Raw genomic sequence first — 142128 nt, forward strand, 5'->3', positions numbered from 1 at the left:
GCAATGTATCAGATCTTGTTTGATATATTATTTAGTGTGTTTTGTATTACATTAATTATTTCAGCAATTAAAAGCTTGGGATAACACCCCTGTGATGATGAATGTTGGTTTCTGGGTTGTGAGGCTCCGCCTGAGGGCTGCACATGGCTCACTCCTGCTTGTGCAGGGCCGTGGCTGCTCCTCGCGGTGAGGGCAGCAGCACCAGGGGCACCACTGGGGTCACGGCAGCCACTCCAGCTCTGTGCTCCCTGTGTGCATTCCCTGCAGAGCTGCTGGCTGGGCACAGACCTGCCGTGTCCCCCCGGCCTCCCTGCCCACCCGTGTCCCCACACCTGCACTGCAGCCTCTGCCAGCTGCTGCTTGCATGACAACTGTGCCTTGCTGTGCAAGTGTTCCTGGGCAGTTCTGCTCAATGTCATGAAGCTGACTGGGTGCAGAAGTTCACCCAGTGTCCGGGCATGGCTTGACCCAGCCCCCTGTGGCCTTGGCCCTTGGAAGCGCCTGGCACTCTTTCAGTGAAGCAAGACCTGGTCTAGGAGGCTGCTGAGGGGCGCCAAGGTGGCCTGGGGCACGGCATCGCTCTGGCTTGCTGCAAGGTTATGTGGGCACTGCAGTGAGCTGGTTTTGTGTTAGGCGTATCCTGTGTTAGAGAAAAACAAAACTTTGCTCGAGTAACTGTTAAGAAAATTGCTGAAATGCTTTATATTTATGGCATTTTAACTTTTTATACTTGCTTGCAATTAAAAAGAGCTTGAAGCACATAGTTGGCCAGAGTAATCCTTAATATGTTTAAGGCTTACATGCATTACCAGCAGCTCAGTGCAGTACCAAATGTAAAAGGGGCTTCTTCCTGAACATATTGTTATGTAAATCAAAAGCAAGTGAATGCAAACATTTCTGTCTTATAGGGGATCTTTTACCAAATTAACATTTGCATAAGAAGTAGGTTTGCAAGGCTATTTTTAAAACCATTAATTGGGATTCCACTCCTGCCATGTTTTTCCTCAGAGGACAGAAATGACATCGCTTGTCAGACAGTACAGCACTAGGGCTGCTGTAGCCATGACGCTGTAAGGATATAAGCAAGGCAGATTTATAGCAGACAGGATCTTTTATTTTACTACCTGATGTAGCTGTAAAAAAAAAAAAAAAAAAAAAAAAGGCAATATTTCAGGAACAAAAGCTCTTTGGATCTGAAACTGTGCCTACTGTATCAGTGGTTCTATTAAAAGATATAATCTCTCTACATAGACTTCACCTAACTTATGTATTTAGATTAGCTCTAAGTATGTTATTTCTGCAAATTGGAAGGAAAATCACATTTTCCACTTTGAGAGATACAGCAGAAGATGCAAACAACCTCCACTTCCAACTCAAAGTCCATGTAACTATTTATCCAGCATGAGCAGACTCAGAAAGCAATGTACCTCCAAACCCCCAAATCCTAAAAATCTATGCAAATCACTGTGCAATACCGTGAAAGGAGCTAAAACCTAAAGCTGGCAATAACAGGACATAGGTTTAGAAAATACATTCTAACTTTGCAGGTCAAATCCTGAAGCCTGAAAATAATGACAGTTTGGTTAGTAAACACATAAAATTGTAGTGGGTTTACATGGCAAGGTTTTGGTAGCAGGGGGCCATAGGGGTGGTTTGTGTGAGAAGGATCTAGAAGCTGCCCCATGTTTGGGAAGGGCCCCATTGTTTTCCAGAGCTGAGCCAATAAACGATGTTGTTTTGCGCCTCTGTGAGAGCATATTTAAGACAGGGAAAAAAACGCTGCGCCACACAGCAGCTGGGAGAGTGAGAGGAGTGAGGAACGGCCTTGCAGGTGCCAAGGTCAGTGAAGAAGCAGGGGGAGAGGTGCTCCAGGCGCCGGAGCAGAAGTCCCCTGCGGCCTGTGGTGAGGACCATGGTGAAGCAGGCTGTCCCCCTGCAGCCCATGGAGTACCACGGTGGAGCAGGGTTCCACGCTGCAGCCCGTGGAGGAGACCACGGTGGAGCAGGTGGCCCTGCACCGACGGAGGCTGCCGCCTGTGGAAGACCCCTGCCGGAGCAGATTCCGGGCCGGACCTGTAGCCCGTGGAGAGGAGACCACGCAGGAGCAGGTGATCTGGCAGGAGCTGCTGCCCGTAGGGGAGCCAGGTTGGAGCAGTTTGCTCCTGAGGGATGGACCCCGTGGTACGGACCCATATCTGGAGCAGTTCTGGAAGAGCTGCTGCCTGTGGGAAGCCCACGCCGGATCAGTTCATCAAGGACTGCATCCCGTGGGTGGGACCCCACAGCACAGGGGACGAGAGTGACCAAGAAGGAGCGGCAGAGAAGAAGCGCTGTAGACTGACCATAACCCCCATTCCCCCGTTCCCCTGCGCCGCTCGGGGGGAGGAGGTGGAAGAGGGTGGTTGGGGGGGAAGGTGCTTTTGGTTTCTTTCCTTTGTTTCTCACTTCTCTAGCTTGTTAGTAATGAGCAATAAATCTTACTATCTCCCTATGCCGAGTCTGTTTTGCCCGTTACAATAATTACTGCGTGATTTTTTCGTCCTTATCTCAACCTTTGAGCCCTTTTCATCGTATTTTCTCCCCATTCCTCTTTGAGGACGGGGAGTGAGAGAGCGGCTGTGGTGGAGCTCGGCTGCCCACTCAAGCAGAACCACGACAAAAATGCACCAAAATTAATAGAAAATTTGGATAATGTAGGAATGAGAAAGACCTAAAAGTAAAGATGACAGACTTGCACATTGGCTGACAGCAAGTAACTGGAAAAGAGATTATAGTAAAACATATAACCCCAGAACATTCTTCCAATTTCCCAGAATTTGTGGCTCAAATAGTTTTGTATTTAAAAATACAGGATTTTTATTTTTTTAATTTCATTATAAACATACCCAATCATTCCTCAGTTCAAGTGAACCTGTAGCATCCACAACAGCAATGTCTAGTTCATGAGCTCACACAGGACACATGACACGCTCTCCAGAGGATGTATCATCCCAAACCTTCCAGCACCGCCAGGCTCACAGCTCGGCTGTTCCTTCCCTCCTCTCAGGCTGTCAGCAAGGCTAAAGGAGGGGCTGTTCTCCCCCATGGCCAGGGCTCTTGGTGTCCCCAGCGCTTGTCCATCCTCACACTGCTGTGGGCAGGTGTGGGAGATCGGGGTATTGTTGTAGGTATAGCCGATACCTTGACATGTTCTCCTTCTCCATTGCCCTGCAGCTCCAGGTTACACCTGGACACATGCCATGTGGTGCCTCTGCATGTGTTAGGTGCTATTCCTTGTCCCCTTGTTGAAACACCAGCCGTGCATTTCTGTAACCGCTGGTGGTGAGTTGTGCACAGCCATGGGTCTCCCATGCCCACTGCTCGCCGCCCCTGCGCTGCCCTGCCTCACGTCTGCGTCTCCACGTCTCCGCCTCTGCTCCTGCGTGACTCCCCATCTCCCCACACAACGTCTATGTGTTGGTGGTCCACACTGCTCCAGCCTGGAGTAGCTCCTGGAGGCTGCAGCCCATGCAAGGACAAGAAGAAGCGGAGCAGAGCAGACGCAGCCCTGGTCAATGCAGACACGGCTGCCCCAGCTCCACCAGGCCAGAGGCAGGGCAGGCAGTGCCGGCGTGGTGGGGCCTGCAGGAGCGGCAGTGCCCTGTCAAGGGCTGCACACATATTCGCAGCCATCGTCTCCTTTTCCTGGCAGACGGTTTGGAATGGGCAGCCAACCAACCACAAAAACTGCTTGCTATGCTTTTGCATCTCATGGTTCATCCAGCTTTTGGGTTAGATCCTTTTTCTACCTTCATTTCAGTGGATACTGAACCTAGCTGGCCTGGAAAACCTCCTGAAGGCAATGAGATCTCCAGCCTTCGCAAATAGTACAGAGCAGTGGCAAAAAGCATTTTTTTAGGGAAGAAATTGCCATTTTGTATGTGGTATGATGAGGAGAAAGCAAAGAGGAGAGAAGAGAGAAGAAGCAGGACTCATTGGCTGGATTTCTTTGATTTGTTGTTGTTGTCTTTTTTTTTTTTTTTTGAGAGAGAGAGCACAAGGGAGTTAGTTTAAATGTAAACTAAGTTTTATTCAATGTCAACCTTTTCAACATCAAAGAACTCTAGCAATGCTAGTGGGTTATTTAAATAAACCACAAATAACCACAAAGTCTATTCCGCAGAGCTAACAGGAAATCTAGTTGTTACAAGCTGTTGTTTAAGAAAAATAGAAAGCCAGGTTGCAATAGTGCTTTGAGTCCCATTCATCTCAAGAATGCTGCCTTGTTTGTTTGCACAGGATTCTTCCATGCATTTTTTTCATTCTTGAAGAATTTTCAGAATTTGTCTGGAAAAACAAAGCCAGAGAATGACTCTGGGAGTCCTCGGCACCTTTGTGTCAGACACAGCCCTCTTGGGACATGCAGTGCCAGAGTGGGCACTGTGCTCTGTGAGCAACATGGACTGTCTGGGAATGGATGCTAGAGGGACGAGGGAGGAGGCACGTCCATTGCAATTTCACTTGGGGCTGTCTGGAAGAGAGGAAGGGAAGAAAACTCAGAGATTGTTTTCAACCACCTTCCCAAACCCTTCCACTGGCAGGACTACTTCTGTCTTGCTGGATGTACTCAAGGACCGGTGCCTCATGGCACCTTCCCTGTGAGTCCTTGCCCTCACAGCTACAGGATTGACCTGCAGCTTCCTTATTCCAAAAAAAGACACTGGCTCTTGAGCTTTACTGTGGAAATGCCAACACTTTTCAGACTTGGACCAGGTTAGTGATGGCTGGCTAGTGTATAGACTCATGTTCATAATGCAAGCATAATCCTTCCAGGAGGAATCAAAGCACTTGAGAGTTATCACACAAGTCTTAAATTCATTATTAACAATGTGGAGTTGCTAATTGTAGAATTGTGATGTAGAATTTGGTAATTGCTAACTATACAAACACTTTAATGATTTAAAGAATTACATCTAGTTACTGGCTTTTGACAGAAAGCAAGCTTGAAATAAGTCCAGGGCTGATAAAATAAGTGCCTCAGCATCCTGACAGAGCATTTGCAGATGAGGTTATAAGCCAAGCAAAGCAGATCCACCACTGAAAGAGGAAGTCTGGCTCACCCACCTCTTCCTCACCCTGCTTCCACTTCTGGCTGTGTTCATATTTCTTCTGCAGAACAGGCTGAAGGAGATACAAGAAGGTGCTCGTTCTTTGCCACTCTTTGGCACCCCAGTGGGAGTTTAACTTAAAAGCCAATCCAAGGGTAGCTCATGGGTTTTATTTATCACACGGGAGAGCCTGCCCCTGGCAGCAGCCCCCGGCGCGTGGCTGGCGCTGCTCTCCCACGAGCATATGGGCTCCAGGGATGCCTGCCTTCCTGCGCGCCCGCTGCAGCAGATTCGTATCTGGCCAGCAGGGTAGTTTTACACATTTTCCGTTAAACTATGTTAAATATGGAAAAACAGCAGAAATTAGACTTGTTGTTTTGCATGTGAGCTCTCTTGCACATTTTGGTTTTTCTCATGTTTGGAGATAAAACTAGGATTGACAAAAATCTCTTCTGCCTTTCTACTGGAAAAGTACATGGGCTTACTAAATTGCAAGGGTAAGTTTGTTTAAAAAAATAATCTAAAATCAGGTAGAGTTAATGAAATCTATAGAAATGTTTTTCCAGTCAGATGAGCAAGATTGAAGATGATTTCTCTCTCTCTCTCTCTCTCTCTCTCTCTCTTTTGTTGGTTTGTTTTTGAGAAAGTAAATTTGTTCATTGTTGGTGTTTCAGAGTCAGTGCTCTCCTTGAAGTAAAATGCAGCTCTCCCAGGTGTGACCAGCAATACAACCCCATCCTGGACCAGGCCAGTAGTTCAATAAGCTCAAAGTCTCAGAAAGGAAGGTGGTTCTTCTGTGGTCATATAGAGAGCAGATTTTTGGATGCACTGATTGAGAACATCTTATTCATGAGTATCTGCACTTTTCCAGAAGGTAAAAAGCTTTTCTGGCAGCACATCCTTTTGCTATGTAGTTTGAGAAGGGAGTTATGAGAGAACAAGTCAAATGGAGACAATAGTACCTATTTCTTTATTGTGTATAAAAAAAAAATCCCACTCAGATATCAAAAAATGCCTTTCTGAAATATAGCTGTGCAGTGCTTTATTTATGTTCCTTCATGAAAGGGAAAATTTGAGTGAAGGTGTCCCAAGTGGATGAACAATTTTAAAGAGAACATAAGGAGTGAGAGAACTTGCAAAGAGTTGGGGAAAAAAAAAAAAAAAAAGAAAAAAAAAAAGATTATACAGCAAAGGAAAGTGCATCTTGGAGACAGTGAGAATCCTAGAGAAAGTAAAATTTCCAGAAGAAAAGTAAGGATAGGCTTTGACACAGCATGTAGAGTACCACGCTGAACCATTATGTTCAGCAACATGAGAGAAAGATGGCTCCTCTGCATTTTGGCTGGGGCCAAGATTAAAATAAAGCTGTGAAAGGCAGAAGAACAGACGTGTTCACTTTATGCTTATGTCTTTGGTAAGGCCTGTGGTGGTGAACAGAGGCACTGAAAGATGCTGGTGAAAGGAAGCAAGTTTATGGAATAGAGGTAGCTGATGGATTGAGGAGCAGCTGAGACCACTGAGCTTCTTACCCACAAAAGCCAGCTCTCCTCCCCATGGTACTGTTGTGATAGACCAAAACCAAGGTTTTTAGGAACAATCAGATTGTGGATGGTATCATCAGATGGAAAAAATGCACTAGGGCCTACATTTTAAGAAAGTAGGGGCTGAAGTGAGAGAGCAAAACAGGCATCTTTAAGTTAGTCCTTAGTTGTGTGCAAAGCTGCAATAGAAACTGAGAAGAAATAACAGCTGAAGATAAGTGGATGTATCTATTATCAAAAAAAGACTGGGCTTAAGGGAAGCCAATTGCAGCAGAATTGCCCAGCCAGCAACATTTTCTTAATGACTGACTCTCTAGACAGGTTTATCCTGAACCTAATAATGTATGGACCCAATCTGCATGGAGTACATGAGGACAAACATATTTCAATTTAGCTGGGAGGAGGTAAATGTGATTGCCCTGGCTGGGTGAGGTGCGCTGTGCTGGGGAAGGGCTGACAGAAGAGCTCCTTGGAGAGGGCCCTGAGGACTTCCACACTCGGTCTGGGCTGAGCTGTCTGGGGAGAACAGCAGGCAGTAGGCAATAGTCACCAGAAAGAGAGGCCCTAACATGGAAAACAGAGTCCTCTCCAGCTAAGGAACAGCAGCACAAGCATACGTGAGCCTTAGTGCAAATGCAGCTCCTGATTTGTACTTTCCGTCTCCCTGCCAGCCCTGTCTGATGCACAGAAATTTGCACACAATGTCTCCAGCTGCCCTGATGTGTGGGTTCCTGGCACTGCTGCGTCCTGCAGCACAAACAGAAATCTGCCACTCTGACATGGGGAGAACCCCGAGTGCCCCTCTGGCAGGCTCCCAAGCAGGCTTTTGCTGGGGGAAACGGTCGATTCGCTCCCAGTGTGGCGGCTAGCGCGGGGCTGCGGAAGGGTAGCAAGGCGTTAAGGTGAGCAGAGGTTTTTATGCTGAGTGTACACATAACAGCCTTCAGCAGCCCTGAGCTCCCTCGTACCAGGAGGCAGATAGGTAGATTTCCAGGTCAGCGCTAAGCAAAGGCTCCTGCATGGGCTCATTGAGAAGGCTGCTGCGAGGGCGCTGAAGCTGCTGCAAAAGGAAGATGCTTTTCATTACTGTGTCTGCCACTGGCAATGTAGAATTCATGCTGCGCTGTAGCAACACGCACAGATCTCTGAGAGTGGAGAGGCAGGGATGTGCAGACGTGACTTTGGTAGCATGGTGTCTGTAATGGGAAAAGCATTTCTGAAGGGTATTATCTCCAGCACAGAGGGGGAGGTTTCCAGAACTGCCTTTCACTCAGTGTGTATGAATGACTGCTGTTTCACACAGCTACCTGAAGTGCTTGGTCATTGCTGTGTAAAGGACATTTTCTGTAGATACTGTTCCCACTTCCTGTACAATTTCATGTTCCTATATGTACTGAATGCATATTTGTTTTGCATATTCATATTGCTCACTGACTTCAGAAGCTCATTGACTTCAGGGCACTGTATCTTTGTAATCTTGTCTTTTGATTCTATAAAACATATACATTTTTTAATACCAGTAGGAGCATCTAAGTGCTTGATATTCACAGGGAAATGTGGTTTCATGCCTGCTGTCCTCGAGGACAGTGCTGTGTGAGGCGGGCAGTTTTACAGGGCTGGCAGAACAGGGGTTTGCGAGCCGGGGCAGGGGGCAGTCTCCACCAGCAGCTTCCAGCTGGCGGGTGCACATGCTGGGCAGTAAGGGCGGGGGTTCCTGTGAGGCTGGGTGCTCGCCATCACTGCTGTCCCCCATCAGGTCCCTTCATCACAGTAAGGCAAACTCCAACTTCTCCCTGAGCTAGGGCAGCATTTCCCAAGCACACCTCTGGGCAGGGGACACAGCAGTCTGGGCCCTGGGCAGTGGGACCCCGCGCACCTCAGGGGAATGAGGCACCTGAGAGCAGGGTCTGACAGCAGGGAGATCCCTTTCCCTGCACCCAGGGATTGCCAAGGTGTGACTCCAGCAGGGTGGGCTGGGCTGGAAGGGGAGGGGGGAATGCAGCCTGGTAAATGGCTGCCTCTGATTTAGCAGGGTTTCTTGACCCTTTCAGATTAGCAGTCCCTTCCTTGCAGTCATATTTTCTCCAGCTGCTGTGGCAGTATCAGCAGTAACACTCTCACTTCACCTTTGTGAATTTCAAGAGCCTGCAGATGTGTGGCCTTGCAGAGGTGCTTCCTAAGAGGAGAGTGTTCTTTTTTATTTTATTTTTTTTTCTCCTCTCTCCTCTGGAGATGACAATATAATTCTTAATATCTCCTCACCCCTTCCTAATATCCCATGGCCTTTCACCATACTACCATATATTACCCAGTGCTGAGAAACCTTTATTTTTAGGGGCGAGGCCTCAAAATAATAAATCAAATAAATTATACACACACACACACATATACTCCCACATTTGGAAACTAAAGAGTAAAATTTAAAAGTAAATTTAAGATGCATGTTTATAACAATAAGGATAGTAAGTCGCTGGAGCAACTTACCCAAGGGGCTGTTTGGGTTTTGCCTCATGAAGCTTTTTTCATCCCAGCCTGGATTCATCTCTGGAAGAACTTCAATCAGCAGCACAAAGCCTTTTGGCTCTTGGCTTGTGCCCTGTAGCAGTTCAGACAGGGATTACATGCCTGCCCCCCCCCCCCTTTTTCTTTTTCTTTCCTTTCCTTTTTTCTTTTATTTTATATTAAAAAAAAATATCTGTTTGCAGCCTCTGAAAGGGACCTGGGCTGCAGTGCCAACCCGGCTGCTGCATGCCCCAGCATGGTGCCAGGATAGCTCAGCATCTTGCAGGGCTGAGCCCTCTCCCTGCACAGTCACCAGCAGCAGCAGACTCCGCAGAGAAGCCTGTGCTAGCAACAGGAGGAGCGAGCCGGTAATTAGCAGTGACGGCTTCTGACCCAGGTGTCCCCGATCTCCCTGACTCTTGTAAAGGGAGTTATTAGTCAGATTTACTGCCTGCGTGTGAAACAATTATCACTAATTACCATCAATTCATGACATTCTGAGATTTTTAACCACAGCATGGAAGTCTTACGCGATTAGAGAGACTGTCAGGGCCAGGGCTTTTCTAAAGCAACTTTCCAAGTGCTTTGCATGCAGCATGTTCCTGAAAGCACAAGATAATTCTGTGCCAATCAGATGACTTTTAGTGCCTTCTGATCTGTACATAGTATTCAAAATAAAGTAGGCTGGCAGACTGCATTAGGTTTACACGGCAAGGTTTTGGTAGCACAGGGCTGCAGAGAGAGTCTCTGTGAGCAGAGCCCATAAGCTGCCCACATTAGGGATGAGCCCGCTCCAGCCATCTCCAAAAAGAGCCTACCACTGTCCAGAGCCAAGCCATGAGCACCACTGGTTGTGCCTCTGTGAGGTGGTTTAGAAAGGAAAAAAGAAAAACCAACATAACAGAACTGCTGCACGGCTGTGAGAAAGGAGCAAGAAAATGCAGAGAAACGATCCCATAGACCACAAGGTGAGTGCAGCAGGAGGCAGGGGGTGCTCCAGGCTCACAGCAGCAGTTCCCCTGCAGCCTTTGGAGAGGCCCCTGGTGGAGCAGGCTGTCCCCCTGCACCCATGGGTCCCACACGGAGCAGATCTCCACGCTGCAGCCCCCCCATGGGTGGAGGAGCCCCCGGTGCAGCAGGTGGATGTGGCCTGGAGGAGGCTGCAGCCCATGGAGAGCCCCCGCAGGAGCAGGCCCCGGGCCGGAGCTGCAGCCATGGAGAGGAGCCCCCGCAGGAGCAGGGGGCTGGGGGGAGCTGCTGCCCGTGGGGACCTGTGCTGGAGCAGTTTGCTCCTGGGGGATGGATGGACCCCATGGGACGGAGCCGCGTGGGAGCAGTTCCTGAAGAGCTGCAGCCTGTGGGCAGCCCCCCCAGGCTCAGTTGGGGAAGGACGGCATCCATGGGAGGGATCCCACGGAGAGCAGGGACACAGAGGGTCTGGGAGGGGCGGCTGAGACGAAGCCTCAGGGAGTGACCACAGCCCCCAGTCCCCATTCCCCTGCGCTGCTCGGGGAGAGGAGGTGGAAGAGGGTGGTTGGGGGGAAGGCATTTTTACTTGTAGTTTTCACTGCTCTAGTCTGTATGTGGTAGGCAATAAATTACATTTATCTCCCTTTTGCCCATGATAGTAATTGTTGAGTGATCTCCCTGTCCTTATCTCAACCCGTGGGCCCTTTTTCATCGTATTTTCCCCCCCTGTTCTTTTGAGGAGAGGGAGTGACAGAGTGGCATAGTGGAGCTGAGGTGCCCATCAGTGTTAAACCAGCACGCAGACTGAGACCAAAGCGGGCACATCTTTGCAGCAGGTAGCACTAGTCCTCCACCCCCCCGTTTGCACATGGGTGGATTGTGCGAGAATGGGACCAACACGGCTGCATGCGGTCTGGTGTGCTTCATGCTGGCAGCCCAAGGAGAGCAGGCAGCAGAGGGAGTGGTGGGGAAGAGAGGTGTAGGAAGGAGGGAATGATCCTGAACGTGCAGTGCAGCCCAGCACGACCAGACACAGACACTGTGGTCCCCAAACCACGCCTTGGTGGCACTGTGGTGGCAGGAAAAATTGCATGAGAAGGACGTGAGTGCACCCCACAGATTGCCCCACTGCAGACATGAATAGAAAACAGGCCCAAATGGCCTTTACAATGTGCCTGACTAGACAGGAGTAAATTCTCCACTTGAAATACTGTGTCATGGCTAAAGTAAGTAATTCAATAGTGCTTGGCAATTGCATAGTCTCTTCCTTATTAGATTTATCTCACAGTTCTTCCTTCCTCCTCTGTAGGGTTCTTTATTCAGAATTTGCTCAAATATTTTCCTTCAGAAGATTTAATATCTCAAAGTGCAAATATCCAAACCCTGTATCATTTTGTAATTTCATACTCCATGGTTCTTTCATATGCATATCACTCATTTGCTATCCCTTTGAAGAATGCAGCTTGAGTAATGGAAGTGAAAGAAAAACCATTCAGTGTTGATTTTAATTGAACAAGCTCAGAAGCTGTGGGGATCCATGCCAGATTTCAGCTCACTCTCTTTTGAACAGTTATTAGTAGACTCTTTTTGCATGTGTGTCTGTATTTTTTTTCCAATTAGCAACTTCCCCAAAATATTAGTTACCTTATTATTTTTTCAGTTCTGCTTGTTTAGGATGTTTACTCCTAACAGTCACTCAGCCTGCTTTCTTTTCCTAGTCCAGTGGAATATTGCATTCTTTCTTTGGTGACCAAATCATCAGAAAAATCTGGATCTTGCCTGCATTCAAGAGGAAAATTTTAGAGTGACAATTGACTCAAATTTCGTCTAGCTTTTTCATTTAAATGTGGTTACACCAGTAGTGACTTTCTGTAGGCTTTAAACTGTGACTGTAAAGACTATAAATTAAAGATTGTATACTATAATGTGTTTATTGATTTATTAAGCTTGTGTGCATAAATGAGATTTCTAGTATTCTTCATGCTCCCATCACAGTCATCTGAACGTGTGCCTTCAGCTTGTTGCTTGGATGCAAGAGAAGAGATGGGACATGTGGAAGGAAGACAGTGCAAACAGCTTGAATTATTGGATACCCTTTTCCATGCAAGACTTGGCTTAAGAAAAACACTTAAATCAGCAACTGGGAGAAGAGCAAACAATTTTTCAGTTCATTATGGAAACAAGCTCTCCACATGGCTGTTTCAGAAGCAGCAAGCATGCTAAGGGACTTTGCATGAAGGCTGGTGATACTGATTTTGCTATTTTCTGCTGAGATATCACCTCAACAAGGAAAATATAAATCACAGAAGAAAGAATGTGAACAGGAAAGAATTAAAAACAAACAAACAAACAAACAAAACAACTAAGCAAACAACAAACCAAAGAGAATGCAAGTATTAAGGAATGACATTTTTTAAATGTTAAGGGCACACCTAAATGCTACCAGAAGGGAGAAGGTGACAGGCAATAGGGTGCATCCTTAACTCAGCCACTCTGTTTTGTTAAATAAGCAAAGAGGTGGGTGTTGAGCCCTGATGATGCAGGACAAAGGTACCTGCACTATGGCCAGGTGCAGCCTGTCCCATGCACACATCACCCAGCACTTCTGCCTGCCTAAATGCAGCAGAAGCACACTCACATGTACAGGGTCAAAAGATTGCCAGCTCTGATGATGGCTCCTTGAGTTGTGTTCTGCATTTCTCCATCATCATCCCTGTCCCTGTGGGCCTGTTGCGGCTGAGAGAAATGGCAGGGTCCCTTGTGGCAGGTGCAGTTTGGGCCAGGCTATGGCAGCAACATGAGGTCTGGCGCTGAGGGGGATGTGGGTGCTGTGCAGTGTGCCAGCAGGGATCCTTGTGCAGTGATGGGTGATCTCTGCCCTTAGATCCAGCAGGTTAAACTCCCTCAGAGGAAGGAGTCTAGGGCTTTTTTTTTTTTTTTTTTTTTTTTTTTTTCTCAATACCAGTTCATCACACAGCAGCATTGCATGGCAGCATTGGGTCCTTTCCCTGGCCATTGGTATTTTTTGGCTCCCACCTCCTGCTGTTAGCTGAAAAGCAACAGTAAAAAACACTCCTGCACCAAGAACCAGGCGTCACAGACTGAAGGCAGTGTCTGCCTCAGTAATACCTGTATGTCCTTTTACAGCTGGAAAGACAGCATTGCTGGGGTTGTCAGCAGCCCCCTTGTTTTACATTCACCTCTGCCCCAGCCCCAGCACAGCAGTGCTGCCCTCCTGCCGCAGCGGCAGCTCCCTGTTGTGCTTGGTGCCTTTCTGCCCAACACCCAGCTTGGGCTGGCGGCTGGGGCGTTTGTGCCTCTGTGCTGTGAGTGACAGCCACCACCATGGTGCCTGCCCCCCACCTCGAGGGACTGCAGTACAGGGAGAGGTGCTCGTGTTACACCGGACCAGCATCTCTTACAAAATGGAGTTAAAAAATGGATTCATAACGGATTATTATTCACACATAGTGAAACAAAATTACTTAGTGTGCTAGATCACTACTGGATGTCCAGTTTTAATCTGTGTTAGTACTCCAGTTTATATGTAAAGAATTAAAAATACTTAGGATATGAAGGATATTAAACACTTTTTTGACAGACAGGTACCAATTTGTAGAAATCTTCATACAATCTTGTGTGAGATTTAAAAAACAATCCAAACTACATACAGTGCTTTATTTTACTTCCTTCTCAAAAAGAAGATATGTTAAAAGATCAAACAAACAGTGCAATTAAAAAGATTTTCAAAAGAAGATAAAAAACCTGACAAAAGTAGGTTTCAGTTATTAAGCATCTCCTTTACTCAATTTCGTTTCAACTGATGAACCAAGTCTGCCTGAGGACCAGCCCAGACCCACAATCTCCCTCCTCTCCATGGCGCTTTCAGATGCAGGGACGGATTCACTGTCTGTGCCAGTTGTCACCAGATAGGGAAGCACACCAGAGAGCAATAAATCAATCTTTTGGTGGTAAAGCATCATCTGTGCTGATGCTTTACCACTAACAAAAGTACACTGGGCATAAACACAAAGCCAGTCTACCCTGAAAAAACTTAGAACTAATTATAAGGAAGAGGCTCAACCAACAATTTGCCTGGGTCAGGTTCATGCACAGCTCTCTCGGTGCCTCATTGGCTGATGAATGCAATAATTGGATAAGCCCTTACTCCAGCAAGCCTCTGTGCCTGCTGCAGGCTTGCACAGCTGTCCTGGCTTCTACTGAACTCCTGCTGCAGGCTGCTTAAGAGATGACACAACACCTAGTAACTAGGAGGAACTGTCTGTGCAATTTTTTTGTACAATGCAACAGCTCCCCCATCTTACAGACTAAAGAACTTAAAATGGGAAAAAAAAATAAAATCTTGTGAAACAAATAGTTGGGCAACTCAACATACTTCATTGCTTCTTCTGGAGGGAGAAGCTCACGCTAAGCCCTGTGCCAGCAGCATTTCCCATTTCCCAAGTGCTCTGGAGGAGGGGAAAATCCACTCCACGCAATGCTGCACTTGACATTTCAGTGATTAAAGCAGTGAATTTTCTTCTTGTAAAGATGAGTAAACACTGTAGTTTCCACATACTTTCTGATGAGGCACAACAGCCTATCATAAAAAGTAACATTTACTCCCTCTTGCCTTAAAGTTTTAGCAGGGATGCTAAAACTTGCAGTCACCAATCTGCTGCTGTTACTGCTGTACTGCACTGCTGCTGATCTCCTTTAGGGTGTACACACAGCACACTATATGAACAATCAGAGGTGCCTAATGAAAAAGTTTTTTTTTCTTTTTTTTTTTAGTTCCCCCAACACAGAGCATTTTGGTCAATGCAGAATGATGTATGCCTAATTTGTCACTCCTCCAGACTTGCACACAACCACCACCACCTTAGAAAAGAAGTATTTCTCCGTTTTTACCCCAAGAATAGTGTTCAGTTTTGCTTGCCCAGCTGTTTGGCAGCAATTCTTGCAGATGGTACCTGCTTCAGCTGCATCTTTAAGGAGCACGTGGGTTTATGGCGTGGGGCCAGGGAGGAGGTCTGAACTGATGAGGGACAAGCTACTGCTGCGAGCTGCCGCGGAGGGCAGGCAGCTGGGTCTGCGAGGCGTGGGAGCCAGCTTGGCAGCGAGGTGGGCACAGCACCCCAACCAGCCAGCTGCAGGCTGCTGGCACTGTGCCCAGCCCTTACGTCCCTGCTCTGTGAGCTGTTTTAGGGCTAGAAAGCTCATCAGAGCAGCTCTATGTATTATCTGGTATAAACCACTTGCCTCAAAAAGATCTCTTTTTAGTTCAGCCCCAAAAGACCAAGGTGATAAAATAAGAAAAAGACCGTGGGGAGGAAAGAGGTTAAGGAGTTATTGACTCTTTCAGAAAAAAGGGCAGTAATACTACTCTTGGAGGCTGGAGTAAGACAAAGCTCACCCCGAAGGTTTGCGGGGAAGAGGAACGGGCGAGGCACATGGTGCCTGAGCTCTGGAGCAGTGAGGGCTCCCCGAGGCCGGGGGGACCAGAGCTACACCAGAGCTCAGGTGAGCAGCCCTGCGCGCCCCCAGCCCTGTGGGTGACACGCGCCCAGGCCACCTTGGGGGCACACTGCCGGGCGTGCAGGGGCTCCTCAGGCACGGACTGGCCCCTTCCTGGGCCACCGAGGTCTCTCCCCATGCAGCCCGCCCTGAGTGCTGCAGGGAGTGTGCAGGCGCAGCCCCCCCTGCCCGACCCCGGGCACCCCAGCGAGGGACCCCAGTGCAGGGGGGACCAGAGGGAGGGGAAGAGCCCTGGGGTGGGAGCTGCACCGGCAGGACAGCAGGCAGCAACACCGGCCCCAGGGTTCACTTTGCCTTGCTCTGACGTGGAACAGAATGCGCTGGTGACTGCTCCTGCTTGAAAGCAGCTGAGGTTTTGCTCTAACAGGCAATGGAGCTACACTTGGCAGTGGGCATGTGCCTCCAGGACAGGGACATCCAGGCAGAGCCTGACCGCTCACTGAGTGGCACCGCCCACTGGGCAGCGCAGGTAGAGCCCAGTCCCCCTACAGCCACTGGTCCTTCAGAGCTGAGTCCGGGCTTGTCACCAACATGGTGCTCCCAGGAAAGGACTCTCCTGATCTGCAGCTGGAGCACCTTTCTTTCTGCTAGCAATCACAGCCAAGAGCATCCCCGTGCCTTAGGGGCTGCCCTGCTTTAACCAAGACCCCAGGAGCTGTTACCAGGGGAGCACACCTGCAAGGCAACCTGGAGACAAGGCCGAGGGCTGTGGAAGGTGACTGGAAGAGACATGCTGCGTCTCTTGGAGCATCGCTGTTGGCATGTACAGTGACCAGACGAACTGTGTTCCTTTCAAACAGCAGGGAGTGAGCACCCCCCAGCATACCCCCGGCTCTCCACACTCCCAGACACTCCACGGAGGAGCGTTTTCCACCAGGTACGTTAAGGAGGCAGTGGTGCCACTTCAACCCCATGTCTGCCATGGACCTCAGGCTGGCAGAGAAGCTGCAGCAGCCCTTGCACAGTCCCCTGAGGCCAGAGGGTGTGGGGCGTTATTGTAGCTGTCTGCAAGAAGGCAGTTTCTGGGCTGTGCTGTCACACTACCAGTTCAGACAGTGGTTCTGGACCAGTCCTCCTGGTGTGTTTGTGTTGGATGGTAGCAAACCAACGGAGCCTCCAGTATAAGCCTGACTCTGAGAGCAAGCTTCCGCTAGCAGAGCTTTTTCATTTCGCTGTCGCCAGGGAAGCCATATCCAAACATTGCTTCCTTTGTCAATGCCAGCCGCACAGCTGGCATCACCACCGTGCCAGCTGTCCTATTCCTGGGGCAGCAGAGGACTGCCAGAGCAGCAAACGCTGTGCACAGCAAGCCCGAGAAGACTGTCTAATGTGGTAGAACTCAGCCAAGACTGCAAACGTTATACCACAGAGCAGCTTCTTGTCTCTGCTCTCTCCAGAGGAGAGCACACTGTTAAAGCTGAGCAGGGCTGGACTCAAGACTGAGGAAAGCTGAACACACTGTCTCCAGCTCCAAAGGCCAACAGTGATAGAAGTGAATGTTTGGGAGAGTATCTTCATGAGCCAACCTCAGCAAATTCAGCTTTCTGCCTTGACCTTTCCCTTAGGGGAGAAGAAGAGTTAGTCATTCCCTCCCTCCAGCATTTTAGCCTCTCTGCCCCTGTAACAACCTGAACCAGATCCATGAAACAGCAGCTGGGACTTGGAGATAAACACTGACTTATGAGAGCTGCCACGAGTACCCAGCCTGGCTGCCAGGCCCTGGGCAGCTTCACAGGCTGCTGGAAGAGCAGAGGACGGCTGCTGCTCTGGGAGGGGCACTCCCCTCTGGACCACGGTCACAAGCTGCTGTGAAGACCACAAAAACAAACTCCTTTTCCCCCTCAGAGGTTGCAAACCGAGCAGTTTTCTTGGGTTGCACGGACAGACCCGAGCCTAGGAGCACTGCTGCATTCCCTTTTCTCACCCACACTGACACCACACATTGGATCCCGGTGCATGAACAGTGTCAGCAGAGAGGTGTGAAAACTGGCACCACATCTCTCCTTTTCTGGGGCGGAGCTTCCCCCACGTGCACCCACAGCAAAATGCCAGGGTATCCCAGCAGCACTGCGTCCGCTGCCGCTGCGCGCACGGTGCGGTTGTTGAGTCCTCCCCTGCACCCTGCAGCAGCAACTGCCCTGTGTGCTGGTCCAGCTGCAGACAGCAGCACCCTGAGCGCCTCTGCCAGGGCAGCCAGGCAGGCCTGGGCACCTCAGAAGAGCAGGCAGACGTGGGCTATCCCTGCGGAGGGCAACCAAGGAGATGGCCCATTGCGGGGGGCGCGGGGCGTGCACCTTCCTCCCAACCACAGTCACTGGCAGGTGGATGAGGTTCGTTAGCTCGTCTTCAAGGCTTTCCTGGCAGTACTTGTCACACCGTTCCGCTGACAGTCCTGTAACACCACTGAAATTTTCTCACAAAAGAGAACCGAGCAAAGGTACCAGCGTTTCGTAGCATGAGATGCACTCTTCTCTCCGTTAGAGATCTCTGGAGCCAGACGACAACCTCTCAGTCCCTAAAAGCTCCCGAATTTATTGACCCCAGAGATAACCCAGCCTCTCCTTTTCCTGCCAGGATCATCCCCTCCACGTCAGGTGCCAGGGCCGTGCCCTCGGACCAGGCGCTCGCAGGACGGCTCCGCGGGCCCGGCTGCGGTCAGGGCCCGCTCACCATGCAGGTCAGCGCTCAGCCTCGCCGCCGCCTCGCCGCCGCTCCTTCCTCCTGATTCCGCGGGTTGCTTCTGCCGGACGCGCGGCCAGGTCGAAACCCCAGCACTCACGACGGGTCGCAGCAGTCCTGTCCTGTCCTGTCCTGTCCTGTCCTCTCTCTCCTTTCCTCGCTCCCCGCGCGCTGCAGCGGCGGCCGCCGCCCGGCACCGCACAGCCCCCGCCGCCGCCGCCCGCTCCGCAGCCCGCGCCCTGCGCCGCGCCGGGGCGGGGGGCGGCAGCGCCCGTGGGCACGGCCGAGCTCGGCGCCCCGGGACCGCGGGCAGGCGGAAGGGTGCCGGGTGCCGTGCCGGTGCCGGGTCCCGTGCCGGGTGCCGTGCCGGTGCCGGGAGCCGGGCGCGGCGCCGGAGCCGGTCCGGGTGCGGTGCCGGCGCCCCGCGCTCCCCCGCCCGGCGGCACGTCTGCGCGGCGGCGGCCGGCGGCTGCGGCTCAGCCGTGCGTGCGGCGGGGCGGGGAGGCGCCCGGCTCCTGCAGCCCGCCCCGGCGCGGCGGCGCGGCGCGGGGGAGGCGGCGGCTGCCTCCATGCTGCAGCGAGCGGCGCGGCTGCCCGGGGCCGGGGCCGGGGCTGGGGCTGGGGCCGGGGCCGGGCGGCCGCCGGCGGCGCGGAGGATGGGCGCAGCAGCCGCGGCGGAGGGGCGAGCCGCGGGCGCCGAGCTCCCCGCCCTGCCCCGCCGCAACGCCCGGCGCCGCGGCTGCTCCGCCTGAGCGCGCCCGGCGCGGAGCGGCGCGGAGCCGCATGGCCCTGCCGCCGGCCGCCCCTGCGCGCCGCGCGCCCGCTGCGCCGTAGCTGCCCCCGGGAGGCGCCGGGGCCGCCGCCGCCGCGCCCCGCGCCCGCACCCCCCTCCCGTCCGCCCGCCCGTCCGTGCGTCCAGCGGCGGCGCCCCGGCGCGCAGGATTACGCAGCGGGGCGCGGAGCGAGAGCGCTCGGCGAGGATTAACCTGGCGCAGGTACACGGCAAGGTCACCGGCCGGCCGGCGGGCGCGGAGCGGCGCGGAGCCGAGCGGGCTGCCCGCGGCGGGGCGATGCGAGCGGGCTCGGCGGGCTGCGCCGCCGCGTGCCCCGCGCCGAACCCCCGCCTCCCGCCCGCCCGGCGCGGGCTGCGCGCGTGTGCATGTGCGCTGCCGCCGGCCGCGCCGCGCTGAGCCGCCGCGCTCCATGGGGCCGTCCGCGCGGGCTGCCCTGCCCGCCCCGGCCGCCGGCAGCCGCCGCCGCGGAGCCGCTCTAGGATGCGGCTGCTGAGCGCCGGCACAGGGCAGAGAGGCGGCCGGCCTGCCTGCCGCGACGCCACGAAGCCCCGCCGGAGCCTGGCCGCGGCCGCCGCTGCAGGGGGAGCGCTCCGGACGCCGTCTTTCCCCGGGAGGCACCAGGTAATCGCGGGGCGGGCGGCCGAGCCCGGCCCCATCTGCATTGCAGCCGCCGGTCCTCGTCCGCGCGGGAACGGGCGCGGGGGGGCGGCCGCGGCGGGTCCCGGGCCGGCCGGGCAGGGCAGGGCAGGGCAGGGCAGGGCAGGGCAGGGCTGGCCCCGCGGCGCGGCGGGCGGCGCCGGGACGGGGCTGGCGGCGGCGCCCGGGACGCCCCTCCCGGGAGGGCGGCGGCGGCCGCGGGGCTGCGCGGGGCGGGCGTGGCGGGCGCCCCGCGGACCGGCAGGGCCGGGCCGGGCCGGGCCGAGCCGAACCGAGCCGGGCCGCGCCGCGCTCCCGCCGCTGCCCGCGGGACGGCGCCGGCGGCCGCCCGCGGCTGGGGGTGCTGCAGGGCCGCGAATGCCGCGGCGGCCGCCGCCCCCTCCGCGCCGCGGCGCGGTGCTGCCGCCGCCTGGGGAGCGCCGGCACCGCCGTGCCGTGCCGGGCTGTGCCGGGCTGTACCGGGCTGTACCGGGCTCTACCGGGCTCTACCGGGCCGTGCCGGGCCGTGCCGGGCCGGGCTCTCCGCTGCCGCGCCGTGTCCGCCCGCACGGGGTCTGCCCGGCGGAGGCGCCGCGGTGCTGCGGCCACGCTCGGAGCCCCCGGGCGCTCACGCGGGGGCTGCGCCGCCGCCCCGTCGGCTCCTGCGGCCGCGGGGGTGTGGAGCTCCTCCGGAGGGAAGGCGGCTGGACGGGGGGGGCCCCGGCTCTCCGGCACCTCGCCTGTCCCCGCGGCCGCAGGCTGCCGGCAGCCGCCCCGTCCCGCTGCCCTCGCCCGGGCGCACGCCTCTGTCCTCGGTGCTGGAAGGCTGTCCCCGGGATCCCGGGCTATGTGTGTGCTGCTGTCCCTTCCCCTCCCCTCTGTCTGTCTGTAGCGTACGCTTCTAGTCTGCGGGAAAGCAAATGTAGGACGGGAGAAACCTTTTTTGCTGCTGGAAGGTTCCCGTTTGGGGAGACGGCACAACAGTTGTAGAGGAGCCAGCGGAAACCTTGCAGCCATGTTGATGTCAGGAGCAAACAAACCTGATTCCAGGGAGCAGCCGCAGCCGAGGAGGGGCCCGAGGGGGAGCCTGCACAGTCAGGCTGGCTCTGGGGCTGCCGCACCCAGGGGAGCACTGGCGTGGCTGGGCTGGAAGTGCTTTTGAAAGCCCCTTCCTTTGCTGCTTGCCAGCACTGGCTTGGAGGCACAGGATCTGCACCCACTGAGGTCTGCCATGAGAGTTAACGTGAGCACTGCCCTCTCTCATTGCCTTCTGTGGTGCAAGACAGCAGTGTTTCCTCTTCCGAACCTTTGTCTTGTCTAGCTTGGTCTGTCAGGTCTCTGGGACAGGCACTGCTTGTCATTGCATGGAGTGTCTGGAGCAGGACTTGCTGGTCTCAGTTGCAGGTGCAAACGTAACCTGACCAGTCCCCCAAACCGAGCGTGGGAAAGTTGGGTGTCTCTAGCTACGTCCACACTACGGCCTTCACAGCCTCCAGCTGACTGTCCTGGAGCCTGGATACCCATGCCTTGGTCATCTTGCTGTTCTGACATCTTTCCCATCCATGCTTGCATTTCACATGTCCCCAAAGTAACGTTGTGTCAGTTCATTCCTTGATTGTTCTTGGCTGAGTGCTGCATGTCCAGATGTGTTCAAGCTAATGTGGCCAGACAACAAACTTGTGAGATGGGATGGATCCACCCTGGGTCATTTTAGCCTTTTTGGTTACAGATGTGTTTCTGAGGGCCTGCTGCTGCTCTACAGGAGGGTCTCAGCTGGTTCTGACAGCACAAATCGTGTCTTCAGATGTTTCCAGGAGCATGGTGTCCACCTGTGCTTTCAGGGCTGCACATGCCTTATGGTGCCTCATGGCCACTGGCTGGGATCCCCATTAGCTTAGAGACATTCCCCCAAAGCTGTGAGCTGTGTATGAGCCTATGGACTCTGCAGTGCTGCTGGAGGTCTGTCCTGGTGGACTGGAGTTGGTGTGCTCCAAAACAAGGACTCTGCTGATCTGGGTGTCAGGTTCAATTTTCTAAGAAGAACCATACAAGAAACTGAGTGCTGTCAGTGCCCAAACACCTTTCTGATGTACATTTCTAAATACATACTGTATTCAAGGGATTGTGCATTTGTTTAAATGCATAATAAATGCATTTAAATGCATAAGACTATCAAAATGCATACCCAAGCTTGCCAGCTAGGCCTCAAGTCACAAACCTTACTAAGAAGCTTCCCTTGACATAATAGCTTCTTTCTGAAAGAGCAGTTACTAGTTCTATCATGGCAATGCAGTCAGTGGAAATATATCCTGGATATTTCAGACATCTAGCATGAGTTTGAGGTAGTTTACCACTTTGATGGTTTACTAAAACCCATACAGGTACAGGAATGGACTCCAAACTGTGCTATTTCAGTGAGTGCCGGAGGGCTGGATGATCTTATCTTCCGTTTATGATCAAGAAGAAGGCTGGACTCTGTGGTGCAGTGTTATTCAGGATGGTTTCCTAGGGGTGGTTCTTGAATTTTTCATGTAACTCTTGTCATTTAGAAAGGCTTCCATATGGCTACACAGAGATGAGTGGAGATAGACTTTGGTCATAACGCAGGGGAAGAAGGATCAGGGATTGTCTCCCCGGCCCAAAAATGGGGCTGACTCAGTGTGTGGCGCAAAACGGATCGGAACCCAAGAAGAAATGTAGCAGAACAGTGTGGCAAGAAGGAAACGGGTCTTCCCTGGTCAGATCTCCTGTGAGCTGCTGCCACTGCAGGTGGCTTAGTGTGCATAGTTTCACACAGAGTTCATGGAGAGCCTGGTGTGCCCCTAGGTACGGTCTTGGCAAGCAAGGGTGCCTGCAAGCTGGAAGCACAATGGGAAGATGAAGCACCTGAAGGTGCCTGGAGAGCTTGTTCGCCTGCTGGGGTGTATGGGGATATGTCAGATGCTGGAGAGCTAATGGCTTTCCATTGCTGATCAATATTTCCTATGCTTTCAGATGTGGTAACAGGTTCAGTTTTATAGAACAATCTTTGAATGTTCTCTGAGCAAGCAACCAGTCCAGAAAATCATGCTAATAGCTCTGCTATTAACAGGCCTGGCAGAATTTGAGCCAAACAGAAAAGGCTTGTCTAAGTGCTATTGAAGCGTTTTGGGCCAGGCATATTCCATGCATTAGGGAAGATTTGTACTCCTTTGACCAGACATTGCTGAGTGTTGTCTATTTATACGCATCTAAATATATCCTCTGCAGTCTTCAGACTTTTCTTGCTAGTAGTAAAATTACTTTTCAATATTATGCTATTAAAATGTGCTTGCTGACACTATTTGATGAGTTTCGTGCTAAGAGATATGTCTCTGCATGTGTTTTAAATAAAAATTATTCTTGAAGTAGTTACCTAAAATGCTTTGGAAGTAAAAGCATGTTGTCAGTGCAGATGGATAGCAGAAAACAATGTAGTTGAACAGAAGCACTACTGGAGACATGCTCAAGCCTCTAAGGCCAAATTCAAACCAGTACAGGGTTTTGTTGCTTAAAAGTGAACCACTTCTTCTATAAATATATATCGAATGTGTACTTTGCAATGAAAAGGAAATATTTGCTTCCAATTAGTCAAGTATATCTCTGGTATGCTGAAGTTTGAGACATTGTTCTGGAAACAAAATACTGAAGAAGCACCTTCTCATTTGCTGCGAGTGTGTATTGGGCCCAGGGAGCCAGCCGGTGCTTTGGTGCTGGGGCCTCCCCTCCTCCACAGCAGCACCCAGGGTGGCACCTGCCTGCCCTTGGCAGCAGGGGGGGTCACAGCGATGGGAGGATGGGAGCAGGACTCTCCTCCCCGGGTTAACTGACCGAGCAGCTCCCGATGGAGAGCAGGGCCCTGGGTGAGCGGGGAGCCCGTGGCCGGCCCTCCACCCAGCCGTGCTGTGCACCAGGGAATAATTGCTGGTGGAGGAGCTGGTCTGGGAAGCTGTGTCACCGAGTGCTGAGGTGGAGAGTAATAATAATTGCTGTCCGGGTCGTGTTTTGGAAATGGTGTTACAGACCCAGGGGTAAAAGCTGATGCCCTAATTCCAGGCTATCATAAATATTCCAACAGAACCCTGCTGCAAAAGCGAATGCAATGATGAGTCCATATCTATGTGTGCATTTCTCCTGCAGTAGTGAGGGTTTTGTGGGGCTCCTGAAGAGGGATGGAGACCTTCGATGTATTCCCAGATAAAAAACAGCATCCCTCATTGGGTTGTGGTGATTATGTGGCTGTCTGTCTGGCCTGCAGCCCATCATGAAACAGTAATAACAGTAATTTTCTTTTCTGTGGCAGCTCTTGCTGATGGTTATTGGAGAACTGATACAGCCTGTAGAGGAAGTGAGAGGAACTGGTATTCTTAGGGCATGGAGACAGGGCACAAAGAATGTAAAAGCAGGGTTCTCAGAAGTCTTCAGACTGGTGTTTCATGCCCTGATGTCCAAGGACAGGCACTGTGCCCTCTTCAGCCCCTTGAATCACAGAATCATACAATGGTTTGTGTTGGAAGGGACCTGAAAGAGCATGTCGTTCTACCCCCAACCCCTGCCACAGGCAGGGACACTTTCCACTAGATCAGGTTGCCCAAGCCCCAGCCTGGCCTTGACCACCCTCTTGGATGGGGCATCCATAGATTCTCCGGGCAGCGTGTTGCAGTGCCTTTCCACCCTCGGAGGTGGTGAATCCTAGGTCCAGACTCTGTTAGCCAGAGGTCTGTGATGTGGTCAAAGGTTGTGGTGCCAGGAGCCTGGCCCTGGAGGCCACTGCCCGGCCAAGGACCGGGGGACATGGATTTCAGTAGCAGCTATGTTAGCTGACAAATCACCCTGTAATTTAGAAAGGTGTGTAGTGGCGTCTGGTGTCTGAAGGGAGGAGGACCTGGGGGCAGGTCCCTGGCCAAGCACGTGCCCAGGTGGTGCCTGGTCCGGAGGGTGGTGGCAGCGCTGGGCCTGGGGGCTCCGTCCACACAGGCCCTGGGGGGTGGCTGCCTGCTGGCCCTGGCCCTGGGGTTGGTGGCCTAGCTGGTGTGGCAGCTTCCACCTGCCTGGGGATTAAATCAGTCTGCAGATAATATTTGTCCTGAGATGGCTGAATAATGCAAAGGGTGATTTGTCAAATGGCTAATGGGAACCCTCAGTGAAGGCCTCCTTAATTGGGTAGCATGTGGCCAGAGTGACTCTGAGTGCCTGAAGCTGGTTCCCGATGCTGCGAAACCTTTGCCTAATGCCTTGCTTTTGAGGTTGCTCTTCCAGATGAAGTTTCTCACCAGGAACTCTTAGCAAAACATTTCTGTGAAAACACGTGATTAGGTAACTTTGCTTTAAAGTTGAATGGCTTTTTTGTCCTTTGAAGTTTTTGTTCAGGCTCCTCTGTCAAGATCATGTTGGATTGCTTTTTGGATTAGAGGCATAAAACTGTTTCCATTGCCTCAACATTGTTATGTTGCCAGATATCTGATATTCCCTTGGTACGTCATTGTAATTCTTTGTTTTGCGTAGTCTCTGTGGCTGGCCAAGGGGGACGGAGAGACCAGAGGCCTGAGCTTGGCAAGGAGCCCGCAACAGGGAGGTGTGACAGCTCTTTACCTACCATAGCACGAAGACTGACCACCAGCTGTAATACAGCAGTGAGCAAAAGGCAGGAGCAGTGTAGTAGAAAAAGTCCGACAGACAGGAAACCCCCAAATGTGTTTTCAGCACACTGGTGGGAATGTTTCTGGTCCTAGGATTTGGGCATGGGATTTCTCTAACAGTACTGAACAGTAATTCAGAGACTTTATGCTCCATGTGGATGAGACGTGGTTTGAATTTCTTCTAGGTTTTAGCCAGAGTTAAGAATTTACCCATTTCATGCAGTCTATCCCAGCAAAGGAAAACACATACAGTTGGCAGCATTGCCTGTGCTCTGGAAAGCTGCATTATTTTTGTTTTCACCAACACACTCTTAAAATACTTGATGTAAAGCCCCCTTCCAGGCTTCGTGGGATGGCGTCTGAGTAAGGCGAGCAGGACGTGTTGCCTTGCCAGCTGTGACTTAGTGGCTGTGTTGAGTACATGGCATTTCACATGAGAGCCCCTGCTCGGGGCCACAACCCAGCTGCACTGCGCCGGGCTACCTTTGAGCCTGGCCATGCTGGGGCTCCTCACTGCTCCACTGAGCACTGGCGCCACTGAGCAGGTGCTGCCACTTGCGTTGGTCTCAAGTGCCACGAGAGGACCCTTAGGACCCTTCCGCACCGACACAGGGCTGTGTGTCTGCCTCTGCCAGGTTGTGAGGAAACCAGATGAGACAAGTACAAGCCTCAGTTCAGGCTGTGGTGGTGTTTGCCCATATGCAACTGCAGGGTGTCCCGGCAGGCTGTGTTCAGGAATCTTCTTGGATAGTCTGTGGCAGGGCTGGGGAGGTGGTGTAGGTTGGTCCATGAGGACTTTCCTCACAGTGCAGCTTGTGAGTCTGCAGCATTTGGGCCCCTTAGGTTATGGCTTTGGTTCCTAAAGAGGCTTTGTTGCACAACCCAGTGCCACGATACAACTCCATGGCTTCTCTCTGTGTATCAGCTCTGTGCATACCCTGTTAGAGTGGGCCCAGAGGAGGCCACAAGTATGATCAGAGGACTGGAGCTCTCCTGTTGCACAAGAAGCTGAGAGAGTTAGGGTGTTCAGCCCGGAGAAGAGAGGGCCCTGGGAAGGCCTTCCAGCAGCCTTCCAGTTCCTAAAGGGGGCTACAGGAAAGCTGGGGAAGGACTCTTTGTCAGGGGGTGTAGTGATAGAACAAGGCTGATAGTAATGGCTTTAAACTTAAAAAGGGTAGATTTAGATTAAGTATTAGGAAGAACTTTATTTTTGTGAGGGTAGTGAGGCACTGGAATAGTCTGCCCAGAGATGCTGTGGATGCCCCATCTCTGGCAGTGTTTAAGGCCAGGTGTGATGGAGCAGCCTGGTCTAGCGGAAGGTGTCTCTGTCCATGGCAGGGGGATGGGAACCTTATGATCTTTAAGGTCCCTTCCAACCCAAACCATTCTGTGACTCTGTGGGAGAAACTTTGGGAAGGCAGCAGACTCACAGCCTGAAAGACCTGTGCTGTGCTGGAGACAAGGATTGTGGAGTGCGTGTGGGGACGACCAGTGTGCCAGGTGACATTTCACTGCAGGGGCTCTGCCCAGACTCTGCGAGCAGTGCACCCACATGGATGCCCCTCTTTGGGCTGCTCAGCGTTTGGTGCCCTGGCTGTAGCGGTGATGGACTGGGCCACTCCAAAGCATGTTTGGTCCCTGTCACTCAGACTGTGGCAAGGGATGCACTTGGGGACCAGTTCTGCGGGTGCAGTTTTCTTTCTAGTTGTTCCTTGTTCCCTTGCACAGAGCCCCAGTTCTCACTGCAGATGATCACAACAGTTGCCTCACACGCACCTCCCTATCTCTGCATCCCCGTGTCTGCAAGCAGCGAGAGGCCCTCCCGTTGTGGGCTAGTGGAAAACCCATGGGGATATGGTTAGTCCTCTGCTGCATGTCTTCAGCTGTCCAAGAAAAGGAGGTTTGTTCATGTTCCAGATAGAACTAAGATATTAGAACTAAGATATATCTACAAGAAGGACATCGAGGTGCTTGAGCGGGTGCAGAGAAGGGCGACGAAGCTGGTGAGGGGCCTGGAGAACAAGTCCTACGAGGAGCGGCTGAGGGAGCTGGGCTTGTTCAGCCTGGAGAAGAGGAGGCTCAGGGGTGACCTTATCGCTCTTTTTAGGTATCTCAAGGGAGGCTGTAGCGAGGTGGGGGTTGGCCTGTTCTCCCACGTGCCTGGTGACAGGACGAGGGGGAATGGGTTTAAGTTGAGCCAGGGGAGTTTTAGGTTAGATGTTAGGAAGAACTTCTTCACTGAAAGGGTTGTGAGGCACTGGAACAGGCTGCCCAGGGAAGTGGTGGAGTCACCATCCCTGGAAGTCTTCAAAAGACGTTTAGATGTAGAGCTTAGGGATATGGTTTAGTGGAGGGCTGTTAGCGTTAGGTTGGAGGTTGGACTCGATGACCTTGAGGTCTCTTCCAACCTAGGAAATTCTGTGATTCTGTGATTCTGTGATTTCAGCTGATGGTTTGTTAAAAATAGGTGTACGCCTAACAGTGTATGTGTGCGGTGACAGGTAGGTGCCGTGCTTCTGCTGCTGCCCCTTCCTGCAGTGAGCAGCCATAAATGGCTCATCGTAAATGGCTCTTCAGCCCAGCCCCCACAACTGTTTTTGCAATTAAAAGATTCAGAGCAATGCTTTGGTCTTGTTCTAGTAGTATAATGCAGTTTCTGTTTTATTTTATTTTATTTTATTTTATTTTATTTTATTTTATTTTATTTTATTTTATTTTATTTTATTTTATTTTATTTTATTTTATTTTATTTTATTTTATTTTATTTTATTTTATATTTTATTTTATTTTATTTTATTTTATTTTATTTTATTTTATTTTATTTTATTTTATTTTATTTTATATTTTATTTTATTTTACATTTTGTCAGAAAACTTTAGCACTCCAGTCAGTACTTCTCATATTTCAGCTCCATAAAAATGGAACCAAATCGGAGTTTTGCTGGCCTAAGAGCTGAGCATGGTTTCTTGTCTCATGGCATCCTTCATAGAGGCCTGGCACACTGGCAGTGTAGTCCTTCATCCAGCCTAGCGCTTAACATACTTACCTAGGTTTAGTTGCAGTAATCCTTTTAGAGTCCATAGGACTGTGCACAGGGCTAGAGGAAGTGCATGCCTGAGGGCTTGCCTGGCTCAGGGCCCTACTGGCTGTTATTAGCCGTGTTACTTCAGCAATATAAGGTCGTGCCTTATGGACTGCTGGACACTGCTGGACACTGCTGGACATGCAGTTCCACATGCACAGGAGCGTGCTGTTGGGACCTGCTCCTCCGCTGGGTGCGGCGCAGAGCTGGCACCTGCCCAGGGCAGCAGCAGAGACATGAAGAGGGGTTTCCTGAACTTGCTCTACTTGGAGAATCTGCTAGAAACAGTACAAGAGTTGTGCATGTTGTGATACATTGGCTTTTAAAAATTTAGTAGAAAGTCATAAATCGCAGTGCCATGAAGTTCTCTGTGTGGGGTGGCAGATTTACAGAAAAACACATCTCTGGAGGGGCTGCCACCTTAGGAGGAGGTTTTTGTTTCTTCACATGACATACGGTGGTCTTATTAAACGAGCAGTGGTCATTAGGGTTGAGTGATGACCTACTCCCCGGTGTGATGGGGAATAAGAGCAAGGGCAGTGTGCCGGGCTGCCTCGTGGCGTGCCGTGCGCTGCTCCCGGGCATGATGGTGCAGCTGGTGTGGCTGGGGCTGGGGGCACTGGCCCAGCTCTGCTCTGCACTGGGGCTGTGCTCGCTTTGCTCCCAGTGCCGTGGGCGCAAGAGAAGAAGGCGGCAGAGCTGGCTGCTGGCCTGGCCTCTTCCTGGGGCACTGGCCCCTCTCCTGTGGAAGTCAGATCCAGGACCCGGCCCTGGCCACGCTGAGGATGCAGGGTCTCAGGGCATCCCCTGGGTCACAGCACCGGCCCCCGTCGCCCCGTGTGGCGTGTGGGCTCGTGGGCAGCTGGGCGAGTTGAGTTGCAGAACGTTCGTCCCTCACCGTGGTCCTGGACAGGGGCTTTGTTTGCTCTGCTGTAAGTAAACAAGGAGAGCACACTCCAGTTTGCTTTTTGTGTTCAAACAGCCTGACCTATAGACATTTTGATGCGGTTGTTGAAATGGGAGGTTACTTCCCTCAGGGCTCACATTTCTGTTGTATTCATTATTGCCCATTACTGCCCTGGGTCAGACACTCTGTTTCCAACTTGTTTTATTTCAGAGGCAGTCTGCAAACAAACACCTTCTGTGTATTGAAGCAATCCCCATGTCCTTCCCTTCCCATAGAAGGAAAACATGATAAATACCATGGAAAAAGATGTAGTAGGTAAAGAAGGATAGTTACAGCTGACTGCTAGTTACACATGACAACTGTATGGATTTCTAAGGGAACAAATTAGGAATATAGTTTATAAATGAATGTTCCTAGTGCAGCGTTGTGGAATATGTAAAAACGAGTAACAGGTAAACTGCTCAGGTAAATGCCGCTTAACGCGATCAGCGATCAGCGTTAGCTCTGTTTGAGTATCACAGCCCCTCACTGTTTGCAGACATTGTGTTATTGTCTTCCACACTTCCACTGGAGGATACAAACAGCTCAACTGAATGAGCTTAATTTCTACCAAGAAGCATTAGAGAGGCCTGTGTACAGACTGCGTGACTGTATTTGAATTGCATCTGGAAAGTTAAAATAATAATAAATAAATAGCAATAATTAGGAGTAAAATTCCGGCTGGCAGAATTTTGCTCTCAGAATGCAGAGTTGCCATCTGAAATTCAGGCCATACATGAAACCAGATACCCGAGTGGTTCCCTGATGGTCAGTAATGCTTCTTTGATTTATATTTGGAATGTGGAGAGAGGTGAAGGATAAAAGAGGAGAGTGAAGGGCACAAGCATTACAATTACCACATAAATCAGAAGAATCATACTCTGAGGGTGCAATGTGTTTCTCCTTTACTGCTGGACACAGAAAATCTAAACCAAAACATCTCTGCAGAATACCCATTCATCTGGTGGTGCACTGACTGCGTCCATGCAGCATGGCAGGGACAACGGCTTGCTCATTGTCCCGCTGCATTGTGCCGTGTCCCTCTTCAGTTTACGTTCTGACCAGCAGTGCAGAGATTGCAAATAATGCTGAGTATTAAGATGCAAAAGCAGTATTAAGTAGTATTAAGATGCGAAAGCAGATATTTTATGCTGTAGGCTGGATTCTTAACTTAGATTTGTGTGTGCAGGGCGTCATGAAGCAGGACATCCTATTGCTTTTAGGGGAGTCTCCGTGTGCCCTGTCTAAGCATGCTAGGTTTCACTTACGTAGCCTTGGTTTGTGTCTATTTTAGCAAGTGGTGGGGGCAGCAGGAGAGCATTTCCAGGGTGACGTGATGGGTGGTAAGGGGCTGATGTCCACACCACGTGTGTCTGGGATGTGGCACAGATCTGGCTTTGGTAAGGCATCATGGACTGGACGGGGGTCAGAGGCAGGAGCACACGGAGCGCGGGCAGAGCGTGCTGTCCTGTCCTGCTGCGTTTCCCTGGGAGCAGCCCCGAGCGGGGCTCCCCAGTGTGGGGTGTCCCCTGGGATGGGGCTGGCATGGAGCCTGGCTCGCTGCTGCCGGCAGCGCAGCTCTGCAGCACGCGGCTGCGGGGCGCTGGCTTGGCTCCGTGCAGGCTCGGCCCAGGGCTGGACGGCAGCGTGTGACACTTCTTATCTTGCCAGCTCAGAAATGCAGTGCTCAGGGCATCCTGATGGATTTGTGACACTCCCTGTGGGACTTTGTGCTCATAAACCAATTAAAGGATTACATTGTAATAATGTGGAGAGTATTCTTTGTTCATTAAGTAATGCAGGTATAATTCAATTAGTGACAGGCTGACCTGCTGATGTCAAGATGTGGATGCCAGCCAGGTCAGAGTCTTGAGCTCTGCTTTCCAGCTCAGCGACAAGCTCCCTTCTAGCCTCTGAACCAAAATGGCAAAAGCTGGAGAGAGTAGCTACAAGCTAAAACGCTGAGATGGCTGCGCCTCTGGTTGCTCCTCCTGCCTTGCAGAGAGCTGGTGGTAGAAAGTCAGGGGAGAGTCACTGCAGGATGCCTGGTCTCCCTAAGAGCTGCCTCTGATCACCACTACTCGTAGCAGGAGGGGAGCACAGGCAAAGCTTCAGTCCAACCCTATGTGGCCATTTCCTCATCCCTTGCGCCATGCTCACTTGGTGCCATCCTGGGTAAGGTAAGGTGCGGAGGCAGCCCTGATACCTACCACGACCAAGGTTGTTCTCAACATGAGCTGTGCTGCCTGTTCTGGTGCCGCCTGCTGGAAGGGAAACCCAGGCCTTGCACAGCTGCATCTGCCCTCATGCCTTTGCCGGCCGAAGAACAAGAGGCATGTCCCTCCGGGGCTGCCGGGGGCAGCAGGACCTGACTCGCCCCAGCTTCCAGCATGCAGCACTCAGCCTCTGCACCTGCATGACTCTGACTAGCTAGTGTGTGTTACTCCTGAGCAGTCATTAAAACAGCAGAATTTGTTAAGGTTTTTACTAGTGTTCGTTTATGAAATGTTTTCAAGCTTGGCTGGGTATTTAATGTTCAGCATGGCTCAGAAAGCACAGTTTGACCAAACTGTGAAAGGCAATTTGCTCCCAGGGAGAAGCATGCCATGCAACATGGCCAGCCCAACTCGAGCGTGCAGCTGGGACCAGGTGGGTGCAAAAGGTGTTTCTGGACTGCCAGAGATTTCCAGAACAACCAGTGGGTTTCACTATCCAAAACAATGATGCTGGTCAAAATCATGCTCTGGTTTTCCATGCAATCCCATGACAAAATTATGAGGAATTTGCAGCAAAGATGAGGCAATGCCTACCGTGTTATATGTTGAATGCAAATACAGTGAGAAAATACCTATATTATCTATACGTATGTGCAAATACAGACATAAAATCAGCTCATGTAGCCTTGCAGTGCTGGCACAATATAAGCACCAGACAGCACAAGAGAATAATCTGAGGACCAAGGAACGGTTTGTAAGCCATGCCCGTATTTTGCAGCACTTACTTTCTCAGTTGCACTTTGCAGGGAGTTTGCTTGGCTGCCAGTTACTGTTTGCCAGGAGGAAAGCCCCAACCTGCTAGTAGGCTGGGCAGCAAACTAGGCACATATGGTAAAATAAATGAGGCCTGGGCAGTAAGCTATTCCCCCACTAAGGTGAGAAAAGCCAGAGGCACCCGCCTGCCATCGCTGGGGACAGCGCGGCCTCGGCCCCACGTGGTGATCGCTGCGTGGCTGGGAGCGGTGCGGGTTTCTGTCCAGTTTGTGCTATATTACATTGTAAAATCGTGGCTCTCCTTACAGAAAGACCCACCACTGGAAGAAAGCGTGTACTTTTTTGGGTGAAGGGGGAATGCTGATTTTCCAGCTGCTGCAAGGCCCTTATACAGTAACCGTAGCAACAGGGCTTCAAAGACAAAGGGTTAAGGTATGGGTTTCCCAACTTCTCCATCTGCACAGGCAGTGTCCTTCCAATGCCATTGTCCACCGCAAGAGGTGACAGGAGCCGTGCGTGGGGGGAGGGGGGGCTGGTTCTATCCCCTCGGGGGGCTGCCCCAGCTGAGGCCCCCTGGCCATGGGTGCCCTGGCTGCTGGTGTGTGCCCAGAGCATGCAGCCGCACAGCACCCTGCACACCTCAGTTCCCCACGGCTTACGCCTTCGGCTACAGAACCTGAAATGTGTGAACAGAACTTGAACCTCTCTGTGTGCTGCTTCTCTCCCAGAAGCTCAAGCAGCTTCTTCAAATCCTTCCCAAAATTGTAAGATTTGAGCCCATTTGCTTGGAGGGCAGAAGTGGAAGCTTGGGGTCTCCGTGGTCAATCACAGTTTAGCAGCAATTCCCTGATGCTTAGGGTCATTTTTCACATGCTGGTGATCCCAAGCCGTCCTGACATTATTTCTTTTCCCATCACTGTGTGATGCAATGTCTGATTTTCTATTTACCTGTGCCCTGCTGCTTCTCTTTAAAACATGCAGTTAGTTAAGGCTGTAACTTTGACATGACATTCATTCCCATAAAGTGCTTTGTACACTAATATGGTACAATCATTGCAGTAAGATGGTATCTAAATGCTTCTAAATGTCAGTCCGTGTTGATGCATGGATGCTGCTTCATCAGGAAATTAATTGCAAATACAACACCTCTGGGCATCCTGGAACAATAGTCTCTGCAGTGCTCCCAATTACCAGCCAGCACTTGCACAGAAAAGATAATGGCATATGAATGAGTTAATGGTAGTTGGAGGGGCTGAAGGGAAGGAGGATACCTTTTACAAATTAATGAAGGGGAAGAAAACAATAGAAGGAAAGTCAGTTCCTCGGCAAATGAGGACAGGGATGGAACCGGCAACCTGCCTACATAACCAACTTGATTTAAAGTTGACTTTGTCATCCTTGCAACGATGGCTTCATCTCTGCAGTGTCAGAGCAGCAGATCCAGCTGCTCCGGACTGTGGAGCTCCCTGTGTGCAGCCGTCCGAGTGTTCTGTCCCTGTCCCTGTCCCTGTGTCCCTGTGTCCCTGTGTCCCTGCCCTGAGCCTTGCCCTAGGGGCTGGGATCTTCTGTATGCCCACATTTTGGGTTGTCCACGTGTGACTGAGCTGACCCCAGCTCCGGCTCGCCCTGCCACCAGCGAGCTCCTGTGCCTGGGGCTGCCCATCCTGGGCGAGAGCTGCGCACCCCTGCCCTGCGCCCACTGCTCCCGGGGACCCCTGGGCTGTCCCGCTCCCCAGGGCAGGGCAGTCCCATCGGCCGGGCAGGACGCCCGGACGGCGGCCCTGTGACTGCCCCCATAGGACTACGCTGCCCAGCCCTTGGGGCTTGGCTGCAGCACGTGGTGCTCCCCTCTCCAAGGGCTGACCTGGCTGGGCTCTGGGAGAGGAGCGGGTGAGCGGGAGCCCAGCTGGGTGGCGGGGGGCTGGCTGCTGTGCAGCAGTGCTGGGGAGGTGGGCTGAGACCATCTGTGTGCGCCTTGCCACTGCATCCCATCAAATGGCAACAGCTGTTTGGCAGTGGTCTGTGAGCCTGCTGGGCTAGGCTTGCCTCCCAGACGAGGAGCAGGAAAGAGTGAAATACCCATGCTCCCAGCCTGTGTCAGGGCAGGGCTGAGCAGCATTTTCCAAGGGCAGCCTGGACATCTTGTGGGTTCTAGTTGGGGATGAGAGGGCAGGAGGGGCCCTTGTGCAACCCTCTGTGCATGCTGCCAGGTCTCCTGAAATTTGCTAGGCTGAAATTGTGGGGAGGTGGAAGCTGAGGCTGAGCTCAGGTCAAGGGTGCCCTGCGGTGCTGCCAGCCGGGAGACGTGCTCCTGCGTCCTCACCTGGGCCATGTGGCAGGCAGCGGTGGGCATCCTTCTCCCAGGATGTGCCTGCTTTGTCAGGCCGTGACTCCTCAGTGGTTTTGCTGAAGTGATGATGCTTACGTCCCATGCAGTGTCAATTTTTCACATTATATCAACGTGTTCTGCCTGTTATCACCGAGGACAGAGGCGATGGCAGTATCCTTCTGCTGTGAGCATGGGCCTCTCTGTTATTTCATTAGATTCAGCTACTGAGGGACATCAGCTTCAAAATGTAATCGCTTTGCTTTGCAAAAGGTCTTTTCCAATATATTTCCAGCTGTGCCATGGTGGGTGCAAGTGCTGAGAGTGTCAATATGTTGAAAGGAAATTGCACATAAAGACAGCTCTTTACACCAAAAAGACACAGTAAGGACAGTCAGATCTCATTCAGAGGTTGTGTAAAAGGCTGACGTGGTATCACTAGGAGATATTGCTCAGTGCTTTTGGGATTTGTTTGTTTGTTTTGCTCTATGCATATGTAAATGAGAGTTTAACTGATTGCAAATAGCAAAGTAGCACATTCCTCTAATTTAAATGGTTGGAACAAAGCGAAGTGTTGCCCTATTCCTTTCTAGTGGTGTGAGCTGTCTTGTGTCGTGGCTCTGCTGCACGAAAATTATTAGAAACTCATTTCCCATATGTCATCTTTAGACGTCAGAGTGTGTCAGAAAAGGCTGTGCTTGTGCCGGGTGTACTAATTCACATTTTCTGCAGTATATTTCCATGCTTCCCTAGCCACTGCTCTGCCGTGGTTAGGATGCAGCAAGTTATGGCATGCTCAGGAGGTCTGCTGTGGACACCCAACTGAAGTCTGGTTCAGAGAGCCTCTGCTGCAGCCTGGCAGCCTCTGCAGGCAGTGGCCAGGGCACAGAGGCAGATGTCTGGAGCACAGGATCCCAGGGATTTGTTTCCTACCTCTCCTTCAGGTTGAAAGAGAGTAATTTCTTGCATTAAGGGCATCACTCCTGAGAATGAAAGGCTTTGTTTTTCCCTGGGCAGTGCTCCTGTTTGTGGCTGCTGTTCTCCGAGCAGTGCCGGTGTGGTTTGGGCAGTGCCAGAGCTGTCACCGGTGTCTCCAGGTGCTTCCTCTGGTTGTGGCTGTTCGGAAAGAGGTGATGCTGGGCTGCTGCCGCCCACTGTTGCTCCTTGCCCTTCACTGTCAAAGCCGAGCAGGTCCTGGTGGCAGTGGGGACACAGCACACCTGCCACCGGGGTGTCTGGGTGTCACCCTGGGAGCCAGCCGGGCTCTCGCTGTTGCCTCTGACTGGTCCTGGGAGCAGTGCGGTTGCTCTCAGTGACTCATGAGAGGCTGGTCTGCTGCCGGGCATTTACATGTCCCCAGAAGGTTTTTCGGTGACTAAAAAAAAACAGCCCAGGAGTCAGTTCTGTCCAGACAGACATCCCTGACTGAGGAGTCCCCTCTGCCAGGGGAGCAGCATGGCAACTCTGCAAGGTCGCTTCTGGAAGGCTGTAACCAGCGGGGGCTGCCAGAGGTGCTGGGGAGGTGCTGGGTTTCGACTGGGGCTGCGGGGATGGTGCTGTGGGGACGGATGGGGCTGAGGCTCCGGGGGAGAAGGGCCGGGCTGCGGGGCCGCGGGGAGCGCAGGCCGTGCCGCCCTGTGGCACTGGTGCTGTGCGGCCTGGGCACCGCGTGCTGTGCTGAGAGGACACGGCCTGGGCTGGAGTGAGCCGTGCTGCACCCGCCATCCTCCTCCGCCACCCCTGCTGCTACACGGCCCTGCCCTGCTTGAGGCTGCTGCTTCCAAGCCCCTGCAGACTGTCCCATGTCCTGCTGCCTCGCCAGCCCTGCTCCACCAGGAATCTTCTCCCCAGCCCCATGGCCCCGCTCCTCTGCTGAAGGGATGCCCCATCCTGGGCCCAGGTGTCCCAGCTCCCCACAAGCACCATGCCAGGGGCTGCCGCCTGTGCCAGGGGCAGGGGCATAGAGGGTTCCCTCTGCTTGCTGGCCAGCCAGGGGTGCTTGGAGCTTTATCGAATGACAAGAAGAAACACTCGGTGGTTTCTGTGCTTGGAGACTCCATCTCCCACGGTTAGTGCAGTGAAGAGGGAGGCGCGGAGGGGAGCAGCAGCCTGGGGACAGACGCTCTCTGAAGATGGACCTCTCCAGGAGGATTGTGACCCTGAACTTTGGTTCGGCTGTATCAGTGATTTTGGGACTTTGATTACCATATCTGTGTTGAGATACAACAGCAGAACAGCACTCGCTCACACTGGAGTCTCACCATGGCACGTGCTGCTCACAGAAGTGCTGCTCTGCAGAGCTTACAGCCAGATAAATAAAATTGGCAGAAGAGTGATTTTTAATTAGGAACTGAACTCTGAAGCATCTCAGTGACTTGCGGTGTTTCAAGGTCTGTGGCAGCCAGGGTCGAGGCACAGACTGAAGGGCTCATCCCAGCCAGTGAAGGAGCTAGCTTTCCTCCCTTACTGCAGCACCTGAGGGGTAAACGTGGAACAAATGCTGCTGCATTGATTACTACAACAACTTCTCTCTGATGAGCAAAATGTGCAACCTTGACTAGAAAGCATAACTGTAATTTTTAGAAGACGTATATCTCTTGAAAGACTTAAGAGTCTTGTTTCTGAGAGGTGAAGCATTGATGCGCTCACAAAATTAGTGGTACTTGAGCTTCTGAGTGCCAAACTAACTTGAAAACAATTTTCAGCCCTGTGAGCATTAAAAGTGCAGCCCACAGTGTGGCTGTGCCAATCTGTCTCAACACTGTAAAACTGAAATATTTTGTTTTTCTCTGTCTTTCCCCTCTCATTTTTAATTGTAGAATTAAACAAAAGGACCAGGAAAAAAAAAAAACAAAACCAAAACCAACCAACCAAACAAACAAACAAAAAAACGGATTGGAATGGAAGAACTTTGATAGCAAAGCTGGAAGAAGAAAGTTTTGGATTCTTTAAAATAAAATTTTATTTTCAGGAAAAGGCTCTTTTATTGCAAGAAAGACAATTAGCTTCAGTTCTTTACAGCATAAAATTCAACGTATGAGAAATTATTTGCATATCTCAGAGGCTTCAGTGCAGTGGGAGTGATAATGACGGACCAACGATAATGCTTTTGCTTTTCTGTTGCTTTCCTTAGTAGAGTAAAACTTCAGGAACAAAACAGCAATCAGAAACAGCAGTTGTAATGTTGGCAAAAGATTGCAGTACATTCACAGTAGCCACGGCAAGTGGTGCATTCACACTGTTCCAAAATGTGCAGTCCTGGGTCTGTGCCACTGTGCTTTCCGTGGCAGACAGTCACTGTCACCATGTTACAGAGGATGCGAGACCTCACCTCTCCTGGGTGGTTTATTTCAGGTAGTTTGATGTCTCTGGGTTCTCCAAGGTCTCCACTGTGACTGATGCTCTCCTGGCCCTCGGTGGCTCCCTGCCTGTGGCAGCTGTTCAGCCTTGCTCGCGGCCGCATGGGAGCCAGCTCCAGGCTTTCCTGAGGAAGCCGGGCAGGGGCTGCCTGTCCCCGGGGAGGGCACGGTGCCTGCACGTAGTCCGTGGGCTGCGCCCTGGTCTCTCCGTGGTAACTCACACCTTGCAATTGCATGTGCGTTACAGACCCGGGCCATGCGAGTCTGGGGGGCGAGCCCTGAACCCTGTGTCTCAGGGACCTGTGTGTGGCAGTCGTGGGGTGCAGCTGGGCCCCTCGCGCTGCCACAGGCGGAGCAGCCTTTGGGGTGTCCCACTCAGGTGGGTGCGGGCGCGAGCTGTGCCCCCGCCTGCCCCTGCATGGGGCTGCACTGCCTGGGGGCCCTGGCCCAGCAGCTTCCCCTGCCATGGGGAAGGGGCCGTGTGAGGTTGCCTTTGGGGCTGGGGCTGCGAGAGCTAAGGTTTAACTAGGTGAGCTCTGCTGCCAGGGTGCTCTGCGGTCTGTGTGTCAGGAAATACCTCGGAAATTTTCTGCAAAATGCTGTGCTCAGACTGTTTCAAGTTCGATGGCCTTTTCGCATGTTTAGGACAAATTTCTGAATAACCTGCCCTGGGGTTGTTGGTTTCAGGTGGACCTGGAGTGCCTGGAAGCTGCAGGTGTGCAGTGCTGTGTCAAGCTGCCACGCAAAGCCTCGGGGCCTGGCACCCCACGGCTGCCAGGGCCCAGCTGCTGCATTGCGTTCGGTGCTGCCCTTGGTGCCGAGGAAGCTGCTGGTGCTGTTGGCCTCCAGGCAGTTAGAGGCATTCAGGTTCTCCTATGGTAATTTTGAAGACAAAAGAGGTAATCTTGTTTAGAGTGAAACAAAAGTTTAAAAATCCCTACCAAAATCCCTTCTTGTTCAACTGCTGTCTTGGTCATCTCTGTGTGGGCTGTGCTGGTTTGCAGATGGGGGCACACTGTTGTCTTTTTTTGCTAGAGCAAACGCAGATGAAAAATCTGCCTCATCTCCAGGCATCAACTGCCTCCTCTTGATCCCCTGCAGGTGCCAAGGCTCAAAAAGGCTCGTGCAGGTGTGCGCTGTGCTCACCCCCACCACAGACCCGCGGTGACGGGTGCAGCAGGGCGGCTCTTCTCAGCTTCTGCTCAGCTTCTGGAGAGGGTGCTGTGGGTGCTGCGCGGGGAGCAGCCCAGCTTGGATTTCACTCCTCATCTCTCACTTTCTCATGTAGATCCAAGTGGCACCTAAGCAGTAGGACTTGGGGGCGGGAGCTCTCCAATAAGGGCGATTCATGGGCGTGTGCTGCTCCCTGTGCCAGGGAGATGCCAGGAGTGTGCCAGTGACATGCCCAGGGCTGCTCCCTGCCTGCTTGGGAGGCAATGGGCTCTCCTGCGCGTCCTCCCCATTCCTTCTTCTCATTCAGGTTCTTTCTGTCAAGCTTGCTTGGATTGATGAGTAGGATCTGACATGCACCACATCACGGGAAAATGCATTCCTATGCCTGGAAGCCTAAAAATGAGAAAATGCAGTACGTTTCTAAAGAGAACATTCTAGGGAGAACAAAGTACCTCCTTTGATTTCAGTGCATAATTTAGGGATAACTCAATTAGCTTCAGTAAAGTCATGCTCATTTACCTTCGGTAAAAGTTTGAGGCTTCCTGTTTCTACAAGCATTTTCCTGCATAATGCTGTTCTTTCTCCTTTTGTGAAATGGAAACTGTGTAATTTTCCTGATGCTAGTTAAGATAGGAGAGAATTATACCTAAATGTATTCGATGGAAAATTATTATGTTTAATATATAGCCCGAACTCCAGGTTAAAATCACTGGCCTGGTCACTGGAAGGCACAGGCATCCTAAACAGCCAGGACTTCTGTTGTCAGCTGATAGGACAGCATCGCAAGGAACGTGTGTAACAGAGGTGCACGAGAGCTGTATGGACTTGATTCTCATTTTTACTTTGAAAATATCAGAGAATTGGGAAGGCTTACATAGGTAGGAGGTACTACAGACAGCCATCATGCTATGGCCACCAGCAGCTGAGTGATGCAGGCACTGAAGTTAAGGCTTCCTGTTGCTCTTGCCCCCTGCAGCTGCAGAGCTGCAAGGGGCTGCATGTGGAGCTCCGACGGAGCCTCCTCGCTGCAGGGCCGCCCCCTGCCAGGGCGCGAGGGCTGCAGGTCCTGGCCCCGCTCACCGTGCTGCACAGCGAGCCCATGGGCTGAGTGCGGGGGGCGAGGGTGGCGTTGGTGCAGGACTGGCCCTGAGCTGCTGTCCCCAGGGCAAGCCCTGCGCGCTGCTGCCCAGACCCGGGCGTGCTGCTGGGAGGGTTGCTGGAAGAGCGGGCAGCGGCCGTGGGCTTGCAGCAGGTGTTGAATTCCCTCTTGAAAACCAACAAAAGATTTTGCCCTTCTGTGCTGGCAAATGGCAGGTTGCTGTGCAGTTCTGGCTAATTTTGCTTACACCTGATGCAGCAAGGGAGTTTGCCCTTTGCCTTCAGTCTGGAGCCCGCCGTGCTGCTCCTACAAGCCATGAAGATACAGTCTGGGAGCTGCAGGGGCAGGCAGGAAGATGTGATGAATGGGCTTCCAGATCTCCTGAAATCTGTCTCCTCTAAGCAAAGATCAAAAGTGGCAGTGGCATGGGGAAACTTTGCAGGATGTGCGGCTCAGTGGTGAAAGCTGTGGCTGCTCTACTGAAGCCTCGCAGGCTCTAGGACGGCTGATCTACAGCTGAGTGCAACAGAAATGTGGTGCAGATATAATGCTTACAGATGCCAACAACGCTAGGTATTTCTGATGACTCTAGCCAGGATTAGCCTCAACTGGTGTACTGATGGGTTTGATTTTGGTGGGGTTGTAGGTGTCTATCAAGTGTTCATTTCATGAGGCCAACAGAAATCTTGCAACAGAAGCACAGTTGATCAATTTTTGAAGCAGCAATTAAAATCTAAACTTCTTTGCCAAAGCCTTAAGTGTGTCTCTTATCTAAAATGCTCAGACACATTGCTGAGTTAAGAACATTAGGACCAAGAGACCCATTAAATTATCTGGCACAGAAGAGATAGCTATAAAACCTGCAAACTTACTTGATCTCATGCTGCAGATTTGATGGTATCTTCTTTATACCCTAAGATGCAGAAAAGGAGGGAGAAGACTTTTTAGAACAATTCCTCTGGGATAGAAACTTTGAAAGCATGCTAAGGATTTCTTTTTGTTTCTTCAGAAATCTGTGTAAAATATTTTTGATCTTGTCCAGCTGAAAGGAAATCTGCTTTGTTTGCCTTTTTTTTTTTTTTTTTAATCATCCTATAAGAAGTTTTATCTCTCTTTTGGAAAAAGGCACTGTTCTGTAAGCCGTTCCCCAGATTAATTAAAATGATCCATGATAATTAGATTGATTCAGAAACTGTTCAAAACTCTAACTCAGAGATGAGGTAAGGTCATAAAAATAATCACTGTGCAGCTTGTCTGTGTTTCTGTGATGTTACTAATCCATAATCCAGTTTCTTTTAAGTTCAGAGTTGGGGGTTATTAAAAGAAGTAGCCCGGATTTAAGTAGTAGGATTTATTTATTAGCCAAAGTTCGGTGCTTAATGACCAGTAAACACTTCTGTACACACTACCCTGACTAGTCTACACATCGGTGTTTATAATGTGAAGCAATGTGGCATGGAGAAACACCAATTAACACATTAAATAATGATGCTCTTACTTTGTCACGTACTTACGTAGAGCTGTGTCTGGAGCAGCCGGGCTTCCTCCTGCCCTGGGCACGCGGGCATCCTTTGGGGCGAATCTGTACAACTGCTCCTGGGACCGCCTGTCTTGCTGCCATTTCCTGAGCTACATTTCTGTGAGACCATGTCTTTGCTTCTTGGCCCTACTCCCCAGAAAAATTTCTGTGTGCTAAGGCTCTTTTTTGTGCCTGAATATCGACATGCCTTCGGAGGTCAGTCAAAGTCCTTTAACTAAAATGTTCAATACCCCTGGGTCAGGTACTGGGTGCAGAAGGAGAATTACATTTAGAAACCAGTAAAAGCCTGTCATGGGAATGACCTAACTCTAGGCAAAGACAGAAATATTGTCAATGGCTGTGCAGAAAAGAAAGGACTTTTCAGTAATTATTTCTGTTTGCCATTTCCACAGAAGCAAAAAAATGCAAACTCACAGTGACAGTGAGATGTTTTTTTACCTCTGCCAGAACTAAGAAAAGGTTAAAAAGTGACAGTTTAAGTAAGGTGTTTTAAAAGTGGCAGAGCTGGATAACAGGTACCCAAGAGTATTAAAATAATTGGTCGAGGAGCTCCCTGAGACAGCAAAGGTTTATTTTTATCACATCCTGGAACACCATGGACAATCCTGAGGAATGGGAAGGGGCTAATGAAAACTGATAGAAAAATTAAGTATGATTGGCTCCAGGGGGAACTGTGCTGTCGGCTCCCACTGGCCTGATCCCTCCCGTGCTCCCCTCCTGTTCCAGTACCCGTACCCGCACCAGTTTGCCCAGCCCCCTCCACCACACGGTGCCCAGCGGCTGTGATCTCCCGTCCTCCCTTTTCCTGGAGAGCCCAGACCGGGGCTGTCCTTGGGCAGGTGCCAGCCGTGTGCTGGGCACCTCCAGCATCGCCCTGCCCGTCCTGCCCACACCTGCTGGTCTGGGGGTGGCCGTGGGACTCCCGTGCCCTGTTGCTCCCTTTCCCAAGAGCTCCCTGTCCCTGCAGCCCGCCTGTGGAGCTATCCGAGGTGTTTCCCCTCTGCGCAGGCAGCTTCCCTTGCTCCTGCTGCCTGGCCTGGCCCTGCAGAGCTTTATCTGGCCTGTTGTTTCTTCTTCCTTTATTAAAATACAATTAGATATTACTGGATTTTTTTTTTAATACAAATGTAGGAAGGACATTTTCACCCATCAGTTCCAGAAAATCCCGTTGGGTGGAACAGGACCCAGCCGAGGCTCTGGGTCAGTGACTCCAAACCTCCCAGTGTTTTACAGCGAGTTCTTAGCCGCCATAGCTCTGGTTTAAACAGTTTCCCATTTAGCTGACTGACAGGTGCCTAACTGATGCTTAGTCTGTAAGATGGGTGCTGCAGTCTGTGATCACCGAACACTCTCCTGTGTTGTCCCTCAGAGCCGCAGACAGCTCCCACAGTGACCCGCCTGTGGTGGGGGACCTGCTGCGTGGTACTGCAGGCACAGGGCACCGACCAGCATAACTCCTCTGTGTCCCAAAGTACATCCAGGGACCTCTTCTCACCTGTGCTGAGCTCTGTTTTTGGGCCTTTTTTGTCTGAGAGGAAATTTTTAAGTTTCACAGGCTTCTACAGGTTTTTCTATCTGCATCCCCTCTCGCACAGCTTTTCGTATAAATTCTCCTACACCCAGTGACCTCATGTATTCTCTGAGGCATGCCAGGTTTTTAAGCCCTTTGGCATCATTATTCTGTTGCCTCTAAATAATATGCCATCAATTATGGAAAGAACTGATATGAACTGATAGAACGGGCTTGGTCTGTAGTTTCCTGATTACACTACAGAGATAGGCTTAATGACTTTCTGCAGGGTGTTATCTTCTGCTGTGTCCTCTACAAATTTCTTCTTCACTCTCCTGGAGAGGGTGGGATCCTTTGCTTGTGTCTCCGGTGGGCTGAGTTATTTGCCATATCTCCTACAGGAGCATTTCTCCCGGTGCCCCAGGACGGTGCTGCTGCCTGCAGCACCCAGCGGTGTGCCCCTGTGCTTGCTCCCCCTCATCTGCCCTTGGCTGACAGCACGGGGGGGGCAGCCCCAACGGGCTCCACGTGGGCCAGCCCTCTGTTCCTGCCTTTCCCCTAAAGCTGTCACCGGTCCTAAATTTGCTTATCTGTCCTGCTTCTAGAGCTCTGCTAATATCTCATGCAGCTCATCATTACTTTCTTCTGTTGTTTTTCCCTATATCAGGAAACGATAAATATGTATTTTAATGCCATCAGGTTTGTCAAGCACACAGAGCACTGCCTCCTGAAAAAAAATCCCAGCAGCAGATTTTGAGCCAAAGGGAAGACTGCAAAAAATAGTTTCTCCCTTATGGCACATTGAAAGTTTGTCTTTTAGGCAAAATTGCCCAAACCTGACAGATGTATCAAGTTTTCAAAAATATAGGTCCCAGTATTTCACTGAAACTGTCGTCCTTGGTAGGCAAAGGAAAACACTCCTTTTAGTATGCCTGTTGATTTCTTTTGGATCTAAATCCACTTAATGCTGCGGCTGGACAGTGCTCATGCTCCTCTCGCCAGCAGTGCCGCAGCCGGGCGTGCTCCTGGGTCCAGCTCCGCGCTGGGCTCCTGTGACGCTCCGTGTGACCTGGGGAGATCTGGGCTCTGGCCGTCTGTGGCCAGGGCTTCATCTCTTGGGCTTCCTGGGCTTCATCTCCTCCAGGTCTGACCCTTGGCAGCACCCGGTGCATCCTGTCCCGCAGAGAGTGACCGGGGGTGTAAGGCGGTCAAACTCTGTGCCCGAGGACGCGCTGGGTGGGTCGGGCAGTGGTGCCCCGCTGTACCCGAGGCCGTGGTTTGGGGCTGGGAGCAGTGCCCCCAGGCACCCCGTGCTGCTGTGGTGGAGGTGCCGTGCAGGGGATGCTCAGGAGCACTGTGACGGGTTTTTGCTCACTGCTGGCCTGGTTTGTAATTCTCTTTATGAACCGTGGTTTAAAACAAGTTGGGGAAAATTGTTTTTGTCGCCTTAAAGCTCTGGACATTTAACATGGGGCATTTGAGACGGGGGTTTGGCACTCGCTGTTAGGCTGCAGATGGATCCCAGCAGCCAGAGCAGGTCACATCGTTAGTGCTCTGAAACATTCCCTTGGAATTGATCTAAGCCCTAAGGCAGTCTCAGCTTTGAACTACATTTGAATTGATTTTACCTCCCAGACGGTAAGACGTGGAGTTACTTCAGAGCCAGAGAGGGATGGAGGTGGGAGCAGTGTGAGGCTCTCACTGGGCCCGTCCCACGCCCCTGCCCGGCAGCAGGCTGGGGGTGCTCTGAGCACCCCACTGCTCCTCTGCACTGCGGCTCTGCCGGGAGCGGCGGCTGTGAGCCCGTGGTTCCTGGGAAGGGGACTGCTTGGACTTCCAGGCAAGATAACGTGGTGGATTAATTAGATAGTTAAGTGCTAATAGCAATTGAGAAGAGATACACTTGCTGTATGCCCCTAAGTTTGAATTTATTACAACTCCTTTCTGTACGGCCTATTAATTTTTGATGACTTTAGATAAATTGTGCTCAGCCTGAAAATAAATTAAAATAAGTGCATATAAATCATTTACTATTCTTGGCTTCTGCAAAACAAATTTCCATTTCAGCTCTTGTTGTCCTTTTATTACACGTATTCTGCCTAAGCACATCATTCTTTATTGTGATAAAAATGTTTTATCTCCTTGAGATTCCTTGGTTTTGTCTTTGAAGTTTTGAGACTGCTGTAGACGTAGTACATCTTATATCATTTCGGCAGCTAATTTGACCATATCCATTTTGATTTACCGGTTAACAGGCTAGACCTAGATACTAAATAGGTATTATTTCAGGAGAGAGATCTACAGTTTGCAACTGGTATTAGCTGATGTCAAATTAAACTTTAGAACTTAAAATCCAGCTTATGCTTTATGGCTCACATCCCTAAGTAATGTAGAGGCAAGTGTAGAGGAAACCCTAATAAATGCTCATCTGTTTTTGGCTCATTTAGTTTACTCCGTGTTTACGTATAAGTACAGTGACTAAGAAAAGAATTGGCCTCAGTTAGTCCTGCGATGATTGCGAAATATTAATACCAAGATAATAAATGTCCATCTGGAGTAAATCATTGTTAGTTTATTTTTCATTTAATTTTGTAGATTATGTGTAAGTGAGGCAGTGAAAGAACTGAGTTATTTTTACAGCACTTAATAAAACCTATGGACTGCTTAGGCTTGGAAAACTAATTACGATTAACCCCCGTTTTACTTCGATATGCCGAGCTAATGACCCCCCTCCTTGGCGGTGCTGTTTCTCCTGCTGCCCACGCACCCTGCCCAAGCTGCAGGCGGGTCTGGCGGCAGGTGAGGTGCTCGGGCACGGTGCTGGTGCAGAGGGTGACGGTGCTGGCGGACAGGGAGCGTGAGCTGTGCCGTTCCCCTGTGCTGGCCCTGGGCAGCAGGGATGCCTTGGCCTCACCACCAGCCTGCGCCACCTGCGGCTCTGCTCCTGTGTGTCCTGGGCTTCCTCTCCCAGCTGGTGTTGGTGGGGCAATGGGACGGTGAGGCAGGTCCCACGGCTGTGACAGTGACAGTGCGCAGGGACATGGGCTCCTGGCCAGCTTTGGCAGGATGTGCTCCAGGTCCTGGTTCTCTCTTCTCCTGCTCTGTCCCACCCAGCTTGGACAACACCCTGGCACTGGGTGTGATTGCGGGCACCCCGAGCCAGGGACAAGCGTGCTGCTGAGCTTGACCCCAGCTCAGCCGGAGCACTGGGGCCAGGGCAGGGGCTGGATCCTTCCTGCTGCTGCACATGTCTCACCTGCACAGCCCGGGGCACCTCTGCCTCCAGCTCAGCTGTGGTCATGGTGCCATGCTCCCCTGTGAGGGCCACTGGGGCTGCGGGTGGGTCATAGAGGTTGGGTGGGCGATGGAGCTTGGGTGTGTGATGGAGCCTGGGTGTGTGCTGGAGCTTGGCTCATGGTGGAGATCATGAACATGATGAAGCTCAGGTGCATGGTGGAGCTTGGCTGGGTGTGCAGTGGAGCTTGGGTTTGTGGTGGAGCTTGGGTATTTGAAGCCTGGGACAGTGGAGAGATCATTTCCCTTGTCGTGGTTCCGCTTGAGTGGGCAGCCGAGCTCCACCACAGCTGCTCTCTCACTCACCCTCCTCAAAGAGGAATGGGGAGAAAATATGTGAAAAGGGATCAAAGGTTGAGAAAAGGATGAAAAAAATCACACAGTAATTATTGTAACGGGCAAAACAGACTCGGCATAGGGAGATTGTAAGATTTATTGCTCATTAATAACAAGCTAGAGAAGTGAGAAACAAAAGCACCTTCCCCCCCCATTCCATCCTCTTCCACCTCCTCCCCCCGAGCGGCGCAGGGGAACGGGGGAATGGGGGTTATGGTCAGCCTACAGCGCTTCTTCTCTGCCGCTCCTTCTTGGTCACTCTCGTCCCCTGTGCTGTGGGGTCCCACCCACGGGATGCAGTCCTTGATGAACTGATCCGGCGTGGGCTTCCCACAGGCAGCAGCTCTTCCAGAACTGCTCCAGATATGGGTCCGTACCACGGGGTCCATCCCTCAGGAGAAAACTGCTCCAACCTGGCTCCCCTACGGGCAGCAGCTCCTGCCAGATCACCTGCTCCTGCGTGGTCTCCTCTCCACGGGCTACAGGTCCGGCCCGGAATCTGCTCCGGCAGGGGTCTTCCACAGGCGGCAGCCTCCGTCGGTGCAGGGCCACCTGCTCCACCGTGGTCTCCTCCACGGGCTGCAGCGTGGAACCCTGCTCCACCGTGGTACTCCATGGGCTGCAGGGGGACATCCTGCTTCACCATGGTCCTCACCACAGGCCGCAGGGGACTTCTGCTCTGGCGCCTGGAGCACCTCTCCCCCTGCTTCTTCACTGACCTTGGCACCTGCAAGGCCGTTCCTCACTCCTCTCACTCTCCCAGCTGCTGTGTGGCGCAGCGTTTTTTTCCCTGTCTTAAATATGCTCTCACAGAGGTGCAAAACAACATCGCTTATTGGCTTGGCTCAGGTCAGCAGTGGGGCCCTTCCCAAACATGGGGCAGCTTCTAGATCCTTCTCACAGAAACCACCCCCATGGCCCCCTGCTACCAAAACCTTGCCACATAAACCCGCTACACTTGTTCCGCATGGGAATGGCAGGACAGTCTCTGTTTCCATGTGTCCATTTTCCATTGCAGAGACAGTGTTTGGATAGCACTGTCGCGGGGCTCCCCTGGTGTCCCCCTGCCACCCTGTGTGGCTCAGCGAGGCGCGCTCTTCCCTTGCCGCTCAGTGTACCTCTCTCCAGGCGTCTCGCAGAGAGCAGACTGTGGGGCACTGAAGGCAGGCAGCTGCATGCCCACTTGGGCAGTGAATTGTCTGTTGTCCTTTAGAGCACGCTTACCCTGGATGTGGAGCTGCACACCAGATCGGGCAGAAATCCGGGGTTTGATGCAGGTTTTGGTTCAGTGGGCAAAGTTCCCTGACCTGTGCAATGAGTGAAGTTGGCCTCACTGAGTGTAGCTATGCCCTCAAGCACTGAGGCCCACTAAAGCACAGTGTTTAAGACAGGGTTTGTCCAGAGATGCCTTGAGGGGTCCTGCTGCACCTCCTGGCTGGCCCAGAGCTGCTCCGCAGTGCAGTTTCATGTGGGACTTGCCCCTGCTGCAAGGAGGGCAGCCTGCCCATGGCCAGTCCTTCCCCCTCCCCACATCACCCTCAGATTCCTCCTTTCCAGGTTTCACATCAGAGCCCGTCCACTCATGTTTCTGTGCTCGCAAATCTTCCTTGCCAGTTAATTATAAAAGCACCCGAGTAGCTGCAGGGAAAGAAGCCCTCCGGGGCACAGGGACGGGGGTCCCCCAGGGCCCTGCCACCTGCCCAGGGCTGCACAGTCCCTGGGTCCCACGGGACATCTGCTGCCGCATGGAGCCGGCTGGCCCAGGCTGCTGCAGGAGAGCACAGCAGTGTGTGAGGGACCTACCGCTGGCTCCATGGCAGGGCTCAGGGAGCTGCTTTGTGCTCTCGGCTGCCAGGCGGCCCTGTGTCTGCCTCTGCTCACAGGTCTGTGGTGCCCCAGGTGGCCACGTCCCTGGGGAGAGGTGCGGTGACGGGGCTGAGCTGTTACGGCGGGTGCCAGAAGTGGGTCAGGAACTGAGTATGAGCTCTGGAGTAATCCTCGGAGGGAGGATAAAGGGCTAGATCCCAAGGCAAAGATGAGGCTCGTACTTGTTGTACATTAAATGCTGCATTTACATTTGAGAACATGCAGAACTTTCTGAAAATGAAGCCTTTTTGTTAAAGATGAACCCCCTGAATTTAAGGGAAGGGCACTGTGTCTATGTGGAACTTCACTGTGGAAGCGGAGCAGGAGGTTTGTTGGTGTCGTGTTGACCTGTGTGCAGGGGCCGGCAGAGAAGTTCATGCAGATGCCCCGTTTCAGACAGGGGTCCCTGAGTGGTTCCTTGGCACGTGGGTACCTTTGGCTATGACACATCTGAGCTTTCTGTCCTCCAGAAGCCCTCACGAGGCCCAGCCCTGCATAAGAGTCAGGCAGGAAATGCTTCCCATATGCTTTTTGCAGTTTCCAGGAGTGAACTAGTGACTCCAAGGTGAATCCAGAATTTGCTGGAGATGTTTTTTGTGCTTTTTCCAGGAGAGGATCCCCACTGGACAGCCAGTGGCCCTGTAGCTGGAGTGCTCAGCCAGCCAAGCAAAGTCTGATGCAGCATTTTGGTGTCTAGTCCTCTTTTTCCTGCTTTGGTTTTGTTTTGAGCACCAGTTGCTGTGTCTTGCAGCGCAGCTGCAGGATGCTTACACTATAGGTGTACGTGTAGTGCTGCGCTGTGCCTGGCCACCTGTGTCAGTCCTGCTCGGAGCCTCTGCAGGCATCAGGCCGGCTTTGGTGCTTCTGCTGTCTTGTTCACGCACTTGCTGGCAGCGACAAGTGCCAGGATTTGGTGCAGTGTATTTCAGGTCGCTCTGTGTGGTGGAGCCAGCCTTGTGGCAGGCTATGGACAGAACAATTCTTCCGGATGATTTTCCTACCAAGCCTCTAGTTCAGCCCTGTGCGGAGGGAAGCAAGGACATTCCGGTGTCCTCCTTTATGGGATATCCCTTCTGCTACCCCGGGTAACTGCAGGTACCTGAATAAATTTGCTTTTCTAGCCGTTTGGAAGAGGTCTGATCAGATCTGTGTATGTGTGTGTGTGCTCATGTGTTGTCAGGAGTTTCCCCACCAGGGGAAAGGGACGCAGGTGGGGCAGGAAGGTGAAGGCTGTGACGGAGGCACTGTCTGACCGCCGTGGCACAGAGTGCTCCACAAGTGCGCAGGGCTGTGGCTTTCTGTCTATGAGGCCTTGTCCCACGCACGGGTCTGTGTTTCTGCAGTCGCTTCCGCTGCAGGGTCATGGGGGGACGTTGGTGGAGCGGAGCAGCCTTCCCTGTGCCAGGCACCTGCAGGACAGTGCCGAGGTGCTCGCAGGAGCAGACGTGCCAGGAGTCACAGGGCCCCAGGACAGGAGCGCGGCTCTGGCGTTGTGCCCCAGATGCTGCCGGCCCCGGTGAGGGGCTGGGGCTGCAGCTGCAGCGCCTGGGCCGCAGTCAGGCGAAACATGCAGGGGAGTTCACCATGAAACACTGATTAGTGTCAGAACAAGCTGAAACAAAATGTCTCGTTTTGTTTTCCTGAATGGCAAATCGTTTTCTTTGATAGAAATAATGAGATTTTCCTCATGGGAAAATTGGATTTGGGGATAGATGTTTGCTGTCAAAGCCATTGAGGTAGAAAACGCCTGTCCAGCTGCAATGACGGGGGAGAAGCCACGCTCACCGCGGGGCTGCGGGCTGGTAGCTGAGCTTGGGTTTGGGCTGGGGTTGGCGCGCTGGGGCCTGGGGAGCACCTGTGGGTGAGGATGCTCCAGAGCTGCCTGTGCCATCAGCCCTGGAATGCCCAAGGTCATGCACTGGGCGCACCTTAAGCTTAAAAGGCTTCTTAAAAAAAAAAAAAAAAAATCAACATAACTTATTTTGAGGGTTTATCAGTTAAATTTTCTTTGGAAATTTGCAATCTGAAATTAAAATTCCAGCAAAACAAATCTGCAGTGTTGACAAATGACTTTGCTCTCTCAAGAACAGTTCTAACATTTTCATTTCAGGCATGCCCCGTGTTACAGAAAAGCCTCATGACTGCTTATTAGTAGGGTTGTCAGATATTTCCAAATCTTACGCTTATTTTCATTAGTTTATAATAATGTTACACCTTAAGTGTTTGGGCTGTGTTTGGGCTGAAGCAATTGCAATCGATTGCTTACCTACAGCTAATGTCTTTTTTATTCGATACGATGTATTTCAGCAGTTTCTGAGATGACTTTAATTTATTTTTAAGTAGGAAACAAACCGATGACTTTTTTGGGTGAGATCTTTGCTATTTTCCTTGCTTGACACAAATTAAAAATTCCCAGTGTGACTTTGCCAGGAGAAGAGCTTGCGCCATGCCCCAGAGGAGCGCCACCAGCGCGGTGCCTGCTGTGACCGCTCCCGGCGCGGTGCCGGGGGTGCTGGGTGCTGGGTGCTGCCAGGCCCTGCCCCACCTCGGTGTGCGTGGCCCCTCGGGGCAGCAAGGACAGGGAGGGCAGCGAGCGCCTGCGGGGATCTCCCCCGGGGTTCAGGACCGTGTTTGGGGAGTCAGGGCCCTGCGTGTGAAACAGGGACGGCGTTGGCTTCCCTCAGGGAGCTGAGGAGATGGGTGTTGTTGGAAATCAACAACAGGAGAGCCAACGCAGGAGATAATAACTCTCTCCAGAGCAAGGTTTGAACAGTGAGCAGTGAATAAATCCTGTGGCCACAAGTACACTATCCAGATAAAGCAAAATATTTAATGGCTGATTACTGGTGAGCACCATCCATCCCGGTCCCTCAGCAGGACGGGCTCCTTGGGCAGCAGCCGAGTGGCTCTGGCTGGGGCTGGGCAGGGGCCGGGTCCCCACCGGCTGGGCTGGAGTCCAGGGGCAGCCAGTGGGGCCTGGGGACGGCAGGGCAGGGGCAGACTGTGAGTAGAGGCAGCTGCTTGTGAGAGGTGAGGCTGCGACCTGCTCCCTGGGGCGCTGGGGTAGCCCAGCAGGCGCTGGCTGCTGTTCCACGCCTGGAGGGGTTGTGGGCTGCAGAGGGGGGGCAGGATGCAGGAGCTTGGTGTGCAGCGCTGGCACTCGTCCTGCATGCCCGGTCATGGCAAGTCCTGGCATCAGTGCCCCCGGTCCCTAACCTTGCCCTGAAGCCAAGGCTTTGGCATTTGGGTGGACATTTCTGAAATGGCCACTTCATGCTGAGTTTTCAAACCTGCGTTTTCCAAGACTAGGAACTCCTTTAAAGTAGAAGTATGAAAAAAAAGTGAAGCTGAAAGTGCATGTTCTGGATAGTCCCAGGATTTCTGCTGCTTGCTGGCGCCAGGCAAGTCTGTGCCCTGCCAAACCGTGGCAATGCCGACCTCGAGCCGCTCACAGTGCCAAGGCAGCCTGCGGAGGAGCCGTGTCCCTGCAAGATGCACACTGTACTGGGGAAGTGGCGGCTGCTCGGCCAAAACCCCTAGGCTGTGACAGCTTTCCTTCTCCTTGGCCTCCTGCCATTCAGAAATGCTCTGTGTTGGGATGGGTTTCTTGGCTCCCTGCATCCTTTTGCAGCAACTTGAGCGATGCCATGCTCCTCCTGCACCCTGCCACCAGCTGCTGCCTGAGGCCGAGGTGGGTCCTGGGGGCAGGCTGGGTGCTGGGTGGTGGGCGCTGGGCACTGCCCAGCCCCGCATGGCCCTGGCACGGCATGGCGTGGCATGGCATGACATGGCACAGCATGGCACAGCATGGCACAGCTGCTACTGGTGTGGCCTCAGGGGGTGCCGGACAGGGGGTCCTGGCTCTGTCCCTGCGCACTGGGGTGAGAGCCGTGGCAGCGCCGGCGGGACCTGCGGCAGGGTGTTCGCGCAGGTAGCAAGCGGTGCTGGCTGAAGGAAATGCATGGAAGGGTTTTCCATGGGAGAGCGCGGCAGCATTGCTTTTGAAACGCTGTGTGGGAAAGCACCGATTTTGGCAAACTTTGTGACAGAGAAGTGTCAAAGCAAATCCCTTCACGTTTCTGTTGTGTTTTGATGTTGCAAAAACACTTAGTTTTGAAAATGCCGTGATACTCCAATTCAATAACAATGTTTTGATAAGATAAAAGCTGTTTTGTTTAAACAATTATTCACTTTGTTCACTTAGGCTTGCTCACATTTTCAAGCTGCACAATTAATGCTGATATTACAGTCAGCATTTAGCATATTTTTGTAGTATTTAGTATGGCAATACCCCAGCAGATGAAAAATGTAATAGCTTGGTGTTTCTCACTTCAAAAACCAGCAAAGCACTTGCCTCGTGGTGTCCCCGCGGCCGGGCCCTGCCCCTTGCTCAGCCAGGGCAGCTGCCCCCCACCAGCCGGACCCTCTGGCTCTGCTGCGCTATCACTTGCCTGAAACCATCGGCTTTGCAAAGGCAGAAGTTGCAGGGGAGAAGTGGGTTTACAGCCTCATCTGGGTGCCCAGGGAGTTTTCATACAAACGAGGGCTGATGAAGAGCAAAACACATCCTTGCACTTCTCCACTGGAAGGATGGGAACTCCCTCTGAGCACGGTGTACTAACACACCAGTCATAAAGGAAATTATGCTCTACTTCCTTCATTGTGTATGGCTGCATGAATACTTATTGCTGGCTGAAGGAAAGGAAAAGAATTTGTAATAGCTATTTTGTAGATGTGGAGAAGATGAGCACTCTGTGCCCACTGTGTTTGCAGACCTCTGGCACTTAGAACACCGAGCAGGATGCTCTGGCTGTGTGCACGTCTTTCAACAAGTGCAAAAAGAAAAACTAGTGCAGTAGTGATAGACAATTCAGCTGGTAAAAAAAATAATCTGTTGCCTACACATAACTATTAATGTACACTTGTTTAGATTTGCCTCAGAAAGTCAGTGCTTCACTGGAAACACTGCTGCTGGACCAAGATGTGTTACGGAGACTTTCTATTTCAAGGACAAGGAGGGTATACAAAGAAAAAAGCCAAAGCAGGCTCTCAGCTGTGCCTTGAAGTCAAGGTATTAACACTGCCACAAACAGCTCGTTGGCTTGTACAATGGACAAGATGGGAGTGCAAATACGCCCTTTACTTTTTATCAGTAAAAATGAAGCCAAGAGGCCATTTCCTCTGCAGGCTGAGTACCTAAAACCAGAAGCTGAGCATTCAGAGGGATGCAGATGTAGGAAGGGCACAGGCACGCTTGCCTGGATGTTTTCACAGCAGTCTGTTGCAGCACAGCAGAATATCGTGGTGGTTACTGGCCTGTACCAAACTGGGGCCGAACAGGAGATTGTGTGCTGTGACGGAACGTCAGGGGGTGCAGATGTTGGGGACCATGGCATCTTGCAGTGAAGTGCTGGGATGCAAAGCAAGTATTCAAACCCAGCAGCAGTGGCTTGACACAGCATGCGCCCAGGCAGCCCTGCACCGCCCTGAGGAGCTGCAGTGTGAAGGCCCTGCCGAGGCTTCGCTGAGGGTGGTCAGCATCCCCCACAGCTGCAGGCAGGACCCAGGTGCTGCCGTGTCTGCAGGGAGCCCACAGAGGGGCACGCTGGCTGGGCTGCCCGTGCCGCCAGGCGCTGCCCCTCCGGTGGGCACCCAGAGAGCAGGGTGAGGGTGCTGTGGGGCACGGGCGAGCAGGGCCAGGCGCTGTCCTGGGCAGGCAGCTGCTGCCCGTGCCGCTGTGCGCCCGGCTGGGCTGGGGGGCTCTGCGGGGCACCCCCCCGTCCAGCCCCGTGCCTGTTTCTCCCGCAGCCATCCCTGAGATGTTCGCCGGTGTCTCTTTCAGAAGCAGCCCTTGTTTGTCTGTACTGGTTTGTCTGTACCCATCTCCTCAGGCTGGTCCCAGGGCCCGTGAGAAGCGCCTCCCAGAGCCCAGCGTGGTCAGGAGGCTGAGGGCGGTCGCCTCGCTGGGTTTTCTTACGGCAGAGCTATTAATAAATGCCATAGCTGCAGCCTTGTTCCTACACCGCCGTGTTGAGTCACGCCATGTATCACTCTCTGCCCCTTCTCTGTGCTACAAATGCCTAATGAGCTGCCTTCGCTTCAGCTTTGCGTGCCTGAATTTTCTTTCCTGTATGAGTTGCTCAGCATTTAATTTATTGAATTTCAGACGCATTAGTTTTAGCCCATAATCGCAGTGGTGGAGCAGAGCTGTGTGCTTGGCTGTGCTCTCAGGGATGCGGTGGCAGCAGCGGTGCAGCAGCTGTGCAGGTGTGCGGTGTGCGTGCGGTGCGCTTCCCGTCTCAGGTGGCCTCCTGGTGCAGAGGAACCACCACGGCAGCGCCCGTCACACGCTGCCATCAGTGCGCTGGGCAGCAGCTGGTGGCAACAGCACCGTTCTTTGGCATTTTCAGATCGTTTTGCTGGGAAACATGTGAGAGAGAGACCAAGTAGTGGAGGGCAGAACAGAAAGGGAAAACGAGACAAATTCCTGGAAGTCTCTGCGACTTGCTTCAGCTGTGCTCCTCCTGTCCTCGCCTGCATGGCAGAGGGCTTGGGGTCTATGCCGGTGCCACTGTGACCACAGCTGTGTCGTGCTGGGGCTGGTCCCACAGTGCCATGGAGCTGGGGTTCCACCTTGTCACTGCAATCCATCCGCTGGCACAGGTGCTGCTGCGTCTGTGTAGAAATGCAGAGCTCCCATAAGCTCTTCAGGAAAGAACTGTGTCAGCAGAAGTGAGGAGGCTGCCTGAAGTGTCCATTTTTCTAGGTTACTGCTGGAAACCCTTTGTCCATAAGCAGAGAACCACACTTTGTTTACATCGGTACAGGGAATATTATTTTTCCCTTTTGAGGGCTTGGTATTTTGGGGTGTTGTCTGCTCCACTTTGAAATAATCCTAAATCAAAGTGCTGTAGTAGTAAATAAGGGACAGTCACCCTACAGATCACATAGCTGGACATTGCTTGGGGATGTGAACGGGGGGCTGCTGCTGGAGCTTGGTGGGTGTGGGGAGGCGGTGGCGTTGCGTTCCTCAGCTCGAGGTGCGTGTGCCCTGGGGGGGACGTGCGGTCTGGAGGACATGTGCCTGGGCAGGGTGCTGCAGGTGGCCCTGCTGGACCCTGCTGGGGGCTGCACGAGGCGCTCCCTGGAGGTGCTGGCCCAGCCCAGCGGTTCTGTAGCTCTCTGTAGGGGCCTGCCCTCAAATGACCAATTTTCCTTTGCATCATTTCCCGTTATTTCCTGAGTAAGCTTGAGCGACTGTGATGACGCAGGGGAGGTATTTTTTGCCCAGAACTGTGATACAATATACACAAAGATCCTCTGAGGTCAGCGACCAACGAGAGGCTGGGAATTAAGGCGGGATGAGTAATTTTGAAATGATCAGTGGAACTGCAGGCTGAGGTAATCACGTCCCACGCAGCAGGGGATGCAGGGCTAATTTAAGAGCATGCAGAAAGCGTGGTTCCGTCCCGGTGAGGGTGGGCGTCTACACGATCCTAGTGTTTGTTTGGGGCTGCCTTCCTGGAAGTGAGCGAGCGTCAGCCCCTCCCAGCAGCGAGGCACAAGGTGTGATGTCCCGGTGATCTCACTCCACGCAGCAAATCCCATTCCCTGCTAGCAGTCCGGGTGCTCATCAGATGGCTCTGCAGCAGCTGCGCTCCAGCAGTGCGGACCAAGGCTGGAAGCCCCTCTCCCCCCACCTCTCCCTCCCCCAGCCCAGTCCTGTTGCTGCTCCAAGGCCAGGTCTGCTTTTCAGCTGAGGCAGCTGGAGGAGCCAGAGCAATCTGCTGATGCATCGGCACGAGGAACGCCTCGTTGCAGCGGCAGTAATTCATCTGCTGTCTCCTCTCTGTTGGCCTGCATGGCACGTGCTGTGAGCAGCATCTCTGGAAATGCTGTGGGAGGCTTGAGAGCAGCATTGCTGCCGTGGCCGGCCGAGCCTCCCCGGGCTGCTCAGGAGAGGAGCAGCCTGGCCTCATCCAGCAGCAGTTGCCCCCTGGACACACGCTGCCAGCTGCGCACGGCGCCCAGTGCTGCCGGGGGGTCTGCGGGCCGGGGAGCGCTCGGGGGCTGCGCTCTGTGGGAGCTGTGCCGGGGCTGTGTGCCCATGCCCTCGCTCCAGCCTGGGCAGAGGGCATCAGGAGCTTGTGTCCTGGAGAAAAGATGGCACAGTACCAGCTTGCCCTGCTCTGCTGAAAGGGGCTGCTGTGCCTCGGGTGTGCTGCAGAGAGGCCTGGATCAGGAGGTGCCCCTGGGGAGCTGCACGCACAGGGAGTCACGGCCCGGGGCACCTACACTGAGGCGGCGAGAATTTGCAGTTGCATTGGTGCCCTTGATGCATCCTCTGCCAATTTTACACTGATGAGATTTTGAAACAAAGTATTATATCAAAGCACTCCAATCTTACGGGTTATAATAAAATAAACAGACAAAATAAGTGCAAGTAACAACTTGCAAATTGTCTTGAAGATTACAAACAATTTAAGGAAATAGAGTTGCTCATGAAACAGATGAACTGTGGGGAATAAAAAGCCAAACTGCTGCAACACCTCAGTTCTCTGTTGGAATGTAACTGTTTCTTACTGCTTGACTCTCTCCGTAGCCGAGTGACAACTGAGAAATGTGTAGAATGAACATTAATAATGGATTTAACAACTTTTTAGTACTGTCCAGGTGACAGCCCCTCTTTGACTGCAGCAACTGGGACGGTGTTCTGGGAGGGAACGGGGAGGCACTGGGCACGTCTGGCGCTCCCCTGCTGTGGGGATGGCAGTAGCAGCAGGACATGAGCCCCCACACCGTGCCGTGACCCTGGGGTGGTGGGGCCAGGGAGAGCAGTGCCTGCCTTGGCACTGCAGTGCTGTGTCACCAGCTGTACCCCACCACAGCTGGCCAGTAGAGTTGGCTCTACCTGTCTTCCATCATCCATGAGCAAATATGCATAAGATCTGGGCTTTAGTAACAAAGCATCTAGGAAACTGGTAGGCGCTTCAGTAAAGGACTGTGATAGTCTGTGTAGTCACTTGTTCTGGGGAAAGGCTTACTGTACGCTGAGGATAAAAAGTGCCGTATTTGTGAATCAAAGCTTTAGCTGTTTGGTAATGGTCCCTGTTTCACGGTTTTGTTTTTGGCTATGCTGCACGTAGTGGTATCACGCTGCTCCGTGTCATCAGTGCCCTGCGCTGCTGGTGCGTGGTACCAGCTCCCAGGGGATGTGTGCTCCTCTCCTTCCTGCCTTGCTGACCACGTGAGAGTGGGCCACAGGAACTGAAATGCCCCTCCTGAAGAGTGCCTGTGCTGCCCTGGGTGGTGGGGAGCCAGGCCGAGTGCCCAGAGCTGCCGCAGCATCTGTGCGAGGCCCCAGCCTGGCAGCATCGCCGGGCCCTGAGCCTGCCTGCCCTGCGCTGCCCCTCGCCCCGGCTTCCTCTTCTGCCCTTCCCTCGCTGCTGTTACTGCTGGCTGGCTGAAATGGCCTCTGACTCCTGAGGCTCTAGGATGTAGTTTTTCTGCCCACACTGCAGCATGGAGGTCTTACTACTTTTTGGTGAAAAATGGGATTTTCTGCCTCAGACAGAACTGGGGAGGCGCTTTGTGGCTCAGCTCAGAGGTCTGTCCCATAGTCCCAGCTCTGCCACGGGCTGTGGGCAGATGCTCACAGAAAGCCCAGGTGAGTGGGGTGCGGGTCGGGATCCTGTGAGGCACAGCAGCAGCAGAGGAAGGACTTGAAGTGCTGCTCCTCTGTGCACCAGTGCCACCCGGTCCTGCGGAGCAAGCAGCAGTTACTCTCCAGTGCTGCTGCCTTTTCCGCCAACTCTTCACAAAACCTTCCCATGTGTTTGAACTTTTCTCATACAGAGATCGTTCTCTGTGCCAGACACAAGCCCTTCTCTGAGCCTTTCCTATGTCACCTTTTTGTCTTCTGGAGATCCGGGGACCAGATGGGCACAGGGCCTGCCTCTGCCTTGCTCCCAGCCCTGCGGCCCAGGGGTTCGCTGTGCTCAGGAGTTTGCTGTGCTCAGGGCTGCTGGCGACACGCTCAGGTCCCGGCCAGCTTGGTGCAGGGACGGGCTCACCTTTCATGCTCAGTGCTGTGCCTTGCACACTGGGGATGGAAACAGCAACAGCTTTGCTTGCAGATATCAGCCCGGTGAGCAGTGCGGTCTAGGTCTTACTAGTACTGGTTCTGCTTTCTTTAGAAATCTTTTTAATTAAAATAAATGTTATTTTTCACTTTAATCTTGCTGGTTTAGACCTCATTATGGGGAGAAAAATTGTCTCCCAGAATGCATTACTTCAAGTGTGTATTGCTTGCGGCGGAAGACTGGAGGAAAACGAGAATAGCTACGCTGAAACAGCTCATTAGCCAGTCTGCCTCCAGCGATGGGCTATACTGCACCAGTTACAGGGAGACCGTTTGCTGGGGTGCCCCTGACCACCTCTGCAGTAGCATCAGGCACACAAAAGGGAGGCTGTGGAGCAGGCAGAATTTAATGTTCAGAAAGCTGAGGGTTGCAGCTGCGTTTGTTGCAGTGTTGGAAGCCATTTAACACAGCACTGGCTACAGCATTTCCCTGGCAATGTGCCTCCCCGTGGTGATTAACCTGTTAAATCCTCCAGCAAGCACTGCAGGTGTCCAAACCCCAAAGCAGCCCCTCCTTCTTCCTTGCAAAACTCGGGAGGGCAGGGGGACCCCCAGCCGCTGCTCCCTGGTGCCTGTTGCTGCACCAGGGCCATGGGGCTGTGAGCGCTGGGCGCTGCTGGGGTACACGGGTCCTGTCTGTGCTGTGCGGCCCCTGGGAAATTGTGTTTTGAACCGAGTGCTTCTGCTTTCTTAGGTGCGCTTTGTTTCTGATTTGGGAGGACACTCAGGCATGTTTACAAACCATTGACCTTTGTGAAGTTGAAGCTCCGCGTTCTCCGCTTAAGTAGTTTTAGCAGATCATAAGCCACATCTCACAGCATCTCTATTTATATGCGCCCGTTTTAGCATGGCTTCCAGATGCCTTTCAAGACTGTTGCCAGCTATTTCCTCATCCTTCATCTCTAGCAGGTGAATATGACCAGCTTCTGGACTTCTTTTCCCCACCACAAAATTACATTTGCAAAGACCTTGAAAATCTTCTCCTGAGGCCTGGAGGGATAGGATGTGCAGTCAATAGCTTCTGTCATGACCTTAGCGATGACAGATTATGTCTGAGTCAGGCACCATGTTAGAGCTGGCTCTGACTAGCCAGCGGTGTGCCGTGTTCAGTTTTCCCATGTGCTCGCTGTGTGCAGCACCTACAATCCAACAGACTCAGATGCAGTGGAAATCATTTGCTAATTAATTACAGCATCCCGCTGCTTCCCTTTGTTACGTAGCTCACAATATGAAAATGAAACTTGTAGCACTGGACACACCAGCAGATGCTACATGAAATCTGCTGAAGTGTATTACTCCAGTGAAGACGGGGGAAAAAAGTCAGCAAGCCGTACATCGGGAACAGGAAGCGATTTCAGTCTGATGTGCCTGCCATTTCATTCCCGTGTCCCCTGGATCAACTCCAGGCAGAAATTTCAAATTCATTAGCTGTTTGCATGACCTCAATTGGTTACTAGAAGCAATGGGTGGTCGTTTACATTCATAGCACGTGCACCTTGAGGCCTTTGGTGCAGGCATCAGAGCTGCTGCTGAACCCTGCTGGCGCCTGAGCCCTGGCCATGCAGGGCAGGGCAGGTGTGACAGTCCCTGGGTGCGGGTGGCTCCAGCCCTGCCACCCCGCGGGTGCTGGGGTGCCCTGGGACGCCGCAGTGACAGCATTCCCCTGGGGCCTGTCCTGGTACCCACGTGTGGCGCTGGGGTCTGCCCATGTTCCCTTGCCCGGCCGAGCATGGTGTGAGGGCACCTCCATGCTGTTACACAGCACCCAGGGCTGAAGTCTGTGCTCAGAGCATGGCTTTGACGGGGCCTGTTGCAGAGCTCAGAAGCCATGTGGGATAGACCTGGCACAGCGAGAAAAGCTGCGTTGTTGCCCATCACGTCGGCACTTCCCCGGTCAGCTTGCCAGGGCAGCGATCTGCAGTGGGTGACAAGGACAGCTGGTGTCTGCCACACAGCTCACCCCTTGGGGCTGCTTTTAAAGGCCTGGCTTTGGAGCTGGGGTCCCTGGGAGCCAGGAGGCTGGTGGTGTCTCAGCCGGCACCTGCCTGAGCTGGGGCGAGTCCCGAGAGGAGCTGTGCACCGGGAGGGCGGCGATGTTGCTCTGGGGAGACACGGTTCTAGAGCCGGCATGGCAGTGAGCCACGGAGCCATGCAATTCATGGTTACTTTTTGCAGATGTTGAATAACTCAAAGTGAAGGATCTACTAAATGAAACTAATCTAAACCTTGCGAGCCTTTTTTTTTTACTTGAATCCCCAGCATCACACGAGGAGCTGGGGTGTCCCTGCCTTTTTGCAGCAAATTAAAGCAGTGCATACATTCAAGGTGCATACTTTCTGGTCCATTAGTTTTTTTTTTTTTCTTCTTTTTTATGTTTTTAAGCAAGCCATGAGAATCAGGCAGTGCTTCGCAGAGCTGATGAGGAGCCATGAGCCGTGCCGTGCTGCTGTTGGTGCGAGGGGCGAGGCATGCTGGGGAGCAGGGGGCACGGGCAGCCCCCCAGCTGGGCCAGGCGGGGTGCTGGCCAGCTGGGAGCCGTGCTGGGCCTGCCGGAGAGGTGTCTTCTGCGGGTGGCTCTCCTGTGCCCCCACATCCTGTGGGTTCGGCCGTCTCCCCAAATATCTCATCCTTGGTCACTGGCATGGCACAGTGTGCGATGCAGAGCATCTCCGTGAGGCTTTCAGCAAGGTGGTGAAACATGTCTGGACTTTTGTGAGCCTGAGCAGGACCGGGTGCCCTCCCTGTATTGAGGAGCTGTGCAGGCTGCAGCACGGGCCCGGCAATTCAAAGCCAAGTGCAGTTTCTATTAATTGTAATATCCTGTGCTATTCTTCAGCTGCAAATGTCAGTACATCGTTGTATGACACACAGATTTTAGAGCACTTGTGAGCACTTGTACAAACACATAGCTTTATTTTAAGCTTTGCTCGCATTTATATTGCAACTTACATGACACTTCTAAAAAAAACCCTTGCGAATGATAAGGAACAATTTGACAAGACTAGCTCGGCACTGGGCAGAAGCAGGGACCCCACAGCACCTACAGTTTTCATTAGGACATCTCAGTGTGGAGACAGACCCCCTTGTGGGGCTTGCCCACGATCAGAGAAGAGCCATGCACCCACTTTTCTCTGCTCTCCTCCTTTCTGCCCCAGCACTTGCTGACAGCAGTTTCTCGCACTGCAGCACAAGAGAGCCAATAGACCTGATCGGATTTCAGAACCGCCATGCGGGTGCTGGCTCGGCTCCGTTTCTGGGGCGTGAGCTTTTCTACCAGGACTGTGGGAGGAGAGCAGACCCAAGCTTTGAGGGCAGTGTGGGGCATGGAGTGCTCCACACCAGGCCTGGCTGTGCTCCGCTGAGCTCCTGCAGCATGGGATGGGACAGGATGGGACTGGACGGGACGGGACGGGACGGGACGGGATGGGATGGGATGGGACACGATAGGATGGGATGGGATGGGATGGGATGGGATGGGATGGGATGGGATGGGATGGGATGGGATGGGACAGACGCTACCTGGGGGCTCTGGCCTTGTCCCCACCCCATGCCCCTGCCTGGGGGCACATGAAGTAAGGAGTAATCACGAGTGCTTTTCTGTGGTCAGGTGTTCCCCTCCCCAAGTGGCAGCCAAGGGCAGCATTTGCAGTCTGTGCTGGGCTGCCTGCAGCCTCGCTACCCCGTGTCCGACTCCACAGGGAGGTTTCGCACGTGGGAGCTGCTGACGCCTGCTTTGCCCTGCTGCAAGTTGTTCAGCACGCTGTGCCTGTGCTGGTGGATGGGGATGAGTGGGATTCCTGATCCCAGCCTGCTCTCTGCCAGCCCTGCTGCCAGACGCAGCTGCCCTCAGGGTGAGGAGCCCTTTCCACAGAGGGGATGCCTCGCTCCGCGGCAGCAGCACGCGTCTGACCATGCAGCCCTGTGAAGAGAAGTTTGTCACAGATGGGTTGCACTTTTCCGCCTTGTTTGAGAACATTGTGCTCGCCTCTCTTGAGCTTCATCTGCTAGGAAACTGGTCTTAGCTGCAGCTTCGAGGTGAGGAACTCCCCAAGGGGGCTGCTGCAGAGGATGCTGCTGAGGAAGGCTCTAGGCTGTGTGTGCTGGGAGGGGATGGACATGGCTCACACAGCACCTCTGCCCGGACAAGTGCTCCACGCTATGGGAGCAGCGTTTGGCTGGCAGTGCCACGCGTTGCCCTCATGGCACGACTGTGCCCACACGGTGCTTCCTGCAGTCAGGGGGTCTTTGTGCTCAGCAAAGGGGTGGCCCCAGGGTGCCCTGCCATGGGCTGGGGCTCCCTTCCCCTGTGTATGTCCCACAAGCTGGGGCTTCCATGAGCCCCCCACCCACCCCGTTACTGTTTAGGGGAGCAGCTGCAGACTCAAAGCAAAAGTGTTGTTTAGACCAAAGGAGCTGAGATCCTTATGCCACTGACCTGCTTTTGGCCAGTGGATGTCCAGAGGGCCTGTAGAAAGGGCTTACTCACCCAGCTCAGTGTGGTGGGACACTTGCAAGCATGTGCACAGCTTCTACTCCCCAGGGCATTGCTGCCCAGGACCTGCCTCGCCTGGGGTCGGCCATGGCTGTGTCGCTGTGCTGGCTGTGCAGGACGGGCAGCTGGAGGTGGCTGAGGGTGCTGGAGAGGGCAGGCGGCCCTGGCAGTGGGCTCTGAAGGAGGAGTCTTGGAGCTCTTGAAGCTTGCTCCTGGCCCTTGACATTTTCTTGTCATCCCTTCTCCAGCAGCAGTCACCCACCGCCCATCCGTGGGGCGCCAGCTCCATGTTCTCCCTTTGTGTTTGTCCCACACTCAGCACAGACGCTCCTTGCAGATCGCCAGAAGCTGAAGCCTCAGTCACCCGCCTGTCAGGGCTGTCAGCAGCTCGTCCCCCGTCCCGAGCTGCCCATGGCTGTGGCCCTGCTGAGCCTCCCATGCCATCGCGCACCGAGCAGCCGGGCAAACGCTCGCCCCTGCCCCAGCAGCTGCCCCCAGTCCCTGCGCCAGCTCCACAGCCTGGCGGAGTGGGGCTGCTCTTTGGCCTTGCTGCAACAGTAGGTTGTTAAGTAAGGGCATGGCAATTTTTGGTGTGCATTAATGGCCTGGGCAGCACACAGAGTTTGTGAGGCTTAGCTGAGGTCCAGCCCAGGGACAGGCTATGTGTCGGTGCCCTGGCAGGACGGGATGGCATGGGGTGCCTGGTGAAGACGTGGTTGGTGTTGGTGTGTTGGCAATAACCCCTTGACGGGGCAGGAGAGCGCCAGCCTTGTGGCTCCGTCAGCACAAGGGGCAGCAGCGGCAGCCCCGGGGCCTGGCCATGGGCAGTGCCGGTGTGGTGACTCCTGGACACAGTGCAGGTCTCAGGTGAAAAGCCGGCTGTAGGAGGGATCTGTGCTTGCTTCCACTCCAGTCAAACTGAGGCAGCACTTCATTTGCATTGCCATGTGCACTGAGAGTGATGTAGGGCTGCTGGCACAGTGTGTTTCACTGGCTCAGCTGGTCAGAAGAAGGCTGGGAACTGGGAGGCTGCTTGAAGCTGTGCTTGCTCTCAGATAAGTTGCCCGTGAAGGCAGTTGCAGGAGGTGGAAATGGTTAGACCAAGGGTGAGGTCCCGTCTGGCACAGGAGGCGAGTGACCCGGCAGTTATGGAGGGCGAACAGGGTACCTGCGGGGCTGGCCTGCGGCAGCAGCTCTGCTGGGGGCTGCGCAGCGTCAGGAACAGGGGCACTGCGGGTAGGCTTTAAGTTTGCATTTGCTTATGTCGCCGTTTTGTTTGTAACAGTCTTTCCAAACTTGTCATCTGAAGCTTTACCCTCTGCTTTACTGAAATGCACCTTGCTGACTTTGTTTTAATCCTGCATAGCTCTGAAAATGAACTTGGCTGAATCTGAGAAACGCTGAGCGCCTTACTTTAATCACAGCTACAAATCTAAATTAGCTCTATTGTATTAGCAAATCTAAATGAGTATGGTGTTCCCAAGCCAGGATTGTTTGGGGATCTCAGCAGTCAGGCCATGGTAAGCTGCAAAGTTCATTTTGAATCTGTGTGCGCCAGATCCAGGCTAAAAGAGAAAATCCTGCCTGGAACAGGTGGGCAACTGCAGTGGTTGCTCAGGGAAGTGGCTCTGGGGGGGGGTTCCCAGCGGGCTCGGGGTGTTGTACAAGGTGGGTTATTTCTGCAGAACTTCCTTAGCCCACGGCCGGTGTCAGAACTGTCCTTTAGTTCTGTTTGCATCTGCAGAACAACCCCGATGTACAATGCTGACACAAGAGGTACAAAATTTAACCCACAAAATATATTTAAACACTGCTCAGGAGGTTTGCTTTCTGCTACAATTAATGCAAAAAATTATCCCCAACAGAGTGCAAAAGGTTTCGTTCTAAAGTTTTACAGTTTCTGACAAGAGCAGGCTGCCTCCCGTGAGGTTAACGGAAAGGGGAAACAAATTTAATTGGTGCATTTATAGCCCAAGAACGGCCAGTTTCCACTGGAGGAGTCCCATATAAATTGGTGCCACGTTGGATTGTATAGCGAGCAAATTGCACTCTCAGCTGGCTGTAAAAAGTAAATTTGTTTTTATATCCTTTTCCAGTTGTCAGATAAATAGCAGTTCTCTTCAGCAAGCCTTGCTGGTGCGTGGCAGCACAGCGGACATGCTGGCAGGTGCCAGGAGCTGGGCTCCCCTGCTCGGAGCCACCCCCTGCCAGGCCCCGTGGGAGGAAGGCCCGGGGTGCCGGTGGGGCCATGGGGAGCGCTGGGAGCGAGTACCGGCTGCCTGGAGCTGGCAGCACGCTGAGCACGAGCAGCTTCACTCATCAGGAGGCCATATGTTTGGGGATTTCACCAGGCGTCTGGGATGGTTCCCAACACTGCCATAGCAATAGGCCCTGCCTTCAGTGGCATATCCATTTTTGAACATAAATACGACAGTTAAAGACTTCTTTTTTCATTTGATGTTATTTTCCTTAATGAGGACTTACTGGTTATAGTCAGTAGTCATGAGAAATATTAGCAAAAGAGAAAAAAAAATAGTGTTGAAAGGCAGGTTTTAGGGACTTGTATTTTGACTTACCCTTGCTGCAGCTTAGGTTTGCATGGCAGCATGGATATAGATAGACTAGACAACAGGAGATTTAATTATTGTTGTAATATTAAATACCTTTAAATATCTGTGAAGATTCAAGAGCCCTGCATATGGTTAGCTTTGAAACTTTATTTTACATTATTTTTGTTAGTACACTTCTAGGATGATGATGTGTCTGAATAATCTAGTCTGTATGTGAAGTGTTTTAGCAATCCCAGAGGAAGCTGACTGCTTCATTTCCATTGTGGAGTCCTCCTGAAGACAGTTGCTTAAAGCTGAGCAGTTTTTCTCCTCAAACTCATACGTATTGCTCAGCAGGGCTGTGTTTCTGCCCACACTCCCCCCTTTGGCAGGGAGGCATACCTGGCACACCACTGTCTCCATCCACCAGTGGGTACTGCAGTGAATGTGCTGTGACAAAGGGGTGTTCAGAAACTGGTGGCATAGCACTTGTGAAGTTTTTAGCAGAGTCACTGATAGACGATTTCATTTAATTGGTGTGGGCACGGTTGTTATCTTCCTTGTTTTCATACTCTGTGAGGATACTGGATCTAGCAATGTAAAAGATAAGGCTAATTGAACTGTCAGGGTTTCTGGGATAAGAGTGCAGCACTGCTGTGGCATCAGGGAAAGCAGCAATACTCTAAAATTAGTCCATGTTCCACTTTTATTAAGATTGCTATTGTTTTTTTTTTTTTTTTTTTTTTTTTTTGAGGCCTTTTTTTTTCTTTGCTTGCTTTATTCACATTTTTGTTTATTTGTTTTTTTTTTTTTGAATGACACAAAATTAGCTCCTTCTGGGTTTATTCTGAAAATAGCATTAAGAGTTTAAATGTTTAGTAGAAATGGTTATAAACCTACTGAATGATTTAGAGGCCACAGAGAATTTTAGCTTAGCATGTAAAGCACACATGAAACATCCCTTCTTTCCAATATGCAAATGGCATTATCACAAAGTGGCTCTAGATCATGAGGTCAAGAGCATCTCTGAAAGTTCAGTGACTGCTTTGCAAGTCTGTGGATGAGCTCTAGCAGGAGGGGCTCAAAAGGCACCACTGCTGCAACATGTGATGCCACCAACTGCTTCCGAACCGCTTTGTCATTTGCATATAAATGTGTACATGTCCGTATATATATGTCTGTATCCATACATATAAAAATCTCAGTTGTTCTTCTGGAAGGTATTGTAGAAGCTCCTATGTCAGGATATGGACAATTATAAGACATCTGGTACTAAGATGAGAAAGAAAGACTGTTATATGAACCTCAGTTTCATGATTTAACCATAAATGGTTTGTCTTTTTTTTTTTTTATGATCTTACTTGCTAATCTTGCCAGCATTAACAGCCATTTTTTCTTCTTTACAGGCTCGTGAACCTAATCTACAATGGAAAAACTGCTTTTGTTTCTGCTGTTCATTGGCGTAGCAGTGAGAGCTCAGATCTGCCCAAAGCGCTGTGTCTGTCAGATTTTGTCTCCGAACCTTGCGACCCTTTGTGCCAAGAAAGGGCTCTTATTTGTTCCACCAAACATTGACAGGAGGACCGTGGAATTAAGGCTGGCAGACAACTTTGTTACAAATATTAAAAGGAAAGACTTTGCCAATATGACCAGCCTTGTGGACCTGACGTTGTCCAGGAATACAATAAGTTTTATCACACCTCATGCATTTGCTGACTTGCGCAATTTGCGGGCTTTGCATTTGAACAGCAACCGATTGACTAAGATCACCAATGACATGTTCAGTGGACTCTCCAATCTTCATCACTTGATACTTAACAACAACCAGCTGACTCTGATTTCTTCCACAGCTTTTGATGATGTTTTAGCTCTTGAGGAATTGGATTTGTCGTACAACAATCTGGAAACCATCCCCTGGGATGCCGTGGAGAAGATGGTTAGTTTGCATACTCTCAGTCTAGACCACAATATGATTGACCATATTCCTAAAGGGACCTTCTCCCACCTCCACAAGATGACCAGGTTAGATGTCACGTCTAACAAACTGCAGAAGCTACCGCCTGATCCTCTCTTCCAGCGAGCTCAGGTATTGGCAACCTCAGGAATTATCAGCCCCTCTACTTTTGCGTTAAGCTTTGGTGGAAACCCTTTGCATTGCAACTGTGAGCTTCTGTGGCTGAGGCGCCTTTCCAGGGAAGATGACCTGGAGACATGTGCTTCGCCCCAGCTCTTGTCTGGCCGGTACTTCTGGTCAATCCCTGAGGAGGAGTTCCTGTGCGAGCCTCCTCTCATTACCAGGCACACCCACGAGCTGAGGGTGCTGGAGGGCCAAAGGGCAGCGCTGAGGTGCAAGGCCCGGGGGGATCCAGAACCAGCAATTCATTGGATTTCACCTGAGGGCAAACTTATTTCTAATGCAACGAGGTCTGTGGTGTACGACAACGGGACGCTCGACATCCTCATAACGACGGTGAAGGACACGGGCTCTTTCACCTGCATTGCTTCCAACCCAGCTGGGGAAGCCACACAGACAGTGGACCTGCACATAATTAAACTCCCTCACCTGCTGAACAGTACTAACCACATCCACGAGCCTGACCCTGGCTCCTCGGATATCTCTACGTCCACCAAGTCAGGCTCTAATGCGAGCAGCAGCAATGGGGATACTAAAGTCAGCCAAGACAAGAAGGTGGTCGTCGCTGAAGCAACATCATCTACTGCTCTGCTGAAATTCAATTTTCAAAGAAACATACCTGGAATACGCATGTTCCAGATCCAGTACAATGGTACTTACGATGACTCCCTGGTTTACAGGTAAGGCAGAGCCAGCCCAGCCCATGCCCAGGGACCCTCCTGGCTGGGTGCTCTCCGCTCCTCCAGCGGCCGGCGGTGCAAGCCTGCTGGAGCAGTAATGTGGTGCTCAGCTCGCAGATAGGGCAATTGCTCTGAGTGCTCTTATTTTTGGTAATCCAAACGGACCTCTAATCCTCTAAAGTAATCTGATTAGCAAAAGGATTGTGAAGTTAGATGAGCTAAGTGGATGTTAACTCTCTCAGTTTTATGAAAACACAGGGAAAACACTGCCCGTGAATGTGTCCCTGTGAGCGCGCCCAGGCTGCTGTGGCAGTGCCTGTGCAGGAGCAGTGCAGGGATGTGCTGTGCACCCTGGGTGGATTTGTTCTGAGTCTCGGCTGTAACACTCACACCTTTCAAAACTGTATTTTTCTTAATTTCATCTATGTTTTCACTATGGTCTTCTCAAGACGGGCTTGGCCGAGCAGAGCTGTGCAGGGGGAGTGTGGCGGTGCCTGCTGCCGCACCAGAGCCAAGGCAGCTTGGGGAGGCTGGATGGGCAGGACGGGAGGACTGAGGCCCTGGTGGGGTCGGCATGGCTGGGGGCTCCGGTAGCTGGGGTGGGAGGTGGCTCTGGGTCTTCTGGGTCTGTTGACGCCAATCTCCTTGTCCCCCAGAATGATACCTCCCACGAGCAAAACCTTCCTGGTCAACAATTTGGCTGCGGGGACTGTGTACGACCTGTGCGTCTTGGCTATCTACGATGATGGGATCACCTCGCTGACTGCCACCCGCGTCGTGGGGTGCACGCAGTTCACCACCGAGCAGGATTATGTGCGCTGCCATTTCATGCAGTCCCAGTTCCTGGGTGGGACCATGATTATCATCATTGGTGGGATCATCGTGGCCTCGGTGCTCGTGTTCATCATCATCCTCATGATCCGCTACAAGGTGTGCAACAACAACGGGCAGCAGAAGGCCACCAAGGTCAGCAACGTGTACTCGCAGACGAACGGGGCTCAGATGCAGGGCTGCGGCGGGGTGCTGTCCCAGTCCGTGTCCAAGCAGGCTGTCGGGCACGAGGAGGGTGTCCAGTGCTGCAAGGCTGCCAGTGACGGCACCGCTCCCTCACCGGAGGCCGGCTCTGGCCAGGACGCCGCCACCACTACCTCCGCTTTGCCTCACGCGTGGACTTCCAGCGCTTCTGCCCCCCAGAAGCAGAAGCGGAAGCCGGGGCCAAAGCCAGGCAGCGAGCCGCAGAGTGAAGCTGTCACGAATATCGAGTCCCAAAACACTAACAGAAATAACTCCACTGCTCTGCAGCTAGCTAGCCGTCCCCCCGACTCTGACAAAGCGGCCCCCACGTACAAAAGAGCACAATCAAAGCCAAGTAAGTTTCTCACTTTGCCAGCCGCCACGTCCAGAGCCAAGCGCAGGCTGTCGCTGGGCGGGGAGCTGCTGCAGTGCCGCTGCCACCTGGACGCCCCGGGCGCGGGCGGACTGTGCTCCAGGCGCAGCCTCTCCGTGAACGGGATGCTGACCCAGGCAGGCCGCTCTGACGGGGAGAGTGGAAAAGCAACTTTCTCGAGTTCTGAGTGGATATTGGAAAGCACTGTGTGACCTGCCTTTTGTTTTAATTTTTATTTTTTAATTTAATTTTTATTTCAGTGAAAAACAGAGCACCAAACGTTGTGTGAAACTCCATCTCCTAGGGAATGGGATTTGGAAGTCCACTGTTGTCTCGCTGATTAATGGCTTGTTCTTGCGGGGTTCTCTATAAGCCACCCAGTGCACACAGGGTTTTATTTAGTTTCCATTTTGTTTCATTTATTATCAAAACTGAAGGCAACATTGAGAGATTAAAAAAAAAATAAAAAGAAAAAAATTAAAGGGTGAAAAAAGCATGATACAGCACCAGTGCCTTCCCTACTCTAGGACTGGCTTCCTGGTTCTGCAGTAGCAGAAAACAAAAGAGAGAGTTTTCACAGAAAAAGCCTTTTATAAAGGAAATGAAATTTCCTCCAAGCTAACAAATAACCACTTCTGGATCAATCAGTAAAATATTTTTTAAAATGGTCAGACTGTATATTTCTTTTCCGTGACAATGGTGTTGCCTTTGTTTTTAGGCAGATGCTGTACAGAAACAACAACATCGTGTTGTTATCTTGTGTAAAATAAAATACTCACTCGGTACACCCAGCCGGCCTCACGGTATCTGCCCGCCCTCAGCCCTGCCCGGCGCAGACAAGGAGAAGGAGGAGGAGGAGGAGGAGGAGGAGGAGGAGGAGGAGGAGTGGGACAGGGGAGCACTGGGGGAAGGGGCCCCCCTCTGTCCAGAGCCGGGGTATCGGTGCCAAAGCCAGGAAAACTGCCGCCTTTCAGCGCAGTGTCTGGGGCCAATACCTGGCCGATTGCTCCCAGCTTGTGCGAAGCTTGGTTTGCTGCATGGGACCTGAATTTGTTGAGCTCCAAGGAGAGCACTGGCAGCTCGGGATGGCAGGGGGTGATGAGGGCAGGGGTGGTGATGACAATCTGGTCTGTCTGGGCCTTTGGAGGGCTATTTCCTCTAAGTGCTACAGTTTGCATCAGGCCACGATGTAAAGACAAGCATATGGCAATAAGTGGTAACAGTTGAAACACCCACGTTGTGAGGATGACAAATGTGCTGCTGCTCTGCTCATTCTAAAGAAAAATTTACAATTACTATTAATTAAACTTGTAAGGTCATTGTGTTTAAATCAAAGACAGCTTAACTGAGCAATTCCAGTGGATTCTCAGATGCTAAACACTGGTTTTAATATAGGCTTTGTGACCATTAAAGCGATACAATAGTTAAATTTTATACCCCCTGTGCTTGTGCTTGAAGGAAATACAACCCAAGCAGATGCTTGAAGATGTCCTGGCTCTAAGCCAGCACATCCATGCAGCAGGTCGGCCCCAGGGCTGTCGTGGAAGGGGGCTTCTCCTCGCAGTCCTCTGGGACCCTGCCACCGAGGTGCTCCAGCTCTGCCCCGGGGCATGCAAAACCTTTGGAGGGTCTTGTCTGCAGTGTGCCGCTCCCTGCCTTGGCTGTCTGTCTGGGAAGCGTGGATCCTGGGTGGGGGTGGTGTAAAGCACAGGAAAAGAAGAGGCTGTTTCTTTTTTAGAAAGCCCTTTTTCTTCTTTGGAAGTGCAGAGACCAGAAAGGAAACGAAGCCTCAAAATTAGAATACCCGTTTCCTGCTGGAAAAGCTAAAAACATCTCTCCAAATTTCTCTGGAAGATCACATTCTTCTAGAGGGGATGTATGCACATAAATTAGCTAGTAAAATAGTGCACCACCAGAGATAGTGATATATTTGTCAAAGTGATGGTAGTTTGAAAATGAAGGCATTGTCAAGTATGGAAAAAATGAGTACTTACGTGCCCCATTGAGGAGCAGAATCTCTGCAGGTAGTACCTTCCCTTTGTGCTTGGGTAAGGAGACAGCTCTAAAGGTTTTCTGCTGAGGTACTTGTTTTAATTGTGCGTTTTAAAAACATCAAATGAAAATGCTTTATATGTTGTCTAAAATTGGACGTGTGTCTAATGTTTTGTGAAGGTGCTAAAATATTAATAGCTTCTGGGGGCTTAGGGGGCTTTATTTTTATATTTTTGATTTTTTACTCTAAGGAATCGATTTTCTAAACACTGAAGCTGAGTATTCTGTCCACAGTGCATTTGTATAAGCAGCTTAGAAGGACCATATGTCACCGTGTTTGATTTAATTCTGTGCTAATATTGCAGGAACAGTTAGACCTGGAAAGCTGAGGTTTCTTCTCATGCAGCTTTCTCTCTTCATCAGACAAGTATCCATTGGTATGCACTGAGCCACTGCCACTGCAGTAAATGTACAGCAGGACGTTTCACTTTATTTGGGCTTGATTCCACAGAAAGCCGTGTGGAGGAGGAAATTCTGTCCTTTCTGTTCTGCACGACCAGAGGCTGCCAACAGTTAGAGGCAGAAAAAGTGCTGAGATATTGCTTGATCAGAAGAATAACATTTATGTATGTTTGTTCAATGACGTGCTGGAAAATTTTCTAGTTCTTCGGAAACAAAAGTGTGCGTTTAATGAATCCAAGCCAGGAGTACCCCGCTGTGGGTGCTTGGTGCTCACACTGGCAGGCCCTGGGAGCTCGGGTGCTGGCGGGGTGCTGCTGAGACTCGCAGGGGTCTGCTGTGCCGGGCCCTGCTCCTGGCTGAGTGCCTCTGGCCTGGGGCTGTGCAAGGGGTGTGCGGCACCGCAGCCAGCAGGCAGACCCGTGCTGCTCCAGGTATCACCCGGCCTGCAGGTCGGCTGCCTTTTAATGATGCCTCTTGAAAATAGGTTTTACTCCTACTAAAATTTCTGGCACGTGCTTCCTTTTACATCTTTCGAAATGCACTCGTAATCCCTTTTCCAGAGCATGGTTGTTCTGTTAAGGAGGTCTGGTACGAATAATGTTTGGATGGAGAAGCAGGGTTTTGTTGGATAAAAAGTTTGTTGTGTTAGCTTTTCTTTCTGTGCTGCTTTCTGCTTATGTTTTGGACATGTTCTTGACAGTGAATATATGGTACTGCTCAGCTCTGGGTGCAAATGTGGCTTTATTTCTGGCAACGTGTCCTGGTTTGCTTGAAGCCTCCTCCCAGGCAGCCGTGCAGCCCTGCGGTAGATAACAAGGTGAATGGGGAGGATGCGGCTGCCAGCCGGGTGCCAGGCAGAGGTCCGGCAGGGGCCGGGGGCGTGGAGGTGCGTGTGGCCCGGTGGGCGATGCCCGCGGAGGGCTGCGGGGTCATGCCTGCCCTGTGCCGCAGGCTGCCACCCTGCCCTGTGCCACCGGTGCTGGCGGCCGCCACGTGACTGCAGGGACACGTCCTGTGGCTGGGCAGATCCTGGCAGGGACGGCGGGAGGCGGTGGCAGGGCCCGTTCCCGCAGTGCTGCTCTGCCGGCGTCCTCGCGGCCGTGCCTGGTGTGCAGCGTGGCGCCAGCGCCTGTCCCAGCAGGACTCCCGCGGCTGGTGCTGCACCCAGCATTGCTGCTGGAGGCTGGAGCTGTGCTCCCTGCGGAGCAGAGCTGGTTGCATGTTCCTGGAGGTCTGCTGGTTGCTGCCTCGTGCTCGCATGTTGCGGTCCTGAGTAACGCGAGCCAGCTGCGCGCCTGCAGAGCAGCACGAGCCAGCCGCTCGATGCCAAGCTCTGGTGGGTGGCAGTCCCGCAGGGCCGGCTGTCCGTGGGTCCTGCTGCAGCCTGCTGTCCCTGTGCCCACTGCCCACGTGTCCTTCAAAAAGCACAGCGTAGCTCTTCCTGCGTCGTCTGTAAAACCAGCACCCAGAGCCACAGCAGGCACTGTGCAGGGAGAGGCAGTGGGTTCTGTCCCCAGTGATTGATCCAACAAGCAAAAGTAATGGTCACGGTTGTTATCACTTACCGTTGCTTCTCTTCTTGTTAACTGGGAGAAACTGGAACCTCAGAAGTACTGCTTGCAGAGTGGCAACATTTGTCAACCTCGCAATATCTCCAGAAAATTTACTGTCCTGTTCTTTTAAGGTGCTGCTTGTAACAAGTGATGTTCTCTTGCTCTCTTAAAGCAACAATAACAACAGTAACAGAACAGCACAATGCCTTTCCCATGGTAACTTAGTAAGTAATTTTAAGGTAGGTCAAAGTTCTGGTTAAAAAAAAAAACAAAAAACAAAAACACAGCAAAATCAATAGGGTCCTGCTTACTGAAAACATGTCTCCAGTACTTTGCTTTTGCAAATGTCCTTCTGCACGCCTTCTAGCTCAGCACTGACCATGACACCAAAACGCTGATTGCCTCTGCAGCTGCGGGCTGTGGCAGCGTCTCCTCTCGTCTGTGCAGACGTGCAAGTGTGCGCTTTTGTCACAGGTGTGACAAAACGCCGGCTGCGTACCATCATTTTAAAGGAAAATGCTCTTACTGCACACGGGAAAACTTTCCCTTTATAGAGTTAACGTTAACAGCTACAGCCTAACAGTGTTGTGCAAGGAAAGCACTGCCCCATGGCAGTGGCTGTGCTACCTCTCCCACCCTGGGGTGCCCAGGCCCCCGTTGGGGCGGTGCTCCCGGTGCCCCCGGTAGGCAGCCTGCCCGCAGCACCCCGCTGAGCCTGCACCCCCTGCAAGGCCGTGGTGCTCACCGCTGTGCCTGCCCCAGCGCTGCCATGTCCCTGGGGCACCGGATCAGAGAGGGGACGGCAGCACCGACTGTCCCACGAGGGCTGCGGGGAGGTGGCTGCATTAGGCACATGCGCTTTGATGTTAGATGGAGTCAACATCATAAAGTAAAAAGAACAAATGTGCCGTGTTCTGAGTCACTCTTTGAAGGCTGTGGCCTTGCTTTCACAGAAACGCAGGTGTCTGTGAAGCAAAAGTGTGCAGGTTAGTGGGGCCAAAATTGAATGGGTTAAAGCATGTACAGCCTGGCATCAGTAATACAAGACCAAGAAAAGGCAAATCCTACTGATCTTGCTGATAGTAAGCTTTTAATACAATTGATTTATTCACAGAGCCAGGCGTGAAGGCTGCTGCTTTAGCAAGAAGGAAGCTTAGCTTGCAAGGAAAGAAACTAAAAAAAAAAAAGCAAACATGGCAAATTGCTGGCTGCAGAGAGACCATGAGTTTCAAACTTTGTCTCTGTGGAAGTAAGCAGGATGAGCTGTGCTGCTCTTGTTGTGCTGGAACAAGCCGTGTCCCCCTCAGGCCGTTTGAAGTCGTTATTAAATTGATATCAACCTCCCAATTGATAGAAATTAATAACAATTGATAACAATTGTTAACAATTGGGAAATTGGGAGCAAATCCATGTGCCTACCTTGATGCCACAATGCATGTCCCCCAGGGGAAGCCTGATCAGTGCTGGGGGGCACCTCTGGAGGGGCTACCCCTTGCCCCTCAGGAGGGCGGCCACATGCTGGAGACAGGAGAGCAGAGGAGGGGATGCATTTCCCTGCTTTTTTCCCCCCGTCTGTAGCTAGAGCAGCGGGTCCCCAGCACCGCAAGTGCACTGGGAGCTGCTGCCCTCCTGCACGTGCAGCATGCTGGTGGGGCTGCCCGAGCCCGTGGGGGCTACCAGGGGCAGCTTTTAGTGTGGGAATAGTCACAGCATGTCCCAGCCTGATGCGGAGCCTCATGGGCACTCGTTCATTAAACTCCTGGCTTTGCCCTGCAGCTGCTTTCGAGGCTGGCTCAGCACAGCTGCCTAGCTGGCCGGGGCTGTGCCATGGGGGCCCATTTCCTCTGTCATGTTGAAGCTGCCTTTTAAGGGTGACTTCTGCTGGTGCTGGAGCCCTGTGAGACACCGGGTGAGCCCGCAAGGTGCAGCATTTCTGTGGCTGGGAGGAGCCACAGGGCCACTGCGGAGCAGCTTTGGTCTCCCAGCATCAATGGGGATTTTGTGTGCAAGTCATGCCGTCTCTTCTGCACAGCAAATTTCATTTGGAGAGGACAATGAGAAGGAAGATGAAGGGTTCTGGCACCTTCGTTCTACTCCCTTGTTCTCCTTTGGGTGGGGTGGTGGTGGGCAGCACAACCTTCCTACGGGGTCGGTGGGCAGGGAGCCCCCCAGGCCCCGGCGCTTGGCTTCACGCAGCTGGGAGAGCTGTGACCCACAGCAAGCCAAGGGTGAGCTGAAAGCAGGGCACCTGGCTGTCTGGAGGGTACTGCAGCCTGGTGTTCCCAAAGGTAAGTGAGGCTGCGGGCCGGCAGGCAGCGAGGCCGCAGCCCTGCCCCGCGCGGCAGTGGCTCCCCGAGGAGCAGGGGTGCCCTGTGCCACCTGCTCGCCCTGCTCCCTGCGGCGCATGGTGCGGTTGCTCAGGGACAGCACTTACAAACCTGCACGTTTTCCACAGAGTGACTTTTTCACTTGCATGTAAACCTTGCAAGGGCCAGTGCTGGACACGTGCCCATCCACTGCTTTCTTTTGGTGTTTTCACTTCTGTGCACACTTCTGAAACTATACTAGGAGCTGAAATCCTTGCCGTAGAAAAGGGCTTCACCTTGGAGAAGGCAAAAGCCGATCTAGAAAATGGAAAATCCTCTGATTCTGGAACAATGATCTTTACCTGGTCGTTGCTTTATGTGGGCATTGTTTGTTTGTTCATTTGCCTTTTGCAGCAAGGGGCCAGCCAGCAGTCCTGCTGCAGCTGAGTGAAAGGCCCGACCCTGCGCTTTGTCCCCTCACTGTCTCTGTTCTGTCTCTTTGCACAGAAGCTGACTCGAAGGACACCTGCCCTCCTCCGCTCCCTGAGAACGTTGCCACCGACGTTTTTACTCGGCAGAAAACAATACGATTCCATCGCAGTGAAGATTGATGTGTTGAACCGTGCTCACTCCCATCAAAACTCTTACTTGAAGCCACGGCCAAAGCCAAGAGGCTGTGGAGGTTGGCTGTGTCGGATAAACTTCCTTCCCCAGTTCACAGATTCCCCATCTCCCATCTGCCACATTAAGTCTAAATTCCTTTTTTTCTGGTGTCTGAGGTTTTTATAAAACTAATGATGAAAAATTTGGTGGCAACAGCTGCAGTACCGGTCATGTTAAACGTTGCCAGTGGTGAGTTCACAAACTGTAAACATGGTAGCTTATATCACCTTAACGAATAAATGTTTTACTACGATGGAGCTGGCATGTGGGTTGATTCGGAGGGCAGTGCCCGGGGCTGTGACACCTCCTGTGTGCGGGTGCTGCTGCCCCGTGACCACGGCCCCGAGCGCGGTGTGGGACTGGTGCCGCGGTGCTGCTGGTGCTGTGGTGTGGGCAGGACACTGACTGTGCCTTGCCCCTGGTCCCCTCGGGAAGAGCCGCCTGGATCTCGCCCACCCCATGGCTGGGAGCGGGGAGGGGAGCCCCTCCTGTCCCTGGGCACCACCAAAACCCTGCCATTGCACCCGCGTCTCTCTCCTCCAGACAGGACCCTGGGGGTGCGGCTGTGTTCAGGCTCCCTGTGCTCCTGCAGCACCAGCCCTGGGCGCGCTGCCAGTCCTGAGCCAGGGCAGCCCTCGGGGGGCTGGGGCCTGGGGCAGCCGGGAGCTTCAGGGGCTGCAGCTGGGGGCTGTGGGGGCTGCAGCTGCCTGTGGCTGCGCCAGCGCCTTCGGCACACTCTGGTCCAGTATGACACCGAGACTTTCCATCATGGCTTGCTTTTCAAACAAGATGAAGGGTTTTATTTTTTTTCTTTGTCATTAAGAATTCCATATGGCTTCCAGAGATAATATCTTTAGCAGGAAACACAGTGAATCCAGCACACCTCCTAAAAAACAGCCAGTGTAAGCATTGCCGGTGGGGCTGGCTGTGTGGAGGGCAGGTGCTGGTGCTGCCCAAGCACCACGGCCCTGTCCCATCCCCACGGCTCCCAGGGCTCTGTGGCAGGGACCGCTCCCAGGGGCGGCTGCTGATGTCCTGTGCAGATGGGACACCAGCCCAGATGCCTGTCCGAGGGGCTCACCTGGGGTCTGCGGCACCAGCAGGGACAACCACATCTCAATGGTTGTCATCTCAAGTGCGAGCTGACCCAGGAGCATCAGCAGCTGCTGGGCACCCACTGAGGCTGCCTGGAGGTGGCCAAAGCACAGAAAGCACAGAGCTGGGCTGTGGAGCTGCACGGGGCGAGCAGCAGGGGCATGGGCTCACCTGGGCTGAGTGTGTGCAGGAGGCATGGGGCTGGTCCAGCCCCGCAGACCCTAGGGATGAATGGTCAGGGCTTTGTCTGGTGCACTAGAATGCTGGATAGACATTTAAAGAGGAAAACCCATCAGTTTTGATCAGGAATTGGACTCGATGCTCTTTCATGAAGCATGACCTGGGATCTTTCTGGCACTGCACATAGACTGGATTCTACTTGGATTATAACAGCACATATTGCTCTTCCCTTTCCTTACTGCATAGTGTAATTGGGGTTTGAATTCTGGAAAAGGACGAGCCCAAAATAAACTACTTTAAAAAAAAATATGTTTGGTGGAATCAGTCCATGAAATCACCACAGCTCTGACTGCAGACCCCGCTGACCCCTGGTGAAGACGGAGGATGACTGGCCTTTCTCGGAGGAAGTCTGTGAAACAGCCAAGTAGCGTGAAACCATGATTCAGAGATGGGGCTATAAGAAGAAATGAGAGGTTGTTTCTTCCTTTTGACATTCTGCATTAGGCTGTGCAGCTGCTGAAACCTTATTAAACCAACAAGCTCCAAATTCTTCCTGCAAAGACCGTATCAGCTCTCAGGATTTCATTTCACATTAATACCATGTTATTACCCTCAGTCAATGGCTCCAATTTCAAGCTTTCACGCACATAGCAGAGCTGTTTTTCCCTTGCTGATTACTTTTTATGTCCTTTTAATTAATTGTCAAGGTAAGTTCCACCTGTCAGCTCAATGTTAGTTAGAAATCCAGATTTCACCGTGGTCAGATTTGCAGAAGATGTGAATCACATTTTGCAAAAAAAAAACCCTGCAATATCTGAAGAGCAGAGCTTGCCACCTGCACGCTGTCTTTAATAGCCCTGTTGGTGGGCTAGCAGTAGGGGATTGCTTTAGCTTGGATAGTTTAATAGCATTTCATCCATACATTAAGAGATTAGAGGAAAATCAACAAGCAAAAATGACTTGTTAAAGAAAAATAGAATTTGGATGCTTACTGAAGAATCATGCCAGTCGTCTCTGTTGATGAAGCTAGAGATAACGCTGGCCCACTAGCAGCATTTCCTGACACCTGCGTGTGCCAGCGTCGCCACCTCGGCGGGCAGCAGCCCTCAGCCAGGCTCCACCAGCTTGGGGCCGGGCAGCGCTCAGTGGGCAGCAGCTCACAGCTACCGCTGCTGCTCACCGCAGTAGGTGAATGGATTAACACTGGGAAGTGCTTTTCTTAACAGGTTGAGAAAGCTCCGGACAACATGTCTGTAGGTGACAAGGAGGCAGTGGGAACCGGTGGAGAGAAAGACAGACCCCCAGGGCGCACCAGTGGTGGAGGCTGCGGGCAGCCCAGGTGCTGGCAGTGTGACCAGCGGCACCTCCGCGCACACTGTGACCAGCAGCACCTCCATGCACACCATGATCAGCTGCAGCTCCATGCACACTGTGACCAGCAGCACTTCTGTGCACACCGTGACCAGCAGCACCTCTGTGCACACCGTGACCAGCTGCAGCTCCGTGCACACCCTGTGCTCCGGGTGTCCCAGCAAGAGGCAGCCGGGCTGTGCAGCCTGTGGGCTGCTGTTGCTCTTGCGGTCCTGTGCTGCACCAAGGACAGCTACTTGGGAAATTTCTGATTAAACTTTGTTCCCACAGAAGTATGCAGACTTACCATGATCTTGTTCTGTTTCAGTTGTGTCTTTTTTGTTTTGTTTTGTTTTGTTTTTCCAGTGGGAGAAAAATAAATGAAGAAAAAACTTGTTTTCAGAGAAAAATGAAACTCTCGAGCAGCCCATAGAGGATTGGTTCCTGGGAAGCAGAAAGCCCAGATTTGACTAGATCTGCAGTGGGGATTTACATTTCCATCTTCCATATCTGATGCAAACATCACTCACTAACGCCCCAAGCTGTAATCCCAAATTAGCACAGGCCTTTCTGTTCTCTCTGCTGCTGGCAGGAGAGAATTGCCTTGTCGTGTGCTTACTGCAACCGAGGGACACCGGGACAGCTCTTGTCCTGCTCAGCTGTGATGAAGCACTACGGAGTTACTGATGAATGCACTGCTGCCCAGCAGGGAAGCTGGAACTGTGGCTGTTGTACCTGGGAATGCCTTCTCTTGCCATTGCAGGAGTGGGAATTGCTGGAGTGCCCTTTCCCCATGCTTTAGAGAGGGAGGGAGGCTGTATCCTGGCTGCAAAGTATTCTTGGAGCATCGCCCTGACCTCACTGCACGAGGAGGACCGCAAGGAGACCTGTTCCTGTAGCATCTTTCAGCCGTCAGTAAGCAAGGTCCCAGGCTATCCCAGCAGAGCAGTGACCCCAGCACTAAAAGCCTGTTCTCTCTAAGCCTGCTTGTCCTCTTGCTTTAATGAGAGAGTCATCTTCACAAATCTCCGTACCAGGCATACATGTCTGAGGAGGCATGCACCCAGACACTAGCCATGGGTGTCAAGGACAAAGTATTAAAGAAGACTGAGTTTAACAGGCACTTCAAACAACATGCTTGGTCTTTGTTTGTTTGTTTGCTTTTAAGTCTCCTGAAAGCTTCACTAGGCCACGGAGGCACTTCAGGCAGCCCTTCCAGGTTGTCCATCCAGCACAGGATGGCCTGGCCCCAGCTCAGCAAGGACTCCACTCCTCTGGGATGTTTCCATCGGGGCAGGTGGACATGCACCATGCAGGATACGTGTGCTGCAAGCCAGCCTTCTGATTGCTACTCCAGCTCTGGGATTTCAGGGTCACTTCCACAGAAATCTGAAATAACTGCCCAGTTTGTTCACACGTCCAGTGCCGGTGGATGGTGGATGTATGCCGTTTGCCTGGTGTGTGGAAAACAGCCAAAGAAACAGCTAAGTACTGGTTACTTTGATATTAGTAAATATTTTCCTCCCTCACTGATTTGGAGAGTTTGTTTTGTGACCTCTGCAGTTTGCTCCTTGTGCACCTCCACAAGCTGTCTGCGGCCCCAGTCCCTCCCGGTGTGTGGGGACAAGCAGGTGTCCCCGCTCTGTTCCTCCGCTGCCTTCCGTGCTGTCCCCCGCCCTGCAGCCCCCTGCCAGGGGCCCTGGGCTGAGTTCCTGTTCCTGCCAAGCACTGCTGACTGCTGTCACCCCAGGGCTGCTCTCCAGTGGTGGTGTAGAAAAACCACGAACAAAAGCCAGTGGGAGAGAAGACGTGGTGGTGATGTGCTCCAGCTGCTGTTGCCAGAGCTCCTGGCACTCCTTACCCCGGGGTCTCACCGTAAGGCCCCAGGAGAGGACGCGCTGTCCACGGGCCACAGACAGACACCAGGCAGCTGCTGCCAGCCCCCGGCCCACTCCCACCTCGTTGGATGGGGTCTGTGTGTGCCAGACTGCTGCAGGCGGTCCTGTGCAGGATACGTCATCTTCCCATGGGGGGACACCAGCTCCACAAGATGGACAGTGACAGATCAGAAATTTATCTATAATAAAAAAAAAGCCTACTGGAAATTAAAGCAGTGGAAAGTAAACATAGAAACAGTCCAGCTTTCGGGATCAGGAGGACTGGGAATGCTGTCTGCACACGTGCAGTCCAGTCCTTTCCCATTGCAGAGTACAGCCTCACATAATCTTGCCAATAAATGAATCAGGCCCTGCCCAAAGCCTAGTTAGACCTCTCCTCTCTGCAAATCCTCCTAAGGGATCTTTCCAAGACATTTATCAGACATTTTTATTTGCTGACAACTTGCACCATTTCTTTTTTGTTAATATTGCGTCATAACACAGATAACTTTTTTCTACCCTAGGTATTTTCCTACCAGCATATCTGTATCAGGAGTCATACCTGTGTTCGTTTTGCTGTTCTGAAGCACAATGAATGTAGTGATTTTGCACACTGGCCAAAAATGTGTATAGTCACACTGCCACCACCACTGCCACCACTTTGAGAGAGGTGGCACCAGCCTTCCACCAGCACAAGGAAGCTGCAAGTAGCCCCCAGGGATGCAGCTGCACACACGTTATGGGGCACAGGGTGCATGCTCTCGGCTGTATGTGTGTCGGAAGGTGGTGTGCCCCCCAGCTCCTGCCCTGGCAGCTCTGGGGCTAGCAGAGAAACCCTTAATCCTTGAGCCATGGGCCACCTTTTAAGTTACCAATTGCTATCTGGGATTTTTTTTCTATAAACCGTCTTATACATACGACGTTTGAGGTGGACCGGTTCAGCTTTAACACAAGCCAGTGGATAATGAATGTCAAATAGGCTTCCAAGGAGGCTGTAAGACAGTCAAAAATGTGTGAGACAAGGAGGAAGTCAACACACTGCTGTCACCCGCCTTGATGCAGACATTTCACTGTAGACTAATGACCTCGCAACCCCTTTTTCCAGTTATATCAGAAATAACATAGGCCTTTGGAATTATTTCACATTATAATATCCACTGCTGTATCTATGCTCATGCTTCTAAATGACAGTAATTATACAGCTCTTAAACAGCCATTCTTTTCTAAGTAGTCTAATATTCGTCTTCATTATTTAGGAGTATTCATCCCTAAAAAATTGTCTGACCTTTAAAGTCCTAAAATCCAACTGAATTTTAAAACACATTGAATTTAGTCTGTGCCTGGACCAATCTCCTCCTGCCACTGTCTTGGAGGACAAATGTGATTGCAGTGGGTAATTCACTGCTGGCACCGTATCTTTCCTGAGTGTGTGTGAGACAAACAGCTTCTTGTTTGTTAGCACCTTGTCCCTGGGATCTGGGGGAAAGGCATGGGAGAGGCAGGCATCGCGTGGTCCCGCACTGTCTGGGCAGATGCTTACAGGGGGGCACACAATGAAGCTGGAGTGTGAGGGGCTGGACATGGGGAGAAACCTTCCCCTCTGTCCCAGGCCATGGTGTGGGGCCCGGAGGGGCTGGGGGATCTCCATCCTGGAGGTTTTGGGGAGCTGATGGAGTAACACCCTGAGCAGCCTGGCCTGAGCCCAGCGCCAGCCTCATGCAGAGCAGGGGCTGGGGAAGGACCCCGGGGCCCTGTCCCGCCTGGTGGCTGTGTCTGGGAGTCAGCGCAGGGCCACGGGGTGGCCTGGACTACAAGTAGCAGTTCTGCTGTTCCTTTTGTTCTCTGTTCACTTCACATCAGTATTTACCTCCCAGGATGTGAAGTTACACAGATACCTGCAAACGAAGGGACTGAGCTGCCCTTCGGGAACAGCAGTTTCTGCCCCTCGGGGGACGCAGCAAGGTCCCCTTCCTGTTTTTTCCAAACGCTGTGGGGACACAGCAGGTGCAATGTGAGGGCAACCCCAGAAGGACACGGACAAAGCAGGGCACTCGTAAAGGCACTAAGCAGAGATATGCAGTGCTGTTATGTCAGTCTGCGGCACTGCATTGTGTCTGAATGATCACTGGGAATCATGTTCTTCAAAGGAAAAGCATTTTCAAAATGTGACCTCTTTTGTCCCGTGGAAAATGTATTTGTTAGTGTATCAGCCCATTCTTATCCCGGGTCTCCTTTCAGTCACCTCTGTCCACACAATGTATTTCAAATTTTCAGCTGGCAGTTTTGCAGTTTTCTTGAGCGGGCAAGCATACCACTAAGAGTTTTCTCACATTGGCTTGTCATTGTGTGTGGCCATGACACTGCTTTGCAGCTTTTGTGTGACCATTCTGCAGCCTGCGCCCGCAGCTCACCATGAGAGGAGGTGAATCAAGGTGATTGCGACTGCCAGGTAACACCAGTGCATTCTTCTGTCTCTGCGAGCTGTCTGAAGGTCGCTGGTCATGGGAGTCAGGCTATGGCCAAAGCCCCGTGTTCCTTGGGCAGCAGGTGCAAGGGCACTGCGAGCGGGTGAAGCCAAGCCCTGGCATGGCAGCACAGCACACAGCACACGCAGCGCACACAGTGCCTGCAGCGTGCCCTGCCCTGTCACCCCAGAGGGAAGAGGCCTACAGCCCCAGTGAGCAGACATTACAGACACATTTTCACTGCAGGCTCAGGTGTGATGGGCTTAGGGGGATGAAGCCCAGCACCAGCCAATGAGCAGTACCTGTTGCAGCTGGAGAAATAAGGATAAAAGGAACCAGCTGTCTGATCTCCCAGCCTGTGGACCAGCCTGTCAGCTGGTATAAAGTCAGCCCTGCTGGGGTTGGGAAGGTGGGCAAGGGTGTTGTGCTGGAGTGTGTTTGTGGAGGTGGGATCCCATCATCTGTATTTGATGAAGATACTGAAAAGCAGCACTGGTCCTAAGACAGGCTCCTGAGGGACACCACTCGTCACCAGCCTCTACCTGGACATGGAGCCATTGACCACCACTCTCTGGGTGCAAACTTCAAGCTGATCCTTATCCATTGAATGGTTCACCCTTTGAATTCACCTCTCTCCAATTTGGAGATCAGGATGTCGTGTAGGACCATGTCAAAGGCCTTACGGAAGTCCATGTAGATGACATCTGTTGGTCTTCCCTTGTCAACTGATGCAGTCACCCCATCACAGAAGGCCACCAGGTTGCTCAGGCACGATTTACCCTTGGTGAAGCCATGCTGGCTGTCTTGGATCACCTCCTTGTCCTGCATGTGCCTTGACATTGCTTCCAGGAGGATCTGTTCCATGACCCTCCAAGGCACAGAGGTAAGGCTCACTGGTCTGTAGCTCCTGGGTCCTCCTTTCTACCCCTTCTAAAGATAGGAGTGATGTTTCCCTTTTTTCAGCCACCGGGGACTTCACCTGACTGCCAGGATTTTTCAAATAGGATGGAGAGAGGCTTGGCAGCTCCATCAGCCAATTCCCTTGGGACCCTGGGATGCATGGCATTGGGCCCTGCCGACTTGTAGCTGCTCAGTTGCTTCCGGAGGTCCCAGACTTGCCCTTCCCTTACTGTGGGAGGGACTGTGCTCCCCCAGCCCCTGCCTGGAGGTTTGGAGAGATATGGGAAGCGGGGGGGAGGTGGGGTGCTAGGGGCAGGGAAGAAGCCTCAGCCTGAGAGTAGCTGCCAGTGGTGCTGTGCTGCAAGGACAGGCAGGAAAGCCAGCACAGGTCAGTGCTCTGGGTGGTTCCCTCAAAGCTTTTTATCTCTTCTGTGCTCCCCATAAGTATGGCTGTTGGTGGTAGGACTCCCTTGAATCCCGGTTGTACAGCACTGCTGGGTTTGTGGGGGGTTAATGGATTGTGGGAAGCTAAAGACCCATTGCAATGTGGCTTTGTGTGCTGGCATCAAGGCTTCTTTGTGCGCGTATGTGGCTGCTTCAGATGTTTCACAGAACTGGAAGCTGTTGTACAAGAACAGCTCAGCCTTCCAGGATTTTATCCTCAGGTTAGTTGGGCTCAGTTTCCCTGCTTGATGGGTCAGTCTAAGGCTGCTTTTTTTTTTTTTTTTGCTTCCAATTAGCATTCAGTTCTAGAAGGGACTCCTGAAGCCTTCTGCATTCCCTTGCCAGTCAACCTCTGTTTGCAGTGTTCTTGGCTGTAACAGAGAGAGAGTGAGGGATTTATTTCCTGTGTTCTTGTTGGTTTTCACCCTCTGATCTCACCCACCTCTGTGTGGGTGGGGAATGGCAGTGCGCTGGGATGGTGCAGCAGGGAAAAGGGTTCCAGGCTGGCAGATCTATTTGTTAGCTCTAGCCTAGGGGGGACAGAATTCCTCTCACGTCTGCTGAATGTTGGCTGCATCTAATCAGAAGTGCAATCACACTTCTAGGTTCCTTCCAGGAGGGGTGCTGCTCCCCGGGATGGGGTGGCTGCATGGCGTGCCCAGGTGTGCAGTGCTCTGCACGCACAGCCCATGTGCGTCCTGATGAAACCTGCGCCACTCGCAGCCCAGGCAGAGGGAAAGGGAAAGAAAGGCTTCTCTTCCTGCAGGAATATTATTTGTTGTGCAGTTTACTGAAACCAGAGACGCTTTATAATCGAACGTGCGCAGCTAGCATTATCCAGGCTGAAGCCAACTGTATTAGTGGAATGCAAGCACTCCAAAGAATGTTGATTTTGTGATTACTTTAAAAAAAGAAACATTCTTAAAGGATGAAAAAAAAAAAAGGTGGTAGCTTTCTCAGAACAGTTCTTACTTTTATAAGATCTAATCTGGGGTTCAGACTGACCTGACAGAGCCCTCTCACAGCAGTTCAATACAGTATGCTCCACAGTATCTTGCCAGCTGCATGCTGTGAAACTTTTGCAGTCATTAAATAGTGAATATATTTGACATACCACAATTACAGAGTCCTCTGGTGAATAACTGTGCTATAAAGCACAACTGTGAGGACTGCTATTTTAGAATATGCAGTGTTGTAGTTCCTGTTATTTGTGCTGGATAATATGGTGTGTAACTGTTGAATTTTGATGCATTTTAAATGGGGTTGAAATATATTAGTATATTTTGCTGATGTAATAGAAAGATGGAGTGCACATGTATCCTTTCTTTCCCTATTACTTCATAACATTAAATGAACAAATAACTAGTCTAGTTCATATGTGAAGATGCAGGTTATACTTCAAAGTGATACAGCAGGGTACAAATTGCACCCAGCACTTCTGACACATTGCAATAAACTGAACCTAAAAAAAAATCCCTGCAATATAGAAGAGCTAAAACTGATTCTGTTTCTTTGTTGGAGATAGAGGCAGCATTATTAAGTGTGCAGAGCCTCACCCAAGGGACAAGGGTCTGTGATGCTCTGGCTCTGCAGAGGAGAGTGGATGCGTGCCTGTGTGTCCTAGCTGCCTGTGGCATTGGGTGAGTTCTCCCGGTCCCCTCCCGCAGTGTGTCAGCAGTTAGGAACAAACATTGTCAGGTGGCACTGGAAGAACAAGACATCGAGTGCTTTAGATGTAAGAAAGAGGAATTCATCAAATCAATGACAGGCTCAGTGCAGCAGTTAGAGGAGGTGCGGACAGTGCTGCACCAACAAAGTGTGTGGGTACAGCACTGGCCTCTCAGCTGATGCTGCCTGCTGCAAAGGCTGTGACTTCTGTTTATGGTGCCAAGAATTGATTGTGTGATGGGGTGCTGAGGAGGCTCCAAGGGGAAAGCTGTTACTGTTCACTAGTGCTGCACAAAGCGCCTGGATCTGCTGGGCATGTGCAGCATCAGCACAGTGCTATGTGGGGCTGTGGCCGAGGACGTGCCTGTGACTGGAGCGCGGCACAACTGATACCAGCACTGTGCATGCTATCTCTATGGCAAAGGCTGGCTGGAGACATGCAGAGGAGGGGGGCAGTGGGACAGGCAGTGTCTCTGAAGAGACCTCGTGGTTCTCTGCTGCTTGCTGCTGGTGGCAGAGGCTGTGCTCCTGCTGCTGCAGGTAATGGCAGGTCATCAGTCCCATTCCAGTGCTTACCAGTCAAGCATTTGAAATGTAGATCTAAAAATGTGGTGCAGGTGAGGAGCTGAAGGTCTTCTCTTGCAGTAATGGGTTATTGTTTTTTGGTGCAGTTTGGCTCCATAGTTGTACCTTGCAAACTTCATCCCCAAATGCGTTAGAACACAAGTTCTGTATTTTTGATACTGAAGGGAGAACTTGGTAGATGAAAACATTCAGAAACAATCACATAGAAGAGAATAGTTCCCTATTGTGGTGCTATGAAGGTTCAATACAAATCACCCTGGAAAAGTCACGGCTCTGGTGCCTGGCATTACAATTTAAAATTATCAGAAATCTAGAATCTGGGTTAATCTAGACTATCAATCATAGACCTTTTAAAATCAAAATAAACATGCTTATATCTTGCTAAGGTCTAGAATACAAATAAGTATATTACAAAAAAAAAAAGGTCTTTAGCTTGGCCTCCCAGACAAGCACATCTTTTTCAGCTTATGAACTAATTACTGGAAAAAACATTGGTGCAAGCTACTGGTATTTAAACTGGTCAATAGCACAGGTGTATGAGGGCCGTGACACAGAAGCAGAGAGCACTGGCAATGCGGTTCATCTAGCTCTGAACTCGCATCGGTGTTCCCGTGGGACCAGTGTGCTGGCTGGGCACGGGCTGGCGGCCCCCCCACCCAGAGCACGGCCGCTGAATGCGGCTGTTGGCATGCTCCTTGCTGCGGCAAGGCCCTGGGCTGCTGGCAGCTGGGGGAGCTAGGTAGGGTTGAACACCATTCTTCTGTCAGTTTTCCTCCCTTAGCCTTTGCCCCCTGTCACACGTGGGTGCTCTGTCGTGCTGGGCCTTTCCCCTCCAGCTGTCGAACGGGACTGGGTGCATCCCGTGGGCCGCTGGGTTCCTCATCCTGCCTGGGTACAGGGCGTGCAGGAGCTGAGCTGGGGGGAGCCTGAGAGCTGCTGAGCTTCTTTGGGTCCACATGGGTTGTGGCACCACGCCTGCTGGGTGCAGCTCAGGAAGCGCCTGGGCAATGCTCGCAGGGGTCCCTGAGTGGTCCCATGTGGAACCTGGAGCTGGACTCCATGGTCCTTGGGGGTCTCTTCCAACCTGGGCTCTTCTGACTCTAGTTCTCTGTGGTTTGGGAAATGTGATGGTGCACGTACCTCTGTGCTGTGTGCTCTGGAAACTGTAAACCACACTGCTTGGCCAGGCTACCTTGGTCCAGGCATCAAGCTGAAAGAAACGGCAAGAGTGAGCACACACATGGACATCTCCTCTCCAGAGCTGCAGCAGCAGACTGGGCTTTATGCAGACATACTGACTCAGATTTCCTTTCTTCTGCCCACACAGAAGCAAAATCTTGACCTTCTGAGTGTGGGGGAGGGCTGAGGCAGGATTGTCCCTTCTGACTGCTGCTGGTCCTGGCACAGCCGGCACATCTTGTCGCTTGTGTTGGGTGAGTCACGCCTTGTTCTGCTTTGCTCTTTCTACATTTTTGTGTCACAAAACCCATCCAGCTGCTAAATGTTCTACCTTCACCTCTCTAAGTAAACAGCAGCAGAAGCTGATGTTGCATGGTGGCAGATGGAGTGTACGAAATGCTGTCTGTTTAACGTTTGCATGGTGCAGGACAAATATTGCCAGCAGTTCTTGGTGCTTCGGGGTGGAAGTGTGAGCTCAGTACTGGGGCAGATGCTTGCTCCTGTGCCTCTCCCAGGATGGGACTCATGCAGCATCTCACCTACAAGTGTCATGAAGGGCTTTCTGGGGGCCCTTGCCTGTTCAGTGTTCCCAGTGCCGGCTCTATGCTACAGCAAATGTTGTGAGGAGTTGGGGAGCCTGGAGGCGCAGGAGGGCCTCTGGCTGCCCACCCAGCTCCCGACCCCCTGGGGAGAAGCAGCCTCAGGGCTGGGAGCTGCAGGAGGCCCTCGGGGCCGCACTGGTACTGCCCTGTGGGGCCTGGGCCATGCCAGCAGTGTCCTGGCGAAAGGAATGGCTCTTGATGTATTTGGGTGATGTCCTTATGCTGGGCTGGTCAAAATAGAGTGGTATGGGAGGCAGACTTGCAGAAGAGGGGGTTGCATGCGTGCTTGGGTAAAGGGTTTGCCTTTATCTGTTCCTTGCTCTCTCTGACCATAGGTCTCGCTGCAGTAGCACAAAGGTGTTCTCTGCAGGCTCAGCACTCAGCCTATGAGCAGCAATGACATGCCAGATCTGAAGCCTTTTGGAACACAGCTCCCCATGCCCCCTGTATTCTGTCTACAGTCCTGTCTGAGAACACCAATGCCTGGTGCAGCTCAGGGCGGCAGCAGGATGGGGCCGGGTGCGGGGCCACCTTCCCCTGGCCGTGCCACAGCCCGGCACCTGCACACAGCCCTCCTGCCCGGCCGTGGAGCAGCAGCAAGAGCAGAGCGCTATTTTTACGTCTCATTTGCCTTTCGTGACGGCGCAGATGCTGGTTAGGATGGGAGCGTTCACACGGCTCAGCCCACGCGGAGATATTTTTGTGCTGGAGGAATGTGGGGGCTTTGCTGCTGCTTTCCTGGAGCACCGACAGCGGCTGGCACAACACAGCCCTTCGCCTCCGGGGCAAGGCTCTGTGGAGGGAAGCCCTGCCCTTGTCTGGCAGGATCCGGCTGCTTGCTGGATGCTCAGCTGCTGCCCCTGCGTTGTGCAGAGGTCAATATCCAGGTCTCATGCCCTGAGGTGGGGTGAGCGGTCATGGACAGGGCTGGCAGTAATCAGACAGTTCTGCATCCCTTCCTAAAGAGGGTGACCTCCCCAACACAGAACTGACATCAGCTAAACTGTACAAAAAGCTCTGGAGTGTGTGCCGGGGTTATGATAGAGAAAAGAAGGGATGATGGATTTCTAGGAGCTGTTTGTGAAAGCTTTGCCTGATTCCTAGATGGAGTGTCTCTGATCTGGACAAACAGGGCTGCAGAGCTAACGACACCTGAGCAAAGAGTGGGGTCTGTGTGCTGCTGGGGATGATGAGGAGATGCAGGTCTGTTGCTGGGTCCCTGTATGCAGCAGGGTGAGGGCACAGCCCACCGGCCCTTCAGGCTCACAGCGTGTGCATGGACTTCTTCCCCCCCCCCCCCCCCCCCCCCCCCCCCCCCCCCCGCCCCGAGGGCTTAAGAGCCTTCTTGGGCTGCTGCTCTGGCTGCTGTGTCTGCCCCGGGAGAGGCGTGGGGCAGGTGTGGGGTGGTCAGCAGGCTGCAGAGGGTGGGGTGTCTCAGGACAGAGCGAGGGATTTGATGCTTGGGTTACACATCACCCAGAAGTGACACCTTGGGACACAGGGCTTTGACGTATGGTAATGCCCTTTTAAAAAACAAACAAAAAAACAACAACAAACAAAACACTGAGAATCAGAAAGGACAGGAAATGTCTGCCTTGTGTCTATGATGGATAGGGAAACAAACAGTGGGTGTGCAGAGTGTACAGTGTCTGGAGCAGAGCTGGGAACTGCCTGAGCTGGGAGGGCACGGGCAGCTTCTCTGGGGGGCTGCTGGTCCAGCGGGGCTGGGGATTCAGCGGCTGCCTCTGGGGCAGTCTCCTGATAGTCTGTCCTTCCGTGGTGAGAAGAGTACTTCTAAATGGAAATCTAATTCTGGAAGGAAACAGAACGAACCAAGGGACTCTCCTGCTCTTTCTACATGAACCTGTTGCTCTCGTCTTTGCTGCTATTAAGCAGCTTTTCTGCACAGCATGCAGAGCGAGAAGTGAGTCAGTGGATGAAGTCTCTCATCCCGCTGCGCCACCTACAAAGTTCCCTAGAGGTGTCTTGAGTCACACCAGCAATCCCTTCTGAGGTAAGTATGGAAAAGAGGAGCTCAGCCACCGAGACAATTGGTGGTTTTCTTTAGAAGGCAAACTTATACAAGTAGGCATTTACAGACTGGTAAAACAAGAAACCCCACTGCCAAATAATCCCGTTACTGAACATGTACAGAGCACACATTACCTTTGGTGAAAGACTTTCCTGTTATGTTTCTCAGTTCCAACCACAGTATGTCACTTTGGGATTGATCGGAAGATGCTGACAGTGACATAAGGAAACAGTTTTACAAAAACAGGGTGTGAGGTGTGGGGCCCCCTTTTTAAACATAACTGAACCATTGCTGATGATGAGTGCCGTTAATGTTCCACTGGTAAACTTCCTGGGAGAGAAATCGTAACCTGGCTGGTTCTGATCTGTGTGGTTGTTCCAGTTTAAAGGTTGTTGGGTCTATGGGGTCATCCAGTCACACTGAGGAGTTGGTTTTGGCGTGGCAGAGTGGCACCAAGCTGTGCACACACGGGAGCTTTGTGTCGCACTTGCACTTTGTGCAGGAGCCTATGAACCAGTGTTCATTTGCTGTGCTTTGTTCCTCAGCTGCTGTTCAGGATGTGTCTGTTCCACTTGGGAAATATTTGCTGTCATCTTAATCATTCTTTCTATTTGGCTCTTATGTCAATAATGACTGAGGAGCAAAATTAAGCATCCTTAATAGGCTCTTGTGGGGATCTTATCAAAAGCCATTTACAATTCTTCACTTTCCTTCTGCTTTAGATAAAGTGTGTTTGTAGCATGAAACCATGCTGGTGGCTGTCACAGTGCTTGTTGCAGTTCACAGCAATGCAGAGCGCTGGGCAGTGTGTGCAGGGCAGTGAGTGCCGGGCAGGAGCTCCGTCGGGGTGTCTTCCTTCCACACACCTCCCCACGGCGTTACTGGGGTGTCTGTTTTATTGAGCTCTCTGCCTGCTGGCCAGGAGCGATCCCCGGAGGCTCCCTGTCTCTGCAGCCCCTGGGAAGCACCCCGAGCTCTGGCAGCACCTGGGCTCGGTGCCATCCATCTGCCTGGGCACCTGGCCCTGCAGTGGGGCTGTGTCTGCGCGGTGCTCGCAGCAGGAGCTGGGCAGCTTGGGTGGGACTTCGTGAAAGCCCCCACCTGGGGCAGAGAAGGGCCCAGCACTCTGTGGTGCCTTCAGAAAAGTAAAATCGATGTCACTGGGAGAACCGAGCAGAGCTGATGGGAGATGTGTAGCGGATTGTATGTTGGGATTTTTAATGTGGAGCTAGGGCTGGAACAAGGTTTTCTGTCTTTCTGGTAGCTTCCATCCCTGCATGGTAGAATAGCCAAGTCCTTTCCATCCTTGGTCCAGGCAAATGCATGTCAGGTTTCAGACAGGGACTAATGTTTCAAGGGGGCTGGGTGGTGGAGGTGGAGAATTGGCAGCCCTCTGGTAGTAGAGCTTTTACATGAAACGTGTGGTTCTGTCCTCCCCTGATGGTTGGGGAATATTTGCACACTGCTGCGTAGCTCAATGCTTTGGTTAAGACAAGTGAGCCACCTGATGTGGTGAGAGGGCAACCTCAGTGCTGCTCCTGTCGTCCTGCTGAAGCCCTACCCAAGAAAACAAAGCATCTCACCTCAGTGGGTGATGGTGAGGGCCAGCCGTGCCAGGTGACTGCCTTGCAGCACGTGCTGAGCCTGGCCCCAGTGAGGTGCCTCTGAGACTTACAGTGCTCCCATGCATCAGATGGAGGAGGGGTAATGTGCAGGATCACCACCACAGCAGGAGCCCCTGCTGACTAACCTGCTGCCCACCGCCTACAGGCTTCAGAGTGAGCCTTTGGGGACAGCCTGCAGACCAAGACAGGGTTTCTCGCTTGGTCCTTTTTTACTGATAATTGCCATTAAATAGGCTACTGCTCATCCTGCTGCTATTCATATCAAGCCTTTCTTCCTTCTCCCCAACTGTGAACCTGTTTGAAGCAATAACTGTATTTAAGAAATAATAGAGTAAGCGGGAGGACCTGGTGTTTCTGCTCTTCCAGATTATCTGTATGGTGAATATAACTATTTGATGTGGAAAAAAAAAATATAAATGGCCATCTTTAGCAGCTCTCTCTTTCAATCCCCCTCCTCATCTCCTCCCTTCCCCCCCCCCCCCAGATCATTTAGTTTTTCTTATTTGGTGTATCTTCCTCTGCTTTAAACGGGTCTTCACATTATCCATCTTTGAACCCTTTTCAGAATCAATGAGGCAGTGAAAAAATGGAGATTTACATGAGAAGCAGTTCATGTATTTTAGCAAAGGTCCTTGGAGCCTTCCCTTGACAATGATACAAGTTATTTCAAAAGCAGGGTAACTGGCTCATTTGTATTTTGTTTTAAAAGAATCTGCTTCTTTCCACTCCCTTTGTTGGCTGGAGCCTTGAGTTCAGTTCTCTGAGGTTTCACCCTGTTGCTCTCGCTGATACCAAAGTCATTGCAAATACATGTTTCCCATCAATATGTGTTAAGCAAATAAATCACCACTGCAGTGCTTTTTCATGTGCAGGCTTCTGACTTCAGTGTTTTGACTAAGCTAAAGTGAGATTTCCCCCAGCACAGCCTCTGGTAGGAGACTTGAGCTTGGCAAAAATGGTAATGGATGGGAGAGACAAAACCCTGTGGGTGTTAAATTTGTCCTCTGTACTTTGTGCAGCCCCTGCAGGCCTCTGGCTGGGAGCTGGTGGTGCAGATGAGCATGCCATGGGCGTTTGTGGTGTGTGACAAGGAGAGCAGGGGCCCACGGTGGGCTGGGGCCAGGAAGAGGCAGTGGGGCTCAGATTGTTGGAGCTGAACAACAGGGGCTGGAAGAGAGGCAGCTATGCCTGCCGGGTTGTGTGAGACACCCGGCCTGCACCGTGCTCAGCCAGGGCTCACTCTGTGACCGCCGTGTGCCCGACCTGCTGCAGGCACCACCACATCCCCCATCCGGCCTGTCTGCGACAGGGACCAGCCTGCTTACAGCCAAGCGAGCGGGTACTTTGGTGTAAAAACTAAGAATGCTGTGTCCCTTTACTGCCCAGGAGCAACCTTTGAACATAAATGTTGCCTGACCTTTGGGGGGGTGAAAAAAACACAAGTAGGCAAATGTATCTGTGTGACATCTGAGAGAGCCACAACTCCAAGCTGGAATGGGAAGTAACTTAGTTATCCCTTTGGAGTTATTTTGGAGAAGAAAAAACACTGAATACAAAATTTACATCCAGTTGGTTTTCTACCAACACTACCACACAAATTTCTTAAAGGATAAAAGCTTACATTTATACGCTCAGTCTGAGCTTGTGGGCAGCTCCAGGCTGGGTGTGCAGCTGGCAGGGGGGCTTTCCTCTGAGCCCCTGCTCCAAGGCTTTGCTTTGGGTATGACAAGCTGGTGTGCACAGGGTGTGTTCTTTGAAATGCTGCTGCCAAGACAGTTGGGCCAAGATTCTGAGTATATTGTGATGAGAAGATTATTAAATCAAAGAAAAATCTTAATTGGTCCAGCAATTAGCTGTATGCACAAGATAAAACATTGCAGTCTGAAGTGGCAATGTGAGAGCCTTTATGAGAACCTGGCTGGTTATTTTAAACACCGCATGCCACTAATGGTGACTAAATCCCAGCAGGCAGTGTGCTGGCTAATGCCCACAAGTTACCATGCCAGCCTTTATCTGTCCCTTCCCAAGCCCTGTGCCTGTTTGCACTGGGTGTTTGCTCATTTCTGGGCAGTGATGGAGGACAAGGGACAAGTGCTCAGTGCTGAGCTGAGGCTGGGGAGAGCAGCAGCCTGGCAGCTCCTGCGTGCACCCTCCTGGGACCAGGGCTCATGCCCGGAGACACAGGGCCAATTATATCTGGCATGGTTATTCCTATGGAACAGACTGACCGGAGGGATGGAAAGCATCTGTCCTCTACCACTGGCTGCACACAGCTGGTCCTGTGTGGATCATGCATCTGATTCCAGCAAAACCGTGTTGGAGAGGAGGTGCATGCTCTGGGTCCTGGGTACCCTCCTGCCTCTCTGGTCGCCTCTTTCTTCCCCAGGTATATTTTCTCAGTATTTTTTAATGGCTTTTCCTGACATTTTTCTTCATAAAAATAAGTAACCAATCTCTCATTACTCTAGCAATAGCAAATCTAAAATTAGAGCTGCAGGCTCCATACTGACAAGTCGGTGTGGTCCCAGCCTTGCATGGGCTTTCCATGGTGCAAGACAATGAGCTTGTTTTCAGTGGGACAGCGACTGTCTGGTTAGGTGGCCACTGCCTGAATTTGCTTTGGCTTTAGCTTAACTTGCTTTTTGTTAATTACTTGCCAGTGCTATCAAGGAGCTCTGCCAGGTAGGGTCAGCATCTATGACCCTGCAATGAGTGGCAATGGGAAGTGGCTGCCCAGGGGTGCCAGCAGCCCTGGGTCCTGTGGGCTAGGGCAGGGGCACAGCCAGGCGCTGGGGAGCTCACCTAGCAAGAATGTAGCTGTATTTTTAATGATTTAAAAAAATAATAATGAGATAATTTGGAATGTAGGTGTTAGTGCTGTTGTAGCTGGACTAATAATAACTGGTTCTCATATTTCGATTAGGCTGGTAAAACATTAATTAGACCAGCAATAAATTCTTGGCACCTTGGATGTGCGCTCCTGTTTGCCTGTAACAAGATTTTGAGTATAACAAATGAAGTGTATATATTTTTATGGCAAGTCATAACACTTCCTCTGAGGTATCTTAGGTTTCATTGGATGATTCCAACTAATTGTCCTTGAATTCATTATAGAGAAAACTCTCAGCTGTCATTTGAAATGACTGAGATTTTTAGACATGGAAAATGACTGTTCAGTGGAGATAATCTGCCAGAATTTCTTATTGCAAAGTCCTGTGTTTAATATCTTGGCATTCCTCCTTTGTTTCTTCTAATGTAAGGCAATAGTTATCATTACTGTGTCATCTGCCTGGAGTGGGGCTTGTCTTCAGCACTTCTCTTGGTAGAAAAGTAACTCCTTATTTCCTAATTGCTGGATTAATGTTTTGAGCTCAGGAAGTTAAACAGTGGCAGGATGAGACAGTCATGCAGGGACAAGGCACAATGAGACAGCTGCAGAGCTGTGCTGCCACAGTACTCTGATAAGGGAGAAGAATGTATCATTTCCATTGGCAATTATGTTCAATCCATAGTAGCTTTGCTTCATATTTGCAATCCATTCACCAGGCTTATTTTGCAGTCATATGAAAGCAATCATGTTTACATGATTATACACACGTGGAATACCTAAACATAGAAAATGAGACTTACAGAGCTCAGTGTGACAGCTGTACTTTCTTCTGGGGGCATACTTGTTCACTGAATTTCCACCCCCTCTCCCCCTTGTTGGCATTTCAGTGAAAAAAAAAGAATTTTAAATATAGAAAATGTTAAGGATATGAAGGATCATTCTCATAATTTGATTTATGTTAACTTCTGTAAAAACTACAAGTTTAGAAAAATTGTCTTTTCATTTGAGGTTTTCTTTTGTTCTGTGTTTTTTTTTTTTTTAAGACTTTTTGATAGTAAAACAGATGTAAAGTACATACAAGGAACAGACGCAGTCTCAGAACTGATGTTTTGCAAATCCTTTACAACTTTCCACTCATATTGATGTAAAACCTGTGATCAGACTGCATCAAACTGCTTGACATATGGATCTGCACAGTTTGTATCTGTCAAGAGCAGAAGAGACAGCACGGTGAGTCAAACACGGTGGGATCTGAGGAACAACAGAGTTCTGGTTCCAAGAAGGAGAGCTAATACATTTAAATGGGGGCAAAACTCACATCCACGTTACACTTCCCAGCAGCCGTAGCAGTGGGCATAAAACCTCCAAGAAGATGGGATGGGATCAGTCTGGGAATAATTGCTTCTGACCCAGCACTTCACTTACGGACTCCCCTGCTGAAGAAGTGCAGGGCCAGGCTGCAGAGGATTCCCCAGCTGCCAGTGGAGGTGACGAGAGCTTCTGTGCCTGTCCTGGCTCCTTCCTGCCCCCACACACATGCAGAGAAGGGCTCAGCCCATGGGCTTGCTGCACAATGTCCTGCTGTCCTCATGCACCTGCTCAGTCTGCTGCTGTGCACACGGAGGCTGGAGGCTGGTGCTGCCTCCAGCATGAGTGAGGGGAGTGGGCAGACGAGTGGCAAGATGCCAGCCTGCACGTGGCGAGTCCCATTGCTCCCCTTTCTCATTGCTTGGGCGCTGCAGCGTGCCGGGAGGTAGCTCCCCATTGCATCCTGCTCAGCTTGCCAGAACCCTGGCCCCTAGCACCCCCACAGTGCCCTCATGCTCTAGCTGCAGCACCTGGAGTCATGTGGTCACCCAGCCAAATCTGCATTCCTGCTCTGGCAAAGCACTGGTTTCTCACAAATAGCTGCTCTCAGATGGTAGATCCCAAATCTTACATGCTACTCCAGATTTATCCTGTGCTGCCAGAACTGCTCTTAGCTGCAGAGGGACTCCCTGGTCTCTGTGCTCATAGCAAACCCTTGTTCATCTTCAGACGTTACTACACAGACATACAGCGGGACACATGCTTTGCAGAAATTGAACCTGAAGTTGCATTTGTATAAATTTATTCAAAATCCTTTTTTGTGGTTTAAAGGCTAAAAAAGAACTTAACTGCTTCTCATTCAGCTGCTGACATGGCTTCTGTACATTTTGTGCCAGTGTCTCATTGCTGTTGGCACAGGGAAGCTGCCTGGAGCTGCAGCGGTGTGGGCAGGCCTGTCACTGTGCGGGTGCTGGGCTCCTCGCTGGAGGCAGAGTGTTGTGATGGGGGGGGGGGACAAGCTGCGGAGGAGAGCAAGGGCCCTGTAGGGCCAAAAGGTGGCAGGGAGTGGGGCTTCTAGGCTGGAGCCGTGTGGTGGGGAACCGGGGGTGCAGGAGAAGACTTTGGAGAGCTCGTGTCCAGGGTGACCCCGGTGCTGCTACTGCTGCTGGTGTGGTGGGCAGCAGCTGGCAGCACAGGCTCCGAGGTTTGCTCCTTGCTGACTGAGGCTCCACGAGCTGTATGATGATGTCAGGACCAGAAATACTTTAGCGAGTTTAGTTAGCTCTTCGTGGGAAGTCTCACAGTGATTTTACATTTACTTAATTCCTTGAGAGAAATGTTGCACATCCATATACATCTGCTATTTTATAGCCTTACTAGTTTTATTTATCTGTTTCATTGAATAAACAAGTCTTTTCCCAGCTCAGGAGGGTGCTTGGTGTGAGCTGTTTGAGGTGCCCCTGTGCTGAGCAGCTGGAAGGAGCAGACCTGCGGCGGGGCCAGGCCAGGAGCAGGCTGTGCAGTGTGAGCTGCAGGTACCCAAGCATGGCTCCTGCCACCAACTGCAGCTCAGCCGACAGCTGATGTGTTCTTATTAATTTGCTAATGCCATGGGAGAGACTCATTAATTGCATTGAGAACTGATAGGCAATGGCTGGGACTTGTTATGATTATCTGGAAATGATGCTGTACAAGCTGACATGATTAAAAAAAAAAAAAGATCCTGGCAGTTGTCCTTTGTACACATCAGCCCCTGCTCAGCTCGATCCATGTTCCAGTCTGTCCAGGGGATCCAGCAGCAGCCCGTTGCTTGATATTGCTGTGAACCTGCTAATGCCCGGGGGCAAAAGCTGAATGTTCGTCTAAAGGGAAAGTGCTGAGATTGCATTCTGCATGTATTTCTGGTGCAAATTGACATTGCTTCTTTGGCTTTGTACCTCTGAGCATAGCTTGACCAGAACTGGGGAAGGCTGAGGCAGAGAAATGACTGAGGCACAGGAGAAGCAGTGTCTGGGGGTGCTGCTGGCACGTAGCTGCTCGGAGCACCCTTCTGCCGATTCCCTGGCTGTGCTGTGCTGTGACCTTCCTGGTGAAAGAAAATTCAGTGCTGAAGTATCTTATTTCTTTAAAGGGGAGTTTGTAATATTTATAACATTCACAGCAAAATTAAAATACATGAAACAGACATTGCCCTGCAGGCGTCTTTGGGCATATGGAGAAAAGAGCTAGCAAAAATGATTTATTTTCAGATATAATGTAAAAGAAACTTTCTTAATTTTCAGATGTGTATTAGCTAAAGCACAGGTGAAACAATAATAAATCAGCAATTTAAAAGATTTCTGCCCACTTTTGGCAAGATTGGCACTATGATTCAGTGCTGCTAAGGCCATTTGGCAGGTTCATACCAGAATAATGCTTGGAAAAGTGTGACTTTAATACTCCTGTGAGTGAAGGATCAATTTCTGTTCAATTTTTGTTTTTAAGATTAGTAAGAAGAGACAGATTGTCCAGTACAAAAAGAAGGAAAGAAAAGAAAATCACCTGTGCCTGGTGCAGTGCCATTACAAAGAAGCAGCCTCTGAGCTCAGTGTATCTGTACACAGGAACCTGGTCTCCAGCTGACTCGTAAACGAGGCACTCTCCTCAGTGAATGCACTTTCAGAGAAAGCCCAGTGTTGGATTGCTTTTCATATAAACGTTTCAGCAGAGGAGACCCCAGAGTGCTGCTCTGAAGCTGTGGCTTGCATTTCAAGTGTATATACAGAAACGTGTCTTCCTTTCTTTCTTGGAAAAGCATCCAGACACAACTATTAGCATAATGCTACAGCGTAACAGCTGTGCTGCACAGACACCCACACCAGAGTGTTTCTTACAAATAACTGATTTACTGGGGCCTTGGCATGGCGCATTGCACAGAGAGGGAATGAAACCTCTGCCTGGCCTTGTTCTTTCTGTTCTGGAGGCCCTTGGTATTCCTTGCTAACATTAATAGGGCTTCCCTTTTCCATTGAAAAAGTACATTTACCCCAGCTCTGGGCTCGTCCCTGTTACCCTAATGGTACTAGCGAGATTGGCTGCACCCTCTCCACCCCTTCCATGAATAACTCGCAGTGATATCACCAGCTCTCTTCCCTCTGACTTTGTCTTTGCCTCAGGACTGCTCTCACTGCACTGGCCGCACAAGCATCTCTTTTCAGAGCAGTGCACCTCTTCTCACGCTGCAGGAATGAGATGTGCTGCAGCAATGCACCCATGTGCCTCACCCCACTGCAGGGCATCTCTGCACCCACCTGGCTGCTCAGCCCATCGAAGAAGGGCCAAACCTCTCAGAGTCATTCTTCAACAAGTAAAGCATCCTGTGAGAGAGGCTCGTAGAGCGAATCAGGGTCTGGCTGCAGGCTTGTCCTGGGAATGTTGAGCCCCTCACAGCTATCAGCAGTGTCCCCACCACGGGAAGCTTCACAGGACATCCCTCTGCCTTGCAGGCAGTGGTGGTGACACCCGGTCTCCCCAGAGACCGCCCCCACGCCCTTATCAGCACTTCTTCATCCCTGAGCTCCACAGCATCTGCTGATGCCCGGGCTCACGTGTGTCTGTGGAGCAGAACAAAGCTCTTTCCTTTGCTCTGCATGGGGAAAATGCCCCATGTGGCGTGGCAATCTCTGCCAGCTGAAATAGAGCAGAGCCAAAGGGACTGCACATCCTTAAAAGCTTCAAAGACTGAGAAGGTGCTGCTGACAGGGAATGACTGTGGCAGGTCGCTTCTACAGGGATGCTCGCTCAGGAAGCCCAGCACCCCGCTCCCAGCAGCACTGCACTGGCATCGCTCGCTAAGCGCCACTCTCCTGCAGAGCAGTGCACGTGCTGAGGAGCCGACCACGGGGCTGTGCAGATGTGTTTTGTCTCAAACCATTTCGGTACTGGTGAGTGGAAGACAAGATCAGTTCCAAAAGAATGGATACAGAAGTGCAGCTGGGAGAGAGAAAAGGAGAAATATTTTTCTCCAATTACTTTATTCTTTTACTCTCATCAGTCTTCTTAACAAGAAAACAAGTACATTTTTGGTGAAGTACTGGTGCAGATAACTCACAGGGAAACTTTAGTATCTTCCTGAGCATTGCCCAGAGCTCTATATATTTTGGTCTTCACCCTCTCTCTGCAGGGCTGTGTGCTGCCTATAGCCTTCTCAGAGCCCCTGGCCTCCCTGTACTGCCACAAGTGCTGCGAGATTGTGGGACTGCAGAACAGGGTACAGGGGAAACCTGGTGTTGTGATCTGAGGCAGAGGAAGGGCACCTGACTCATTGGACAAACTCAATTTCCTTGGCTTTCCTATTTCCGCTTATGAGCAGAAGCAGTAAAAGACCTCCACTGTCACTTTTTAATTTTATTCTTTTTTAATTTTTAATCAAGACACTTTGCAGGCAGACCATGCTTTACACGGGTATTCATATGCCTGCTGCATTTAGCACAAGGGAGCCCATCTCATACCAGAAGTCTTGGCAAATAGCACTGGAATACAAAGGCCTGGCAGCGAGGACTGCTGATAAACTCGGCCTGGCCAGACACGCAGTGCTTCTCCTGCTGAGGCTCAGGGCTGCACCCGCATCCTGGGCTGGGGATCAGGCAGGTGACTGCTGTAGAGTGGGTAACACGCTCCTCTTGTGTGGGCAGACACAACAGGCTCCAACCGTATGTGGTTTGAGCACAGCATCTCCTCAAACTGAAAAAAAAAAAAAAAAAAAGAGGAAGAAAATCTCTTCTCGATCTGAAGACACCAAGTGCTGATCAAATGATACTGGCCCACTTCAGAGGATTTGTTTGATCCTTTTCTAAGTGGCTTAGTCTCCTCTACACGGAATACACAAAATCTTTTCTTATATCCAATTAAGATTTCTTCTAGGTGTGGGTAGCACTTTGCTCTGTTCAAAGGCTCTCTTCTCCCTGCTGCGGGAGAGCTCTGTGCGTAGCGTGAGCCTGCTCTCAAAGGCACAGGGAGGGCAGGACGCGCCTTGCTTGTTTTTTCTGGTCAAATTGTCAATTGAACAGAGCATTTCACAGTGGCACAAGCAGAAAATAATTGGCTACGCTGCACGTTTCTGCATGAGTACCTGGAAATCACAGAGTCAGAGGGAAGAGGTTTGCTCTGTTTGGCGCTTACGTGGCTGCAGGTGGGGTGGGAGCACGGTGAGCGGGGGGCACAGGGCCTGACTGCTCCCCCGGCATGGGCACACCAGGAAGGGCTGGGGACAGGGCTTAATGGTGGTGTTAGTGATGGCTGGGCGTGATGATCCGATGGATCTTTTCCAACCTAAATGCTTCTGTGATGCTATGATCAGCATGGTTTATCTGCTGGCAGCCGAGGGCCAAGCCGGCTGTGGGGTCTCTGGGGCCTGCCCTGTGCCATCCCCTCAGCTACTGCCGCGCCTCCGCCCTGGGGACCAGCGGGGTGCAGCTGAGCGGGGCCCGGCCACGTCCTCGTCCTCAGTGGCTGTGAATCAGCTCTCCGCTGGGGGGCTGGATACGTTGGCATGTTGGAGGAATGCTTTTCAGAAGACATGATCTTTTCAAGGATGCCTTTCCCTGATGTCCGAGTGATACAAAACCAGTCTGTAACGTTGTGACTCGGCTGCTGCTGTAGATGTGGTGCAGTGGGAATAGTGAGCTGGAGTCACCTCTGCCTGCATCTTCAGTGCAGTTGTTTCCAATTGCTTGGCCAGTCAATTATATTTTAGCAATTCCTTTGAAGGCATTTTGCTTGCACAGGTGTCACTGAAGATTAACTTTAACATATGAAGTCTATTATTTGGAGCTCATGCTTACCCCCACCCCCAGGAGAAACTTGGCTCAACTGTCAGAGCCTTGGAGAGGTTTGCAGAGCTGGCAGCTAGAAATAAAAACATCTTTTAACAGCTCTTTTAATCTAGCAGAAATAAAGTCTAGCAAAAGCCAATCAGTGGAAGCTAAAACCTGACAAACTCAGACTAGAAATAAGACACAGGTCTTTATGACTGACTGTGGTTAACCAGGACTGCAGTTCTCTCTGGGCCATAGCAGGCTCTCTATCTCTTGAGGTCTTTACACCAAAACTGGGTGTCTCTGGTCACCTGAGAGCTGGTGAGTTGGTCCATGGAGGAAGCAGCTCTGAGGCTAAAGGGACTTGTCTCCATTCCCCCAGCAGGGATTATTTTCCATAGGATCCTGGTGAGCTGGGACCACTCTGTGTATAGACTGGAGATGGCTTTATTTTAGTGTGGTCTAGAGCTGTAGCTAAACAAAAACCAGTAGGGGAATCTGGATCTTGCCTTTTTATTCTTTCTTCGTGTCCTTGAATTTAGCGATTAATAACATTATTATTGATAATCTCTAAAAGATAGCTGAAATGTGCAATAGGGCAATCTGTTCATTCATTACTCATTCATGACTGGCAAAGATTATTGTATGATAAATTAGGCTGGTGGATTAATTGTAGCTTCAATATATCTAATAGCAAATAAGAGACGGCAGAGCTGAGTCCCCAGTATTTGGAGAACGGGCGTCTTGGTTGGCGAGTGGGGGTACTTGGCAGTTAATCCCTCTTCCTTGGGAGGTCTCACACACCAGTAATTTCAAAACTCTTGCCATAATTAAGATTCTGTTTTCCTCTTCGCACAATTCTTTGGCCTTCTCTTTAATATCTGAGCTCAATGTAGCTGTTTCCCTGTCTTCATGGCTGCCTACTGAGATGTCTGGTAACAGCACGTTACAAAACTGCTTCTATTTATGCTTATGCATGGTCACAGTTTGCATTAACTTTTAATTTATTAAAATTATTTCATAAATTACTGTTGAACAAGGTCAGATACTTTAAAGGATTAGTTAATACACAATCTTTCGAGTTAATATGCTAAATATAAGCTGGTTTGGTGTATTGTTTTCTATCTGATGTTCTTAGATGGTGAGTATTTTGGAGTAGGAATGGTCTTTTCCTAAGCACAGCCAGTATTCAGTACAACTGTTTCCTTAATGTAGCTGAAGAATCTAGCAACCTCCATATATGTTTTTATTGTTTTCTATAAAAGGTAATCCATGAAATAACTAAAAATTGAATTGTCGTTCCTAAATCTATCTGTGAGATTTATATGAAGTTTTGTATGAATTAGTACAACCTTAGGAGTAAAATTCCAAGGCTTGAAATTCTCCATAGAGTAAGTTCAAAGATCCTTAATCCTCCTAAAAGCTGTTTGCTGATGTTAGCCTGGTTAAACACTTACAGATGTACTTCTCAGCAACTCCTATTGCTGAGAAGTCTCTGCTGCAGAGCTGGATTTGCAGAGGGAATGAGGTACTCGATATTCCTAACAGCACCCTGCCAGCACAGCCCCCTGTGATGCTGGTGAAGCAGCAGGTTGTTGATAACAAATTACAAGATCATCAGTGGTTAGCAAAGGAAACCTGCCAGAGGATCTGGAGGGCAGGACTCGCCCCTGGCTGCTCTGCGGGTGCAGTTCTGCCGGCCCCAGGGTGCAGAGCAGAGCCGGGGCAGTTCGCTGCCTGCTGTGCCCCGGTGCTGCACCGGCCGGGCCTGTGCTCCCCACTGCTGGCAGTGGTGTGGGGGTTGTGGGGTGGCAGGGGTACCGCAGGCAGGCTTTGGGAAGGACTTGGCCCATTTCCAGTGGCCATCAGGAAGATGGTGGCAGGAGTGTGATGCAGGTGGCACCAGGTCCTGCACCACAGCTGTGAACTGTGTGGCTGGCAACAGTGTAGTGAAAGAAATCAGATTTATCACACAGATGCTGCTGAGAGTCCTTTCCTCACATTGTCTCTCCCACTGTCTAGCGTCTTTGCTCTGCTGAGGCCAGAAATCTCAAAACCAGGAGGTTCAGTAAAGTTCCTGCCCTGTTAGAGGAAACAGCATGTGCTTTTTTGGCAAAGGTGCTCTTTACCACCAGCCATCTCTACAATAATTAGGCCACCACAGTTTCTGCCTACTGTGTAGCACCTTGTCCAGGAGATGCAACTTTCCAAAGTGGACCTTCCCTTGGAAGAAGCCAGAATGTGCCTGGCTGATAGCAGCACGAAGCAGAAGCCTTGCTGGAGGTTTGGGCAAACCATCACTGTTTGTACCACTACTCTATGTTTCGTCCTCAGTTTTTCAGTCTGACAGTCCCTTAGGGAAGCTCTCCAGGCAGTTTTCACCTGTAGTGCTTGGGATTGCTGTAGTGCCTACTGCAAAGTATCTCACCAAGCAGTAGGAGCTGGCTGTAAAGCAAATGCAAACACAGTATTGAAGTGTCCTTCAGGCTTTGATTCTTAGGATTTTCAGCATTTCATTGTATGGATCAGTATTTAGAAACTGTTGTTGCACTCTGAAGAGGTAATTTCTTTCTCTTTTCTTGGTAGAAGTTTGAAAAAAATGGCTGGGTCTCAGGCAAGACTGGGTTGGTGGCTGGGAATCACAGCAGGTCAGATATCCCCATCCCTGCCAGTGCTGGAAGGCTTCACCTCTGCTGAACATTGTCTGTGATGTAGGACAAGGAAGACAGAAAATGTCTTTCACTACATTGCAGAAAAAGATAAAAATGCCTGTGAAATTTAAAGGCCAACACTTTTTGTCATATGTGGCTTTTGCTGTTAGAAATTTGGGGCTGGTCCTGCAATCCCCAAGGTATCGATGGGGACTGCTTGAATTTTATCTAATGTGTGATGGAGGGGGATGCACATTTTTAAAGGGTGCTGGTGGTGCAATTGCTCTCTGTAGCACAGAGACTAGGTGTACAGTAACAGCTACTTCACTTTCACACTCACCTCTGTCGGTGCCTGTAGAAGCACTGGCTTTCCTGTAATGTGACCTTCTGAGTACTGAAATTACAGAAGCAGCAGACCTTTCATCAGACTGACTTTTAAAACATATTCTTTCTACTTGTAAAGTAATCCAAATAAGCCTTTGCTTATTGTTTATTAAATTAAATAGTTGCAAGGAGCCCTCCATGTTCTCTGTGAATTACGTGCTGCCAACCTGACAGATCTGAATTTCTCTTCAATCTCAGACTCTGTCATGTTCCTGACCTGAAGTTCTCCTTGGCTTGCCCTTCACAAAGCAGCCGTTGCTGCTGCGTGTCATGACAATATTAACAGCCAAAGATCATGGACATTGATGACTGCTGAGCCTTAGAGAGAGTTTATGCTTATTTCTGGCAGTTTATTGTGGTACATGATGCAGTTACAATTTTCCACCCCTTGAGGAAATTCATAATGAAATAGCAGTCCCTTGTTGCTTTGGGAGACAGACCTGCTCCTTACCTTGTGGTTGTGGTCTACTGCTAACATACTAAGTTTGCTTCAGAAAGGCAGTGATGATACCCTGCTAGTGTACATAATCTTTTTTTTTTTTTTTTTTTTAAATTATTATTTATTTATTAATTTATTTTCCATCTTTAATCCTTGAAAGCAGGCATTAGTCCACAAGAGGCTGTGTCTGGCATTAGGACAGCTGATCTTGCAGCATTTTGACCACCTCAGCAAGGTCTGTGCCACCAGCGGCTGCTGATGCAGCAGTGAATCGAAGCAAAACCAACACCTCTCCTAGCAGTGCTGTTGTCAGCTAGCTGCACCCTTCGGCCTGCTGGCAGCCAGGAGGGCTGAGCTCCCTGAGGAGCCGCCTGTCCCCAGCAGCCAGCTGTTTCTAGCCATTTCCCCTTCCCCGGGCACGGCTCTGTGCCGGAGCCCCGCAGGCTGCAGCCCATTTCATATCCCTGAGCGCTGCAGCCCAGCCCTGCTCTGATCCTGCAGCCTGAGCCCCCAGCTGCTCCCCAGCCCCCTGAAGGCTCCCTCCCACAGTCCTGCTCCTCACGCAGCTTTATCTGGGCACTTCTACTGCTCAGACTTGGAAGCAGGCTTATGTGTAACTTGCAGGTATGCATCAATTATATTTATTGGCTAATAAAGAACAGAAACAGCTGGTGCTGAGGTGGCTGGGGTGTCAGTGTGACCAGGCAGGAGGGCGGTGCTGTGTGGAGCCTGAGGCTGGTCTCACCCTGCTGCACAGACGAGTTCGGGCTCTGGCCCCCAAACCGGAGCTGTGTGCCTCTTCTGCTGCTCCTCATTCCAGCAGGTCACGATTAAGGGACTTGACTTCTTTCCTTGCTTATATTTTCCTCCTCACAGCACAAGCTCACACTCTTTCATTGAGAGCTCCACAATAGCTTTTGCAGGGGATGCAGCTGTAGGTCAGATGAGGAGCTGCAGGCTGTGGTCGTCCCAAACTCGCAGAGTGCAGGAAAACACACTTGCACTGTTGGATTTGCTTTATTTCTGGTCCCTGGTTTAGGTCTTCCAAAGCTTAAAAGATGTGACTATACATGCAGGTGGCTGCCCTGGTGGGGTTCAGGTGGTTTCTGGCGCAGAAAATGACCTAATGGTCTCCCAAATTATGGAAAGGGGTATAACATATTCTACTCTCTCCTTCTGAAGTGTTTGGCTCATGACAAGATGTTTTGCTTATTAGATCATTTTATGCAGCCATAGTCTTCTCCTCTTACAGCCCCTTTGATGGAAACTGATGTGCACAAAGCCTATGACTCCACATGGAGAATATCACAGCACCCACCTGGCCCGGGAATTAACCATGGATGTGGAGAGAGACGTGCTGTCTGCCACTGAACTCAGCTACGGGCACCACATGATGGCCAGTTACCGGGGGCATCATGATGCCAAAATGTGGACTAACACGTGGCTATTCCCATGCCAGTCCGCATTTCCTGTCTATTATGCAGGAGAGCAATGAGAGTTTATTGACTCTTCTAGACCAGCAGTTACCTCCTCAGGATACAGGAGTTGGCTCCCGAGGTGTGTGAGCTGCAGCAGGAGCGTGGGGACAGGCATTGAGGATGGCTGGGAGCCGTGGGGACGGCCAGTGAGGATGGCTAGGAGCTGTGAGGATGGCTGGGAGCTGTGAGGATGGCTGGGAGCTGTGAGGATGGCTGGGAGCTGCTGCAGGTCTGGGCAGCAGAGCCCCACTGCTGCCCTGAGCGGGGTGAGTGCTGGGCTGGTGCCGACTCTTCCTCTCTTATCCTCTTGCTGCAGCCTTGAAAGTAATTAGCACTTCTTTGGAGTGCAGAGGCTTCTCAAAGCATTTACCATCTGGTACCACTTACCACATTAATCATAGTCCAAGGACTGGAACAGACTAGTTTTGACTTGAGATTTCCAATGTAACTGGATTTTTCCATTTCAGATGCTATTATAGATAAATCTAGAGTTTTGCGTGATACCTTGTGTTCATGTCATTGCTTCAGTGGAAGAAAGAAAACAAAAGTAAATCCCAAAGCCCAGATCTGAAAACAAAAAAAACTTGGACTCGTCTGCTTTTGAACTGAAGCCTGGCAAAACACAATGTTTGCATTTTTGACAGTATTACAGTTTAAACTTTCATGACCCAAACTGAAAAGCATACCTCTGGCAATATTTTAATATTGATAGGCAAAATTGTGATTCATCAACATCAAACTGTTTAATTCATTAGCCAACAACTTCTATGCAATGTGGGAATACATTTAAAAGAGAGTGAGATGAGACCAAACATTAATTATGCAGTCATTGCACAAATTAATAACTTTATGTCGCACAGAGCTTCATATGTATTAACACTTGAGAACCTGTTTCCTGCCCTGATTCTTAAGTTCTTTTGGGGTATGTGGATACACTGTATTTTTAAATAAACTTTTCTCGAAAGTGGTAGGCACAACTAAACATGAAAGACTGACGTAAGGAAACCATGTTTTTCCTGGAGTGAAGCATCTCCTGGTTTTAAGTTCCCCGGTCTCCATATGTGTGCATGATTCTCATGCACAGTTGCCTGATTACGTGAATTGTCACTAGCAGTTTTGTGCCATATAAAGATTTCACTGCTTTTGCAACGTTTGCCTTAACTACATGAGCATATTAATGCTTGTCTCTCAATCCTTGCTGAAATACCACTTCTGAAGGTAGACCAAAGGAACTCCAGTGGCAGTGGGAGGTGAGGAGAGGTGGGGTGCGGGCACTCACAACGACTGAGATGCCTGTGGGGAAGGCGCAGGTGTTGCCTTTAGCCCTGACATGGTGTTTAGGGCTTTCCAGCTCACCACCTCTGCACCAGGCCGCTGGGAGCAAAGGCCCAGGTGGTTCCAGCAACTGCGTGCCAGCAGCACAGCGGGGCAGGGCTGGGCTGCCTGCTGTCAGCACCCCCAGCAGCATGGAGCTGCCTGGGGAACGGTGCCTCGGCTCTGCGCGCTGGCTCCTGCTTGTCCCCTGCTCCTCTGCACAGGGCTGTGGGCACATGGCACAAGGGAAACACCGGCAATCCCAAAAGCCAGGGGTTCTCTCCAGAAACTTCAGCATGTGGGTCCTTGGCACCCATTGCTTGCCCTCTGCTGAGTGCCAGCTCAAGGAGCGTCGCGTTGCTCTTCCTTCTGCTGGAGTGGAGCCAGGGGAATGAATAACAGAACTGCTGGCAAGCAGACCATCCGGGGCAAAGCTGGCAACACGGCCAGCACAGTCAGAGGGAAGAACCACGCATCTTTCAGCGCCAGGCTCCTGTTGCTTCTGACTTGTGATTCTTGTCAGTGAGGTGAAGGGAGCATCTTGCAGCCTGGATGTGCAGATGGGATTATCCAGACAGAAAGGAGTCCACAGACCTGCTGTCCGAGACACAGACATGGGCCTGTGTTTCCAAGAGGGAGCAAGATGTTGCCAAAACCTTTTGGACTGGTGGAAAACTGCCGTCTGTCCCTAGGACAGAAAGTGGATTTTCATGTTTGCCATGTTGCTGATGTTTAATTTTTAATTGTTCCACAATGTGATAATCTCCGTAATAAAGCATGAAAAAACTAAATTTGTCCTGAAGATATGAAAGCTGCTGAATGTTCTGAAAGCCAGAGCGGGAGCTGAAAGCCAGACCAAGTAATCTGAGATCCTGAGCTAAGGCAGCCATTTCCTACAGTGCAACACGTGTGGGATTAGACTTGAGGACACAAGGGGCACAGAAGCTTTTGAGAGAGAAACACTGCTGGACTGGCAGGATGCCCTAGGGGCAGAAGCCTTCACCCTGCCCCTGAAAGGTCTGGAAAGCAAGCTGAGTCCCCAAAGGTACAGGAATCCTCTGCTTCTCACCATCCTATTAAATAGCTGTAAACTGTGGTCCCTGAGATTAGACAAAGATAACTCAGTAGTTGTAAGAGCAAAGATCTCAAATTCCATCCCAGTGTGCCTGTAACATATTGGCTTAGGTGAGATTTAAATTGGAGACAAATGTTACACACATTTGGCTGAAGCAATTTCTTCAAGAATGTTTTCCTAAATTAGGAATGGTAGTGATGATGCTACTGCTTCTTGGCTGTTGCTTACTACTGGCTGAGATTTCATATGCTAACCACTTGTTTCTAAAAACTCACAATCTGCTTTTACAGCTACTTCACATACTATGTGAAAACACTTTTTTTTTTTTTTTTTGACAAGTTTGTGTTCATGAGCTTTGCTATTTCCATGGTATAATTGATTTTATAAGTTAAATTATTGTGTTTCTGTTCCTTGGCAGAGAGGTGCAATTTTATTAAGCAGGTTCTTTATTTTTTATTTTTTTCCTCAGATACTATTTTCAGTGACTTTCACCATTTTTAATCTATAGTGCAAGGACTAGAATAGATCTTTTTCCACTGGAATGCCCCAAGGATGCTGGCAGGGATGCCCTGAGGATGCCTTCAACCTCAAGAATATTCAAGCTCCATTTGCTGTTTTGCATACTTCTGTGTGGTTTCTACAAATAGGTTTTTGTAAATTCATTCCTCAAATGTTCCCAGTAAACATTTATGGATGCCAGGAAAATCTAATCTAATTTTTTTTTTTTTTTAAATACATAGATACTCCTCATTTCCTTCACCAAAGGTACTGATTTATTTGCCTTATAAGTACCCCTGTGCAAATGTAGTGGTGAAACCAAGATGGCCCTGACATGAATACATATGTTTATTTATAAAGCAGTGAGAGACATAGTTTACATTTTTCTATTAATTTACCTATTCCAAATTATATAGTCTTTTTTTTTTTTTTTTTTTTTAATAAATTTCAGGGTTTTTCTGCCAGTGTTTATCCAGCTGGAAACAAGTACTGTGGGTGTCATTTAAAAGCATCATGGAGAACAGATACAAAGCATCTTCCCTACAGCAGGTCTGAACCATGTCGTCTGTTGCACACCCCTCTGTGCTCCGTTCACTATTCCTTCTCCAAGGGGTTATCCTGGGCTGGTGGTGTATGGAGCCATGCGGTGTGGGTGACATGGACAAGCGACCCTGGCTGCCAAATGCAGGTGGCACGTTTGTGTTTCGGCAGGGTAAGGACAGCTCCCGCCACCTCCGTTTGTCCGCCCTGGCCCTGGCTGCGTTAGGGTGCGGCGTGGAAGGGCTGAGGCTGGACAGGACAGCAGCCAGCACTGCTTTTGATGGCATAGGATGCTTTCACTAGGAGGCTTCACAAAGTCGTCTCCTGAAACATCAAAGATTTGAAACCAAACTCCCCAACAGCACACCGGTGTGACCCGTCACCCTGAGTGTGCTCCTCCAGGCTTGCTGCCGGCGCCTCCTTGCTTGTGCCAGGCTGCTTGGGGGGCTGGGGCTGGGGCTGGGACTGCCCTGCCTTGTCCTGCCCTTGCCTCTGCCTGGGGAGGGCTTTGTGCTGACATCTCCAGACAGAGCAATCAGCGCCTTTTTTTTTTTTTGGCTTAGAATAGATAAAACTGAATTGGTTCATATCTATAGCTTGCTAGCATCAGTTTGGAAACTGCCTGGTACTCAACTTGTAATTCTTCAGACTACGTGTAGATGTTTATGTCATTTGAGATATCCTGGTGGCTGGCAGTGATTCATCCCTGGTCCTGCTGCGGCTGCCTCCCCTGCTGTAGTACTCGACCCCTGGCAGCACATCGGTGCTCTTGCTTGTGTGCACGTGTGGCAGCAGTGGGCTACGAGGCTGTGCTCGCTTAGGCCTGGTCTGGCCCCCTCCTGATGTAAATGTTTGCACTATGGGTTCATGTCCCTGTTCCTTGCATTTCCAGCCATGTCAGGTCTGTGATTGTACCAGCCTGCCTGATGTCCCCCGTGACAGACCTCTGGCTGCTTGAACTGTGTAAGATAAGCTCAAAAGTGCCGGACGGGCTGGCTGAGAAGCCCTTGGACACTGCACTTGGAGAACAAGGACACAGTGTCCCCACTGTCTTGCAATGCACTACCTGTAAGTGGCACTACTGAAGCCAGAGGGATTTGCTTGGTGAAAACCGTGTGTGATGGCAGAATCGGCTTCTTCAGGACCCAGATTTGCAGATACCATTGGTGTAATGGCTTGAGACTGCTTCTCCCATTTTGTAATACACAAATCATTCACATAAAGCAGCATCTCCGTTTGGTCTAAAATTTTTATAAGTGAACAGTGAATCACATACTCATATAAATGCACACAAAAGCTAAAAATTGCAACCCTTCATGTTTATTGTGTGTCAATGAGAAGGAAACAGAAATGATGCTTTGACAAGGTGATAGCAGAAGGTACCTGCTATAAACAGTATGAAATGAAATAAGGTGGGAAAAAGATGGGCTTTACAAGAGTACCCATGCTGTGGGGAAACCCATTCCTTTCAATCCATTTTTTCTTCTCAGAAGATCTAAAATTCTGTATTTAGCCCGTCTCATTCCAGCTGTCACTTGTATAAAACCTGACCACAGGTCTCTAGCGGTATGTAGCGACACGGGGATGCTCACCCGTGCGGTGCAGTGGAGGCAGCCTGACGGTGCCTGCCGAGTGGGGTCCCCTGGCAGCTCAGGTGCTCGGATTTCCCACACAGACAAACCTCTCTGGATGGAATTTTTCTCTGCTCATCTTACATGGAAAGGAGGAACTTAACTTATTCAGACTTGGGTGAGACTTCATTTTCCATCTTGGTTTAGCAAGACTGGACTTCCATGACTTGAAAGTAGCCCTAGTACATTTAGGAGAATCAGTGTGTCCCTGTCTGCTATGAAGGAGCGTCCCCTGCATGATGCCACAGACAGTTCCCATCCCAGCAGTAGCAACAAACGTGCTCCTTTCTGGCGCTGTGTGGTAAAACATCAGCTGATCACCGGCGGCAGTAGTTCATATTCCTTTGTGAATTAAGTGTTCTTTTGTGTCTGGTGGTGTCAGGCTCCTGAATCCCCCTCGCTGTTCAGTGTCACCTCCCAGGATGCCGGGAAGATGTGCTGCCAACAGCTGCTGAATTGTGCCTCATGGGTGAAAGAGAACTGTGGGCTTTGAGAAGACAATAGAAGAATTTATTCTGCAGGTGGGTGAATGTAATTTTGAAAGGAGGAGTTTTTAGGTGTGTTGTAGGTGTGACTTTTTCACTGTTCATTTGTTTTTACGTATCTGCCTTCTGTTCGTGTTCAGTTAAGGTGGATGAGGCAGGAAGTGAGAGGCAAAGCAGGGAGAAACGGGCTGTTGTGTCATAAAACTGCAGGTCAGAAAGTCCAGGAACAGCAGAAGGGCTAGAATGGAACATGAGAGGTTAAACTTCCCAAACAAAGGCTTGAATTATTTTGTTTCTGTTTTGGAAAGTAAAGGTAAGACCAAGAGAGCCATGGAAAGCCTGCACTGAGCCAGGAACATGTTTACAAATCATCCTGCAACAACCAAATCGATAAATCTGTACACCTCCCCCTGACTTACCAGAATCACAGAAACCACAAATAGTTGTGGGTTCTTGAAGGTGTTTGTGGAGAGGCTGTTTACTTTTTTTTTTTTTTTTTAAAGCTATTTTTTTTTACCTCTCTAGATTTAATTTCAATATGTGGGGAATGTGTTTATTTAAGAAGAAATGAAAACTACACACAACTGTATGTGGAGAAAGAAGCGGGTTCCTGCAGAGCTACTTTTGTGAGCATTAAGGTGTTGGCACAACCTGGGTAAGGCAAGCCGGAGAGGCGAGGCGGCTGGCAGGCGGTGCTGTGTGTCAGACGGCAGAGCTGGAGGCCTGTCTGTGATGTGCCACGGCTGCAGGCGTGGGGCTGCAGGCCGCCAGCCGCTGGGTGCTGCCGTGCCACGGGGCAGTGCGAGCACAGCCACCTCCGGGGCTGCGGGGGCAGCTGAGGGGCTGAGGCATGGCGAGGCAGACGGCGGGGGCTGAAGCTGGAGCCACACGGAGAAGCACAGCAAGAGGGGGCCAGCCCCGAGCACCAGCCCTCCGGCAGCACCAGCGCTTCTGCCTCTGCACGCCCGAACACGGGAAAGGCCGCCTGGACCCGCACCTTCCTGGCAAAGCCGGCCCTGCTGGCTGACCACAACCAGCTCTGGCTCTGTAGCCACATGGGGAGAGCAGCACCGTGGCGGCACAGGAGGACCCTGCTGCAGGGCAACCAGGGAACTTGGACCAGTCCCCTGCTGGGAGGTGAAAAACTGATTGTAATTACAATTATAATTCCTATATTTAATTATCAACAGTATACTCTTAAATATCCACTGCAGACAAGCGAACCTCTGTGCCTTCCTTGTGTTTGATGTGCCAAGCATAAATATTCAGCTCAGTCTCTCAAGAAAACATGAGGTTTTACACAAGAACAACTATCCCAGATGAGCAGGATTTATAGCTCCAAAATGGTTTGGTTTCATAATTCGCAAAAGCTTTAACCTTTCAAGCATTTCCAAACCTATTTTAGCATGCAGGGAGTAGTGATGCACAGACATTAACATTAAAACTTTGTGTGTCTCCAGTGGATATCCTTACAACAAGAAGCAAAACGTATCCTTTTTCTTATTTCCTTTTCTAATACTTCAATGCTGTTTGCTTCCATGAAACAAAACAAAAAATAAAAAGAATATATTCTTATAAAATTCACAAATATTGCAAATCTTTAGATACCAATTAGGATGAATAATTCAACATGCAGATATCAGTGCGTGACAATTCTGTGCTTCATCTGCCTGTTCACAAGCTTACAGTAAAAAGCTGAGGCAGATGTGATGTAGCAGATCACATTTCCTTGAAGGTCATTTAAATGGAGTTTCGGATTTCCTTTCAGTATTCAAGTGATCCCTTTAATGTTAGAAAAGAAAAGAAAAGAAAAGAAAAGAAAAGAAAAGAAAAGAAAAGAAAAGAAAAGAAAAGAAAAGAAAAGAAAAGAAAAGAAAAGAAAAGAAAAGAAAAGAAAAGAAAAGAAAAGAAAAGAAAAGAAAAGAAAAACAAACACAAACCAAAGCTGGAAGATCTGAAAGCCAAAGCAGACCAAAGAAATCATGTGGTGTTCCTTGGTAACCTGGTGGCGTGCACCAGTGCTGTGTGAGAATGCCGATCAGACATTTCTCTTGGCTCCCATCTGTAGAATTTGAAGACAACCCAAATGTCAACTACCCCAAAGTGCTTCATGCCTATGAATCGTGGGGCTGTGGGGCATCTATTGCTCTGACTGCTGACAGAGCAGGAAACAGGGTTGTTCCCACTCTGTCTGTCATTGCTCTCCGCAGAGGATTGCCTAGGGAGAGAACATGGCAAAGCAGGGGCAGAACCTGTCTGCAGCCTGGGACACGGCTGGCTGGAGGAGCACCAAGGCCTGCACATGCATGCAGTCACTGGTGCCTGTGTGAGAACGTGGCAGGGCAGGGGGAGAAGCTGTAGAGCCATGGGCATCACAGATCTGGAAAAAGAAGGGGATGACATTTTCCTGAAAATCCTTTTGCGTACACAGATGGGTTCCACCACTGCTTCCCCTGCAGCGAACTGGGGACCTGTATGGACCTTGCCTGAACGAGGAAGGTGGGACCTGGATTCTGGGTCCTATCTAACTGGAGATGTCTTTGTACAGAATTTCTGTTACATGAAACCCAGAAAAACAGACTAGGACGATGTCCCTCTGAATATGTAAATATTATAATGTCTCTCTTTATTAAAAAGAGAAAAGAAATAACCTACCTTTAAGCCCGATGTGGACATCTTGCTACCTGCCTGGAGTTTGCTTGCAGCACTCAAGGGTAAGCACTAATAGTAGAGCACACAGATTACACTTGTAGCTGACTGTTCAGCTCTTAAGAGCATGCTCTTTTTAAAAATAATCTATGTTCAGGTTTGGGAAAGGCAGTCTGCTATCAAAACTGCTAGATCACATGCATCTGCTGCAGCTGCAGAACAATCTATATCTGTCATGAGTGCCCTGACGGAATCAATTGTACCAGCAATTATTGACAGCCACAGGCAGGAGAATAGATCCAGCATCATGGAGACGTAGCTTGATTTTGTCAGCTAATGTGCTGCTTTTCAGAGGTCCTATGTGCCCTACATCCTCTCTTGACAACTCAAGTGCTCCAGCAGTGAAGCAGCTCTGGCAAAGGGGCAGACCTTGCTGCTGAGGTCCCATGCACAGATGAGTGATGCAGGAGTGCGCCCTATAAGCCTCTGGTCGGGGGAGGCAACTGGGTTTGGACACTCCTTCATTGCAGGCCCAAGGAAAGCCCTGTTCTCACTGGAGTAACTTTAAAATATTTTTAAATAGTTCCCTTTGCTTAGGTCCAGACAGTCCTGAATACCTGGAAGAGTACTAAGGAGAAGAGCAGTTTGAACTTTGCATTATGTAATATCCAAATTCTTTCTGGACCAGAAAGTTGTGCGTTTCTTCTGTCCCGTGATCCACTGGTTATCACTCCGCCACATCTTGCAGAAACTTGTCAGCTGGCAAAATTGGTTTGCATGGGGTTTGCGGGTTTTGTGTGTAGCCTATTGCACAGACAAAATTGGAAGATGTCAAGAATGTTTTGGAGTGGATTGTTGAATAAGATTCACAGGATAAGATGACAGACAACAGTATTACCTTTTTTTTTTTTTTTTTTTTCATCATACTTTACTGCTTTGTGGCAAAAGCAGAGAATTGGTTATCATGGTTGATATGAGGAGATGGTTTCTTAGGAACTTAATACTGTAGCCAATGTCCTGTTTTAAAACCAGGTATGGCAAATATGGGCAGTGCAGTTTCTGTAAGCTGTTACCTCTTCGAGCTTCTGGAAGAGTCTTACTGTGACTGTTTGATTTTTATGGCCATGCTCAAGGGACATGATGAGAGTGAAATTTAACCATCACTTCAGAACCATCAGCTGAGCAAGTCTTCAGACTTCTCATCACAGATTTGACTACCCAGAAATATTTGTGAAAATGTATCTTCTTACAATAGCCTGGTAATGCCAAAATGTTTCATAATTAAAAATATCACAGAGACAAGCTTTTCCTTGCAATATTCTTCATTTATCATCTTCCATTCAGCAACTGGTGATGAACTTAGAGACTATACTCAAAGATACTACGTTTTCTTGCCGTATCAAGGGTGGATTTTGCAGCCTTCCTATTCACCGCTAAACCAAAGCTTAAAAGGTTGCTGTTACACAACGGGGTGTTTGGCAAGGACTGTTCCTTGCTTGTGCACAAATTAGAGCGTTACAGACCACTATTAATAGCTTTGATTATTCTGAAAAGAATTTTGCCTCAAATGTCAGCACAAAGAGACCATTGGTACCGCACCAACCTAGCTGTGGCAGAAATCATGTCAACCAGAAGCATGAAGATAGAGCACTAAAAATCTATGAGAGAATCTCACTGCCATGGCAGCAGGGCATCTGATACCAGCAGGACTACAAAGGAAGGGCAGCGAGAGACCATAAAGCAAGGCCTCCATTATGGGGAGGTTTCAGCAGGATTTATGGAAAGATGCTCTGGGGTCCTTGGCTTCAGAGGGAGTTCATGTGCCCTGCGTGGGCTGCCAGCTCTGCTTGTCTCTTAGTGGTGAAGCTTAGGGCATGTTGCAATCCAGTGTCTCCATCAGCTACCCCCATGCTATCTTCATATTCTTGTGGGATAAATCAGCAAGGACAAGAGTCCAGACATCATGGTCCTGGAGCTATATCAAATATTAATCACCAAGATAATTCTACTATTGTCTCACTTATGTGGTCCAATCAAATGTCAGGGATGTCTTCTGTCAAATGTGGAATTACTGAAATTACTTTTAAGGACAACAGAAATAAGCTGAGTGGGTTAGAGGCTAATCAGTGACACGATACACCATGCACAACCAGTGTGAGCGCCTCTGATGCTAGCAGAATTCAGGAAACTTTAGTGAGCTCTAGCAGAGATATATTGAAACTGCCCAAGATTATGAACAAGGTTAGATTAATGCTGCACGGAAGAAAATGCTCAGAGGTAATGGGGCATAGTGAATACAGGAAGCAACACCTGTGGCACCTGTAACTACTAATCACTGTGCAAATTGGACTAATTTCTCACTTTCTCACAGCTAAAATCTTAATCTTTGTGCACTGAATTGAAAGAAAACTCTATTACTGTGCAACCCTTACAAGAAGAAAAGGTTGTTCTTTGAAGGGCTACACCCTTAGCTGACAAAAAATGACCTAGATTTCTTGATGTGAAATGCCAGATATATAGTAGCACTGCTTTTGAAGAGCCTCTCTGTGGTGGGTTTGTAACTCACTTGGCATTTGCCCTTAAACTGTTTCCTTTTTTACCCTATCTTTGTTTTGACAATCAGAAAGCTGGAATCGTGGGAGATTAAGTACAGTCCTCATCCATCTTTTCTTCTCTTTTTCTAGAAAAACATAACTGTGGCATTGTCCTGTTCTGCCTGCTGAGCCTTGGGTTCTCAGAGAAAGAGTAGGTACAAGTTGGCTCAGGGCCATTGAAGAAAACTCATGTTTTAGAGAACTTCGTACAACTTTTCAAGGATTACCATACCTTTGCAGGCCAGAAGGGCTTAAGAAAGTCTTTTCAGGCAGTGGATATTCAACATGCACCTTATTCAGTGATGCTGACTTGAAGTACATGACAGGATGTTTGTCTGCAGGCTGAGGACAGCAGATCTGCCCTTAATTCACTCTACTGAATTATTGAGGAAACTGCAAAGAGGTAATTTCTTATTAAGAAAAAGAAACGGCTCGTGTCTCGCATGACGAATTAAGAATTAAAAGCACAGGGCACAGGAGGAGCTGCAGAATGCAGGGAGGTGTGGGGACGTGCACTGAGCAGAGGCTTGCTCCCTGCCTGCCGCAGCGAGGACTGCAGCCACCCGACAGCGACCACAGGGCATGCGGAGCACACAGCTGGCACACGGGAAGTACAGAGCTGGGAGAGAGCTGGACAAACTACAAACACCTCTAACCTGCTGCTTACCCAGAGATACATATGAATTGTTAACACTCATTTTTTATAACATATGGCCGCGTGCTGTTTGGAGAAACGCTGCATCCTGTCTCAGCCAGGTGCTCTGGATTTGGTGCCCGAGGCTCTGGAGAAAATTTTCTGACCTGACCTACACCAGATGAATTAGAAAAATATGAAAACATTAGAATAATACGAAAATAATAGAATATTAGAATAATATGAAAAGTAAGGTTGGCCAATGCCTGGCTTGGCAGCAGTTCTTCAGAAAAAGATCTGGGAGCTCGAATGAAGTGCAAGAAGAACAGAATTCACCGAAACTGCACTGGTGCGAGCAAGGCAGCATGTGGGCACATCTGAGGAGAGGCAGGAGGGAACAGCCTGCAGCCTCCTTGCTGCCCATGGGGCCGAGCTCCAGCCAGGGCAGGAGCATGGAGCCAGGTCCCTTCTCAGGCACAGCCCGGGCTCTGTCCTGCAGTCGTTAACTAATTGGTCCCTTTCAGCAGTGCTCGACCGTTCCCCAAACTGACAGCTCTCTGTTCATCACTGTTGTAGTTGGAGGCGCTCATTTTGTCTTGTGTAGAACTGAAATTATAACATCTTGCTTATTTAAACTTTCCAAACTACTGACACCTTCTGAGATATTTTGTCTTGAGAAAGCATTATATATTCTTTCGTAATCCATTTAATGGTGAAGGAGCCAAAACAGGTGGTTTTCAAAGTTTTTCCATGCAAGACACATATGTCTCACTGTCATAACAGTTTGTCTCATTACATGGGGAGAAAATTCAAGAAGCTGATGTATTGCTTACAAAGGAAGCGACAACATTATCAAATGATGCGGCACTGTTTGTTCTGTAACAGTGTTGTAGCTTAAGGAGTTCGGATGCCCAAATCTCTGAAAGTTCAGCTGAGGCTGGCAGAATAATAATATTAATTATTTTGTTATAAAATAAGGAATGTTTCTGCGCCTTTTGTGTATCTTTATTGCTTTATAGCCTTAAGTAACTATTTACTAATGTTTTGAGCTTTACAAGATTGAAAATGTAATGTTTCTTTTCTCTTTGTTTACTTTAGCTTTTCCTGTTTGTTTTTTCACTCACTCAGATTTTTTTTTTCCTTTTTCCCTGAGGCTCTTCAACACTTTATATCACATATATCACTTGGATTAGAGTGTATGTCATCTGGATTTCTTTGCAAGGCTTATCTCTATCTGAAAATGGCAATAAATGATTTGTCTGTGCCCTTTAATGTGCTCTGTCTCTTCTGACTCACAGACCTTTAAGGGGCACGTCAGGGGCATCACCGGTACCTGCCCGAAGCCCAGCTCCGCAAACATGTCTCAGGGTGCGTGCACCGGTGGGGAGGCTGGCTGTGCCCCCAGCCCGCTGCAGCGCAGGCAGTGGCAGCACAGTGGGTCGGGCACAGCCGGTGGCAGTGCAGGCGGTGGCAGTGCCAAGTGGCAGTGCCGAGGGTCAGGCACAGCCCATGGCAGCGCGTTGCCTGCACGCCTGGCACAGCCAGCGGCTCTGCACCTGGGGGCTGCGTGTGCCGCAGGCACCGTCCCGCCGATACTGCTGCCGAGGCGTGCAGTTATCCACCGGTGCTGCCTGGAGACTCGCAGCGCTTGTCTTGTGTCAAAGAGACATGTCATATGGTCTGAACTTTTGGGTGGACCTGTGTGGTGCCAGGAGGTGGTCTTGATGATCCTTGTGGGTCCCTTCCAACTCGGGACATTCTGTGATTCTGTGATTAAGATAACTCACCTACACAAGAGGTAAAGCAATGTAATACCACAACACACAGCACAGAGACAGGCAGAGCTAGATGGAAAGTAGCTTACAAGTCCCCAAAGCTATAGTGCCAAGGTGAGTGGTGTGTTAGGCAGAAGTGTGCTAAAAGGAGCTGCTGCGCGGCAACTGAAGCTCTATCTGGTCTGATACTTGAAAATAAATACTGGATGCAAGGGCTTTTTTCCCTTCTTTACCTTATAAATATCCTAATATGTTGTTTACAAGAAAATGAAAATAAAAGCACGGTGCTTAGTTTCAAAACCTATCAGCTCTGAATAGCGTGGTATAAGGTGTGCTCCTGGTTAGTGCTCACTTAAGTACATGAGCTGCCTGCACCTACTGCATTAGCCGCGTGATTTCCTCCACTGACTCATAAATGTGTGCCACTGAGCCAGAAGCAGCTGTGTTGTGTTGTTGGTGTCATTTGTCTTTCATGGAAGGCATAGCTGGATCCTTCCCATAACTTCTAGGGAGAGGACAAAGGTGCCAGCTGCACCTTCTGTAACAGCAAGGGTGAAATGACAAGCGGCAATCTGACCTGCTCTTTCTAATGTTGATTTGAAGCCTTGCTGCAGGTTCAGAGGTCTTAGTGAAGCACAAGTGCAAAGGAAAGGTAGTTTGAAATTTAGAAAGTGACAATAACTGAGCTGTGGCAAAGACAAGCAGCCTGACCGCCCCTCAGCCTGTCCCTAATATCCTACAACACTGTAGAAAAGCCTGTGTGATGAGCTGCTCCCACAGCCTGAGGAGAACAGCTGGAAACGAAAGGCATTCCAGGTAGGCTACGAGGGGATCCACATTTGCTGCACGTGGAGTAATTATGTTTTCATTACTCTGGGGCTATAACAAAAGGAAACTCTGGCGATGACAATACTACAACTATTGTACTGAGGATTCGCTGGCACAGCTGTGTAAAACAGGATTAATTAACTTTCTGCCAGAAGCATGCTGTAGCGAGCTGTCCTGTCCGTCTTCTGAGCGATGCTGTACTTCCTCCCAGACGATGTAGCTGCAGAGGGGCAGCGGTAAAATACTACTTACAAGCGTGTTTGATTGAGTACATGGCTATTGTGAGAGCAATGAAAATCTGTCTGGCAGAATGTACTACCTGCAGTCTACACATGAAAGCTAGGTTTTAAACATATTTGAGAATGTGCAAAATACATAAAGTCTGGGATCCGAGCTAGGGCAGTGTCAGACAGCTGCTGTTGCTGCTAGCCGTGGTGCCAGAGCCAGGCAGATGCCAAGGTGGGCTGGGGACAGAGCGGTGCCTGCTGCAGACTGCCAACAGCCCTGCTCCGGGGGGCTCCTCACCTGCCCTCTGCCAGGCACCCTCTCCCTTTTGTTCAGCTAACCCAGCTTTCAGCCTGCTGAACGTGCACGATGGCTCTCATGTCGGAGGTCTCAGGTTTGTGAGGAGCACTGGCAGCCCTCCCAACTTTTCTTTTTATTCCATCTTTGTATTGCAGACGTGAATTGGTTTATATATTTTATCAGGATAGATTACAATAAACAAAAAAGCAAAACAATTATCAACACCAAAAGCAAAGCAAACACATTTGAAAATCAGGTAACCCAAAATCAAGCCACCCAGATCAGGCATACCTTCTATTTATCAGGTCAGCTCTTACCTGTGGTACTTAGACATGATTAACAGGTGTTTTGATTACCCTGCCAGAAATAAATCCTGCCTGGCAAAGAAGCTTATGTCTCCTGGACAGTGGAGACAGTCGGGTTGTTGAGGATTCAGGGCTGTGCTGTGCAGCCACCCTGGGCTGCTGCTGCCCACAGGGACGGACACAGGCAGCACGGACACACAGCAGCACCTCTGTGCCCCCAGTTTTGCCTGTGACCCTGATTTTCCTGATGAGTTCCTTGCCCAGAAGGCTGGTGTGTTTAATGGTGGCATAAAACTCTTCCAGGAAAGTCACTGGGAGAACTGCTGGTAATGAGATTACAGCAGAGCAGTGCTTGTCCTTCTCCACTCTGGGATGTGAGGCTGCAAGGTCATTCAGTACAAGGTTTTTTTTTTGTTTTTTTTTTTTGTTAAGTAAAGAGATCCAAGCAGGAAACTTCTGATCTTGCAATGTAATTCCAGAGGATTGCTGTGCTGGAGGGAGCTGAAAGAAGAACAACATCCTACAGAAAAACATAATGCAGTGCAATTGAAGACCATGCCATCCTGTGCATGCACCAGGGACCACGGTCAGGATGAAGGGTATAACTTCGCTCTGCAAGATTTAGGAAAATATTTTCTGCTGTGGAGATGGTGGGAGACCAGGAAAAGGATATTTTATGCCCTAGAAGCTTACTATGCTGCACTGACATTCCTCCTAACTTAGAGTGCATTTCTGCTTGGCACAGCTGGGAAGAAAACTCCAGCACCAGGTTCATTTTACTTCCTGGGGTGAGGGGATAGAAGAGGTTTGCTGTCCCCTCTTGTAGGTCAAACTGCAGACCTTGCACTTGTATTCCAAAGGAAGAAGAAAAACAAACAAACAAACAAAAAAAAGTGGTCCCTCCTCTCCTTTAAAGCTTCATTTTACCCCTTGGGCCCCAGGGGGTGCCTGTCGGCAGTGCCAGCCCTGCCAGTCACCCCTCCGGCCTCACACACTGCTCAGGGCTCACCAGCCACAGGACTTGTGCTCATTTTGGTGACTGGTGTTCCCAGCAGCTCTGGAGGAAGGCTGAGAGTCACCGAGCCTAAAAGAGTGGCAGTTCAACCCATATTTTTTCCTCTGCTTCTTTCTGTCTTGTAAAGACCACCTTATGTAGTCTACCTCAGTTCATTAGAGCCTGTTCTCATTTTATTTCTCTCTTATTTCCCATGAACAGGAGCTGGATTTCACGTGGAAAGCTGCCAGTGGATGTCTTTGTGTGTCTGCTCCCACTCACCTGCATGCAGCTGCCTCCCGACAGCCCCCTCGGGGGAGAGCAGTTGTCTCGTCCTGAAAATCTCCACTGCTTCTCGCAAAGTCAAGTCTAATTCTCTTAATAACTGTCCTTTTCCTCTTTCTCAATTAAAGCACAATAATCTGGTCTCTAATTAACCTGTTAACTGTTCAGATTCATTGCCTGAGCTTTATCCACAGCTTAGTGGATTTGCAGATTATAAAGCCAGAAGGGACCAGTGTTACTTTCTGCCTTAGAGACGCCTCAAGACTTCCTTTGGTTAACTCCTGCTTGATTTAGAGTACTGAGGAAAAACAAATAATTAAAAAATGCCCAGATCCATGGTAAATTAGTCCAGTTCTTGCATCAGCACCAAGCTGCGGCCTCCCTGACCCCCTGCTGAGCAGAAAATCCCCTTTGCCCTATGCCCTGCAGCAGGTGTGCCCGGAGCAGCACATCTCCCCTCTCCTCTGCCGCCACCAGGATGGACCTCGGATGCTGGTTTTTAGCACTTTCAGCATTCTGGTTTCCCTGCCCCCAGTTTTTCGCACCCCATCTGGGCCGGGTGATGGTGGCTCTGCACTGGCAGCGGCCAGCAGAGAACCCGCCTGCAGCTGAGCCCACCGGCAGGGAAAGCTCCCTGCTCAGCACCAGAGACCCTGCTCGGGGCAGGGAGCCTCTCACCCAGGGGGCCCTGACAGCTCCATCCCACCAGCTACCTGCAAGGCCCCACGACCCCCTTTGACCCTGCTAATTGCAAACACAGGTCCCTCAGTCCTGCAGACAGGTTTCTTCTCCTCAGACACGATGCTGCACGTGGACATGTTGGAATGATTATTTGGACAAGGCACCCTGATTTCCCGGCCCCACTCAGCCTGTCGGTAACACACATCTTCCCCAGTCATCATGGTATCAGCCCAAAATCATCATGCAGGGAGCACGCTCACAGCCAGGCAGCACCGACCCCAATTAATTCACTTGCTGGTAACAAATGGGCACTCTGTCCCCGTGCTGCAGGACAGGCAACACCATCACACACGGTGTTTTTGGTTAAAAAAAAAGTCAACACATCACAAACCCAGTGGGTTAAAAAGCAACTGGTTAAAAGGTTTCAAAATATCATGGTAAGGTGAGGATGCCCTGGTCACTCGCCTGTCTGTGGGGCATGGGAATGCTGGCCCTGAGAGATGCTGATGTTTCCTGGAGCACCCCGTGAGACTTTAAAACAGGAATCTTGTTCAAAAGGAGAGTAATTAGTTTTGCAAACCAGCACTGACTATATTTTATTCTTTTAGCTCTCTCTTGATTAACTTCCATAACAGCTGTTCTGTTATTTTTTACAGCATTGATGTTGGGCTGACATCTCTATAATTATCTAGGCCATCTTGCTTATTCTGTTTTATAATACTGGTATACTTCCTTTCTTCTCACTTTGAGCCAAATATTTGTAGAGAGATTGTGAGCCAGCTCTAAGAAAAACTCTAAATGTTACATTATACGTAACTTTTTCCATGTTGGGTGCAGTATATCTTAGAAATTTTTCATATATGGTGATCACAAACCCTGACGATAATTCAGTAGTGGCAGAATAACCCTTCCAGCATATACCATTCCTACCAGGGCTCCTCTTTGCAAAACATCTTCTGTCCTATTATAAATCACAAGGATGTTCTGGTGGTCTGCAGCAGGAATCAGTTCACGCACCTTCCAGCATTCTGTCTGTGATGGTTCATCATGGCATGTCTCCAGGTACCTCTCACAGACTCCTATTGCCTCACTCAGCAGGTCTGTGTTTACCACACCCAGAACATCTGTAACCTCCAACTTTTGGGCAGTGTATGCCAGAGAGCAGTGCCACCAAAAGCAGGATTTCTGCTCAGGCATTTGCAGGCTGGCTTCCATCATGCATTACCCAAGCTCACACTGGTGCGTGAGCAATTAACCATGCTCGTTCTGTGCAGTGTTCGATGTTTTCCACTGAAGTTGTTTCACACTTGTGAAACTGTGCTAGCTGCATCCTTTGAAGGTCTCCTTTTTAAACCCAGTGCCCCTGCTGCCCCAGGCTGCTGGGCCTGGAACGTGTCAGGGGTGTGTGAGTGGCCTTGGCGTGCCCCAGGTGGCAGACTGCTCCTGACACCGCCGGCGCCACCCGTGTCACTGCTGGACCCACCCAGTGGGACGCCCTGGAACAGACCACAGGGACCACCTCCTCCAGGAGACCTCTGCTTTCTCTGAATCTGGTTTCCATCTGTGGCTGATTCAACACCTCTGCCACCCGGCAGTGCTGCGAGTCCAGCACTGGTGCACGGGGCCCCCCCTGCCCCCACTGCCCCCACAGCGGCCCTGGGGGAGCGGTGCCACCGAGACCCCCGGCCCCCTGACGCCCCTGGTCCCAGCGGGGTCTCCAGGACAGGGTGCGGGCAGAGCCCTCCTGCAGCCTGCGGGGGCGTGAGGCAGTCTGAGAGCCAGCAGGTGCTTCAAGCAGCGTCACCCCCGATCTATAGCATTAATTGAGAGACTACGGAACATTTAAAATCTATCCGGGAATTCACAGGGAGCAGGCACAGGGTTGTTTGTGCTGCCTGAATATTTGATGATTTTGACTTCAGAGCTCCTAGCCGTGCATCCTTAACATTTGTTTAACGTTACCTTTGTCGATCGAATGTATTTGAACTTTTAAGGAGTTAATTGTTTTTCACACTTTTGCTTGTAGCTATCTCCTTGATCTAATAGAAAACTGAACTTAATTAGGCTTGTTCCAGGGAGATTAAAAAGGTCTTTTCCACCTATAGGATCTATGATTTAATGAAGTGTGCATGTGATTATCTTTTTGGACGTATTCACCAAACAGAAAACCAGACTGGTGCCTGTGTTTCCTCAGAGCAGCATCCGCAGCTTTACACAGCTGTTGTATATCTGCAGTGCAACAAACATTGCTGATTGCCAAACAAAAAATATGGATTTATAAGTGACCTTTAATGTTTGATGACGTGCAGTTTAGCAGTCCAGCTGCATATATACATCCAACTCTGCTTCTGGAAATATTCTGAAGACGATTTCATGCTCAGAGTCATGTTCACACTTAGAAGTCCTGCTCTTAGTGAGTTCAGTGGCTGAAGGGGGGAGTCTCTGGCTTTAGCTACACATGTATCAAACAGCAGGAGCCCTTCAGGTACATTCATTCTCTTTATATAAATCTCACTAAGATTTAGCAGAAAATATCTTTAAGAACTGAAATGTTTCAACAAGAATGTCTCTGCACACTCTTACCTAAATAAAGACAAAAATAGGTATTTATTGCAGTGTCTGTATGTATCTGCAGGTAAATATTGCTCCCAAACATGTCCCTGCAGGCCTTTCTGACTAAATGCATGTAGATGCCTGTTCCCAATTTCCACCTGAAGCATTAGGTTAAGGAAAACCAGGCCATAACATTCGTTTGAAGTCTTGGCCTACCCTACAGAGCTGTATGAATTATTCAAAAGGGAGATTGAAGGTTGCACAACACTGTGTCACTTTTTAATGCAACACAGGGAGGCAGGAGACTCACAGAGTTTCCCATGGCTGCTAATTGAAACCCAGAGGAGTAAAAAAAAACCTGTGGAGAACAGAAAAGATAAAAGTGGAACCCAAATGAAGTTCTCCAACATGTTTTAAAGAAATGCTTTTTGATGGAGATTTAAATACCAAAAAAGTATCTGTAAATAGCCTTTGTGCTGAACTATTCATAAGGTAAAATAGTACAAATACAGTGGTTGCCCCTTTCAATGAAAAAAAAAAAAAAAAAGTCAACACCATTTACAACTCTTACCTGCTTTGGAAGGATCTGGAGGAAATACATGCTGCTGTGCGAGGGCAAAGTCCTGTGGTGCTGTTACCTTAGCATTCATCACCCCTAGTCTGGATTTTCCTTTCACTGCTAATTTCAGAGTGTGATAGAAAAGGGTAAATTTTACATGGAATGAAAGACGTCATTGAAACTAGTAATGATTTCCATCTAACCACGAGAAAGAGAATATTTAAAACAGGAATGAGAGTACTCAAGACATGCCTGTTTGGAAGGTGTGCAACAGAAAGCCCAGGAGATGTGTGCCAATTTTTGCTTTAATTGCATCCGAGACGTACACCATGCTGTGAATGCTACTGCAAAAAAACAGGCAGTTTCCAGAGATTTCTATTTTCTTGCAAGAAGTGTGCAAGTTCTTACTCCCCTCTCCACCTCCCTGAACGAAAACTAAGGACACCCCCTGCAAACTCACAGCTAGGGACCAGTTATCCTAGATTAATGCGAAATCCAGAAGAATAATGGGCTTTGAATACCCTGCTAAGTGCTGGCACATTTTTGGGAGCAATACATTTTCTTATTTGAATAACCCTGCAGTATTTCACCCTCTTGCTGTCAGCCAGCCCTTTCTGTGTGCCGAGAGATGCCGCGTTGTCCCTGTGCCGTGCCCCGCGGTCCTGCTGTGCACCCTGGCCACGCAGAGGACGGCAGCGCGGGGCCGGAGGGTGCTGTCCATGCCCGAAGGGTGTGCAGGGAGCACGGGGGAGGCTGCACAGAAAAATGCACCCCGAGCAGTCCCAGCATAGCCTCGTGCCCCTGTTCCTGCCCCTGCCTTGCCTCAGTCTTCCTCCTCATCCCTGTCCCACTGGCCAGCAGCCCTGAGATGCGCCCCCCTAGTGTGTGCTGGCTGCCTGCATCTCCACCAGCGACGCCTGAATGCAGTGGTGAGGCCTCTATCGTAATTTTGCTGGCAGTAAATTCTCATGTTTGAAAGAGAGAGATCCGATAGCAATCCTCAGCTGTCTCCAAGCACACACATTTCCTGCTGCGAAGATAAGCGTGATGATTTGATGCTTAAAATGCCTTTTTCCTCCGTGTTTCAGAGGCAAGTAACAAAGAAAAAAACACCCTAAGGACAGGAGACTACATGGATATTTTAGGTTTTCATAATGAAAAACAAAGTATAAAACATTTCAGGTGATATTTTTATTTATCATTAGTGGGTTGTTTGTATTTATTATGAACTTTAAAAATAGAAGAGCAGTAAGAGCAAACATTGGAAAAAATCCCCACTATATTCCTCTTACTCAAGACTGACCTACACACTGCTAGTTCAGGTTAACATGAATTAATGACAAAGTAAAAATAAATTCAGATAGGCCTTCATTAATTTTTTAAACTAAAATAATCGCTATATTGATAGTTTGCTTACAGTATTATTATGGCAATTTATAAAACGAATACCAAAGAGGTATGCAGAAATGGAAGGTTACACACATCAAAATACCACTGAGGAAATCACACTGTATGCATATGGACTTTTCAGTACTATAGACAGATAAATATATTTCTATCATTCAGCATCTTTTTTTTTTTTTTTTTTTTTAAATGAGTATAAACTGCTTTTGTGGGTAGATTGGGTAGATTTTATCAGTTTTGTGCCTTGAGTGTCCATGCATTCTCTCACTCTCTTTCCTGGTGTGTGAAAGCTCTCCACAAAAGAGGTAGGGGACAGTTCTGCCTTTCTGGGGCATTCTGCTCAGAACTGCTTTCTGCTTTTCTCCTGCACACATATTTCTGGGAGAACACATAACAGAGTTCATATAAATCCAATTTTTTATCTTATCCATCTCAGAAAATTGCAGAGAAGCTGTCTTTTACCCTTCCTGGGTCACCCTTCTAGCAGGCTGTACACTGGGCACTGCCTGGCTGAGGGGGAAGCCTCATCCCCCTCCCCACTCTCCTGTGCTTGTGCCTGTCCCACTGTGCAGCTCTCTCCTGCTCCTCAGTATCCTTCTGGAGGTGGCTTTTCCTGATACCAGCAAAAGCCTCCAAGAAAAATATATTAGCATCTATACAAGGCTTTTTTTTTTTTTTTTTTTTTTTTTTTTTTTTTTTTTTTTGTCCCCTGTGACTACCTGGCACAATCTTGTGACTTGCACAACTTTTGAGTGTTCTTGTTTGTTTGTTTTTATTATTTTTGCACTGCTGTAGATGCATTTTGGCTCAGTAAGTTTGCAGTAATGTGTGAAGATTATCATGTTGGGCTGTGAAGCTGGAGCCTCCTATTTTTATTCACCTGTAAATAAGAGAGAAATGCCTTGCCTGCCTCACAGGTCTGATCACATTTGCAGATCGCTCATGCTGGCTTCTTCTGCATAGCACCTACATCTGCCAACATATATTCCTTTTGCTGTCTTTGTAACAACTGATGCATAATACTTTTCCATAATCTCACTTACTACTTAACTAAGCCTCTTTTTACATTTGCGTGTGTTTGTGTGTGTGTGTGTGATCATAAAAGTGAAGTTTCTGTAGCATTAAATTCTTTGAAGTCTTCTGGGACAAGCATCAGAGCTGAGCCCTTGCAAATTCAGTGCAGAGCTCATGGCCCGTGACTAGCCATGGTAACGCCATGTTGCAGGGCTACACTGCTACAAGCTCTAGAGCAAGCCTGCAGGGTACCTCTGGCACTGCACTCAGTGTAGAATTTGCCAGAGGTATTTTCAAGGCACTAGGCATCTTCCAGTGGGTTCTTTCCACCTCCAGCATGAGTCCATGCATGGACAGCAGTTCCCTTTCCCCTTGATGTGAAGGCTTCCTGGACCCCTTCATCTCTTTGACTTCTCACCCTGTTTCATGCCTTTTCTCTCCTAAACAAATATTTATTCTATTCTTCCTTTTTATGCAGTCACTTGGGGGATGGTTGATATGGAAGTATCCACTCCAAACAGAAATGAATGTATTTTGAATTGTATTGATTATCCTCTAGCAAAGAACAAGGACAGGCTAGGGAGCAGAAAAAGGGATCTGAAACACGAGAAGTATTTAATGAGACATTTTCCTGGACCACCTCATTTCTAAGCATAGCACATAGCAATTATGGCTCTCCTTTCATCTGGGAGAGGGAGACAGTGTCCTTCCCATTGTCAGAGATGGGAAAGAAAGGGTTTCCCTCGGATCTTCCCTCTGCTACTTTTCCATAGAGAAGAGAAATGTGGGCAGAACCATTGACATCTTCCTGACTGCCCAGGTGGATCAGCCTGAGGTCAATAACAAAGATGCAGAAAAACAAAAAATAAGCAAACAAACAAACCCTCCTGAACAATGAACAAACTCCTCTGCTGTTCTACTCATCCCTGCAAGAGGCAATGCTGTAAAGACTACCCTTTTCTTCTCTACATCCAGGCCAGAAATAATCAATCTTTCTAAGTGAAAGTTGTTCCTTGGAAAGCCGATGGCATGTTTTGTGCCCAAGAAAATCACAATAAGGTTTCACCTACCTGGGCTTCTGGACACTTGTCATGACTTCTTGAGGTTTTCTAATTCTCTGAAGAGGCTGGCTGACTGGTAGTAGGATCAGACCTGCTTTCACAACAGTTTTAACCCAGAATGAATGGTAAAATATTGTATGATCCCACAACACAGGATTTTGAATCTTCCAGTGTATGTGATCATTTGAACATTACAATAGGATTTTTTTAATGGCTTTTATTTTATAAAGTAGACTTGTCAGATTGGAGAAGTCAAGCACACCAAGAGCATGTCTGCATGAGGTATGCATGCTGTTAGAAAATCAGCAAAACCCACTATTGCGTTACTAGCATTTCTAAAATCATCCTCTGTGATGACTCAGGCTGTTGCACAAGCCTGCTGAGCACTCTGTAGCAGTCCTAATGAAAGATGTGTTTGACTTTTCTCAGTACCCAACAATAATGCAGGGACTTGCACAGCAGTTGCAGACTGGAGCGAATTTACTGTGGGACACTGTTAAAACTCCATCCCTACCACTGCTAAGCAGGCAGTGAGATGCTATAAAAAACTGACAGACTTCAGTAGGTCCTGCAGCGTTTTGAATAAAGACCTCAACAAGGATTAGAGAAGGAGATGGCTGGCAGTTATACCAGCACATGTAATTTCTACAGTCTGTAGTCATATTCACCTATTACCTTGTATTTTGCATAGTTATGAACAGATTTGTAAAGAGTGTGCAAAAGTGGCACCCCCTCAAGAGTAAAAATAGTAAAAAAAAGGGTAAAAATAGTGAGCTTGAGATGTGTCATTTTAAATGCATGAGGTGGTATAAATTGACTGCAAATTTTGCAGGTGTCATAGCACTGGGACAACTGCCCTAACATGCCTTCTAGGTACCATGACTGCTCCTTCACAGGTGTGGTGTTTGATTGTGTATGTGCCTCTGCCTGTTGAGAGTGCCAAAGTAAAATAAATCTTCCTGGAGATTTGGTTATAACACGCAAATTAACATTTTTGTGCTCTCTCACTGTAGGCTTCAGTCTTGACTTTTAAAGTCTGACTGGGTGAGCCTTGAGCTGATGTGGTCTGAGGACTCCAAGTGTCCCCAAACACACCACCAGCTCCACAACAGAAGATACCTACAGTACAACTTCTTGCAGAATTAAATCTACTCCAAAGAGAACAGAGGTTTATTATCATACCGTTACTAAACATGTCATATCCCTTTTAGGCTTTAGGTTAAATTCTAATAGATTATTTCTTTCAAAATCATGTATGAACATTCTATGTTTAGTTGGGCAACTCTTTCGGGTAGACCTGTGTGGTGCCAGGAGTTGGACTCGATGATTCTTACGGGTCCCTTCCAACTTGGGATATTCTATGATTCAACACTCTAAGGCCACAGGTAATACCAAACAAGTAATTAATCATGAAATGCATGTATCCACATAATATGCACCCTAATTTTATCTATCCCTGAAGATTTTTGTCCAGGATACTTAGAATTTGATAGTAGGTGTTATCACCCAACATTCAGTAGTATTGACAGCTTAATTTTAAACTGCTGTCTTTCTTCCTACCTGGAAATCAGCACAGGTCCAAGGCTACAGTACACAAAGCCTTGCTTAGGAGGGCACAGATAACACGCTGACCACACTTGCTGGCAGCATGATCACTACCGACCAGGGGCTGTGCAAGTGGAGACGGAGACCAAAAGCACATTTTCCCCTTCCACTCTGAAGACAGAAGATTCAGGGCTGGCAGAGTTTATCTGTTTGGTGCTCCAGGAAGGCAGGAGGCATTGTCCAGACTGAAAGCAGACCACTGCAAAGAGCTGTCAGCTTAACTGACAGAGCACATCGTACAGGTTATGATGACCAGAAACGAACAACTATGCCTGTTACTGCTTGAGATAATGATTCATTAGCAAGTCAAATGTACAAAAACCTCTTTGGAAATGCAGTCAGTTTTCTTCTGTTAAGAATCCCCCATTCAGGTCTGGAGATAGCACCTATTCCCAGCCTCCCGTGTCAGGGCAAAATAGCAAGGAAGGCAGCTGTCCCTGCCGTACGGCAGTGCTGGGTGCTGGCCAGAAGGCCACTCACCTCTCGGTCCTCCACAGACCCTGCATGGGGCTGGGCCACCACTGGTGGTGTTAAATGACCACCCCGACACAGCCCTGGTCCCACCAAGGAGCACGCTGCAGGGACATCTGAGTCACAGTGCTTCCTGGGGAGCACGTCATGCTGCCTGTTACAGCGACTCCCGATGTGATTCTTATGCTTTCCCTCTCCTTTTGCCTTTGATGGGAAGAGTTTTTTATAAGTTTAGCCGCGGGTTTCTTAGGTTTGATATTTAGAATAATTGACTACAAAAACTGGCTGATAAAATGCATTTACATGTAGCTGTGCTGTGTCCCCCACATAACTTTGAATGTCAGCTGCTGTGGCGCAGCATCACATCTTGCCCTTTGTAACATGAAGGAAAAATACCCGCAATCCCAGAGGCGTAAAAATCCCATCTTCTTTTGCAAGGACTCCAAGTAGCTCAGTAATTCTTCTCCAGAGATGAGAAATTGCAAGGTCCATTACTAAGATACTTAAGTATTTACAGGGAAAAAGAGTACTATATAAAATGAAAAGGTTAAAAAATAGCTGCGGGGTTTTAATCTCCTTGTAAAGGTGATGATCACTGCATGTTTTCCCTCTGACATAGTTTCTTTAAAGATAAGACTATACCGATAAGGTTATAAAGCATGAAAAAGCATTTCTGAGAAACATTGATTTAAAACATAGCGGCAAAATTTATAAGCAAACAAGCAAACCTGCATATGTTATTACATGACATAACTATGAAGAACAGGAGAAAATGTGGAATAATCCATTAAAAAGGTATGACAAATATTTTCAGCTGGAAATAATAATACCAAAACTGCACATTTATATTTTATTTGTAGACTTCTGTATGTAAGAATAATAGGCTATTGGTGAATTATTGCAACTACTGTATTAAACATGAATCCTAATAATAAAAGATGAGGGAGAAAGCCACTACTACCATATAAAGAGTCTGAAGACCCGATCCAGGGCAGAAACATGAACATTTGTACCTCGCAACAGCTTTCCTGATAATGTAGTGTCAGGCAATTATCTCAGACTTTGTACAAGTTCAGTGTCACACAAATTAAGTGCAACCACAGAGAGCTAGTAACTGGATAGGAGACCACCAGGTAGAAAAAGCCTTTAAGGCAGATGTAAAAGTGATTCCTGGGATGGCTTCTTTACTTCTTCTTCTCAAATGGGCTGTTGTCAGCATAGCATGAGAAATACGCTGCAGCTATAGACTCCAAATTGTGGGTGGGATGGGTAGCGTGGGACTGTGATTGATTCCTGACATTTTTCAGCATTATGGGCATCTTTCACAGATTGTCATGAACTCTAACATGGCTAATTACAATACACCTTCCTAAATTACAGGCGATTCTGAAGTGTCGAAAGTCAAGCAGGAGGTGCAGAAGGCCAGGCTGGCTGAGCGTGGAACTCCTTCAGGAGCTTAGGTGGAAAAGAAAGCATATGGCCACTGGAAGCAAGGTTGCGTGACATGGGAGAACTGTAGGGATGCTGCTCACCTTTGTGGAGAGAGAATCCAGGTAGCAAAGCTCAATTAGAGTTGAGGCTGGCCAGAAGTGTGGGGGACAATAAGAAAGGGTTTTTTAAGTATGCTAATGAGAAAGGGAGCAGAGCAAACACTGGTCCAATACTTGGTGAGGATGGTCACCTCACAAAAAGGGACATAGACATACCAGAGATGTTTAATACACTTTTTTGCCTCTGTCTTTAACACCATTGATGGGCTCTGCAACCCCAGGTGCCCTGAGTTTGAGTACTGTGACTCTGGGAATGGTAAACTCCCAGTTAACCCTGAACTTGTGCAGGATTTTCTGTTCCACCTGGATGCACAGAAACCCATGTTCCTGATGGGATTCATCTCAGAGTATTCAGAGGGCTGTCTGATGTCATTGCAGGACCTCCCTCAACTATTTTTCAGCAGTCCTGGGAATCTGGAGAGGTCCCAGTTGACAGGAAGCTGACAAATGTGGTCCCAATTTTCAAGAAGGGCAAGACAGAAGATCCTGGCAATTACAGGCCTGTCAGTTTCATTTCAGTATCTGGTAAAATTATGGAGAATTCTGGAGAATGTTATTCTGGGAGTTACTGAAACCACCTAAAGGACAATGCAGTCATTGGTCAGAGCCAGCATGGGTTCATGAGGGGAAGGTCAAGTCTGAAATACCTAATTTCCTTCTACAACAAGATCACCTGGATAGTTGACCAAAGGAAGTCAGTTAATGTAATCCTTCTGAACTTCAGCAAAGCTTTTGATACTGTATCTCACAGTATCCTTCTGGACAAAATGACCAGAATAGAGTTAGATAAAAGCATAATAAGATGGGTGAGCAACTGGTTGACAGGTCGGTCCCAGAAGGTTCTTGTAAATGGGGTTACATCACGCTGACAACCTGTCACTAGTGGGGTTTCCCAGGGCTCCATTTTAGGACCAGTCCTCTTCAATGTTTTCATAAACTATTTGGATGAAGGACTTGAAGTTTTTTTGAGTAAGTTCATGGATATTACCAAATTGGGTGGAGTTGTTGAGGGTTGTGAGGCCTTGCAGAGAGATCTGGACAAATCAGAGAGCTGGGTGATCACCAACAGTATGAGGTTTAACAAGAGCAAGTGTCGGATTCTGCATCTGGGAAGGGGCAACCCTGGTTATACAGACAGGGGAAGAGGTGCTGGAGAGCAGCCCTGAGGAAAGGGATCTGTAGATTTTTGTCAAAAGCAAGTTGAACATGAGCCAGCAGTGTGCCTTGGTAGCCAGGAGGGCCAACCATATCCTGGGGTGCATCAAGCACAGCATTGCTAGTCAGTCGAGGGAAGGGATTGTCCCTCTCTGCTCTGGTGCAGCCTCGCCTTGAGCACTGTGAGCAGTTTTGGGTGCCACAGTATAAGAATGACATAAAGCTGCTAGAGAGTGTTCAAAGGAGGGCTACAAAGATGGTGAAGGGTCTGGAGGACAAGACGTGTGAGGAGCGGCTGAGGTCCCTGGGTTTGTTCAGCCCCAAGCAGAGCAGGCCGAGGGGAGGCCTCATGGCGGCCTGCAGCTCCCTCACAGGGAGCGGAGGGGCAGGCGCTGAGCTCTGCTCTCTGGGGACAGCGACAGGACCCGAGGGAACGGCATGGAGCTGGGACAGGGGAGGGTCAGGCTGGGGGTTAGGGAAAGGGTCTGCACCCAGAGGTGGTCGGGCACTGGCACAGGCCGCCCAGGGACGTGGGCACTGCACCGAGCCTTCTGGAGGTCAAGAAGTGTTTGGACACTGCTCTCAGACAGAAGATCTGATTTTTTTTTTTTTTTTTTTTTTGGTCCTTTGGGGACCCGTAGTTGGACTCGATGATCCTTGTGGATTCCTTCCAACTTGAATATTTTATGATTCCATGAAATTGTCCTATAAGTCTGAATAAATAACTCTTGCTTCCCTGCTTCAGCAGGGTTAGTGCTGGTCTGACTGCTCTGGCAGGTGCTGTGCCCCCGCTGTGCTGGAGGAGCTGCCTCTGCAGGGCCCCGCAGTGCCGCATCGCAGGGCATGGCCATGGCATGCTCAGCTGGGAGGCACTGGCAGCAGTGGAAAATGGGTTCCTGGTGCCTAGCACAGGAAACATCTGGAGAAGGAGCTCAGTTGCATCTGATCTGGCCAAACCCCCAGGCAGGGAAGATGAGCAGGTTGGTTTCACTCTTGAATTTGCTGTAATAGCTTCCAAATATTGTCTGAAACCAGAAGTAGAAGAAAAAGTGAAATTAGTTAAGAGACAACCTGAGGCAATTATGTTCCTCTTTGCCTGCCAACAAATCTGCATTTCATTAGCAAACCATGGAAAGCAGCCTCCAAAGCCACAGCTCGGTGCTGGCCCAGTCCCACTGCTGCTGCCATCAGTGGTGTTTCCTAATGCCACCTGTGTGGGACCCACATCAGAGGGGCCACCTCTGCTCTGCTAACCGGTGGGGTCTCATGTCCCCTGCAGGCAGTGGATACTCAAATTGTTTCAGGAATATAAATTCAATATTGTTAAATTCATAACAAAAATGAAGTCAGAAGATGTGGGGAGCTTTTTCTGTTGGTCTCAGTGGATATGTTTAAGGATCTGATTAAAAATAGCCTGTTCTGCCAGCAGGGAGTGGAGAGGTTTCATAGTCACCAGCTTAAAAAAAAAAAAGTCCAAATAGGATTCAAAAAGTCCTAATAGGATTCACCTCCACTGTTAGGGTGGCGGAGCACTGGAACAGGTTGCCAGAGAGGCTGTGGAGTCTCCTCTGGAAGTGATTCTGTGCAACCTGCCTGGATGTGATCCTGAGCAACATACGCTAGGTGACCCCGCTTGGCAGTGTGGTTGGACTAGGCGATCTCCAGAGGTCCCTTCTGACATCAATTGTTCTGTGATTCCATGAATACTTAGGAGCTCGTTTAAGGGTATTTTATATATTCAGGCAGGTGGTGCGGTGTTTAGCAGACTGGCAGCTCAGCATTAGGGCTGTTAGAACAGCAACAACTGGTTTATCTCTCTACATTTATCAATGGAAAATACCAGGAGCATTAAGTGCCAAATGCAAAAGATAAGCAAACAATCCCCCTTTTAAACATGACAGAAAGGAAGAATAAGTATTTCTGCTTATTTTTACAATGATTAAAGCAAGAAGCAATGCACTCAGCTATCAGATGAAGCACCTGCCCCAATATCTTGCTGTAAACCTTTGAGACCTGTATTCCTGGCTTCTTTGTTCAAAATAAAGCTCACTGTCACCAAGCAAACAAACAAACAAACAAACAACAACAACAAAAAAAAAACACCACAAAACCACAAAGAAGCTCCAAAGCTGCTGAAAGAATGTTGGTAGAGCATTCTCAACCCAATGATTTAGGAAGCCGTATTCCCAGACTAGATGTCAGTCATGTTGAGGAGGACTTTATGATGTCTCTGACAACCTTTGTTTGCCTACCCTACACACAAGCAAAGTAACTGGGCAATTTTATTTGTCTTTTGCTGTCATTATTTTATTTGTACTGCCAGTACTGAGGGATTGGTTTTATGAGAAGAGCTTTACGAAGTTGTGAACTCCTCATAGAGTTTCCTCTGAAGCTGCTCCGCTGTTCTGAGCGTTGTGCAGTCTCTGTTGTATCTACCATGATTTGACACAACTTTCTTCTCATCTATCAGTAAGGCTCTCAGGCACTAGCTTTTTTAGGTCACCAGTTCATATATGAAAAGTGTTTGTTATCTCCTGAGATGGAATTCTTTGCCAGATATGCAGCTTATATTATCAGTTAAATGCTTTCTTTATTTAGATGGTGCCCTCAGATATCTTCATCAGTGAAATGCCTTGTCCTCGAGAAAGATTTGCCCCCGGATAAAGAAACCCCCACTATTGGTGGGCAGCAAACTAACCTGGAGGACTTCTCTAGCGGTGACAGCTGACGCACGCCTTCTCCAGCAGGGAGACAGGCAGGTCCTGGTGGCAGCTTCAGCCATAGCCTAGTAGAGAGCTGTGCCCAGTGGAGCTCCCTGCGTGGCAGCAGCCAGCGGCCGTGCCCAGCGCCGCACTGCACACACCGCCCGGCTGCCGCCTGCGGAGGCCAAAGCACAGCGGCATCTCCAGGCAGTGTCTTCCTTTGCATGCAACGATGTTTTTTCTCTAGGCTTCTTGATGATAAAGAGGCAGAAGAAGTGAGAATTAGTGTGGTTTGGGTTACCAGTGCTCTTTAAAACCTCTGGAGTTTTGCAGCCTGAGCGCAAATGAGAAGAGGGTTCTGTGCTGGCGAGCACGCAGTGTAGCTCTGTGCTCCCTGAACAGGCGGTGCACACCAGATCAGAGTCAGGGCAGGCTTCCACGGTGTTCAATGAGCCAAACGATCGCGCTTTTGTCCCCTCGTCCTTGTGCCTGAGCTAGTTATAGGGGATTGCTTTCCGAGAAAGCGCCTGTCAGCAGCTTGGGTACAGCTTGCTGTACATTTTGGTGCCCTGTGAGATCCTAATTGGTTTCATAGGTACCTTATACAAAATTACCTGTCGTACTGATGCTGGAAGTAAAACTGTGCAAAACTTTTGCAGCTAGAAAGAGAATGATGGATGGCAAGCTTCCTTTTGCTATGCAATTACCTGAAGAGTCTCTGCTTTTCCTAGTAATTTAGAACAATTATCCTTGTACATAACCTACTTTTTCCATGCTTTATAACTCTTGTCCTGAAGTGGAAAATGCAGTAAGCTATCATTCTGAAATGAAATAATTTCTCAGAGAGATCTGCACATAACTGACTGATTTGTGTTGTTTGTGTTGGACAAATACTACCTGGGCCTGTTTACAGTCTTGCCACTGAGGCTGTCACAGCCTTTCACATTGGTGAGGCGGTCAGGGGAGATGTGCTGCTGCCTTGAAAGCCTTTGTCATATTTCAGTAGTGTGGATGAAGAGATTTGGTGAGGGTGGTGAGCAGACCTGCAGCACTGGGCCAGTGTACGGGGCAGTTCTGTGTCTCTGGCACCAGGAATTCACCACAGCTGTGAGGGGCACTGGGCATGTGGTGAAGGCACACGCTGCTGAGGCTTGCCCCGAGCGCTACCTCATGTCAGAAGAAACTCTCCCATTTTGCTCTGGAAAGTGAAACATCAGTTGGTGAAAGATGCTAAGAAAGGGTCTTCTGAAACGGGGTGGGGGAGAAAGAAATAGGAAAAAAAAAAATAAAGGCACCAGCTCTGAGCCCTGAATGAGCCATAATCTGCAAAGGGAAATAAAAGCCAGGCTGCAGCATTCCCAGACTAGTAATGGCATTCCTGCAGAGAAGGAAGTCTCCAGCAGTGCATAAAGGAGCCGTGGGGAGAGACCCTCAGACAAGGAGATTGATTTTGTAATTCTCAATCAGTGCTACAGGCTGTTAGCACGATTGCACTTGTTTCTTGCAAAAGCATTAGCAAGACAATTATTGAATTTAACACAACCATGTACAAATGTTTGGGTGACACTCCAATTGCAAAAGCTCAGGAATTTTTATTTATTTGTTTGTTTGTTTGTTTGTTTATTATTGCACCACCTATCTCTCTCTTGTAGGCAGGGGAGCCAGATGGCAGCACTAAAAGAAAGTCAACAGCAGCACTTTGGGGAAATAAAGAATGTTCATTTAAAAATAAATAAATAATCAGTGCAGTCCATTAACCAGAGCTTAAGGCAAACAGCCTTAACGATTTTCTTAGTTAAAAGGAACAAGACCATTCTTGGAGTCCTGGAGGATTCTGGAGCAGACGGCCCACCTGCTTGGTGCCGACCATTATCACGCCATCGCCCTGCCTCAGGGTGCACCCGAACGCCAACGAGAGCACCCTTCCTCCCCAGCACCCGAACGCCAACAAGAGCACCCTTCCTCCCCAGCACCCAAACGCCAACGAGAGCACCCTTCCTTCCCAGCACCCAAACGCCAACAAGAGCACCCTTCCTCCCCAGCACCTGGCATGCGGCACGGGGCAGCCAGCGCCCTGCTGCCAGCTGGTGCCTCCCTGCGAGCTACTCGCCGTGGGCAGGCAGTGCCTCTGGGCCAGAGGAGCACGGCGGTGGTAATAAGCAATAAATAAATAAAAGCAGAGAAACAAACATACAACCCTTCTGCACATCTCTGAATTCACAAAGATATTTTATGAAAATCAGAACCCTGGGTGCTTGTCCAAACTAAACTCTCTGCTCAGGAAGGACGCGATCCTGCTCCCTGGGACAGAGGGCGTCTGCTGCTGCAGCATCACTGCAGACGGTGACGGGGAGCACCAGGGAGCTCCACGAGGTGCAGCCCATTGTCCCTGAAGCCCCTTTGTCCTCCAGCAATTGACCTGCCGCGGTCTCACATCCTCGCCAGGCCCAGCATCACAGCAGGCCCTGCTGGGCTGGCTCCACATGGCTGCAGGCCTGGGAGGGACACAGGGGGCAATGGCAGGGCCTCAGCGGGTGCTTCCCGGCCCCTCAGGTCAGGGTCTCGGGGCCAGCTGAGCACAGACCCTGTGTCCTAGCCCGCTCCGTGGTGCTGAGCCCTCAGGCAGCGGCTCCTCTGCCTGACCCCGGTCTCCAGCTGAGAGTGCGGTCGTTTTCCTGAGGATCTGAGGGCAGCTGAGAAAGCAAGAGACCCGAGCGGGGCCACGGCTGCTGGCAAAGGGGTGGCACTGAGCCCAGGCATCTGCTTGGGGCAGCCAGGGAAGCTTGGGCACTGGGGCTGGCCTCTGCTGCTTTGTAAAAGTCTCATCTTTCCCCCTTTTTAATGATTATTTCAAAATGTTTTCTTCAGAATTTTATGCCAAGTGATGAATCCAATTGTTATAAACTAAAAGTTCATTTGCATCTTTTTTGTACAGGTGCCAATATCTGCTTTTGTCTATTTATTATACACATACTTTATGTATCTAATTTCAGAAAAAAATGGCTGTTTTCCTTTTTGATTCACTGTACTTGTTAAGCTTGAAAAACCTATAACATTATGCATGATAATAA

At 50.2% G+C, this 142128-nt stretch overlaps 1 protein-coding gene across 3 annotated transcripts; it reads left to right on the forward strand.

The window, feature by feature from the left end:
* The first annotated feature begins 19608 nt into the window (after window positions 1–19608).
* Window positions 19609–77540, forward strand: LRFN5 (leucine rich repeat and fibronectin type III domain containing 5). Of its 3 annotated transcripts, XM_032188158.1 has the most exons (5): window positions 19610–19731; window positions 67513–68920; window positions 69577–70289; window positions 74487–74553; window positions 77128–77185. In XM_032188158.1, the coding sequence occupies exons 2-4, from the start codon at window positions 67533–67535 to the stop codon at window positions 74537–74539; spliced, it is 2154 nt and encodes a 717-aa protein (XP_032044049.1). In that variant the 5' UTR covers window positions 19610–19731; window positions 67513–67532; the 3' UTR covers window positions 74540–74553; window positions 77128–77185. The 3 variants fall into 3 exon arrangements, with proteins under 3 accessions (XP_032044047.1, XP_032044049.1, XP_032044048.1); XM_032188157.1 differs by lacking the exon at window positions 74487–74553 and having other exon boundaries at window positions 19611–19731; window positions 77128–77540; XM_032188156.1 differs by lacking the exons at window positions 74487–74553; window positions 77128–77185 and having other exon boundaries at window positions 19609–19731; window positions 69577–70758.
* The last annotated feature ends 64588 nt before the right edge of the window (window positions 77541–142128 follow it).

The sequence above is a fragment of the Aythya fuligula genome, chromosome 5, assembly GCF_009819795.1.
Source record: "Aythya fuligula isolate bAytFul2 chromosome 5, bAytFul2.pri, whole genome shotgun sequence".
In the NCBI taxonomy this organism is placed as follows: Eukaryota; Metazoa; Chordata; class Aves; order Anseriformes; family Anatidae; genus Aythya; species Aythya fuligula.

What these genes read in the sequence shown, in the direction of transcription:
- LRFN5 (XM_032188156.1), top strand. Translation starts at nt 67,533, where the DNA reads ATGGAAAAACTGCTTTTGTTTCTGCTGTTCATTGGCGTAGCAGTGAGA. An exon ending in GATGACTCCCTGGTTTACAG is followed by an intron (nt 68,921 to 69,576) that starts GTAAGGCAGAGC and finishes CTTGTCCCCCAG; the next exon opens with AATGATACCTCCCACGAGCA.